The sequence below is a fragment of the Felis catus genome, chromosome A1, assembly GCF_018350175.1.
Source record: "Felis catus isolate Fca126 chromosome A1, F.catus_Fca126_mat1.0, whole genome shotgun sequence".
Lineage (NCBI taxonomy): Eukaryota > Metazoa > Chordata > Mammalia > Carnivora > Felidae > Felis > Felis catus.
The window spans coordinates 194,521,402-194,665,580 of record NC_058368.1 but is presented as its reverse complement, the minus strand read 5'-3'; the positions used below and the strand labels follow the sequence as shown (position 1 = coordinate 194,665,580).

The 144,179-nt window shown below is 41.3% G+C and overlaps 1 long non-coding RNA gene across 1 annotated transcript; it reads left to right on the top strand.

Annotated features, from left to right (window-relative positions):
* The first annotated feature begins 46,389 nt into the window (after positions 1-46,389).
* Positions 46,390-135,276, top strand: LOC123379848. Its single transcript, XR_006584763.1, has 3 exons — positions 46,390-46,486; positions 62,762-63,001; positions 135,130-135,276. It is a non-coding gene; the product is annotated as an uncharacterized LOC123379848 (long non-coding RNA).
* Positions 135,277-144,179: the final 8,903 nt, after the last annotated feature.

Here is a 144,179-nt window from a genome sequence, read left to right as displayed (position 1 = left end):
TGTGATTGTCTATTTGACATCAGCCTTTTTGACTAGACTATAAGCCCCAAGAGAAGCTTTTGTTCAAAGATGTTTGCCTGGCACTTAACATCATACTTGATTCAGTACACACTCAATAAATACATATTGGTTGAACAACTAAAGAAATGTTCTCCAGGTAGCATTTAATTTTGGGGTAGTTATTTTACGTACTGAGAAAGGAACAAGTCAAGTCCATTTAATCCTTTTTTTACCTGGACATTGTTCCTACTGCACCGATACTGGGCTCTAAGTCTTGTGATCCCTTAGTATTTGGAAGCTCTAGAAGATTCTGTGCACTTTCTTCTGGGCATACCTAACAAAGAAGATGTCAGGTGAGTCTGCCATTATCATCACACTGGGAATCATGAGGTGCATCCTGGTCATACCTGCACTACTCATTAGCTAAAAGATCTTGGGAAAGCCACTTAAATTTTAGCTTAATAGACTGATCAGTTCCAGGTTGTATTTCTATTTGGTGGCTTCAGCCTAAAATGGGTTTGTCAAAATCTGTCAAATGCTGGAGGGCCTGGGTCTGTTGTCTCTGGAGGGCTCATATAGGCTTTGGACAATGGGGAGATCTTGTCAGAAACTGTGTTGCTTGTGACTCTGGGTTCTGAGAAATAGGAACTTGTCAGAGGAATAAAGGTTACCTCTTTTTTGTCCAAGGTCGCCAGTGAGTCACTGACTGTGCCTAGAATAGCAATTGGCTCAGGAAAGCAGTTCTGACCATTTTTGAGTATGACCCAGATATTTGTTAGACAATAAATATTTTTCCTTTTTTATTATTAAAAAAAATGGGTATTTTTCCTCCATGAGGAAACCGGACCAAACAGGGAAGACAAGTCTAAACAAAACCCAGGAACATCTGGCTGGGTCTCTGGTCCCTTGGCTGCGGGAAAGCCATGCTAGAGTGGAGGGAGCACTGGGATGTGGGCCAGAAATCCTGGGTTTTAGATCCAGTCCTAATGCCAGTGAATGCAAGTCCTAAGCTTTCTGGACCCCAACCTCCTTTTCTGGAAAGTAGAAAGAGTCAACTTTGATCACCCCAGTGGAATGTTGCAAAAGTGTTTAAATATGTCACAAAGTCCTCTGCAAACAGAAGGATTCTAGTGATTATTTTTAGGCCAATGAGGATGTCCTATGCTTTAGATGTAGCCATGTGTGGTATGAGCCCTCTGGACTCAGTCATTCACTGTGAAGAGCAAGTCAATCACCTCTCTGGGACTCTGTCGTCCTATATGTGAAATGAGACAAGCAGATCTTTCTCTGCCAGCTCACTGGGTTGCTGTGAAAATGCAATACGCAAAGTGATGTGAAAGCAATCTGAAGAGGGTAAGGTCTCTCTTCTCTTGCTTTCTAATCCTTTGCCTGCCTGCCTTCCTCTTCTCCCTCCCTTCTACCATCTTTATGGGCATCTGCTATGTTTCAGGCACAATATTAGTTATGGAGGACACATGTGGAAGACACTTGACCCACGTCATGCCTTCAAGGGACGTTAGAATTTATTTGGAGAGACATGGACCTGTAGGAGTGTAATACAGTGTTTTATAACAACATTGGATGAGAACTTACTGTGTTTAAGGCAATGTTCAAAGCACTTAAATTAACTCTAATCCTCACCCTAACTCAATAGTACTCAAGGGGACTAAAGTTTTCTCTGGTTTTGAAAAGGAGTAAACCAATGCCCAGAGAGGTTGGGTATCTTGCCCAAGGATACAGAACTACTCTGACTGCAGGTGATTTGGCTCATCAAGTACAATGTGTGTAAAGTATAGAAGCAAGAAAGAAGACGGTCATTAGTTAAAACCTAGGGAAGTCAGGGGAAGGTTTACAAAGGGAATTACAAAATCAAGTTTTCTAGGTGGAAGGAATGGGAAGGACATTTCAGGCATTGGGACACCTAGAGCAAAGACGTGGAGGTGTGAAATAACCTGAGAAACCAGGAGATCCTGGTTTGGCTCCTGCCAAGGTTGGCTCCTGCCAACCCTTCTGACCGCATCTCCTTGCTTCTGCCTTGCTGATTCTGCTCTACCCACACTGTCCTTGCTTGTCCTGTTATGCCAGACTTTTCTTGCTTCAGGTATTCTGTGTTTGCTTTTCCTTCCTAGAACTCTCTTCCCCAGTTCTTTGCATGACTCTTCTCCTGATGCAAATGTCACCTCCAACCAAGGGGCCTCCCCTGAGCACCCTGCCAATTATAATTGCTTCCCTTCCCTCAGCTGCTGGCATCTTTCTTTTCTTTTCTTTTCTTTTCTTTTCTTTTCTTTTCTTTTCTTTTCTTTTCTTTTCTTTTCTTTTCTTTTCTTCTTTCCTTCCTTCCTTCCTTCCTTCCTTCCTTCCTTCCTTCCTTCCTTCCTTCTTTTACTTTTCCTGCTAACACACAGCACTGCCTGAAATAATATGAGTTCACTTTTTCTTTGCCTGCCTTTACTGACACATTAGAATGTCCACAAGAGTGGGAACCTCATCTTTTCTGTCCACTGCTGTCTGTATCTTTAGCACTTAGAATAGTGCCTGGAACAGGATGACTGCTCAGAGAGTGTTTGTGGAGTTGACAAGGTAGAGTAGGACATGGGGTGTGATGGGATAAGGCTATTCAAATGCACAGGGGCAGTGTGAAGATCTCGAATGGCTTGTTGACTATTATGACTGCTTTCCTGGCAAGGTTTTTTACTGGAGCAATAGTGTCCCTCCCCTCAGGGGGCATTTGGAATTGTTGGGGCCATTGGGTTGGTCACAATGGAGGGGGACGTTGCTGACATTTAGTAGACAGGAGGTCAGGGATGCCCTTTTCCTGTGATATACAGAATAATCCTGCCCTACGCAACAACAACAACAACAACAACACAAGGTTCCATCCCAAATGACAACAATACCTCTACCCCTGTTAAGAAACACTATGAATATTTAATAAGGATGGCCTTTAGGGGACTGGGCAAGAATATTACTCTAGTCTTAGTGCTTTAGCAAAAAGAAGGACTTGACATGGAATTTGGGTTTATTCATCTGTAAAGTACAAGTCTTTTCCCTGCAACTAGGTTACCTGTGCTAATGAATGAGAGAAAGCATCGTGAACTGCAGGATGTTTTGTTTTTCAGTAATTAGGGTCTCATATTAAGCATCTCTTAACATGTATAAAACTTATTATTAGTTTCATGAAAGACATTTTAGCTATGATTTCAATTGAATCTGACTATTTGCCCTGTGAAATAGTAAGGCAATAAAATAAAATAAAAATTATACATATCTGTATGTCTGTTTCCTTACCCCCTTCTTCCTTTCTCCCTCCTCCCTTCTTCCCTCCCTCCCTTTCTCCCTCCCTCTTTCCCTTCCTTCCAATTAGTTGCCAAGAGCTAAAATATTCCTCCCTCCCTTCCTTCTTTCCTCCCTTCCTGCCTTCCTCCCTCCTTCCATAATTGCCATGATAAAAATAAAACGGGAACTGGTGCCTACGTGTGTTTGGGGAAGTGGGGAAAGGGACACTGTTTGTGAGATTAATGCAACCCATGCCCTGGAAGTTGATTTGATGGGGGTAGGAATGGAAATGTATTCAGTTCAAAGAATAATTTAGATGCTAGCAGGAAACACATAAATGCATATATATATATATATATATATATATATATATATATATATATATATATATTTATTCAAGTTAGGCCTTGAATGAGTAGAGCTTGTGCACTACTGAATTAAAGGTGGCCAAAACATTTCTCCACAGCCCAAAGAATCTTAACATTCATTCAGGATTTCAACAGGCTTTTGGCGAGATATTTTTAGTGAGTGAAGACTGCTTGAGGGGCAGTATGCTGCATGGTGGGAACAGAGTGAGTATAACACAGAATGTTGCTCTTTTCCTGCCCACCCACCCCTGTTGCTGCTGAGAGTCTGGTCTCTCTGCAATGCTGTGCAGAGAACTCCATCATCAGTGGGCGCACTGTTAGACTTGTGGTCAGGATATCATACACAACTCTTTTTTTATTTTAAATGTCAGCAGGTGATTTGAGATTCTCTCTCTCTCTCTCTCTTTCTGTCTCAACAGAGGAGGATCAATTTCTATCCCCAAGGAGCTAGCATTTTCATTTAAGATGTTGGTAAGGGCAGGTGTTTGGGTGAGATGAACCTGGTTTAAACCTGGCTCTGCTGCTTAAGTCAGGTACTTCACCTTCTTGGGAAATCAGTTTTGTTGTCTGTTAAGTGAGGCTAATTGGACCTCTGCTTTGGGGTTCAGGAAGAAGGAGCCACAGAACACACATAAGGCTCTAGCCCTGTGTCTGACACAGGCAGCGTGACCAACCTTCCCACTTTGTCCACGACTGTCTTGGTTTTGGCAGTAAAAGTCTTGTATCTCTGAACCTCCCTAGTACTGGGAAATCTGGAACAATGGGTTATCCTAGAGCAAGGAAAGGTTTAATTAGTAGTAGTAGTTATTAATAGGAACCACAGTAATAACTTCTTTCATAGTAACAGAGATGAAATCTATGAGGCCCTTGTTCCCTGTTTCCTTACCTCCCACAATGGCCAGTGCTCTCATACTCAATCAGGGCATATTTCTTGTAAAATTTCTGTTCCAAAGCTGGTAGAGTGAGTTCTGATACCTTAATAATACTGACACATTGGGCAGAAATAACATCTCTTCTTATTATGGAGTTTTCAGCTTTTTGATTTAGGCTAACGGCAACATTAGACCTGTTTGAACCTTTACTTTGGCTCTAATTTAACCCTCTGTAGATTTGGTTTCATCTAAAATGGGAATAATTTCTCCTTCCTTGCTGGTTGCAAGGGCAATTGTGAAGATAATAGTAGGAGTGAGTTTGCAGAGTCAACTGAAAAGTGTATTATGAAAATAAATAATTATTTAGCTGTGAATTTGAGAACAGGGACAGAGTCTCTATATTCCTGAACTCTAGTACAGTTCTGTCTACAGGAAGCCTTCAATGTGGCTTACTTGGTAAATGAATGAATGAATGAATGAATGAATGAACAAAGGAGTGAGCCAACAAATGAGTCTCCTCTGGTGTCAGTTGCTCATGGGAGAGAAGCAGATATGACCTGCTCCCTAACACCAGCTGGTGGGCACCAGACCCGCAATGGCCCCACCTCCCAACCAAGAACAAATGTGCTTCTCTGTGATCTGCCTTGTGCCAGGGTAGGCAGAGGTAAATTTTGCCAAGGGTTAAAGCTGGATCAACAGCCCATGAACTTTTATTTCCCTGCTAGCTGGGCACAGTAACTATTGATGGTAGTATAATGTTCTTTCTCATTGAGGGGAGAGTGAGGGAAAGAAGAGAGGAGGGATTGGCCTTTTCGCTCTGAAAGAAAAGAATATTGGGGAGACAGTGTGCCATCACGCATGCATACTCACACAGTTGGCAACACTTCTAGGGTAATCTTCTGGTAGATCGGGGGTTTTTAAACTTTTCTAGATTATGGAGACCCTTAGAGGAGTCTAATTGGAAACTCTGGAGCTCTCCTCAGGGTAGCACCTAAGTGGACATGCCTATTGAGTTTGTCATATGATGTCATGGAACTCTGAGACCCACTGAAGAGTTTTTCTGAACTCAGGAAGGAAGTGTCGTGATGTACATTTTGAATTCAGTTTGCAGATGTATCTTGCTTGGCTTAAAGGTGACTGAAAATTCTATCCCCTTAGTTGCCAAGAGCTAAAATCAGAAAGATTTCCACGTAAAAATCCAGGTCTCCATCTCCTCTTAAAAAGCCAAAACGTCTGGCACTCTTGGGCTGCCATGGTGGCTCTCAGCTGGGCTGAGCTGGGCTGTTTTTTTGTTTTAACAGGGAAAAGGCTTTCTAGCTGTGGACAGCCCTTCCTTCTCCCTACTTTTAGCCTTTGAGTTTTGTCCCTTACTCTAGGAGGGTTAAGATCAAGAACCCCTGCCTCTTACAGGTTCATATTTTGGGTTCCAGAAAGAGAGCTCTGCAGGAAAGCGTCCAGCCAAGTATTCTTGGAACCTGTCCTCAAAACAAATCCCACCTGGTGTCCACTGTATAAAAGCAATAAAGGAGAAGGTGGTCTTTTTAAATGGGGCACATGGGCCTGCCCTACATCCTGTCAGTTAGTTTGGCCTGCCTAAGCCTTGCCTCAGTGACCCCAAGGCACCACTAGGGAACTTCCAGGACTCTACTGGGCAAGTCTGGAAACTTCATTGTATCAGTCAGAATTCCTTCAGTTACATGTGACACACACTCGATCTAGCTTTAGCTGAAAAGATAACTTAGGGGCTTACACAACTTTGGGTGTTTGTCCTCAGGCAGGGCTGGATTGGTGTCATTCACAGAAGCTTCTTCCCATGTGGGAGACCAGGAAGACTCCAGGTTTTTACGATCCCTATAGCTCACAATCACATTAGGAAAAGAACTTCTCCCTAAGCATTCCAGTAGACCCTGGGATATGGATTCAATGAACCATTTTGGGTGAGTGCCTATCCCTGAGTCCATCACTATGACCAGGAAAATGGAAACAGCATTGGTCTGGCCCTAATCATGTGTTCCAGGATCATGGAGCTTCAGGGACTGGGGTCAGTGCCACACGGACCATATGGATGAGGCTTAGGGTAGGGCTAGTTCCCCAGAAGATCAGTGGGGAGTCAGCACAGCAAGAAGAGGCATAGATGCTAGAGAGGCATAAATGGCAAAGATCTGTTCCACAACAATTCAGCCCAACTTTTGGTTTTACGACCTGCCAAAGGCCACAAACCTAGGGAGTGGCAAAGCTGAAGTTCAAACCCAGAACTTTTGCCTCTCATCCTAGCTCTCCTTCCATTTCAGGTACTGGTCCTCCTTTATTATCTATTTTGCTGCGATTCTGACTGTGATATGCTGTGGGGTAACAGTAATCATATTTGACAATAAATCAATCCTTGAACTATAGAATTTTAGTGATAAAAGGGGCCTAAGTGGGTTTATTACTTAAATGAGAAAGCAGGCCAAGAGAGACTGACTGACTTGTACAAGGTCAAGTGACAATTTATATAAGGCTATCAAAGTGCTCTGCCATCTCTTATCTCATCTGACAGTAAGAATAATCCTATAATATGTTGAACTTGGGTTTCTTTTTTTCAAGTATTTTCTCATCAGTGAGATCGTTTCATCCCCATAACAACTCTATAAAGTAGGAGAGGATAGGAATTATTCACCCAGGCTTATATAAGGGCACAGGGTCATTGAGAGTAAGATACTTGCCCAAGGTCCCCCAAACATATAAGGGGCAGACCCAGTTCTAGAATTCATTTGTCTGGCTCTGTGTGACACTTGAATCAAATAATGCATTTATACTCAAGGACCTTCTATTTAAGTAATCATCTAAAGCAGTTGGATAGACTGATCCCTATTAAGGTTTTCAAATCTTACCATGATAAGTTACGTTATATTTGTCCTATCCAAAGGCAAATATGAGGGCCATAGAGCTATAATTCATAGGAATAAAATTTAAATAACAGAATTTGGGGAAAATCCTATAAATGGCAAGATGAGATTAAATTTAGAGAATTTTAGATCTGGAAGAGATTATAGAATAATCTTTCTCTTCTTCATAGATAAGGAAACAGGTTCAGGGGCACCTGACTGACTTCTTCAGTGGAGCCTGCAGCTCTTAGTCTCAGGGTGGTAAGGTCAAGCCCCACAGTGGGCATAGAGATAACTTAAAAAAAAAAAAAAAAGGAAGAAACTGAAGTGTAGAAAGTTGATGTAAGTTGCCTCAGATCCTATAGCTGGTGCGTGGTAGAGTCCATACAAGAATATGGGTCTCCCAACTTCCTGTCACTCTAAAGACTTCAGTCATGGTGATTGGGATGGAATGTGTTGTGGATAAGACACTGCATGACTGTCTGAAAGATTCTGCAGTACTTGAGTGTGTGAGGAACCCCAGCCACAGGGGGTGCTCAAGGTGAATTTTGGTGTCACCTAGACATGGAAGTAGGTATTCCGTTAAAGGCAAAGTCTCTATTGGGTTCTAATTTGACTTTAACACCTCTCAAGCCCTTGCTTATGTCCCTTTTTTAGCAGAATGTACAGGTCTCCGGGTCACAGCATTAGGTAGGCAAGAGTGCCTGGGCAGAATTTAATGACTTTGTGTTGCTTGCCTTGTATATATTTTGCACATATGACAAATGATATTCATTTTCAACTCATGAATTGATCTAAAGTTTCTTTAAAATTTTACTTCTGTTCTATTTAAAATTTATTTAAGCAAAAATGAGTTGACTTATAAAAAAGAATCTTATGTATATCATAGTGCAGATTATGGTACTTGTACACAGATCTGGCAAAATCAAGATGAGAATAAATGAGTGAAGTTGGAGAATTACTGCCCAGGAACTAGGTCCAAGGCTCTTATCCGGGGCAGGTTGAAGAGTGCACCATTTTGACGTCAGTGGATACAGATTTGACTCCTAGTCCTACCACCAAAGTCAGCTGTGCAATCCTGGGCTCGATACTTCACATCTCTGAGTCTTAGAGAGTCAGAGGCAAACAACAGTGCTTCATTTGCAAGGCTGTTTTGAAGATTAAGAAATAAGCATGACAGGTACCAAGCCCAGTGTCTAGCACTGGGTAGGTGCTGAAGGAAGATAGCTCTGAGGATCGCCATGCTTTAGGTCGTTATGAATGAAAGAAAAGGGGGAGGGCAATAAAGGAGCAAATGCTGTCTTGATTTGAACCTCCCACCTCCTCTTTTGTTTCTCCTGAAGTGGCCTGGGCAACATCACAGCTGGTTATGTACATACTTGCTCCAGGAGGTCTGTTTTGTCACTTTCCGAAAAGGCAGACTATAATCCTTGAGGCTGCTTTATCACTAGAAGACTGACTCCAAGTTTGCTTGATGGAAAAGCAGCCTTCAGGGCATGCTGGGAGGTGGATTCATTTGTTATTCGGCGTAGGAGGCCTTAGCTTCGGGGGGTTATTAAAGAACAAACAAAAATATCCCTTAAAAAAATAGGCAATGGTTTGGTGAAGCTTGAAATGTAATCCTGTGCTTCAGCCCGAAGAGAAAAGCTTCATTAAGCTTTTTGAGGTTTGCCCTGGTGGGCTGTGGTTTGCTCTGTGGGCTCCAGTTTGCTTATTTGATTTCTTAAAATATTTTGTGAAGATACTGTTTATCTTGCTTACTGTGTTTTTGCCTCCTCCTTAAGTTTTGCCCCTGAGGCTGGTGCCTCACCTACTTGGCCCTAGTCCTAGCCCTGTTTCCTGTTCCACAGAGGCCAATCCTACCCCTGCCGTGAGGAAGGCGATTGTAATTACACTGTGAGGTCCCCGGCTAGTCCTAAAAGTAAATATTGGAGAAAGAGATTTTTTTTTTTTTTTGCTCAATGTAAGCTGGACAACAATGAAATAGTTTGCCTTGTGAAATGACGATTGTCCTGCCAGGTTAAAGTACAACCCAGATTAGGTGACCTCATAAAAGGAAGCTAAAAGTGGAGGGGGGTTTAAGCATTGAATGAGAGGTTAGAATGGAAAACCTTCACTTGTAATTCTGGTATTGCATGCATTGAACCCATTCATTCTTTTATTCAACAAATATCTTTGAGTGTCAGCACTATGCTAGACACTGGATGTGGATACAAATGTAGAGACCATGCCACTATCCGCAGGAGATCCCATTTCTCAGCTGTGAAGTTGGCAGGGGTAGACAATTCCAATGAAGCAACTAGCATAAACTGAGTGCAAACTGTGTCCAAGGCACGGTTGCTGGAGACTCTACTGGGTACATATTATATAAATGGTATGGAAATAAAACATACATACCGTGAAATCTCCAAATCTTATGTGTACAACTTGGTAAGTTTTAGTAAATATATCTGTATATATACCCATGAAAGCACGATCCCAGTCAAGAAATTCACAACATTTCCAATACCCCAGTAAGTGCCTATATGCCACAGGCCAGTCCCCATTTTCTCAAAGGAAACCCCTGCTTCCCTAATAGCATGTAATGGTTCTGCCTGTTCAAAGACTAAATATATGTGAAATCGCACAGCATTAGAATTTGAGTTTGGCTTCCTTAAATCAGCATGTTTTTAAGATTCATCCATACTATTTTAGGTTTTATTAGCTTTTTTCCCTTATTGATGAGTAGTATTCCACTGAAGGAATATGCCATGTTTTGGTTAACCACTCACCTATTGATAGTTATTTCCAGTTTTGAGGTATTCCAAATAAAGTGGCTTTGAAGATTTTTTGGTTCATATGGGTTTTCTTTCCTGTTGGGTCTTGAGGTGGGACGATTTTCAACTTTTTAAGAAACCATTGAATATTTTCCAGAGTGTTTGGACCATTTTATATTCCCACCAACAGTACATGAGAGCTTCATGTAGGAAAATACCTTGAGATTCGTCCATATTATTGCGTCTATTAAGAGTTTTCCTTTTTCTTTTTTCTTTTTTTTTAACGTTTGCTGATTTGTTTTTGAGAGAGAGAGAACACATGCACATGCGTGTGCACACGAATGAGAGAGGGACAGACAGAGAGGGAGAGACAGAATCCCAAGCAGGCTCCATGCTGTCAGTGCAGAACCTGACCTGGGGCACAAACTTACAAACTGTGAGATCATGACCTAAGCCAAAATCAAAAGTTAGACACTTAACCAAATGAGCCACTGAGGTGCCCCAAGAGTTTTTCTTATTATAAATAAAGTTACTATAAGCTTTTCTATAGTGGTTTTGTGTCCACAGAAATATTCATTGTCTTGGATGACTTAAGAGTGGGGTTGTTAGAGTCACATGGTTAAGTGTATACCTAGCTTTATAATAAACTGCCAAATTCTGTTGGAAAATGGTTGTAACATTTTGCATTTCTACCAGTAACTCTGAGAGTTGTAGTTGTTCTGTATTGTGGATGCATTGTGTCCCCCAAAAGATATGTTGACTTTTGAAACCCTGGTACTGGTGAACGTGACCTTATTTGGAAATAGTGTCTTGGCAGATATAATCAAGGTAAGGTGAGGTCAGACTGAAATAGAGAGGGCCCTAAATCCAATGACTGGTGTCCTTTTAAGGAGAGATTTCGAGACACACAAATAGAGGGAAAACAGTCATGTGAAGATAGAGGTAGAAATTGTAGTCATGTAGTAATAAGCCAAGAACACCAGGAATTACCAGCAACAACCAGAAATTAGGGAGGGACAGGGAAGGATTCTTCCTGAGAGGATTTCAGAGGGGGCATGTCTGTGCTGACACCTTGATTTTGGATTTCTAGCCTCCAGACTGTGAGAGAACAGATTTCTGTGTTTTAAACCACCAAGTATGTGGTGATTTATTATGGCAGTCCTGGGAAATTAATATATTCCCCATTCTCTCCAGCATGTGCCTCTTTTTCTTTTTTGTGGAAAGGTGGGTATCATTCTAATAGATGTATAGTAGAATCTTAGTGTGGTTTTAATTTGCATTTTCTTAATGGCTAATGATGTTGAGCCTGTTTTCATGTGCTTAGTTGTCATCCACATGTCTTCTTTATTGAAATGTCTATTCAAATCCTTTTCCCAACTTAAAAAAAAAATTGGCTTGTTTACTTTTATTGTGCTTTGAAGGTTCTTTATATATTCTGGATAAAAGTCTACTGCCAGACATGTGTTTTGCAAATATTTCTCCTGTCTGCCCTCTTTTCATTCTCTTACCAGTGTCTTTTGTAGAGTAGATGTTTTGAATTTTGATGCACTCCAGTTTGTCAATTTTTTTCTTTTATAAATCATCTTTTTCATGTTGCATCTAAGAAATCTTTGCCTAGCTCAAGTTGCAAAGATTGTTTTCTATATTGTAGTTTATTATGTAAAATGTAATTCATCATTTATCTTTTAAAGAAATTAGAAGAAAATAGATATCTAAATTTCATTTTAACCTACCTATTTATCAGTTCTGGTGTTTGAAATTTCTATAAATCTAAAGTTTCATTCAGTCTTCATTTCCTCTGTTTTCAGCCTGAAAAACTTCCTTTACCACTTGTATGTACAGATGTACTAGTAATTCATTCTCCCAACATCTATTTATCTGAATAATGTGTTTTATTTTACCTTCAGTTTTGAAGGATATTTTCAGTGGATATAGATTTATACATTAACAATTTTATTTTTTTCAACTTTAAATACACTATTGCATTGGCTTATAGTGCTTCTGTTCTCTTTGAGGAGAAATCAGTCATCATAATATTTTTATCTTCTGTATTTAATAAGCCTTTTGTCTCTGGTTGCTTTTAAGATCTTTCTCTTTATCTTTCACTTGTAGGAATTTCTGATATAGGATTTTCTTTATATTAATTGTACTTGGTGTTTTCTGTGATTTTTATCTCTGATTTGATCTTTTTCACAGTATTTGGAAAGTTTTCAGCCATTATTTCTTTAATTACATTTTATTCATTTTTCTCTTTCATATCCCTATGAGTCTCTAATTACACACGTTAGGATGCTTAGGTCATTGAAACTCTGTTCACATTTTTTCCAAGTACTTTTCCCTCTCTTCTTAAAATTGGGTAATTTCTATTGATCTCCTTCCAAGTTTGCTAACCCCTTTGCCTGTAGTTTTCATTCTGCTGTTAATTCCATTTGATGAATATTTCATATCTAACATTACATGTGTTATTGCTAGAATTACCACTTGGTTCTTTCTTATAACTTAAATTTCCCTTTTGCTAATTCCCTCTCTTTATTCATTATAACTATATTTTTTCATTTAACTTTTTGAACCCATTCCTAATATGGCTGATAATTACATTCCTAATATGGCTGATAATTACATCTATGACCCTCTGGAGGTCTATTTCTATGACTTGCCTTCTCCCTTGATTTTGGTTGTGTTTTTCTTTTCTTCTCACATACAGTAATATTGGATATTGTGGATGATGCATTGTAGATACTTTTTTTAAAATTTTCTTTTAATGTTTATTTTTGACAGAGAGAGAGAGAGAAAGAGAGAGAGAATGAGTAGGGGAGGGGCAGAGAGAGAGGGAGACACAGAATCTGAACCAGGCTCCAGGCTCCGAGCTGTCAGCACAGAGCCTGACACAGTGCTCAAACTCACAGACCATGAGATCATGACCTGAGTCAAAGTTGGACGCTCTACTGACTGAGCCACCCAGGCACCCCATTGTAGATACTTTATGTTTAAAAAACTTGTCCCTCTCTTAGGAAGCTACTGAGTCATCATGTTGAACTTGTGAAGGATTGATTTGATACATCTTTAGAGTATGTATGTTTCTCATTTGCTCTTAATCCTTATGAGAATCCCTTAATTCTGAGACAGAATCTTTCCCCTGTGTTACAGCTTTTCTGGAGCATTAAGGGAAAGCCCAAGGCGTTTATCAAGCATTTCTAACGTGGTTAAACCCCCCAAAACTGTCTCCTCTGAACGGGGCAGTGGCTAAAATGTCACGTTAGGTCTGTTGCCTTCCACTGTTGATTTCAGCTGAACTCACTGAACCTGTCTTCACTCTATTCTGGAGTGGGCCAAAGATTTGAGAAATGTTTACACTCAGGTTTTTGTGCTTCCCACTCTATAGGTTTCCTGTATCTTTTTCATCAGTTTTGAGCAACTGTGGTAGCAATGAAATCTTCTGATGCTTTTAGCCAACAAGACTGCAGCTTTCTGGATGAATACAATGTAGTCTGCACCATGTGGACCAGAGATGTCCTCAGGAAAAAATAAACATGGATCTTAAGCCTGTGGCTTCCTGCTTTCATGGATAGAATATACTCCAGGAGTGTTGAGTGGTTGAGTTGGTTATTAGTCTCAACTCTAGATTTCTGCTCAGGTCATGATCTCATGGTTCATGAGTTCAAGCCCCATGTTGGGCTCTGTGCTGACAGCATGGAGCCTGCTTGAGATTCTGTCTCTGCCTCTGTCTGCCTCTCTCTAGCTCTCTGTCTCTTTCTCTCTCTCTCTCTCTCTCTCAAAATAAATAAATAAACTTAAAAAAAAAGAATACACTCCAGTTACTGCCTGCTTTTGATCACTCTAAGTACCTTAAGATAGTTTTGTTTTTTAAAAAGTATCTCATTCACAACTTATTATTATTATTTGTAGCTGGGTTAGTTCAATACAAGCTAATCTATTATTGATGGAATTGGAACTTCTCTTTACTCTGTGAATTGTTATGTTTTCCCTCATAATAGAATAACAAAGAGCAGTTATTGTTACCACTGTTTTCCTGATGAGTAAAATAAGGCTAAGAGAGAATAATTGACTTTCTCAAACTTATCCAGCTTGCAAGTCGTACAGTCTGACTTTGAACCCTTTGGTTTTAGTTGCAAATCTGCAGCACTGCGTATGATAGGAATTTAGGGTAAAGAAGGAAAAAAAAATCATATGACTTCAGGGGAAAACTCAGTGCATTGGTGGTAGGCACATTCTATGCTTGTTTGGTCCATACAACAGCCAAAGAAGGAAGTTATTGCAATGACCCAGGTATTTTACTCATGTCACTGTTGATAAAACATACGCACAGCTTGCAGACATGGTGTCTTCCTGACTTCGCTTACTAGGCTGTGTTAAATCATTGATCCTTCTGTCAAATGTAGGACTGCTTACTAGGCAAATGAGGTAACATTAGGTGACCCATAGATGGAATGGCATTGTATAGTCATCTAACAGAAAAATAAGTCCTAGTAAAAGACATTGAAGATTCTATAGCTAATGTACTAATCAGCATGGGCTGCCATAACAAAATACCATAGACCAGTTGCCTTATACAAGAGAAATTTATTTTCTCACCTTTTGGGAGACTAGAAGTCCAAGATCAAGGTTCTAGCCAATTGAATTTCTGGTAAGATCTCTTACTGGCTTGGCGATGATTGCCCTCTTGCTATGTCCTCATATGGCCTTTCCCTGATGCATGCATGTGGAGAGAAAGAATTCTGGCATCTCTCCTTCTTAAAAGAGAGATATCAATCCCATGACCAGGGCCTGACCCTCATGAACTCATCTAACCCTAATTTACTTTCAAAGATCCATCTCCAAATACCATCACATTGGTGGCTGGGGCTTCAGCATATGGATGTTGGGGAAAAAAATTCAGCTAAACACTAATTTCCGTGTAATATCTGAAATGACTAAAGCCACACAGTTAGAAGCAGATCTGAGAGCTTCTCAGACACTCTATATTGCTCAATGCTTTTTCACCAGAGGATAGTTCATTGACTGAGTTTGTCAAGGAGGAGGACTTTTTCCCTTAACTGTTAGGTAATCAGGAGACTTGTGTAAGAATTGTCCTTGCTTATGAGCAGAACAAGCAATTACCTATCCATAATAATTTGGCATGTACCAACTATTCTAAAATATCCCTGACTTTGTCCCTGAAATGTCCACCATGAAAGGAATTCCACTGGATAAATACATGGCCTTTAATAGTGATGGCCTGGTTAGAGGTAAGTCATTTAGCATTTTAGTGTAAATTAGTTGATATAATCTCTTTTGATATGAGAGCTTCTATGGATTAACATTAATTTGAAAACCTTCCACTACATGTGTTCTCTTCGTTGTGTCATTAACTTGAATCTGTTTTCTTATCTGTCAATGGGAATAATGGTAGCATGACTCTCTTAGTTGCTATAAAGAGAAATTGTACCTAACCTTCATATTAGAGTATCAGATACATTGTAACTCACAATAAGAGATAGCTGATAATAGTTAATCATGATGATCATGATGAGGATGAAAGAGAATAGTAGCTGAATTAGGGTGCACTGATGCTATTGGGAAGGCTCTCTGGGGCCTCTTGGGTATTCACGGACCAGTATAAATACATTGAGAATATGTGATCTGTAAGGGGAAAAGAGGGCCATATACAAAGAAGAGAAAGAGGCATAAAAAACAGATTAGAAAGACAACCAGAATGGAAGAAAATATTTGCTAATCATATATCTGATAAAAGGTTAACACCTAGAAAATATAAAGAACTTCTACAACGTAACAACAAAAACAAAAAAACCCAATTAAAAATGGGCAACAAATTTGAATGGATATTTCTCCAAAGAAGATGTGTGAATGACCAAAAAGTACAGAAAAAGATGTTCAACATCACTCATCATTAGAGAATAAAAATAAGAACCATAATGAGATAGCACTTCACATCCATGAAGATGGCTATTATAAAAAACAAAACAAAACAAAACAACAACAACAAAAGACCCAGAAATGAACAAGTGTTGGAGAGGATGTGGAACACTTGTGCATTGCTGGTAAGAATGTAAAATGGTTCAGCTACTGTGGCAAGCAAATCAGTTCCTCAAAAAGGTAAACATAGAATTATCACATGATCCAGCAATTTCACTCCTAGGTATATTCCCAAAATAATTAAAATTAGGGACTTAAATAGACACTTACAGACCCATGTTCATAGTAGCTTGATTCACAATAGCCAAACGAGAGAAACAACCCAAATCTTTATCAACAGATCGATCAGTAAATAAAATGTACACGTATTGTACATACATACAATAGAGAATCATTTGGCCAGAAAAGGAATGAAATTCAGATACATGCTACGACATGGGATTTATTTTTCCCAACCTCATGAATTTTGACACATTATGCTAAGTGAAATAGGCCAGATACAAAAGACAGATATTGTGATTCCACTGTTATGAGGTACCTAGAATAGGCAAATTCATAGACACAGAAATAAGAAGTTACCAGGGCTGGGGGGAGAGAAGAATGAAGAATTATTGTTTAATGGGTACAGAGTTTCTGTTTGGGATCATGAAGAAGTTTGGAAACAGATAATGGTAAGGCACTGGATTATGCACTTAAAGACAGTTAAGATGTTGTGCTCCTGGGAGGCTCAGTCTGTTAAGTGTCTGACTCTGTATTTCAGCTCAGGTCATGATCTCACTGTTTGTGGGACTGAGCCCCATATTAGGTTCTGTGCTAACAGCGTGGAGCCTGCTTGGGATTCTCTCTCTCCCCCTCTCTCTCTGCTTCTCCCTCACTCACTCTTTATGTCTCTGTCTGAATATAAATAAATAAACTTAAAAAAAGTTAAAATGCTAAATTTTATGGTATATACATTTACCACAATAAAAAAATTTAAACATAGATTGGAAATATTAGAGTTGAATTTTATCTGCATGATTTTGCCCAGAACAGTATAGAATTATACACAAATTTGCATTCCCATTTACAAGGTGAAATTATGAGTCCCAAGATAGTGGCAGAGCATATTATGGTAACCTAGAGAGAAGGGTGAGGCCAGTACCCAAACTCCATGTTATTGGTATATGTATTGAACTTAGTTTCTAAGAGGGTAGTGTTATTAATAACCCATTTTAGCGGATATTTTTTTTGAGCTCCTACTCTGTGTCAAGCTCTATTCTGGGTGTTTCTGTGGACTGTCTGTAGATATCTAAAGCACAATTCCTAATCTCAAGGATTTCTGGTTGGGAACAATAGTTTAAGTACACATAAAATTGCTTTTGAGAAGTACAAGATTAAAAGTGTAAGAGCTGGGTTGGGTAATCTAAAACTATCAAGATGAGATTCAGCAAGGGCTAGTGATGTCTGGGAAGGCTCCGACCCTGAGTGGGGTCTTGATTTGGGCTAACATGTTGATAAGCCTGAAAAGTGCCAGATCTCCTGCGTTATTGATGGATATCCTCATGAATGCTGATTTGTTCAGGGGCCTGTGGTTCCAGAAAGAGGCTAAAGGATTTATCCAAGCTCCCCATGAAAACTGTACTAACTGGATTACCTGCTAACATGGATTGAGGCTTCGAGTGGGATTAATCCCAATCGCAGTGAATTAGTTTCTCTTTTTTTATCCCTTTCCTTCTTTTCTCTATAACTTGACTCTTTGGCAGAGCCAAATGGGACAGTGGGTACAATACTCAATTTGAGTTTCTTGGAGTTAAAGGAAATCTGGGGAAGGAGCTTAGTAAGTGACCTTTCCCTGGTTTTTACACCCTACTGGATTCAATTCAGTAGTGAGTAAGACTTATTTCTCAACCTCTATCCCTCAACCTTGTAGGCTCAACTACTGTTTTAGTGTTCCTGAACATTCAGGGTAGGGTTGGAGGCCTACTCCAGATAGTTCCAATGTGGAGGCTATAGAATTGCTGTTCACTCATAAACAACTCAAGGTTGTTCAGTCAATGAGATCTATTTCTAGAGAGCTTTCCAAGTTCTTGGTCATACTGTCATGGCATCATTGATGAAGAATTGTCAGCAGAACCTTCTCATCTTCTTCTCTTGCCCTTTTCTCTTCCTTGGCCCCCTCTTGTTCATGTCCCTTCCATATCAATTGTGTATTGCTGAAAGATTAAGTTCTGGGCATACAAAAAGAAATAAAAAGCTCATAGCTTATCCTTAATAAATGTTTTCTAAACTGAACCGAATGTATAAGCATAGTCTCTTGCTGTTGAGAGCCTCTGCCTGGCATGTAAGTCTGGCCATAAAATGACCCCACTCACTCTTCCATATGCACCTGATCCCATAGTATCCTCTAATCCAAAGGATGTCTATCCTCTAATCCAAAGGATGTCAAAGACATGTCTATCTTGTCTTTTATACAGAGTGTGAGCATTTTACACTCTACAGCTTGACATGCTGATATCTCTGTATGAAATCCCTCTTTTTGTTCCCTATTTTGGCCCTTCAAATCCCATCGCCTTTCTAGATAGTTTTTCAGGCATTACTTGGCCTCCCCTAGTTTTCTGTATCCTCTGCCTCCATGTCATTCTCTGTAATAATTAGTGTGCACGCAGCAGACTTTATCACCCACTCCTGGCCAATGCTACTAGGGTGTGTTTCCATGTGTGTCTGTCTCTGTCTGTTTCAATATCATTGTGAAACTTTATTGGCTTTTCTGCACATCACCACACACTGAATGATTACTTTTGTAGCTTGTCAGGTCTTTATTGGGCATCTAATCCGAGTATTGCCTGAAGTGGTTCTAAGAAGCTCTTTCTATAATTCCTCCAAATTTTTAGTTGGCATAGATACTCGTCTCAGCTCTGGCTCAGTCTGTGGCTGGAATTAAGGCTCAGTTTGTGCCTGGGGGTTATGAGTCAATCTGTGACTGAGGTCTGAAGACAATTTATGCTGGAGTTAAATCATCACAGTAAATACATAACAAAAATTGTAATTAATCAACTTTTTTCTCTGTTTATCTTGCATGAATATTTCATTAATTGCCGTATCCCCATTGCCCAGAAGACAGCCTGGAACGCAGTAGGCACTTTAATAGTTGTTGAATAAGAATTAATGAATGGTCTCACTCTGTGGCCGATGAAGGCTCATAATTGGTTGGGGTTAAGGCTAATTCTGTGTCCAGGGTTAGATGGAAATCTGTGGCTAATTTCAGGGATAAGTCTGGTCATTTGTAGCTGAGATTAGGTTTTAGTCTGTTAGTGGGAGCAAGGCATAGCTTGTGGTCACACTCACAGGCTGAGTGGGAGACTAGGGTTGGGAGGCAGTACCCCATCAAGGGACAGAGGAGGCAGACTGGCTCAAATGGGATCCAATTCTTGATCTCAGGCTCCTTGTCATTGAGTGCTGAATCTCAGCATTAGCTATCCATTGGTAATGGGAAGTTTAACATTGGACAAATCTGCCAGAACATACTATGTGATTGCAACCTAGGGCAGCAGATGGACTGTAGAACATTTATACCACCTTCTGCATGGACTTCAAAGATAGTTTTCAGCTCATTTTTAGGTAAGGAGATTTCCAACTTCATCAGCTACCGAAGGCTTTACTTCACAGTTTGGAAATGAATAGCCTAATTTCAAGACCCAGAATAGGGATTTTACTATAGTGATGGTTGGGTAGGGAAGGAGTTGATGAATTATGATTTTAAATTGTTCAGTGGTCCTATGCGCTCACTTGCTCTCTGTTCTATTTAAACGTCAGTCCCTGGCACCTCTATTGCGGTGTCTCTCTGACTGCTGCTGTGTTGGTCTTGAGTTCCTCTGGCTGGCTGTCTCACTGCCCATCTCTAGTTTTCTTTTGTCCTCTCTTGGTTTTTAGCAGTCACCTTGCTGGGTTCTTGCTGAGGCAGCACTGCTCCCAAATGATTAATAACTTGGAAAATGGCTCTGAGTCTGGTGATGGATTAATCCCAGTGGAGAAGGAATAGCTGGGAGGCCAGATGCCCTGGAAAGGAAATGACCACTGGAAGCCTTTCACCCAGGTCTGGGCAAATTCTCTCTCCAACAAGGCCATTGCTTGGATATACAGAAACTTCTCTCTCACTGCTGTACCATCTACAGCATCTCAGCTTCCAGGTCCTGTTACTGTTTTATGATCAAAACTTACCAGTTTAGGGTCCTATACTTTGATCTCCCCTTTGAGCCAAAATACCCAGGTTTTGATCTTGGATTTTTTTATAAATCAACTGTTATACTTTGTAAAAGCCATTTAATCTCTCTAGACCTCAGTTTCCTCATTTGTGGAATGGAAATGATAGTCTGCCTAAGGATAAAAAGAGGTGATACATTTGTCAACGCTTCATAAATTGAAAAGTTCCATGCAAAGGTAAGAATCAGTTTTATGGATCTTCCTGTATAATTTTTTTTTCATCATAGAAGAGAGATTTCAATGTGATAATTTGGAGTCATGAAGAAATATGGGTATTACGGCACCAAGAGAGGACAGGGAGATATATACCTGTATTTGGCTGGGATAATGGGTACTTCTCAGTTATTTTGATCAGAAACTGATTTTTTGCCTACATGTGTAGATAATCCCTCTTTTGGTTGAACACAAACAGATTTATTCATTATGTCTATATGCATGCAAACACAATGCAAACTCATACATGTTGGAGGGAATAATTTGAGGATAGAATATTTGATCTTTCAGACAAGATAGGGTGCGTTCAGGGTGGTATGATGTTTCCATGAGAGTACATGATTCTTAATGAGACACATTTTTTTTTTTTTTGGCGAGAAATTACTACAAAGAAATACAGACATGTTTGATTCTGCTCTGTCTTTATTCTCTTTGAATCTATTATGAGCAAAATGTTTGTCCATGCTTATTGGTCAGCCATCTTGGATGAGGGGTCCATGCCACACAGAAAGCCTTTCATGCTTGTGACCCATCATCTTGGATGAAGAATCTTTCTCAGAAACTTCATTCAGCTAATACTTTTGGACCACCTACAGTATTGCCGTTGGGGATTAGCTACAGCAAGATAGACATACTCTCTGCCTTTATTAAGCTTACCTTTCCCATTCTATTTGCCAGGTGCTTTTCTAATCACTGTAAATGGAATGGTGAGCAAGAGAGACAAGGTTCCTGTTCTCCTAGAGACAGACAATCCACAAATAAAAGTATATTAGGTAGGTTTCATAAAGAGAATCAAACATGATGATGAAGAGGGCAACTATCAATATTATGGTCAAGAAAGACCACCTCTAACATTAAAACAGACAAAAAAAGGGGCACCTGGGTGGCTCAGTCAGTTAAGCACCTGGCTTCAGCTCAGGTCATGATCTCACGGTTCATGAGTTCAAGCCTTGCATTGGGTTCTGTGCTGACAGCTCAGAGCCTGAAGCCTGCTTTGGATTCTGTGTCTCCCTCTCTCTCTGCCCCTACCCCACTTGTGCTCTGTCTTTCTTTCTCAAAAATAAACAAACATTAAAAAAAAAAAGACCACCTCTGAGCATGTGACATTTAAGCCCAAACTTGCATGACAAGAAGGAGCAAGTCATGCAAAGATTTAGGACAATGAAAAAACAGAACGAGGGCAGTGTAGTCGGTGCCTTACGGGCAAGTGACTGTGTAGGACAGGATGAAATTGATTAAGGTTAAAACCTTCTAGAACATTGAAGGCTGTCAATTCTAAGTGCGTCAGGAACCTACTCATTTTAAGCAGCAAAGTAATACGGTTTCATACATATTTTTAAAGGATCAGATGCTTATTCTGGCTATTTGTGCACAATGGATTATTAGGATTGAAATGATAGCAAACCCAGGGAAGTATTTCAGTGATCCAGACAAAAGATGAGAGAGGTTGCACTGGGGAATTAGTTGTGGAGGTAGAGAGAAGAATAATTAAAGGCATATGTCACCTTTAATGGAAAAGTAAAATACAATGACAGCAATTCCCTTTTCCCCCTTAAGGGGAAAGGGGGTTAAGGGAATTGCTGTCATTGTATTTTAATATGTTTACTCATCCAACTCTATAGACTGTAAGCTTCCTGAGGGCAGAAACTTTCTTTAAATATCCCTTGGTCTTAGCACAGTATTTGGTGTGAGTATATATGGAATGGATGAGTGAACGCACACATGCATGTATACAAGAATGTAAGTAGTGACAAATTATCTTAAAGGTTTTCCTTTTCCTACTTAAAATTTACAAGTCCTGTGTTTGTATTTGATATGTATTTTTTGTCTGCTTTTCCTCTTTATAGCTGAATTTTAATAATACCAGAGCAACATGATATTTGTATTAAAGCCAACTAACCCATGACTGTTCAGGAGTGATTTAAAAGCCTCAAACAGTGGCAGTTTTATTTCACCAAGGTAGATTCTGTGAACTTCATTTTCCATTTGCTTTTTATCCTATTGAGGCCTGATCCTCCCAGAAGCCTAGCTTCTGGGCAGAGGCCAGTTGTAATTGACTCAAATTGATTGCTCATTGAGAAATGAGGGCTAAGTCATCGAGACTGGAAATTCGAGCTGCAAGTTCCATCAAGTCAGACTTTCTGCAAAGACTCCTCAGCCTGGGGAGTGAGACTCATCCAACAGGGACTGGTGTGGAGGAAGATTTAAATTGGAGCTGCTTTTCCATAGCCTTTGGAAAGCTGCTGATTCATCTTCTAAACTGGGCCAGATCAAAAGCAAAGCTGAAGCAACTTTCTCAGGCATTTGCCCTAGGAGGGGAATGAGTCTAGCCTTCCACATAGAAATAAAGTGGTTTGTAGGTTGTATCATCTCACTAGGAGTAAAAAGATCCTATTGACTGCCTGTGGCCATGCCAGGAACCTTGAAATGCCCATTTCTTCCTTGATTTAAAGCATCAAAGATCCCCTTGGAGATGCTAATGTTATGATGAAGCTAGGTTAAATGATCTACTGTCTGTGTCAATGCTGATATTCTAGGATATTACAATTCTTAATCTCTGAATAGGAGTCCTTGGAATTGTAGACCCTTCTCCAAGTTAAAGTCAGGCACAGGCTAATAAATCCATTCCGCATTCTTTGAATGCCAACCATGGTTCTTCCGCAGCCATGGTCCTGAAAAAACTATTCCAGCCAGAGGAAGAAACCTGGTTTTCCTGAGATAAGGAGCTGATAGCACATTGGAGATTAGCTACCTTTATTCTTTATGTGTCCATTCATCCCAGCATTCATTCACAAAGTGTCTGTCAAACATGTCACCTGTTTGTATGGAAAAATCCAGGCCTAGAGAAAGCAAAGAGACTTGCCTGAAGTTAGCCATTTGGTGGCAGATCTTAATTCTGGTTTCCTCTCTCAATGCTTACACTAGCAAGAAATGCCCCTTTGTTTAATGCATGGTTTCATCATGATGTAGCCATTTTCCTAATCACAGAACAAGGACATACCAGCACTACTTTAACAACAACAACAAAAAAAACCCAAAAAGCCATTTTATAGGTCCCCATCATTGGCTTCATAGAAGCTTGGAGAGTTAACAGGAAATCACCTTTGTTTATGTCTGGTGGATTTAGGAACATCAGAGTAAGAAGCAGTTGAGACCCATGAATCTGGAGGTAGCTAATTCAAATTGGATACATTCCACGGACCTGTGAAGAAAGAGTTTTCTAAGGCAGTTAACATCATATACTTAATTTCAGGACTCTCCCTCTTCTAAAAGAGATTTTTAGAGCAATTTCACACTAAATGAGAAGACTAGCCCGAATTAGGAAACACAGAGACTTGCAATTTTCTATTACCTACTAAAACCAGTCTAAATAAGTGGATATCCTTAGTTAAACTCATTGAAGTAACAGATGGGAATGTTATGGAGTTAACGTATAATTAAAAGTATAAGGTCAGTGCACCTAATTTGTGTGAGAATGTGTGAAAAATAATTTTCTTTAAGGTTTTTTAAACATTTCCTCTGAATATGTCCTAATACTGTTTTGTTTAATAAACTTTGCTTGTATACAGGAGGCATTTTAGCTTATGACTTCAGCTGAATTAGAGTCAGAATGATCTTGTTCCAACAATTACCAGCTATTTAGCCCTAGGAAATTTTACCAATATTGTGGAGCCTCCATTTTTTCAATAGTAAAATTGGCGTAATAATACCAGCTGTAGTATTTTAAGTATTTTACTGACTTTATAGGATTGTTGCGAGATTTTAATTAGGCAATACGTGTGAAGTGTTTAGTGCACTGCCTCTCACATAGGTGTGAAACAGTGCTCAGTGAATACTAATATTATATTTATTAATACTAATATCAGACATTTCAGATATTGGCTTCCCACTTTCAAACTATCACAAGTTTCCCATTAGTGGATGATGACAAGAGCTAAGTAAGCAAAGGCTACCATCACAGTAAATATTGATAATGGTGAGCCTTGTTAGAAAAGTAACATACAAATATTATACAGCACCCTCTATCCCTAGCAAGGTCTGGAGCAGTACTCAATAATTAAACACAAATATTTCTTAGCAGGTACAAATCTGACTCTTTAAGTCAGAGAGTGGATTTTCGTTCCTGGCAAAGCTTCGATGAATTTTGAATTATTTAAAACCACCTACTTGAAAGGACATGAGTCCCTCATTGACATCCTAGGCCATTACTTTGATATATGGTTCCTTCTAAAGCTCTGTCTCAGTGTAACCTGTGTCCCAGCCAGGCTGCTGGCTAGTCACACTCTCGCTCTATTGACTTGCCAAGGGGAATTATTTATTTGGCACCAATTATATGCTCCCTACTGTATGGCAGTTGGTGGTAATAATAGCTTGGGTTTGTTTGGGACCTTTCCTCCAAGGAGTTGAGAGGACGTTCAGATGCACAAGGAAGGATGAGCTTCCATGTTGCCCCTCGTTACTTACAGCTCTTGGCCTCCTGCAGACCACCTGGGGTTGATGATCATGTTGAGATGTACATTGAAGAAAATGACAGTGGGAATGCAGATGAAGAACAGAGGAAGAGAAAGGAAGGAGAACACTGAGGAGAGGAGCAGCAAAGAGAGAAACAGTAAAAGAACTCTAATTTCATTGCTACACGGAGGCAGAATATGTTTTTGATTGATGGTACAGGCAACCTGCAGAGGAAGAGAGACCTCGATAGTATGTTACCCTTATTTCCATTGGGAGCCAAATCCTCATCCTGGCATTCAAGTTTCATCCAACCTATGTAACTCTCTTTTGTTGTCCATCTTGACTGAGTTGGACTACCAACTCCAGGGCCTAGAGTTCCCCATTTTACAAGGAAAACCTGAATTAAGATGAACTCCAGAATAACTCATCATAATCTCTAATGATAAAGTTTCAGCACTGGAAAGGATGAGAGTGGACGGCACCTGTCTTGTCATGTCCCCAAACCGTAATCCCTACTCAAACATGTGAGATGTTGGTTCTCAAACACCTGCGGCTATGGAAGTCTCCACACTTGTTGAGAAGCTCTGGCTGTAAGAAAGGTCTTCTTTACTTTGACTTGAAATCTGTTTGTTTTCCTCTAATGCCTAGTGTTATGGAAGACTTACTAGCCATTGTTCTGTTGTTTTACGTTCATAATTTCCAAGCCTCTGAATAGTTTTGAACGATAGATATCTTTACCCTCCTTTCTTTAAAGAGGAGAAAATAAGGCTCAGGGAGGTTAAAAGGCTCGTCTCATCTCACACATATGAATATGCTCAAGTGATATGCAAAGCCAAGTCTAATACTATAAGTATTCTCTTGACACTTTTTATTTATGTTTTTTAAATTTTTTTTTTAACATTTATTTTTTTGAGAAAGAGAGACAGAGTACAAGCAGGGGAGGGGCAGAGAGAGAGAGAGACACACACAGAATCTGAGGCAGGCTCCAGGCTCTGAGTTGTCAGCACAGGGCCCAACATGGGGCTCGAACCCACAAACCGTGAGAACATGACCTGAGCCGAAGTTGGACACTTAATGGATTGAGCCACCCAGGTGCCCCTCTCTTGCCACTTTTTAACTAATGGCATTCCCTTCCTTATTAGCTATCAAAACCCCACTTGCCTTTGAGGTTACTGTAAATCTTGATTCTTCTATGAAACCTTCTTTTGGCTATCCCATTTTATGGTGTTCAACTTTCTATTACGAGGTGCCACAGAAATTTAGTTCTATAAATTCTTATGGCAGTTACTCCGTAAGACCATGCATCATGAAATCTCTTCTGCAGTGAACTTGAACTTTATTTAAATATTGTTTGATTATTTAGACTCATGAATACCAGAAACAGAAGAGACATAAGGGATAATAAAAATGACAATAGTTAGTATTTACGAGTATTTTCTATGAATGATTAAGTGACTTACTTGCATTAATTCATTCAATCCAAAGCCTTGTGAAGTATGCACATATATTATTTTCATTTACAAATGGAAACATAAATAGAAAGAAATTAGTTAAATTTGTCATTGTTAACAGCTATAGGTTCAGTTAGTTAAATTGAAATGGATTTGAAATGAAAAGTTATTTTTTTCTTAAATTTGTCAGCAAAGCCTGATCTGACACGTACTGATTTTGTGGCAAAGCTTGATCTGACCTGACATTAGACTATAATTATTTATTTTACTTATTGTTAATATTCATATGTTTTGCTGCAGAAATATTTTTGTTTAATGTTTGAGTACTCCTCTAGACCTTGCTAGGGTTAGGGAGGTGTTATATTTGTATATTACTTTCCTAACCCTGTGCCCCTCCAGCCGCACATATCTGATATTTAGAAATACATCTGCCCCTAAAGGCATTTTTTTTCTGGTGCAAATAGGTGGTTTATTATTATTATTATTATTATTATTATTATTATTATTATTAAAGCATAGCTTTTTATTAAAGCCCACCTGTGGGCAGAGAGAGCTGAACTGGGATTGTGAGGAACGATTGATTATGTAGTTTTAAGTTGGGGAGGAAGGTGGGTTGAGATAAAGGAAGTTTCCAAAAAGGATTTTCATATATTAAAGAAGACTTACAGGATCCTGGAGTCAAGCTAATGTTGCTTTTTGCCCCTAAAGGCTTTTGCAGAAAGAATTTAGATCTGTAGTTCATGGTAAAAGAGCCATATTTCAAATCAGACTATTAGATACCAGAGTCTGAATTCATAACAACTACACTAATTTTACTAACACTTCAAGCAAAATATAAAAAAGCACAAAAGTCAAGGAAGAGCAGTGATTAATATTATATGAATGATAAAATACATGTTCTTTATATTTTAGCAACCTTTCAAACAGGATACTTTTTCTGTGTCCGTGCCTTGTCTCCCACCTGAACTCTTAGTTCTTTGGGGACAGAGGCAATACCTGAGATACAGGCATTTCCTACTGGGACCCGTCATAGCATAGTGGTTAAGGGAACCCAAGCTTTGTGGTCACAGGGACCTGTGGTTGGATTACAGCTTCATCACTTACAGGCCGCTATGGCTGGGGCCATGTGCATAACTAGAAAACACATTATAGGAAGACACACTGAGGGAATTATGTGAAGACACATTATAGGAAATGACACACTGAGGGAATGAGGGGTATAACATGTGGACAGAGCCCAGAGTAAACAAATGGAGATTTTTCTTCTTAATTAATTTTTGATCACCGAGTGACCCTAACAGGCTTTGGTATTCCCTTCCCTCGTACTCTCATGGCATTAGTGGAAACAACCTGTGGGCCTCGCCTTTCACTGCCGTGGGCCCTTCTGAGGCCTCTGTTGTTTTTTTTTTTTGCCAGCGAGCTGCTCACGATCCTAATTCGTTGAGGCAAATGGAGTGAAAATGATGAATCTTCCATTCCAAAAAGCCTGAAGTTTGGAGCTCAACTTGAGAAATGTCATTTTGGAGCTGTACAGATAGAGGATACCCTCACAGAAAAATCATTCATAGTTATTTCACAGAGAAGGAATATTCAACCATTGATGAACTCATGACTATCCAATTATTTTCAAAACAGAACTGATGTTGATGTGAGAGAATCCTTCCCTGTCCTTTTAGGTAGGCCATCTCAAGATTGATTTACATCAGCTAGACTAAAGTGCCTTTTGTTTTCCATTAGATAGAACATACTAGATATAAACCAAGGGTTTGGGTTGACCAGAATGATGAACAACAGTTGGAAGACTGCCTAGATCAGAATCACCAGGGAAGCTTTTTAAATATTAGTTCTTGGCCCACCCCTAGAGATTTTGGATTCAGTAGCTCTGCTAGGATCCAGGCATTTATAATCTATTTTCCCAAGTGGTCTTGAAATGTAACTAGGTTCTAAACAACTTCCCTAGGCAAAATATTGGTCTAGGAATGAAAGCTCAGTTATTATTTAACTTACCAATTTGTTATCGGGCCTTTTTCAAGTCCTGCCAGCTTTGGTTCTCAGGTTTCTCACTGGTCACATGGGAAATTAGCCTGTCTCTAAGTTTTTTCTAGTGTTGGTGGGTTATGATTGCATTTCTGAAAGCATGGAAACTTGCAATTTTTGGCTCTAGAATTCTCAGAAAGATAGCTTTTGTTATTGTTGTTGTTGCTTGCCAAGATAGGCATTGTACGTTAACACAAGACCTAACCAAATGTGGGTAATTGATCGCAACAATGAGAACAGCAGTGGAGAGAACCTTGTTTTATTTTGTTTGTTTTTATTTTGTTTAATGTTTATTCTTGAGAGAGAGAGAGAGCATGAGCAGAGGAGGAACAGAGGAGGGGGAGAGAGAGAGAGAGAGAGAGAGAGAGAGAGAGAGAGAGAGAGAGAATCTGAAGCAGGCTCCAGGCTCTGAGCTGTCAGCACAGAGCCCAATATGGGGCTCAAACTCATGAAATATGAGATCATGACCTGAGCTGAAGTCAGATGCTTAACTAACTAAGCCACCCAGGTGCCTCTTGGTTGTTTGTTTTGTTGCTGTTTTTTTGTTTTGTTTTGTTTTGTTTTGTTTTATTTACTTTTGAGACAGAGAGAGACAGAGCGTGAATGGGGGAGGGTCAGAGAGAGGGAGACACAGAATCTGAAACAGGCTCCAGGCTCTGAGCTGTCAGCACAGAGCCTGACGCGGGGCTCGAACCCACGGACCGCGAGATCATGACCTGAGCCAAAGTCGGCCGCTCAACCGACTGAGCCACCCAGGTGCCCCTTGTTGCTGTTTTTTTAAGTGTGGTAAAAAGCACATGATATCTACTCTCTTAAATTTTAGAGTGAACATTAAGGTATTGTTAGCTACAAATACAATGTTGTACAGATCTTTGTAACTTTGCATCTTGCATAACTGAAACTTTATATGCACTGAACATCATCTCCCCATTTCTCCTTCCTCCCAGCCACTGGCAGTCACCATTCTACTTTCTGCCTCAGTGAGTTTGACTTCTTTATATACCTCATAAAGTGGAATCATGTGGTATTTGTCCTTCTGGAGACTGGCTTATTTCACTTAGCATAATGTCCTCGAAGTTCATCTGTGCTGCAGTGTATGACAAGATTTCTTTCCTTTATGGCTGAATACTATTTCATTACATGTATTTACCACATTTTCTTCATCCACTCATTTCTTGATGGACATTTGAGTTGTTTCTAGTTCTTGGCTATTGTTATGAACATGAGAGTGCAAATATCTCAAGACCCGTGTTCAGTTCTTTTGGATAAATACCCAGAATTGGGATTGTTGGATCTTATGGTAGATCTATTTTTAATTTTCTGAAGAATCTCCATACTGTTTTTAATAGTAGCTGTACCATTTTATATTCCTACCAATCATGCACAAGGATTTCCTTTTCTCCCCATCCTTAAAAACACTCGTTACTTTTGTTTTTCTGTTAATGGCTATTATAACATGTATGAAGTGATATCTTATTATGGTTTTGCCTTGCATTTCCCTGATGATTAGTGTTGACCTTCTTCATACACCTATGGCCTTTGGGAAATGGCCTTTGCCCATTTTTAAATTTTTTTTTTTCAACGTTTTTTGGGACAGAGCGAGACAGAGCATGAACGGGCGAGGGGCAGAGAGAGAGGGAGACACAGAATCGGAAACAGGCTCCAGGCTCTGGGCCATCAGCCCAGAGCCCGATGCGGGGCTCGAACCCACGGACCGTGAGATCGTGACCTGGCTGACGTCGGACGCTTAACCAACTGCATCACCCAGGTGCCCCCTTTGCCCATTTTTAAATTGGGTTATTTGTTTTTTCACTATTGAGTTGTAGGTGTTTCTTAGATATTTTGAATATTAACTGCTTACTAGAGATAAGATTTGCAAACATTTTCTCCCATTCCATGGATTGCCTTTGAGGGAGCCCTGGTTTTGAAGCAAGAAGATCTACTCTTTTCTTCCTTCTTTCTCTAAAACCTTGTGATTAGTAGTCAAACCATTAATGTTTGTTGGCTCAGTCTTCACATCTGCAAAAAGGAATAATAACACCATTCTGAGCTGATTTGTTATCTTGTGAGTACCACATGGTTTGATATGTATTAAAATGCTCTGCACCATTCACTCAAATTATTGGCATTTAAATACCATTATCATAGGGGCACTTGGGTGGCTCAGTCAGTTGAACATCCGACCCTTGGTTTCAGCTCAGGTCATGATCTCACGGTTGGTGAGTTCAAGCCCTGTATTGGGCTCTGCGCTGACAGAGTGGAGCCTGCTTGGAATTCTCTCTCTCCCTCTCTCACTGCCCTCCCTCCCCACCCCCAAATAAATAAACCAAACTTAAAAAAAAAGAATCCTTGATCACATCCCAACTCATGTGTCACTTGGGTTTATAGAGAGCCAGTTTATTTTAGATTTCTCCATAGCAAGAGTTACAGAGGTCTTTTCATACACTCTGTTAGACGATGGAGAATGTGCTTGTTTGTGACTTTTGTATCGCCGTATCATCCACCTCCTCAATTACTCATCTATGCATCCAACTGCCCAGTTAAGAAGTAATAGTAACTTACACGAACATGGTGCTTTACAGTTTACGAAACGCCTTAGTATGCTTTATCATAGCTGTCTTGAGAGACGTTGATTTTTCCCTACTGTATGGCTCTTTACTGAAGGTGGCCCATGTAGCAAAACTTTGGCTGTATCTTTGCTAAAGGGAAAGAGAGATGGCTGTCTAAAGTCATTGTTTATCTCTCTAACGTGTTTATCATATAACTCGTATCCTCATGTTAATGTCATCCAGGTAGTTAGAGGAAATGGTTAATTATTTAAGAGGTACCCGAGGCCCAGAGAAAGTCCATGTCTTGATTAAAATTACATAGAAATTTCATTGCAAGGCTGGATCTCACGTGTGAGTTTCCTGAGTCAGTCCCTTTCCAGACTCTGAACCCCTCTCCTCCCGACGAACCCCAGTGTCGCCCTTCACATAGGCATCCTTGTTTGCCTCATGCCAGAGAGCTACCAACGTTGGCTCCTTGCCGTCTCCTCCCCTGCAGTGCCTCAGATGAAAAAAACCATGTCACTCTTCTCCACGTCCTAACCCCATTCTGTCACTCCTGCCTGCATGCCGGTGAAATATGCTTTTGGCTGGGGGAAGAAAATTTGCAAGCCGCCAACCCAGAGATGGCCCTGTCGGGAGCTGGAGTGATGCATTTGACCAGGTTCCAGGGAGAGAAATTGTTCTCTGGGGAGAGCTATTGCCTCAGTGGTCTCTGTACTGAGAAAGGTCACCTTGTTTTCTGTGGCAGTTTTCTTAAATCCATTTTATAATGGATTATATATACCCACACTTTATTTGTATATACTCACAGGTACAAGCATCAGTGTGGTAAACATACAAGGATCATGATGTAATGAAGAGATAGTCACGTTCATGAGTGCAGCCTTACTATTTTACAGATAGGTAAACTGAGGCCTAATAAGTCTGAAGGAACTTGCCCAGTAGAATAGTCATACATATGATCCAGTGGCAGAGCCAGTTCAGACCTCAGGGAAACCTTGCCCGATTCTGCACAGAGAAAGTACAAGTCAAACATTTTCATGGCAGCTCGTATGTCTCCTCCACAGCACTTATAAAAATTGAAACTCCGTAATCATTTATTCACATTTTGCTTATCATCTTTCCCTTCCACTGGATGAGGAGCTCCTTGAGGGGATGAACTGTGTTGGTCTTGTTTACTGTACTATCCTTTGCATTTAACATGATGCCTAGAACACAGAGAGCTCTTAATAAATGTATGTTGGCTGAATGAAGAAATAGATGAATATATTAATGATAAATTAATAAACAAGCTAGAAATAGAGCCTGAGTTTTAATATTTCGGAGTAATAGTCCTCCCTTGGAGCAGGCTGTCCCTCCATATTTTATATCTTGTAAGATATTTTAAATTTAATGGTGGCACAAATGCATTTTTCATTCATTTTGTGTGCAAAGGCAAAAGGTCCCTTGCTTTTAGGCTGACAAATAAAAAGTGATTTAAAATTATACAGTATATTCAGGACTGGAACAAGACCAAGCTGGTCCAAAGCTGGTGACAGGGTCTGACAGCACAGCTGACTGACCCAGGGAAGCTGGCAGGTCCCAAAGATTTTTTTTCCCTATACTTTATAAAATCCCCCATCCCCACCCCTGTTCTATCTACTGTCTTTCACTCCTTACTGTCCTCTGTTTCCCACTCCTCTCCCACCCAGTTAGACAGACCCTTGGCCGATTTTCACATAAAGGCCAGGAGGACTGATTGCCAGAGCTTGGCTACACTCTCTGCCACTGGGGGTTGCCTGGGTGTTGAACACCAGGTGTTAGAGCCAACGCTGGTCCAACTGATCGAATCGGAGGAATCTTTTTTAGGACCTACAGTCAAGTCTCTCTCTCCTTCCCTATCCCCAAATGTTTATGGTCAAAGGCAGCCATATAGCCTGGTGACACTCTTCTGCTGTTTTGGTCACTCCTAGGTCACTAGGGTGGGAACAGGAAGATCATCCTGCTGCATTACTTAGTCCAGGTGGGCTTCCTGGAATAGCAGGCCTTAGAGGTGTTTAGATAGTTTCTGAAGGACTGTCTGACTGTTGGCCAAATTTTGTCCTCTTGTTTGGATCGTGGGCCAATAAATTCCTCTGTCTGGTTTTGATTGTTGCCCTTCTAAATTATGTGGTAGCACTAGTCCTCACATCAAAGTGTGTTGTCTTAGTTTAACCATTGGGATTTGAAAGTTGGTTAATATCAGGCTGATATAATATTCTATTTCTTTTTTTTTTAATTTTTAAAAAAAAAATTTTTTTTTCAACATTTATTTATTTTTGGGACAGAGAGAGACAGAGCATGAACGGGCGAGGGGCAGAGAGAGAGGGAGACACAGAATCGGAAACAGGCTCCAGGCTCTGAGCCATCAGCCCAGAGCCTGACGCGGGGCTCGAACTCCCGGACCACGAGATCGTGACCTGGCTGAAGTCGGACGCTCAACCGACTGCGCCACCCAGGCGCCCCTAATATTCTATTTCTAACCCAAACCTGCTTCCAGTTAGAGAAGTAACAGACCAAGAAGGGAACTTGGGCTTCACCTTCCTTGATGCATAGGAAGAGCAAACTGAGGTCCAGAAGAGGAACATGACTTTTCCAAGTCCCCGTAGCAAGTTTCTTTCCTTATTCCAATTTGTGATTTTCAAAGCCAGTCAGGAAAGTAACAAATTGTTAGTAACAGATAAGTGTTTGGGAAGGTCGATAAGAATCACCTGGGAAGCTTGCTAATATATTTTCTTTTGCTAGATCTGTAGGGCCCAGGAATACACCTAGTGATTCTGTTGTAGATTATTTGAGGAGCACATCTGCGCTGGTGTGGATCTCTTTGTTGGTACAAATAGGTTAGAGTGACTTTCTCACAATTACTCAGCACATGAGGGCACCCCGATGAGGAAAGCAGGCACAGCCAGGCAGACAAATGGCTGTTGAAGTTGCTCTAGATGATTAAAGAAGAGATGGACAAGGAGAGGATGAAGAAGGTTGTAGTAGGTGTGGTGAAAGTGGAGGACGACGTGTCCGTGGTGCATCCTAAGCAGGGTTTTTAATAACAAGGCCAGAAACCAGTCAGGCTGCCTGTATTCGTTTGCCAGAGCTTCTATAACAAAATATCACAGAGCGAATGGCTTACATAGTAGACATTTATTTCTGATAGCCTGGAAGTCCCAGAAAGACCTGTCTCCAAAGAGTTTCATTCTGAAGTACAGGGGTTAGACCTTGTGAATTTTGAGGGGACATAATTCATCTCACGACACTGCTCTAGGCCCACAGGGTTGATAGGGGGCTGAGAGACCAGGCTCGGTAATGGGTAAATCCTAGTGGTGGAATTGGAGAGTCTCAGGAAGGTGGTCCTAGGGATGGGAGAACAATCTTGCCTGGTGAGTTTAAGGTTTTTGTACTCTTTATTTCCCCTTCTTAGAGTCATAGACACACTTTGAGTCCTCCAGTGTTTGCGTGAAGTGAGATCAAATTAAATGTAAGCCTTTTATCCAAGTTCAAAAAACTCAACTGCACATATTGAAGACATGGTTTAGCAACCGTGAATTAAAGATCATTGTTGTTATTCAACTTTCTCTGAGGCAGCCATGGAGAGAATATCGGGGCGTATACTGAGAAATCTAGACTTGAGTCCTTGCTTTGACTTTTTAACTGAGGTGCAGATAAACAGATTGCTGACAAAATAAAGCGATCAAAAAATTAAAACTGACCCTACAATAATAGACACTTGAATGTACCAACTATGTGCCAGGCACTGTTCTAAGTGTTTATGTATACTCACTAATCTCTACAGAAACCCTATGACCCTATGAGGTAAACACTGTTATTGTATTCATTGTCCAATGAGGGACTGGGTACAAAGAGGTTAAAGTTACTTTCCTGGGATCATCCAGCTATTAAGTAGGACAGCTGGGAGTTGAACCCAGGCTGTCTGGCTTTAGAACTCTGTACTATGCTGTCTCCCAGTGAAGAGTTCAGAAAACTGAAGACTTTCTAGAACAGTCAATTTTCACATATGTTTTAGGTTAGTTACCATTTGGAAACGTGTTTATTCTATGAGGCATCAGAGTAGATCTAGACCCAATGGCTGAGGAAATGTGGTGTTAGGCAGTTTCAAACTCAATACTCTATAATACTTTGAAATAATTCAACACAGGTCAGGCTACTCTAGCAGATATAATTGAATGCCTGTGCCTAATAGCCATTTTCCCTTTTTCTTTGCTTATAAAACTATCCTTTGTTTAGTAGCAGTGGGTCCAAGTCCAAGGTATGGTCCGTAACTGTTCAAGGCCAGTTTGTCAATCCTATACCCTTCTGCCAGTGATCGGTTTAGGAGTGGGTCTGCAATCCTTTTCTGACCTATGAGAGGCTCGGGAAGTCTTCTGGGGCCTGGGGAAGGTTTTCCACTTTGATGAAAAGAGAGAAACACATGAGGTATAAAGCCTCTGGTGTGTGCCACGTTTCTCTTTGCTTTGATAGTATCAGATGAAAAAAAGATAATTGAGCCAGTGAAGAAAACCATCACTGATTTCCTGTAAGATGGAAAAGGCCTTGGACCTTGGTGACTCTACTGAGCCACTAACCAACCATCCTGCCACTTTCCTTCAGATTTCTTGTTAAGTGAGATGTTAAAATTTGTATTGCTTAAATATGCTGTTACTTGTGGCTCAAATCATCCTAATATAGCTGCCTTGGAAGATAATGAGCTCAATGTCCTTGGAGATATGTAAGCAGAATCTGGAGGCCCATTTATCACGGATATTGTGGCAGGGCCTGAGACTTTAGATGGGGTTTTTACTAGAGGACAATTAAGGTCACTTCTAGGCCTAATAGTCTATGATTGTCTTCCTGACCCTACCCAACCCCGGCACAAGTCACTCTGTGTGACTCCCCGAGTCTGTGTATTGATCCAGGCTGGCAGCCACAGTTGACATTCTCTATGAGTCACTTGTAGTGCCAGGCCCTTGTAAAAAGGCAGAGGCTGTGATGTCACAGCTCCTCCAATGACACAGCATCAGGGGACAGCCAGAAATAGACATGTAGAAGCCCTTGCCACTGGCGCTCTCTTGTACTCTGACACCGTCACATTTCTCTTAGCTCAGACACCAGGCTGCTGGAGAATTAGAGAACCAAAATAGACTGGATGTCCAGTCACCCTCCTAGTATTCCCCATATGCTCTGACAAAGTTTTGGAGACACCCAAGGTGAAACTCATCCAGCAGAACATTGGGAAAGTGGCAGAGATTTTGCTGGGCTTTGATTCCTAGTCTTAGTGGGCCACTTGCACAAGAAAGTCCTGAGAAAATGTCTTGAGTCAGCTTTGTCCTCAATGCATTCCTGAGATCTGACTTTGGGAAGGGTTGGAGACTCTGGTCAGTTTCATCTCTGGCTTCTTGGTGCTGAGGCTGTTGGTCATCACTGCTGAATGTAGCAGCCAAACCCTGTAGAACTTTGCCAGCCATTGGATGGGATACAGGGAAACTGCAGATCTCTAGAACTCCTGCTTAGAAACAGTTTTTACATGATACCGATAATCATGGCAGCAGCTAATATTTGTTGGCATTTTATGGGGTCAGTGGATAGTACCTACCTTCTTCCCCTAAGTCTGAACCAATTAAGAGATAGATGTAAGAATCAGAAAAAAATGGATATCAAAATGTCCTATCTATTATTGATGAAAGTTAGGTTGAGGGATTTGGCTTAGGAATGAGACAACAATGGAAATCTTAATTCTGCACCCCTGAAGAGAATGTTCTCAGACCAGTGTGTTTGTGCAATCACAGGCCTCCCCTTAAACAGAATGGGAGTCTTCTTTTCAGAGCCTCATGCATGGCCGAGAGCAGACCCAAAGGACTCTTCCGAATACACCCTGATAAAACTCTCCTTTCTCTTGGGAAGGGTAAGTGAGAGTGGGAAGAGAGGCCAGGAACGGTGGTGTAGCTGAAGTCCCTGCCCATGGAGTCATGATGAGTGAGAAGTGTTTCCCCCATCCATATTGGCTGAGTCCTTAATATTTGCCAGGTACTGTTCCAAGTATCTGCATAGCCTGTCTAGTTTAATTGTCTTTCAACCTTATGAGAAAAGTACCTGGTATCATCTTCATCTTATAGATGAAAAAAGATCGGGGAATGTGGTGAGATGGGATCCAGACTGAGGTTGGTATGAGGCCAGAACCCACCTCGTAAGCACCATGCTGCAGCACCTCCTTCTCATTACTGAACACTGTGGTTGGGTGCTGTGGGGAAGTGGAGGAACGCAGTGTTATGATCAGGGGGTTTGGGCTTTGGCCCAGCCTCTGTCACTTCTTAGCCACCCCCCCCCTCCCCAGTTATGGTGTTCTCACCTGCAAAATAGGGATTGTGATGCCTTTTCTGAGAAGCTCAGCAAGTCGCTATGAGGGCCAAGGGAGATCATGGTCGTTGCAGTGTGTTGTGACTGGCTAGCCCCGAGCACAGGTGTTCATCCAGGAGCAGGATTGCTGAGTTCTGTTCCTGCCTCCCATAAAAACTTTCTCAATGATGTGGTCCAACCTCTTGACTTCCAGTACCTCAGTGTTGTCATCTATAAAGTAAGAGCCCTCATCCTTGACTTGCTAACCTCTCCGGTGTTGTGGTGCTTAAAGGGGGTAAAATCAAGGAAATGCTTTCTTTGTATAATGTAGAAATGCAGAAGAATGATGAGAGCTGTTATTTTGTGTGCGATGTGGTGTTGTGGGCAGTTTTATTTTTGTGATAAATTGTTTCTTAGGCTTGCCTAGACTCATTTGTCTGAAGAATTTCAATCTCGATAAGTTTAGCTTTGCATCTCAGAAATTTATTATTTAAAATAAAAGACTTAAATAAAAGTCTTCTGCTAATTCAAATAACTCCACTCAGAAGCATTAACAAGTATCAGCTTTGTACTCAGTCTCATGTGCTAAGGGGCATAAAAATAACAATGCCAAGCACATGTAGTGCTTACTATGTATCTAGTATTATTTTAAATACTTTGAATACGTTCATTTATTTAATGTTCACAGCAAACCTGTGAGCAGGCATATTACTATCTCTGCTTTGTAGGCAGAGGGTAGGGGGAACAGAGGCTCAGGAAGGTTAGGTGGTCTTCCCAGGATCTCATAAGCAGAACCATTATTCGAACCTGTTCATTCGAATTCACAATCTATGGTCCCAACCACAAGAACAGGACTTTAGAAGCATAATTCCTGCCTTCATACAGCTCGCAGAATAGCTTACAGACTAGCTGAGAGGCTAGAGTTGCACAGAGAGACAAATTAGAAAGCAAACACAAGACATTGTTATATTAAATTATGTGTCACATGATGCTGTCTGGACTACAGGTTAACAAAAAGTATTCAAAAGATAGCAAGGTAGCGGAAGGGATATGAGAGAGGTGATGTGTGACTTGGGCCTTTTAGGGCAGTCAGATTTGAATAGACAGGTAAAATAGTAGGACCATCTGTGTGGCACTTGGCCTTGCCTAATGGGACTCATTACTCAAGAAAGTGTTGGTTAAAAAATACCACTAAGCAGGGGTGCCTGGGTTGCTTAGTCGGTTGAGCGTCAGACTTCGGCTCAGGTCATGATCTCCTGGTCCGTGAGTTTGAGCCCCGTGCTGACAGCTCGGAGCCTGGAGCCTGCTTCGGATTCTGTGTCTCCCTCTCTCTCTGACCCTCCCCTGTTCATGCTCTGTCTCAAAAATAAGTAAACATTAAAAAAATTAAAAAAAAAATACCACTAAGCAAAGCAAAGAAATATGTATCATACAAAGAAGACAGACATACAAAGGACACTATTCCAGACCACTAACTAATCATATGGCAATTTGTGCCCCAGTGTCTTCCTTTGTAAGATGTGACTAGTAATTCCCATTTTCCCTTCCTTACAATGTAAACTCATTTTGGAAATTATAAAGTATACATATACAGTGGGGAAATATTTTAAATTATTCATTTTTAAAGAATTTTTAAAATTGCTTGTATATTTATTTATTTAGAGAGTGAGGATGCAAGTATGAGCAGGGGAGGGGCAGAAAGAGAGGGAGAGAGAGAATCCCAAGCAGGTTCTGTGCTGTCAGCACAGACTTCAACATGGGGCTTGATCTCATGAACCGAACCGTGAGGTCATGACCTGAGACAAAATCAAGAGTCAGATGCTTCACCGACTGAGCCACCCAGGTGCCCCAAATTATTCATATTTTTATCTTCTGTCTTCCCAATGACATGAGCTTTGCCCTAGTTACCCAGAGAAGGGAAGGGGAAGGTTAGGGCTACCAGAGGAGGGATGCTGACCAAAAGGAGCATCCACACCAAATCAGGCTGTAGGCTTTAAAGGGAATTGCCTAAATTGCTTTAGCTCCTGTTACACATATCAAGGGCATGCTCTATCTATGGGAGGTCTCCTCCGGAAGGCCTTGTGGAAGAGACTGCCCCTTTTTGTCTTCAAAGATAGTGGGATACAGGAGAGAGAAGGGCATGGGAGAGGAGGGTGAAGAGACAGGGTCCTGTGCTAGCTTTGGCACAGAGGGCAGGAGGCTGATTAGATACATTGGATCCACACTGAGAGTAGGTTTGCTTTGTGGCCAGCTTAGGACACAAGATGGACCTGCTTGTCCTGTGGGGTGCAGGTTGGCCCCATAATTACCTGAGAGTGTTTGGGATCCTGTCCCTGAGGTTATGGTGGTTGGGGTAAGCTGGCCCTGTAATTAAGATAGCAGGTCAGACCTGCCAGGTGGGAAGAGGGAGTTCCAGCCAAACCTTAGAAAAATCTTTGCTGCTAGCTGCAGGTAAGGAGAGGCTCAGGCAGGCAGGGTCCCCCAGTCTGTGTTCTGGTTGAGGCAGGAGAATATATGAGATTAAGAGTCATGCCAGCTTCCATTTCTGCTGAGCAGGCCAGAGGGGCAAGCAGAAAGCAGGTGGACATAGGATGTGATCCCTGGACAAGAATGAGCAGAAGGCCATCCCGTTACTTGACATGTCACCATGAATACTTGGAAATCACATATCTCTCTCTTTCTCCACACTTGCCTTACACCCAGAATTTAGCTTGATGGAAAAGCAGGGAGAAGTGATTTCAGAGATTTAGAAATTTTTATTCTAGGGAGACTGACACTACCTAAAGTCAGTGTTTTGATAATAAGAAAAGACAGAATTTAAACTAGATTGATCATTTAGTTCATTTTTCTACCGACTGTCAAGTGGAAGTTATAGACGATGGAAACCTCAGTTACAGACAAAATAAATGAATTTTCTGTCTTTATCTAGGTTGAAGTATGAACAAAATTGTGTGATCCAGTTATATACAGTGTTACTGTTGTTCAACATTTCTGACTAAGAGTAGCATAGCTACATACTGTATTTTTAAATATTTAAGTGGCATTAACCTTTGACTGGAACAAGATAATATATGTAAAAGTTCCTGGCACATATTAAGTGCTAGGTGAATATTAATTACTTTAATGTTGTTTGGGGTCAATGTCAGGAAACATAACAACTATGTTCTTTGGATCGCAGCTCTTGGTTCTGCATTTAGAGCCTGAATGCTAGGCAAGATGGACCCAGAATAGCATCAGTGCTTTTCCTCTGTGTGATGATGTAAGGAGGTGTGGTCCGGAGCAGAGATTCCCAAACTTGGTCCTGCATCAGAACCATCTGGACAGCTTATTTAAAAATATAGATTATTTCTCCTCTGTTTCTCCTTGTGATTATGATTCAGTATTTCTGGGGGCGGGCCAAGGTATCTTTTGAAAACCATTAAAAAGCTGTTCAGAAGGCATTGTAAGTACCAAGAGGTGCTATGGTACATCTTTAGTTGTTTGCTTCCTTCTTTGATTGTTGTTGACTCTTACACATGTGTGGGTAGACTAGAGACAGTTAGGTTTGATTGTTTTGTTTGTTTGTTTGCTTGTTTGTTTGTTTTTAGGTTTTGTCTATATAAAGTTCTGTGTTTAACCAGCTCAATTCTGTAAATTCCCCCAATTTCAAAACAAAACAGATGTGAGAGATGATGAGGTTTCTTGGTTGAGGGGGGCACAGGTCAAAGAAAACAGCATCTCTTCTTTACTTGAGCAGAACACAAAGTCTCTATCCCAAGAGCAAAGATTAGGTGTGAGTAAAAATCCTTAATCTGAACAGAGACATTTTCTTGTTTTTCTCTCCTTTTTATCCCTGTTTTCAGGTCCCAGAGGTATATTGTTCCTATCAACTCTCAAACAAAGGATTTTTACTGCAGCACAAACCGCAAAGCTGGTAAGGTGTGTGCTAGAATTCCTATAAGAAAATCTTCTTTCTTTGTGGGTCCTGGCACTTTTATCCCACCTCTGCCACCATTTTTAGGGTGCTGCTGCCTTAATGTGGCCTCCCCAGCACTTTCTGAGTCATCCTTTTCTGTTGGTCACCTGACCACACGATGCCCTGGCTGAAGCTGGCAAATGGCCATTGTGCTGAACATAATCGTTCCAGTAAAACATGGCTGATTAGCATAGAAATCTCCATAAGCCTTTCTATTCTAATTTTGCTGTTAGAATTCTGGCCCCTCTCGGAGGTCATGCTAACCTAGTTAAGGCTCTTGGAGAAAATACTGTCGTTCCGGCTCATTGCATTTGCATTAAAATTTATTGTCCTTCAGCTGACATGCTAACCAGCAACCCATCATCTGCAACTTTGTGCAGAGCCTAAACTGCAGGGCATCATCCATTGTGTAAGCTGGAATCTGGAAAGCTCAGTGAAAGTATATGATGGGCACCAGAACAGTAATGTCCTTAAAGTTCTGGCTGTGCCTACTTCACTCTGGATAAAGTGAAAAGATTTTGATGAAAAGCAGGCTCTTGCAAAATGAGAGATGCTAACTGTTGGGGTCCCTCTAGTGTCACACCCAACAGAAACAACATGGTATTGTGAGAGCACGAGTGTCACAGTCAGACAGCCTGGTTGAAATCCCTGCTCCACTCTGCACAGAGTTTGAGGATTTGGGCAGGTTACTTAGGCTTTTTCATGCCATGGTGTATATTTCTATAAAACAGGAGTGATAATAAAATAGTACATAACTCACTGGGTTACCATGAGGCTTAGATGACATCATTCATATACAGTAATATGTTACATATGCTCAATTAATGTTAGCTATTATTATTATTAACTATTAATATTATGCTCGGTCCATGTTAACTGTTTTTCATCAGTAACAATAACAAACCTACAGAATGGTTAATCCTTCATGTGTCTCATTGATACAATTCTTAAAAATCTGAGCACGGAGGAGTGTTGTATGGAAGTGATGAATCATGGGAATCTGCCCCCAAAACCAAGAGCACACTGTGTGCACTGTATGTTAGCCAACTTGATAATATATTATATTAAAAAAAATAAAATGTTGCATGATTCGGAACAACAAAAAAAAGTCTGTCTGAGAAAAGATTATCCAGGTGCTAGGACTACAACAATAAAAGAAAAGGGATGATTTCTACTGCAGCAAATATTACATTCAGAGAGATGGCCTGGAAGTTAATGAGTTACCCATTTCTGGGGGTCCAATAAGAGGGTGGAGATCATTTCTCAGGAATGTTATAGATTTGTTTTTATTGGTTGGGAGATTGTAAATTGCCTAGAACAGTACCTGACACCACATTAGTGTGTAATGGCTTTGTTTATACTCTTGTTATTAGTAATATCATTTCCACCTGTACCTACTTGTATTATCTTGCTTAAATCTCATGATGACCTTTTGAGAAAGATATGATTATCCCATATTACTGATGAGGAAATTAAGGCTTACAGAGGTTAGGTAACTTGCTCAGCGTCACATAGCTTATGTGTGGCAGAAGTACAATTTAAACCAACTATGTAGGCTCTTTTGGAATTCTTATTTGCTTGACTTGATTTATCACAGCCTGTGTCTCTTTTTTTTTTTAATTTTTTTTCAACGTTTATTTATTTTTGGGACAGAGAGAGACAGAGCATGAACAGGGGAGGGGCAGAGAGAGAGGGAGACACAAAATTGGAAACAGTCACAGCCTGTGTCTCTTAAAGCAGTTGCAGAGCTATGAAAAGTCTGTTTTGTTTTTTCTTTTGACTTGTACACTTGAGATCATTATCTTCTTTTAAGGGAGGATTGGACCTCTCAGATGTTTAGATATGAGCAGTGATTTTTTTGAAGGGCCTTGACTATGACATGTTGCAGTGAATTGAATGTTTGTATGTGCCCCCCCTCCCCCCATTCATTTGTTGTACTCCCAACCCTTGATGTGATGATGGTATTGGGAGGGATAGGGCCTTTGTGAGGTGATTAGCTCACAGAGATGGAGCCCTCACAAATGGGCTTAGTGCCCTTATAAGAGAAACCCTGAGCTCTCCCTTCTTCTGCTGTTTGAGATTACAGCAAGGTGACAATCATCTATGAACTAGGAGGTAGCTTCTCACCAGACCTCGAATTTTCTGGTGCCTTTATCTTGGACTTTCCAGATTCTAGATCTATGAAAAATAAAAGTTTATGGCTTAAGAGACTCAGTCTGTGGTATTTTGGCTATTGCAGCCTGAAGTGACTGAGGCACATATCCTCACCCCCAGGAATTCCCTATGAGTTGAGTTATCACTCATTATTTCTTGACTTTGAGAGGGTATCTACGTCACTTCCAGGTTCAGGCAAGACTGTGTCTAATCTTTCCTCAAGAAGGCATCTAATTTTAAAATATTCTTGCAGAAAAGGGGAAATCTATACTTTAAATAAAATTAGACTAAAAAAAAGATCAGAGTTGGAAGAAACTATGAAGATCATTGAAACCAACTCCTCCATTTTGTATTTGAGACAGAGACCAAGGGAAAGGATGGGAATTGCCAAAGTTTACTTGAATAACTATTGTCATGGTGGCCAAGAGTGTAGATTCTGGAGCCAAATGGCTTGGGTTTGAATTCCAGGATATTGCTTCCTAGGTGTGTAACCTCTTTATGCCTCAGCTAACTCATCTGTAAAGTGGTGGTAAGTGAGTTAATTTATATAAAGCCCTTAAAATAGAGACTGGCTCATGGTAAATTATGTGTAAGTATTTACTATTCTTGTTGTTGTTGACAACACTGGGGATTGAGTCCTTGACTAGTCCTCTTTTTATTTCCCTAAATTCTTTCTCACCAAAATCTTCTTTATGTCTAGTTGAGGTTCATCCTGCTTTAGTTTGACCCATGCCCTCTTATTCCATTTTCAGTCTGGATGTATATGTAATTCTTCTGGATATTACCTTTACACATTATAATCGTGGGACTCTGAGATCATGTGGACCTGTGATTGAATTCCAACTTTAACCCCATATAGTTAGTTGGTTTCCCTGTACCTCTGTTTGTTTGCAGACTAGGGTTAAAAAGGAGTATGTACCAAAGCTTATGCACAGCAAAGGAAATAATCAACAAAATAAAAAGGCAACCTGCAGAATGGGAGAAAAATATTTGCAAACTGTATATCGGACAAGAGATTATTATCTAAAATATATAAGGATTATTATATAAAATATATCTACAACTCAATAGCAAAAAAACAAAATAGTCCAATTTAAAAATGAGCAAAGGAATTGAATAGACATTTCTTCAAGAAGATGCACAAATGGCCCACAGGTACGTGAAAATGAGTAATCAACATTAGTAATCATCAGGGAAATGCAAATGAAAACTAGAATGAGATATCACCTCAAGCCTGTTAGGATGGCAGTTATATATGTATAATTAATATATATAATTCTTATATTAATATAGTATAATAATTATATAATATTTATTATAATATAATGTTTATTAACATAATATAATATTTATTATAGCAATATGATATATATTAATATAATGTAATATAAATATAATATAAAATAATATTAATATAATATATAATATATAGTGGAGAAAAGGAATATCACTGTTGGTGGGAATGCAAACTGGTACAGACACAATTTACAACAAACTTAGAAAACAGCATGGAGGGTCCTCAAAAAATTAAAACAGAAGCACTCCATGATCCATTAATCCTTCTTCTGGGTATATTCCCAAAGGAAACGAAATTAATACCTTGAAATGATATCTGTGCTCAGGTGTTCATCACAGAATTATTCACAATAGCCAAGATATGAAAGCAACCTAAATGTCTATCAACAGATAAGTGGATTTTTTAAAAATGCAGTATATACAATGGAATGTTATTCAGCCTTAAAAAAGATAGAAATCTTGCCATTAGTAATAATATGGATGAACCTTGAAGACATCATGCTAAGTGAAGTAAGCCAGTCACAGAAGGACAAATACTACATGTTACCATTTTGATGATACAATCTAAAAAAGTCAAGCTCATAGAAGCAGAGAGTAGAAAGGTGGTTGCCACAGGCCGACAGAAGGTATTAATGGGAGGTATTAGTCAAAGGTACAAAGTTTCATTTACATGGGATGAATAAGTCCTAGAGGTCTGCTGTATAGCATAGGGCCTGACTTACTCCCTTCAGGCTGTTCTAACAAAGCACCACAGACTGGCTAGCTTATAAGCAGCGGAAATTTATAGGTCATAATTCCGGAGGCTACATTTCTGAGATCAGGTGGCCAACATGGTCAGGTGAGGGTCCTTTTCTAGGTCACAGACTTCTTGTTGTATCCTCACATGACATGAAGGACTAGGGATCACTTTTTATTTCCTAAGGGCACTAATCCCATTACTTTTGGGGGTTAGGATTTCAACATATGAATTTGAGGGGCACACAAACATTCAGACCAAAGAGCAGTTCAATATTGTGTTGTATACTTAAAAATTTGCTAAGAGAGTAGATCATATATAAGTATTTTTATCACAAAAAATAATTTGTTATTAAGAGAGTGGGAGGAAACTTTTGGAGCTGATGGATATATTTATGGCATGGTTGTGATGATGGCTCTGTAGGTGTATAATTATCTCCAAATTCAATGTTATATAAATATGTACAGCTTGTTGTATGTGAGTCATACCTCAATAAAATGTTGTTTTTTTAAACAAAACTCTTAGGGCACCTGGGTGGCTCTGTCAGTTAAGCATCCAACTCTTAATTTTGGCTCAGGTCATGATCCCAGAGTCATGGGATTGAGCCCCGGGTTGGGCTCCACACTGGTCATGGAGCCTGCTTAAGATTCTCTCTCTCTCCGTCTGGCTCTCCTCTCCCCACCCCCACCCCCCAAAAATAAAAACAGGAAAAAAACCCCACAATATTCTTAGAGTTATTAGGGTTGCTGATAGGTTTCAATGAGCACATATTCATAAAAGCACTTAGCAAAATGCCTTATACTTGTTAAATACTTAATATATGTCAGTAAATTATTAGTATATTGTTACAGCTCCTTGTGGAATTTTCCAAGTTATAGGAGTATTTTTCTTTTGTAGGTTATTTGAATAGGCTGAGCCATCAGTGAAAAGAGAGGTTTGGTGTCTCACAAATAGGACATCTGAGAATATGAAGTCAATATGACACTCAGGTGAGTTAGATTTATAATTCCCACGAAGGTGTTTAGGCATCCTCAGAGGATCCTAGGGAAACTCATTAAAATGTGGATTACTGGATCCCATCTTATATCTGTTGAATCTGAATATAATAAGGAAGCACATCCTAGAAATATATATGTTTTAAATCTCCCTAGCTATACCTTTTGGGCTACCAGATTTAGGAACCTTGGGATTAGGCAGCCATCTGAATGGAGTGACTTAAGGAGAGCCTAAAGATTTTCTTTTAATATGATGTATTTCATGACCTTCCATTTATACATCTGTTCATCCCTCTGTCTACTTATCCACTGTTAGTGCTCAATGTTTGCCTCATGACCTGCTACTGCTGTGATTAGTACAATAATAAAAGATCGATGTTCCTAAAGAGTTGGTAGTCTCAGGGCACCTGGGTGGCTCAGTCGGTTGAGCATCCAACTTCAGCTCAGGTCATGATCTCTTGGTTCATGAGTTCATGCCCCACATCAGGCTCTGTGCTGACAGCTCAGAGCCAGGAGCCTGCTTCGGATTCTGTGTCTCCCTCTCTCTGCCCCTCCCCTGCTCACACTCTGTCTCTCTCTCAAAAATAAATAAACAATCCAAAAAATTAAAAAAAAAAGAGTTGATAGTCTGAGAGAATGGATGAAATAAGTTTAAATGATATGTGATGAGATACAGAATGGGATGGGGAAAATGAAACACCTCTTGTAGGTTGTGGTGGGAGAATCAGGAAAGGTTTCATTGGATCCAAGGGCATCACTTCCCCTTGGGATGTTTCTCTGATTCTAGCTTCTTTTGCTCCTTACTGTTGGCATTAGGTACCAATCCGATAGGTATCTACAGTGCTCCGACTTACTCTTCACATATTAGAGTTATGTGGTTCTTATGTGGTTTCTTAGGAGCTGAGGACTTGATGAAAATGAGGGCTGCATCTTAATCATCACCTCCCCCTGCCCCTCACCTCCTAGCTAGGCGCCTGGCTATGACTGAACGTCTATACTGAGTGCAATAAACACTGTAGAAGTTGGGTTGTCGTATTGGTTATCTAAAGAGGGGAAGCAGTAGGAGCAGGACTGGAGGAGCAGGGCTGGGACCAGATCATGGAGCACCTGGAATTTGAATCAAGTTTGGGCTTTAGTGTTAAGGCAATGAGCCCAAGACCATTTTGGTAGCCGTATCCATTGTCTGCAAAACAGGTAAAAAAGGGCAAGAACTGTATCTCAAAGTGGGGGAAAGTACAGAGATAATTTTAAGCGTAAACTGTGATGAATTATATAAAATTATGAAGTGAAACAATTATTCCCTTTCCTGTTCCATTTCAATCCCTCCAATTACTTCAAGGAGACAGTTTCAATTAGGTGCTAGCACTCAGAAACCCAATGCTTTCTAATCCTACTTTTTAACAAACAGAAAACACACTGGAGGCTCAGAGCCTTGGCAGGTGTATTAGTTATCTACTGCCATATTAATATAGGTAGCAAACATTCAGAAAACCTCTGTGCCTTCTAGTGATAAACTTTTATTTAGCTCAGGAGCCTGCAAACCAATCATGAAGGTCAATGGTTCCTTTGGTCTCGGACTGGAGTTGCTGTCAACTTTAGTGGTTAGCTTCTCAGCTGTCTTTTAGCTAAGGTACCTGGACTCTGCTTTATATATTTCCTGCATTTTCCCATCAGTGTAATCTGGGCACATTGTCATTGTAGAGGAGTGACCCCAGTCATACAAGAGCTTTTCCTACCTCTGTCTGTGTCAAGGATACTAATGCAGCTTTGGCCAGGGTGAGTTCTATGGTTGGATGCAAAATCAAGGAATGGAGAAATGTACTCTGACTTCTTAGTGAGAGGAACTCAGTCCTTTGGCAAAGAGGGACATGCAGACAGGAAGACATGAAGGAATCATTAATGGTCTAAGTGTATCTAGTATAGCAGGCAAGACTATCCAGCTAGAATTTAGTAGCGTATTTTTCCCTATTATTTTTAAAAACTATCTTTTTGTGGCAGGTGTAAGTTTTCAACTATGGTAGTAATATAAAATTTTCTTCTAAAAAATTTATTTGAGAAAAATATAAGTGGATATAAAAAGAGTATTTTAGGGGCACCTGGGTGGCGCAGTCGGTTAAGCGTCCGACTTCAGCCAGGTCACGATCTCGCGGTCCGTGAGTTCGAGCCCCGCGTTGGGCTCTGGGCTGATGGCTCGGAGCCTGGAGCCTGTTTCCGATTCTGTGTCTCCCTCTCTCTCTGCCCCTCCCCCGCTCATGCTCTGTCTCTCTCTGTCCCAAAAATAAATAAACGTTGAAAAAAAAATTAATAAAAAAAAAAGAGTATTTTAGAAAAAGTAACCCCTATGGTACACAGGTAGGCAAACAACATCAAAGGAAGGGGCATGCTTCGAAAACTGAAGCAGGATGATTGCAGTTGAAACTCTGAACAGAGGTTGCATGCAAAAGACGTTGCAGACTCAGCAGAATAAAGTTAATAACCACATGGGTTCAGCTGAGTTCAGTTAAATAAACATACGTTATAAATGTCAGCAAGCTGCCTGACACAGTGGCAGGTACCAGAAATATAAAGATGAAAAACTCAAAGTCTTTGTTTAAAACTTTAAAGTCACAGTTTATAATCTAGTGGGTGAGAGATGCATCACAGATAACTTGGACTCACTAGGGTAAATTGTATATTTAGTTGATGCACCCTGGGTGCCCCCAGAAAGGATGCTAGGCTTAGGCTGGGAGTGGGCACTGGAGAATGCCCACTGGGGCTCCCAGCAAGCCCCTCAGAGGAGCATCTGGAAGAATGAGTAGAGGTTCTCCTGGTAAGAAGGGTGAACAAAGGCCTGGAGAGTGTGAAATTCTCCTTGGAAAAGTTCATTCTCATTGAAGTGTGATGTTGGAGACAGGAGATGAGACAGAGGGGTTGGGGACAGCCAGGTTATAGACAGGTCTGCAAAGTTAGACAGTTTAGAATTTACCCTGTTATGGATGAGGCGGGTCAGTGAAGGTCAGGGAAAAGATATATATATATATATATATATATATATATATATATATATATCACATATATATTATATTTATTATATATTTATATATAAATATATATATTTCTTTTTCTATCTCCTAATTATATTTATATGATACACAAGTATGTAAATATGTACACATTTTTTTCTTCTCTACAATAATTCCTACCAGGTGGTTCTGTGGTTTGCAGTTTCTGTTTGGAAACCTTCAGAGACAGAGGGCTCATTATTCTACAGTTGAGGCTGTTATAGACCTGATTGTAACCGGATGAAGATAGACTTGAGGGACACACAAGTGGAAATGAGAATTGGGCAGTAATATAGAGGAGGGACACGAAGGGGCTGAATGAATAGGGAGAGTCCGGATGTAAAACAGGAGCACTTCTTAGATTCATGTTAAGTGCTGTAAAAATGTGAACTGTGGCTGCGCTCACGTTAGAGCCCAAACTTACTGAATAAACAACTCCCAAACCACAAAAATATCTTTTTTTTTCCCTTATAATTGGACAAAGCAATGCTGACACCCAGTGGCTGGTCCAGCTCACCCACAGCTCCCAGAAAGAGGATCCCTAGGGAGGGAGATGGAAGTCAGCTTGCCCAACCTGGCAGTCAGAGCACCCTGGGATCCTTACCTGAAAGGGCAAGTCTAAATTCAGCTAGAAATGACTGGCCATGTGATATGCTTGGCAGCACACAAAGGATAGTTCCCAGTGAGTTTAATGCAGACAAAAGAGCTAAATTAAACCTGCAGATGAGAACAGCATTGCATCAAAGTCAGCCCCTTCTAAAGCAGAGGCAAAAGCAATTACCCTCAGAGTTCCCTGGAGAGTTCTTATCCAAAGCACCAATAAGAACATGGAATATTTAAAGGTCAGTTTCTTAGTCAAATCAATACTGTATTTGTATGGTTGTGTCCCAGACTCCCTGCTTTGGATGAAGTTGCTCAGCCCTATTCCGACAGAGTCAGGACATGTTAGAGCAACAAGGAACTTGACAGATCAGAGGAGAAAACAGATCCAGGGAGGAGAGATGAGTTTCCCAGGGTTTCAGAGCAAACTAATAGCAGAGCTGTCTGGCTAGACTTAATGGCTGGAGTACCTGCAGCCGTCTTGGACCATGTGATGGGCTCCACTAAGGATGGTGCAGTGGAAGGGTGGAAGGAGTGTGGGTCATGGACAAATTCAGAAAGCTGCCATACCAACCCTGGACTGCAGGCCTTCGTATTTTTGTGAATTCGCATTGGTTTCTGTCTTACTTCACTAGGTCTACTATAACAAAAACACCATAGACTGAGTGGGTTAAACATTTATTTCTCCCAGTTCTTGAGGCTAGGAAGTCCAAGATTGAGGTGCCCTATTGAGGGCCTGCTTCCTGATCGGCAGACGGTGGTCTTCTCACTGCATCCTCACCCAGTGGGAGGGGCAAGGGAGTCTGGGATGTCTTTTACAAGGGCACTAATCCCAGTAGTGAGGGCCCATCCTCATGACCTAATTACCTCCCCAAAGCTCTACCTCCTAATGCTATCACATGGGGGGTTGGGATTTCAACATATAAATTTTGGGGGTGTACATAGTCTAGAACAATGGCCCAAATTTTAGTTACCATTTATATGTTGTTGATGTCCATCATCTACTTGTTATTACTATTTGTTACACTTTTTAAAGTTTATTTATTTATTTTGAGATAGAATGAGCACATGAACAGGGGAAGGACAGAGAGAGAGACAGAGACAGAGAGAGAGAGAGAGAGAGAGAGAGAGAGAGAGAGAGAGAGAGAATCCCAAGAAGTCTCCCCACTGTCAGCGCATAGCCCGACTTAGAGCTCAAACTCACGAACCTCACAAATCATGAGATCATGACCTAAGCTGAAATCAGGAGTTGGACGCTTGACTGACTGAGCCACCCAGGTGCCCTGATATTACTATTTGAACAGCACAGAGAAATGAATGTTCAGACCCAAACATAGGATCTTCTCCCCGCAAACTTGGTTTTCCTATACTGCCCCCTATACTGGTAAATGACACCTCCATCCACTGCGTAAACCAGAAAGAGAGGAGGTGTCCTTGACTCCTTCCTTTTCCTTATCCCCATAACTAAAGCATCACAAGGCCTGACTAGAAATTTCTTATACGAACCCACCTTCTAACATCCTTCCCACCACTGCTCCCCACGCTTTCATGCTGTATTTTTCACTATGGTGCTTCTTACCACTTGATGCCCATTCTCCTTCTTTGCTTACCATCTCTTTCCTCCCTCCCGGAGTGTCAACTTCCGTGTCTGCCCTAGTTAATGTTCTTCTTCAAATATACTCTATTGTATTATATGCTATTATTGTCATCATAGCCCTTATCAGCTTCTGAAATTCTGTTTATTTATGAGAACAGGAAGCTTGTGTGTCTGCATACAGTTCCTGACCATTTTAGCAAGAAAAGAGTTTTATTTGTTTGGTTCACTACTGTATCCCCTATACTTAGACCAGTGCCCTGTACAAAGTAAGTTTTCGGTAAATGCTTGTTGAATGAGTGAATATGTGCACAGATATGCATCTAATATATCTGTAGTTCTTGGGTAGTGGCTATTTCTAACAGAGGATGCGTAGGACTAGCAAGTGCGGATTATTGCCTCAAACTCAACTACCTGTGCCTTGTAATTTTTGTCATTTATAATTATGAAAGCAAATGTTGTCTTCCTGCAAGGACTGAAAAAGGTAATCTGGTCTGATGGAGAAAAACAAGTTATTTCTTTTAAACCTGGCTTCTGAAAACGGAGAGAGGATACCTAGAGGACATTGTCTCAGGCATTATAACCTGGTCTGCTACTTTTATTTCTCCTACTTTTCAGTAGAGCCAACATCTGCAAAGAAGATGGTTGGTTATGGGTTCATACCATAGTTTACCTGGTCCTTGACCGTGCCCACTGATTTACTTAAAAGAAATTACCTAACTCTATTCAAAACACTGTGAGGGAAATAGACCAGAAGTCTCCTGCTTCCACTGCTCATTTTCTGACTCCACATTTGCATTCCTCATGTAGCAGCATGAGGAACAGCACCTCCCCCTCCTTTCTCTTCTCTCCCTCTCCTCCTCCCTCCCTCCCTGGCTTCATACATATCGTTTCTTTTTACTCCATAACAATCCAACATTAGGGATCCTGGTCCTGGATACCTATGAGAGTATCGAGTGACCCAGATACCTTCTATCTTGTAACGCTGAGCCCTTCTAGGGCTTCGGGGACTTCCGCGACTAGGGAAAGAACAGAAAGGATCATGCATGGGAGGTTTTAATAAGTCAAGTCAGTGATCTCTTTAAAATGTAAACTGTATGGTGTCTTACCCTGCCTGAAACCTTCAGTGGCTTCCCACTTGCCTTAGAATAAATTCCAAACTCCTCACTGTGGCCTACAAGGCTCTACATGGTTGGACCCTATCTGCGTCTTTGATCTCATCTCCCATCCTTCCCACCTCTCACGCCTCCCACCCCCCTTTCTTAACATACTAAACTTTGATCTGCCTCAGGGCCTTTGTGTTTGTTATGCCCTCTTCCTGGATGCCCTAACTCCACATGGCTGGTTTCTTCTCTTGATTGGGTAGAACTCATCCCAGAGAGACCCGCCCCACCTGCTCCAGTTAATGTCCCTTTTACCACTTCCTCAAATATACTCTATTGTATTACATTCTATTATTTTCTTTGTAGCTCTTTCCAGCACCTGAAATCATAATGTATTTGTTTATTAATGAGAGTATGGATCTATCTGTGTTGTATACGATTGCCTGCTCCTGTAGCTTAAAGAAGTGTGTGGCACCTGATAGGTGCTTACTACATGTCTATAGCGTTCTTCCCATGTGGCAAACGCTCCCTTATGTACCACGTAGGCATTAGCTCATTGTATTCTCACTACAATGCAGTAAGATCACTACTATTATATATTTACATTTCATAGAAGAAATGAAAGCCCAGAGAGGTTAAGTAACTGGTACAGGGTTACATCACTGTTAAGTTGGAAAGCTGGAATTCTGACTTTGTGATTTTAAAGCCAATAAGAAGTCCAGCTTTGGAACAGAATATACTGCCATCTGATCTCACCACCAACAGATGCAGAGATAGGCTCTTTCATCTGAGGTTCTCTAACTTTTCTTGAGCGTTCTGGGGCAGAGTGCCCACTTCCTCTCCAGAGGGCCCACTCCATTATGGGATGTTAACTTCCCCCTTCATATTGAGATGCTGTCCGCTTTCCTATAGATTCTCCCCCAAAAGTTCAGTTTCCACCTGCTCTCTGTGCCCTATGGAAGCCCATCAGCAGTGACAAAGTCTTCCTTCTGACCCTTCTCTCCTCCCAGGTGAATAGGACCAGGTTCTCCACGGGCATATTATTTATCTTCCTTTCCTTGTGAGGGAGTGCTAAGCTTCTGCCCAGGCAATCTATGGCTGAACCCATTCTTTGCTCCTGTAACTCTTCTGGGAGGCTGTGGGTCAGCTATGAGGGAGTGGGGTTTCTAAACCCATCACATATGATTTCTCTGCATCTCATCTCACAGCCAGGATGGTAACAAGAAAACCCATCTGGCACAAAAGCAATTCCTCTCCAGGACCGGGGGGAGCTGTTATCTGCCGCTCCTTGGATGATGCTATTAGCATTACTTACAGCTCCCGTTCCTCCTTCACGGCCTGAAATCACAAGCATGGGAGAGGCTGATAAAGAAACTGGCTTATATACGCCTTTCCTTTCATTGCTGATATGCTTGTCCCTTGTGGATTTCTTGCCAAATAATGGAATTGTGAAATGAGGAGAAAAGTTATCACTGGGTTGGGAGTGTGGAGATCCATTGTGATGCACTGTCCGGGGGTTACTGATTCAGGGGATGGAGGGCAGCATTTATAGGCAGAATAAAGTATTTGCCAAAAAAAAAAAAGGAACATGGGAGCATGGTATAGGCGAGACTGGCCGACCTGTGTATAAACACCAGCTCTATTTGTCGAGTGACTCAGGCAAGTTACTTTCCCTGAGTCTCTTTAAAATAGGGAAACAATAGCTAGCTCACACAGCTGTTATAAGGCTTAATTACAGTTTTGTGCTGAAATGCCACAGGTCCTTAATGCACATTAGATCAGTTGGACTCAACTGCAGTTCCTTTTGTCTTTTATTTGTTTCTTTTATTTGTGTTCATGGGATTTAAATCTCTATTCCAGGCATCGGGCTAAATCTGCATATTAAATAGGGTGGCACTGTAGAGCAGTAGACGAATTTCTAGTAACAAGAATCGAATATGCTGAGTGCTTTACACTTTCATAAAACGCTTCCCCATATGCTACCTCATTTAATTCCTGTGACAACCCTGTGAGGCGAGGGTCATAATTCTACATTCTGCAGGTGAGGAAACGAGACCACAGTGAGGTTATTTAACCTGCCCAAGATCACAGTAAGTGACTGCTTGCTCACTAGTTACCCCAGAAGACCTGCGATTGGACTTTGCCTTGAACTGAGGTTTTCTGATTTTAAACTGTTCTGGATTTCCTGCATGGAACATAGAATCCTTTGCTAGGCTTATAGAAAGTAAGCTTGTGTTACTCCTCTCTATATCTTCTAGGTTAGTGCCTGACACACAAAGGGCACCAAATAGGCATTTATAGAATTTAAACCATTTTCAGCAGTTATGGATCATAAATGGATTTGCAGGAATGGAGCTTGATGGGCCCAGCACTAAAGAAGATAACTTATAAATGAGCCCCTCTCCACACACCCCAAACTTTGCAGAGGTTATTTCTGCTCTCATTTCTTAGCTTATTTGTATCTTGGACTGGAACATTTGAAACTTCTACTGTGACAACAGTTATAGGAAAAAGGGGATAGTCCACAGAATCTGTGTTTTTACAAATAAAGGAAGAGAAATGCTGTGAGGGTCAGACATTGCTTAGAGGAGTAATAGCAAAGGTGTAGGTTTGGGGACCAGTTCTGGCCCAAGCCATATGAATCCTTATGGATTATATATCTTTATGTATCTATCCATGACTTTAAGGCTACCAACTCACCCCACCCCCCACCCTACACTGTGGGCCTAGCACCTCCTTCATTTGTCATCTTGGGTATTTTTTCTTCTTGATCTTTCTGGCACTGTGCCTCCAGACCTATTCCTAGTCTCTACAGCTCCTGACCTCTGACCTCATCTCCCATTCTTCCCTGGGCCTGGCCCTTGGCACTTCTCTGGTTCTAACTTTTGGCTTCTCTCATTGACTAGGATGAGTTCTGGTTTTATGTTGTTATTGTTGTTGTTGTTGTTTGGCTTGGTTTTGTTTATTCTTTCCTGGCTGCCCTCAGCAGCACATACTCTCATGAGGGTAATTCCCGTCAATTAGCCCTGTCTCTTCAAATAGGAATTGACCCAATAGAATCTTTTATTTCTCATGTGTGATGATTCTGTTCATTCATTCCTGTAGTCATTCATTCCATCTTGGTCCATTTGGGCTGCTATAAGAAAGTACCACAGGGGCGCCTGGGTGGCTCAGTTGGTTAACGTCCGACTTCGGCTCAGGTCGTGATCTCATGGTCTGTGAGTTCTAGCCCCGTGTCGGGCTCTGTGCTGTCAGTTCAGAGCCTGGAGCCTGCTTCAGGTTCTGTGTCTCCCTCTCTCTCTGCCCCTCCCCTGCTCTGTGTCTCTCTATCAAAAATTAATAAACATTAAAAATATTTTTTTTTAATAAAAAAATGTACCATAGACTGGGTGGCTTATAAACAACAGAAACTGATTTCTGACAGTTCTGGAGCCTAGAGGTCTAAGATTGGACTGCCCGTGTATTCTGGTGAAGGTCCCCTTCTGGGCTGCAAACCGCTGTCTTCTCTCTGTAACCTCACATGACAGAAAGGGCAAGGGAGCAGTCTCAGGCCTCTTTTATAAGGGTACAAATCCCATGTCAAAGGCCCCATCCTCCTAATATTATCACCCCCGGGGTTAGGATTTCAATATATACATTTTAGGGGGGAGGACACAAACATTCAGTCTTTTCAATCGACCAATATATACTAAGTATTACCTACTTGCTTACACACCAGTGCTGGCATATATGAGTAAGACATGGTCTTCGCCCCATGGAGCCCAGCATGAAGAAGGGGATGTGATATAGCATGGCGGTTAAGAGCATATGGGTAGATCCGGGTTCTAATCATAGCTCTGCCACTTGCTAGATGCATAACCTGTATTACCTTGGTCAAGATGCTTAAATTCTCTGAGCCTATTTCTACATTTTTAAAATGAGTTCATTACCTTATAGAATTATTGTGCTATTAAGTGCAATCATATGTGTTAGATGCTTTATGCAGTGCCTACCACATATTAAACATTCAAATGACATTGGCTGCTCTTTTTATCAGCTAAGGAAAGATAAGTAAAAAGATAATTTGAATATAGTGTGATCAGTGGTTTGAAAAGGAAAGGATAGGAAGCCTTTATCCAGGTTTCAGAAGCCTTTCTGGAGGAAGTGACACCCAGCTCATACCTTAAGGGTGAGTATGAGTTAGTCATGTTAAGCAGTCATGTTAAGATGTGGAACATTCCAGGGGGGGAGGAAGAGCATGTGCAAAGACCTGAATACAACCAACAAGTCATTTAGTGTGGGTAAGATTTTGAGAATGAGTAGTGAGAGATGAGGCCAGTGTCCTGCTTTCTTCCTTTTTCTTGACTCTCTTCCTCCTGCCCCTTTCCAACTTATGGCCCCTCCTCTTTACCCTACTTTTCCTCCTTGCACAGCTCTGATTTGCTAGGGGCAAAGGATGCCCGAGAGAAAGTTGCTTCCCCTTGGTGACTTACTTACAGAATTGCTGATGCAGGTACCCCATGGAAAACTTGGAGCCATATTCTATTTAGAGACATTTCAGCCTTACACAGCAGATCCAGCTGCTGTGGTTTGCCTCATTACCCATCAAGGGGACATTTGTATGGAAATAAATGGTTTCTTCACTTTGTTCCCCTGGCAGATTTGTCCTGCAGAGGGCAAGTTGGGGAGTGAGCAAGAGGTCACTGAGATGTGCTTCCAAATGACCCCTGGTAGGAATGTCAGGCTGGGAGACACTTTATGAAGCGTTTCTACTTAATTGTAACACAGAAAACTGTGAAAATTCCTATCCTCAACTCCCAGAAAGATAGGATTTAGGAAATGGGTGGGGCTGGCAAGAATAGAGTGATGGTAGTATTGACAGTGAGAGTAGGGGCAAAATGTTAAATCTGCCTTTCTAATCCACCATCAGTGGCAAATATGTGGCACATCTGTCTACATCCCTCCTTTATGCACTCACGGCAGGCATTACTAGCTGATGGTAGCACTTTTCTTTTGAGCCCACATAGGATCTCTGAATCCTTCTAAACATAGTACTTTAGGGATCTACTGCTAAGTGTGTGGAGTTGGGACTGGTGATGAAACACACTAACTGCTCTCAATGCCTCTCTTTTGATATGTGGGGAAAGTAAACCCATCAAAGTGAAGCATTTTATCCAAGGTAAATCTGCAAATTAATGGTAGAGCTTAATTTATAGTCCTGTGCTCCTGACCTAGTCTCCTTAAAGGATTTGCTCTCCCTAAAGGCATCAAGAAGACCAGTTAAGGAACCTTCTTTCTAAAAATATGCTATCACCATGTTACCCCTCTGCTTGGCATCCTCCAGTGGTTCCCCATTGGTTGTAAAATTGGGTCTGAACAACACAATGAATCATTCTAAGTTTTTCATCCACTGAGCCCAACTTCAGTCAAAATGGATTCTGGTCCCATTGTTTATGTCTTCTCCGTTCCATTTGTCTACATTTATCCTCCAAAGCTTGGGTCGAGCCTTTTGACCTCTCTGAAACTGTCCAATTTCAGTCCTATTGATCTTCTTCCCCTGAATAACTCTTATAGTTATGGTTCAAGCCACATCCCTTATTGGAGTTTTAGAGATTTTAATGGTGGAAAAATGACATCTGGCCAATAATGCTCTAGATCTCACTTACTCTGACCCCAGACTAGAAAAGAGAAAACTATACCTAAGGGGTAACCTTTTAAAATATATCAACCCTTTTTATATGCAAACAGCCCAGTTGGGGTCCCAGCATCAGGCCAATCTGATCAAAGTTCCATTGCCTTGAAGGTGGAGTGAGAAGGGGGCAGTGGGTGTGCCAGGGGCTTAGACAAGTCCCTTTTTCCTGGGAAGCCTTCATTTAGTACGCATTGTCTCTTTTTTGCCCTTTAAGTTCTTCTTTTCAGTCTATCTGTAAGGCGGTATCATTAATGAATTAGTTAATTAAATATTTATTAAGCACCTTCTATTTGTCTGGCACTGTTTGGAGCTGGGAATACAAAAATAAGACAAATTCTCTTCTCTCGTGGAGCTTGTATTCAGATAGGGGAGATGAACAAGACACAAGTAACAAATAAATAGTGCTTTTCTTGTCTAGTACATTCTAAGGGGACACAATATGTACTCAATAAATGCTAGTTACCTTGGCTTATTCAATATCTATTTTTGGATTGGTGCTTACATGGTACACTCGCTGGATGTGTGTGCTCATTTATTCAAGTACATTTACAGAATATTGGAATATCCAGCATGAATCTCTTTAATTAGATCCGTGCCTGCAGTCAACCAAGATGGTCCAGAAACATGGACTGCAGGACTACTTAGACTTAGAGTCACTACCATACTTCTAAATGCAACTACATCTAGAGTAATGTGTCCCGTGATAGACACCACACTGGAATCTATAGAGTGTATAATGGAAGATAACTGATTTGCTATGAGGTCTTGGCATCATGTTACCTGAAAAACCTTTGAAGGAACGGGAACTATTTTGGGGAAGAGTCTAGGGCTTTGGTTGAAAGTTAGGCAATGGTAATAATTATTGGCTATAAACATTTGAAGGGATAATATATGTAAAAATGAACGTTTTTTTTTTCTGTGCATCCCAGAAGATAAAATCAGAATCTCTGAAAAGGCCAAGAGGCAGCTCTTAGTTCATTTTAAATGGTCTCCAAATGGTCTATATGGTATTTTGTGGAGGGAAGCTCGTTGACACTGGAGAAGTTCCAGCAGAAGTCACAGAGTTTGTGGTGGGCATTCAAACATTAAGATGTTTGCACTAGGCTATTTCCAATAGCTGTGTTAAATTTATATCTAATAATGATTCGTTATAGGGATCATCATTCAGTTTTATTGGCTGGAATGCATTTTTACATAAATTTTCTGATTTTATCTTCATAAAGAAAAGATTTGCACTATCCCCATTTTACAGATGAGCAATCAGATCTTAGGAGCCCAGTCCTCCCTGGACAAGTTAAAACTATGATATATGGCTTATGACCCCACAAAACAGTACTCTTCCTACAAGGTTTAAATATGTTTGTTGGTTCATCTTACAAATCAGAAATGACAGGATTGTCGTTGACAGTTCCTTTCTTTCTTTTTTTTTTTTAAATTTTTTTTTCAACGTTTATTTACTTATTTGGGACAGAGAGAGACAGAGCATGAACAGGAGAGGGGCAGAGAGAGAGGGAGACACAGAATCGGAAACAGGCTCCAGGCTCTGAGCCATCAGCCCAGAGCCTGATGCGGGGCTCGAACTCCCGGACCGCGAGATCGTGACCTGGCTGAAGTCGGACGCTTAACCGACTGCGCCACCCAGGCGCCCCGACAGTTCCTTTCTATGCAGTATGTCCCTGCTTTTTTTTTTTTTTTGAGATAGCCTCTGTTGTACGGTTTCTAGTTTTTTGTTGTAATGCCTGCATGTTTCTTGCTGCTTTTTTGAAAAAAAGTTTATTTATTTTTGAGAGAGACAGTATGAATGGGGGAGGGAGGGAGAGAGAGATAGAGAGAGAGAGAGAGAGAGAGAGAGAGAGAGAGAGAATTCTAAGCAGACTCTTCACTGTCAATGTGGAGCTAACGCGGGGTTGAACTCACAAACTGTGAGATCATGACGTGACCGAAATCAAGAGTTGGGTGCTTAACCGACTGAACCACCCAGGTGCCCTTTTCTTTTTGCTTTTAACTTTACTCCTTTCCACATTTGAAAAGTATATGTATATTACATATGTATATGTATATGTGTATACCTATTTCCTCTCTACAAGTTACCAGGCACTTCAACTGGTTGATCTAAGAGGTTGTCCCTAAGGGGCCAAAGGTTACGGAATTATTTACATGTTGCCTGGAGAATTTCATCTTTGTGTTTCTTTCCGTGTCGTTATTCCAGTATCTTCTTTATTTATCTAAGGTTAGCTCATCCTTCAAGGTCTGGCCTAAGTCTTATCTTTTTCTAGAAGATTTCTGTAATCTTCTCAGATCATGGAGAGTTGTTTTTGTTTTTGTGTTTGTGTTTTGTTTTTGTTTTTGTTTTTTTGCCTTATTTGCCCACCTGTAGCATTTACTATGTATTCTGTTCATTTTGACTCTTTTAAATTCTATTTTAAAATTGTTATACAAAATTAAAAATAGAATGATCCTGTGACTCAGCAATTGCACTACTAGGAATTTATCCAAATGATACAAAAATGCTAATTCGAAGGGGCACATGCACCCCAATGTTTATAGCAGTGCTATCAACAATAGCCAAATTATGGAAAGAGCCCAAATGTCCATCAACTGATGAATGAATAAAGATGTGGTGCGTGCATGTGCACGCACACACACACACACACACACACACACAAAATGGAATACTACTTCATGATGAAAAAGAATGAAATCTTGCCATTTGCAAGAATGTGGATAGAACTAGAGAGCATTCTGCTAAGTTAAATAAGTCACTCAGAGAAAGACGTATGATTTCACTTATATGTGGAATTTGAGAAATTCGGCAGATGAACATAGGGGAAGGGAAGGAAAAATAAGAAAAACAGAGAGGGAGACAAACCATAAGAGACTTCTAAATACAGAGAACGAACTGAGGGTTGCTGGAGGGGGTGTGGATGGGTTAAATGGGTGACAAGCATTAAGGAGGGCACTTTTGGGATAAGCACTGGGTGTCATATGTAAGGGATGAATCATTGGGTTCTACTCCTGAAGCCAAGACTACACTGTATGTTAACTAACTTGAATATAAATTAAAAAAAAATGCTTTACATTTGTAAGTTACCCATTCCTGCTTCGACTATGAAATCCTCGGTTGTATGTTTTCCTCTTCCTTTGCATACCCTGAATCTCTTACCACTACATCAGACACCCAGGAGAGTTGAATACTTACTTGATGACTTTGAAATCACCTCTGTGGGCATCAGTTTTCTCCTTGATAAAATGTTAAAACATATTTTCCATTTGCCCTAAAAAACCCGAAGTAGCATATAACTTTGGTCCTAGGACCCAGTGACCTTGAATTCAAATCTTAGCCCTGTCACTTTCTAGAAAGGTGACCGTGGGAAAGTGGGGGTCGTGATAGTATTTACCTTCAAGGGATATTGTGGAGGTCAAATCAAGGAGTGAGTGAAATTCTTACCCACAGTAAGTGCCTGGCACACCGGTAAATGCACAATGAATGCTAGCAGTTATTGTAAATGCTCTTGTTTATTCTTGCCACAGGATCTGTCAGATAAAATGACCCGAATTTGTTTAAATGATTTGGTGCTCTGACTCTAGGGATATATACCAGTAAATCAAGAGCCCTATTTTAGGTTTGTATGTATACATTTGTATGCTTGTACTTATTTATTTATACCCAGCCTTGTCCTAAAAAGGATTTAAGGCAGCTTATTAAGATGCAGAGCCTATAGCAAGGTAAAGTAAATTTTAAAATAAGGAAAATGATGCTCAAGGAAAACCAGGAAAGAGAAAATCAAAACTTAGAAATAAAGATAGCATATAATATACATGCTGTGAAGTATTTTACCCCTGATGGAAGTGGGCTACAAATCTAGTTTAAGTTTCTGAGGAGAAAGGATGAAACAAAATCAGTTACCCAGTGTACAGGGAACAGGAGATAAAAAACAATCAAGCTGCTTATGAAAGGTGTTAGGATTTTTTCCTGGTGGCATTGGAGGAGATGCTCTTATGACTCAGTTGGTGTCTAGGCAGTTTAATGGACAATATCCTTGTGGTGGTTTTAAAATATGCTCACAAGATTTTTGAGGCTCCTTTCTTCCAGGGGTGGGGGGTGGTGGCTAACTCTTCTTAAGTAAGAGACTTCTGACAAAAGGATGTAAAAGGCCTCCTGGTCTTTGTCTTGCATTGGCTCACTCTCTCTCTCTCTCTCTCTCTCTCTCTCTCTCTCTCTCTCTCTCTTTCTCTCTCTCTCTGGGATGCTCACTCTAGGGGGAGCCAGCTGGCATGTTATGAAGACACTTGAGCAGCTGTACATGCAGACAAGTCCTCGTGATGAGGGGTTCGGGCCTCCTGCCAACAGCCATGGGAGTGAGCCATCTTGGAATCAGGTCCCTCAGCTGCCGTTAGGCAACTCTGCAACTCTGCCTGATGTCTTGACTACAGTCCTGGAGACCCTGAACCAGACCCGTCCAGCTCAGCTGCTTCCAGATTCCCAACCCTCAGACACTGGTAGGATAATACTTGTCTCTTGTTTTAAGATGCGAAATTTTGGGCTATGTTGTTACACAGCAGTCTATAACTAATATAACTTTCAACATTTTCTGCAGAGATCCCAGTGAGGAATTTCAGGACGGTACTTCTCATGGTGACCCTCAGTTTATGATGAGTGCAAGTTATGTGATCATGGCTCAGTAATACATAAAAACAAAACAAAACAAAAACAAAAACAAAAATGGAGAGCTTACAATTCCAAGGTGGGGGTGGGGGAGAGGGAGCTAGACACACAGACCATGAACTATATGCAAGGAGGAATGGAGAAGTTTACATGAAGGTATAAGTTGTAAGCTCTGGGAGCTTAGAAAGAAATAATGCTGTTGAAGATTTTGTGGGAGAGGGGGAATTTGGGTTGGTTACTGTAGGATTGTATATTAGGGCTCCTGTGATTACAAATGCACAAGTCCACTCTCTTAGATAAAGTCTCCCATTGGGGCGCCTGGGTGGCTCAGTCGGTTGGGCGGCCGACTTCAGCTCAGGTCACGATCTCGCGGTCCGTGAGTTCGAGCCCCGCGTCGGGCTCTGGGCTGATGGCTCAGAGCCTGGAGCCTGCTTCCAATTCTGTGTCTCCCTCTCTCTCTGCCCCTCTCCTGTTCATGCTTTGTCTCTCTCTGTCTCAAAAATAAATAAACGTTAAAAAAAAAAAAAGTCTCCCAGGAAACATCCTGAGATGAAGCCTTGCATGCAGGGAGTTTACTGGGCACTGTTCTTGGGGATGGCACCTGTCAGGCAGTGAGGGGAGCAGGATTAGGCAAAGCGAGGTGCTGAACCACAGCTTAGTTGCAACAAAGGCCTCAGCCAGTCTCCAAGGGAATTCTGGAGCTGCGATAACATTTCAGAATTGTCTCGAATTGAGACAGGGTTCGGCACCTGTGTATCTGGCATTGATCGGTCATCAGGTGTGAGCTGTTTCTGGGGAGGGAACATAGCCTTGGGTCAGAAAGCTTCATTCAGCTAAGGGCAACTGCTGGACCATCAGGCAGGCAGCACTCATGGCCACTGAAAGAATGAAGGCCTCAGTCCTAAAGGATCAGTGTAACACACCATAGCATCCATTCTAATTTTTTTTTAATGTTTATTATTTTTGAGAGAGAAAGAGAGAAAGAGAGAGAGAGAGAGAGAGAGAGAGAGAGAGAGAGACAGACAGACACCAAGCACGGAAGGGGCAGAGAGAGAGGGAGGCACAGAATCAGAAGCAGGCCCCAGGGCTCTGAGCTGTCAGCACAGAGCCCGATGCGGGGCTCGAACTCACAGATTGCGAGATCATGACCTGAACCATAGTCAGCCACCCAACCGACTGAGCCACCCAGGCGCTCCCCCCCCTTTTTTTTTTAAGATAGCATCCACTCTACCTGCTTATGCTGATGTAGGCAGCCATCATCATGGCCGTCATCGTTATCATCACTTACTGGCTCACAGATCTGAAAAGACAGTGGATAGGCCTAGTTTCAAGCCTGGCTGGATTCAGAAGCTCAGATAGTACTATCAACAATATGTATTCTTCTCTGGACTCTACTTTGCCTCTTTGTTGGCCTCATTCACACTCACATTGTGGCAGAGAAAGGCATGTTGGTCTAGGCTCACGTCCTGCCACTCCAGCATCTCACTGCAAAATGCTGTCTTTCTCATAATTCCTAGCAGAAGTTCGGCACTGTCTTTGGCCTTCCTTGAATCACCTGCACATCTATTAACTAACCATGGTGGCCAGGTGACTGTGGGCTCCGACTAGACAAGGTTGGATTATGTATCCATCCCGCAGCTGGAGGATGTGGTCGCACCCACACAAACCATGTGAACTTAATCAAATGGAAGAGTGAGTTCTCAAGGGAAAATTGGAATTTTGTTACCAAAGGGCTGATAAATAGAAGTCTTCCAGAGGTAGGTGTGATATCAATAGAAAGTAGAGGAAAAGAAGGTCCTTATTTATTTATTTATTTATTTATTTATTTATTTATTTAAATGTTTATTTGAGAGAGAGAGAGAGTGAGTAGGGAGGTACAAAGAGACAGGGAGACAGGGAATCCTAAGCAGGCTCTGCTCTGTCAACACAAAGCCCCAGGTGGGGCTCGAACTTACAAACTATGAGATCATGACCTGAGCTGAAATCAAGATTCAGATGCTTAAGTGACTGAGCCACGCAGGCACCCCAAGAAGGTCTTTCCAAAGCAAGGGACTAGGTTGGGCACTGACGTGGAAGTGTTAAAATATCCGTGGAGTTCAGTGACTGGCAGGTAGCATATAGTTATGCATAAACACAGTCAATATGTAAAACTCTTTGTCTGTCCTGATACAGATGTAGACCCTTACCCTTTCAGTCAAGGAAAGAAGAATGCATGGGGAGTGATAAATTATGCAGATGGTATTTTCATATGCACACAGAGCCCAGCCGCAAGAGACACAGTGCTCCCCTGGGAAACCTCACTGAAAGCCAATGGGCCAGGAGAAGGGAGAGGGCAAGAAGAAAGGAGGAGAATGAGGTCTGGCAGGTTTTGCTTGCAGCTGGAGCAAGGTTGAATGAGCCAGAGATTTTCCCTGAGGCTGTTCTGTCAGGACCAAAGTGGCTAGAAGGGCTATGGCAGCCTGGGCAGTCAGCTCTGAGGCACATGATGACAGAGTGTGGACCTGATAGGAATTTGTGTCTCTCTCTGAAGGGTGGTAGCTTTGGTGATTGCCACGGCAGCTGGGAGTAAGGAGTTGGTTGGCACAATCGGAAAAAAGAAAAAAAGGTTGTGGTGTCTAGGACGGAGTCCTGGGCCAAGAATTGGGCTACCTGTCCTGGGTGACTCAGGGCTCGTAGCCACGCAGGCCAGCTATCTGGGAAGATCGTCATTCATGAAAAGATGGCAGCACAGCCTCTGAAGGACAGTTTCTGATTCTGCATCTGGATATGAGGAGACACAGACAGTGTGTTTTGATAGATGTCCGTGTGGCATACCTCTCAGGGGCAGTGCACAGAGTCCCCAAGGCAGTGGAGGATGGGGAGCATGGGCATTCTGTGGGAGAAGTTTGAGTTCAGTTAAGTTGCTAACCTGTCTTATAGGAGAGATCAAAGACACTTTCACCATGACATTATGCACATTGAGCTGGAAGGAGAGATAATCTGGTTATGCCACATCATTTGAAAAATGAGAAAAAAAATTAAGTCTCAGTTGGGTTACATTTTATGATTACATTAAAAGATATTAACAAAGCTGGAGTTTGCATTCAATATTATAACTCTGCTCTCCTTGATTTGAAAATACCTTTCCCCACTAGGGGATCAGATAGTACAGACCAACCAAATTAATTCATACTTCCTAGATTACAGGATGTGATAGAAGAAAAATTAAAGGGAAAGAGTTAGGGGTGCCCGGGTGGCAAGAGTCGGTTAAGTGTCTGACTCTTGATTTTGGCTCAGGTCATGATCTCACCACGTGGGGCTCCATGGAGGCTGAGTGTGGGGCCTGCTTCTCTCTCTCCCTCTCTCTGCCAGCCCCCCCACTCACACTCGGTTTCTCTCTCCTAAAATAAATAAACATTAAAAACAAAAGAAAAGGAAACCATGTAGGCTCTCAGGAGGTTTTCCGAGACATGCGCAAGGTGGGGCATATCTATGACAGGCAGTGTGATCCAGGGAAAGAACACTGGACACCAGTTTCCCAAGCTGTTTTTCATGAAACACAAATCCTAAAAAAATTCTCTGGTCATTTGGGAAATACGTTCATCTCACTCTGGAAGATTTACAGGGAATGTTAGCTTATTAGAGGCTCTGGGAAGTCCTGCAGCAAACAAAACTGCTTAACTGTTTGATCAAACGCTTGGTAAAACACATTCAGATCTCTTTCAGCTTTTTATTTTTATTGCACAATGCCTGTTCGCATCCCATAGAAAGTACTTTGAAAAATTCCGTGACACATAAATTGTATGACTTGGGAAATTTCTCTCTTAGCCTCAGCCTTTCCCTGTAAAATTACATGATTAGGTTAAATGTTTTCTCTAGTTCCCTCTGAGCTCCTTTGGTTCTAATTATTGCACATTAGTGGTGTGATTAAAACAAGCAGCCAGGGAGGCAAGGGTGAGCAGCTCCAAGCTAGCTAAAATGCAGATAATATCATGTCACATCTCTGCCCTCAAACCTTCGATGTTTCCTTCCAAGCTGCAAGGCAGAAAGTCCCTAGGAATACATTATACCAGAAAGCTTCTGCTAAATATTTCACTAGCTGCCAATACACAGTGAAATCAAACATTTTTAGGTTGAAAACAATACTTATTGTTTAAAAGAAATGGAGGTCATCCGAAAGAAGTTTTCTTAGGCTGGATACCCAAAGTGCAGTCTGCAGACCACATGGCAGCTTGTTAGAAATGCAGGAGTCAGGTGCTAGCCCAGATCTTCTGAATCAGAATTTACATTTTAACAAGATGCTTTGTGTGAGCAGTACAGCTCGAGAGGCACTGTCTTCGAGAGAATTCAAGTTGCTGTACAAACCACTAATGAGACCTTAGGGGTAAGGATGAAGGCACAGCTTTTAGAATTGAGCCTGATTTTGAGTCTAAACTGTGTTGTGACCTTGGGCAAGTTTCCGTAGCCCTTCTGAGCCTCAGTTTCCACATCTGTAAAATGGGAGATAAAAATACTAGTACTAGCTCACTAATACATTGCAAGGATTAAGCGATACGACATTAGAGACAGCCTTTATCACTGTGTTGGCATGCAAACCTTACTGAAAGCTAGATTAATATATTGGGAAACTCCTATTACTCATTGATGGCCTCCAGCATGCAGTATCACAGTCTTAGGGGTAAGAACATGGTAGGAGTGAGATATGGATATGAAACAGGGGTAAGATTCATGAACTCCTTCTCCAGGGAGTTGCTGAGCATGCATGGTGGGCCAGACTCCAGAAAGAGCTGCTCTTACTGGGTCCAGCAGGGCCCAATGCTCGCCCTCATGGAGCACACAGCCCCTACAGTCAGGGACATTGTCAGCGGGAAACCTAAGTGCCACTGAAAATAGACCTGGCCATGCTCTGTCCTTGTTTGGCACCAAATCTGCTGCAGTTGATCTCTGATCCCAGCTGCTCCTTCTCACTGGGGAATTCAAAAAAGTCCCATTTTCTCCTGTTCCTCAAGGTATTATTTTGTCCGTTTGGAAGGGGAAAAACACCCATCAGCTGTTTTAGATGGAAAATATCTTTTTCTTTTTCCTATGTAAGACCATATTTTTTCAGGGCTTTCTGGGTCACTGAAACCTCAGCGTGTGTCTATTTATCTCAGACTCTTGGGTGACCCCTTCATTTGCCAAGCAATCTCTGCTGTTTACACAGGGCTTGGCAGCCTCCGGGATGATTTTTCTAATAAAGACATATGTCTCTCCTAGCCTGGCGGAGCTGGAGGCCCTCCCTGGTAAGGCTTGAGGCTTGACTAGAATTGGAGAGTGAGGGAAATCCAGAAATGATGTAATTGTCAGATCTCCCCCACCTGGCTGTTGCCTTCCACGTTACCTGAATATTCCAGAAAGTTCCATGAATGTGCCGAACACAGTGTTGCTACAGTTCTTCATTAATAGTGGGGTCAGGAGGCTTTAAAGAACTGGCTGGCTCATTTCTATAATTTTGATAAACTTTAAGCAGTAGTATTTGCATAAGAAAGCTTTGTTGGAATTTTCCAGCAAACAGGTTCAGGAGACTAGGGGCTTCACCTATCTATCAGTTGAAAATGCTGCCCGGGTGCCATCTGACGCTGGCGGTGGCAAGAAACAGCTCTCTGAGAGAGCCACAAGGACAACAACCATTTGTCTGAGGGAAGGGCCACCCCCGGCCAGAGAAATAGAATTCTGTTTTAAGTGAAGTCATCTTTCAAATTCTCATCTGAGGAATTTATGTGGAAGACTGGTGATCAGTTAACACTAGGTCCGTGTTCCTGTTCTCACAAAACAAAAGCAAGAACAGGGAGGATTGGATTCAGAGACTGATCAGAGACATACTGACCTCTTAGAAATGGGGAGTCAGTGATTGTTCACTTTGCTGAGATGAGGAACACAGGGTATGTGAGTGCCCTCCACAGTGTCTGCCCAAATGTGTTTCTTTTCTTCTTTTCTTCCCTTTTAATTTTTTTTCTCAGTTTCCCAAAGTCTCTGGTTTATCTTTTGTTTATAAATGCTAGTGATATGAAGTTCTTATTTGTATAATTTTAGCTGTGAGATTTGAGAACAAACGCTTAATCCTTTAAGCCTTGGTTTCTCCATCTGTTAAATGATTAGTTTGGATCAGATTATTTCTAAATCTTCTTCCAACTGAAAAATCTGATTGCCAAAGATGCTACGTTATTTGACGGCTACTTGCAACACGTCGTCAATTAACAATTAGCTGGCAGCTAAAACACAGTGTAAAGTAGGTAATAAGGTAGCTGAGATCTTAAAAAATACCTGTTACTTTTTAAAACAATGTGAGCCATACTGCACTTTTGTCGTGTGTGTGTGTGTGTGTGTGTGTGTGTGTGTGTGTGTGTGTGTACATGAGCGCGGGTGCGCAATGGTAAACACTAGTGAAAAGTCTGCACGGAGTTTGGGACGATTATGCAGTAATATAGGGCAGGAAAGAAGAATACCTGGCGTGATGCCATTATTCCTGTGGGCACTTCTGATGCCCAAGGGCAGACATTGCTAGTCAACCTTATCACTCATTTTGGTGCTTCGGGGAGCCATTAACAAAGCTGTGATGGAATCCATTTGTCTCTCCTAGCAGAAAGTATAAAGCCCGTATACCTGTCCTGTCAGCAACCCTCTCTATCCTTTGAGATACTGATGGTTCTTTTCGTTTGAATATTCATTCATTTATTCATTCAACAAATATTTTTAAAGCTCCTACTCCTGCCAGTCATAGTTCTTGGTAATGGTTATAAGCCACGAAAAAAAGCAAACGGAAAGTCCCTGCCCTCATTGAGCTTTCATTCTAGTGGGAGTAGGGGAGGAGAGGTAGACAATAAACAGGTTAATAAATAACATGTACAGTGTGTTAGCTGTTGGTCAGTGCTATAAAGAAATGAAAACAGAGAAAGGGTAAATGGAGTGAATGTGTATGGGTTGGAATTGGACTACAGTGTTCAATAAGATTGTCATCAAAGTCTTCATGGAGGGGACATTTGAGGGAAGACCTAAATTAGGGAGAGAGGTTGGTGGGCAAAGGTTATCCAAGACCACACAATGCTGAGATTGTACTGAGGAGGAAACATCATCTCAATGCGAAAATATTCACTGATGAATTGACTACTTGCAAAATTAGCCCCACTCAAGCATTCCTCTCTGCTTAGCAATTGTTTCCTGACCCATCATGTCAATATTTATGTTGGCAAGTTGCTGATGATTAACAGATATAAACACCAAATAGTACAAGCAAGAATAATTCAAAGTAGTGGTAAAGTAAAATTACCACTTGTAGCAAAGATGTCTTATGGAGCTGTCGAAAGTTATGTTGGAAAAGTGCTTTATAATAAGCAAATAGGATCTGAGTTTTTACAATTAGCAACCGAAGAAGAGAGGATCACTGAGGATCAAATGTGATTAGCTTTTTCAAAGACGTGTTTAATAGAAGGATGGGAAAGGCCTTTGGGACAATTGTTGTTATTCTTAAACATTTTTGAAAACATGACCCTGTTAACGGTCAGCTGTGAACATCAAAGAAAGAAAAGGAGGTTGTATCTTGCTTTGCAACGTTTTTGAAAAAGTGTGCCCCAAACCCTACCATACTTGATTTGGTCTTTGTCGCTTTTTTGAATGATCATGGAGTTACAATAATATCCTAAATATAAGCTAGAAATAATTTACTTTAAATATTTTGGCCTTGTTTTTCAGTGGAAGTCCCAATAGTTTCTCTTCTTCTGTTTAGCATGACATTTTAGGATTTAAGCAGATTCACTTTCAACTGGCTGATTTCCACCATTACCACTAAAATTCCCCTGACGAGGCAAGTTAAGTTTGGAAGGATGAAGGAACTCACTCAAGGTCACATGGCTAGAAGGTGGCAGAGACTAGGCACTGCTTTTGCTGTGCTTCCTAAAGGAGATCAAAGTCATATTGAAGCAATCCTCTAGCTGATTTATGGTTTTGAACCCCCCATGGGAAATTAGGGCTTCCATACAATTCATTGGAAAACCAGCATAGTGACTTTTTTTTGAAAGATAGTTTTTTTTTATTTCAATAAAAATTTATTGACATCTAGAAGAAAGTAAGCGTGGACGTGATTCTGATTTAGAAGATAGCTTATGGCGAACTTCGAGAAGGAATGGTTGCTTATGAGGCCTGAGGAGGAGGATGGAATGTACTTATCTGCCGAATGTGATAGTGATACTCTGAACACCTACTTGCCTTAGTGTATAAGACCTCTAGTTTTGAGTAGGAAACTGAGTACATACTGCGCTAAGTAATGGACATGCAATTTTAGGAGTCATATTTTTGCTTTTATTCCTGGGGGCTTTCCAAGAAGAAATTGATACTTTCTTGAGTCTCCAGCCTGTTTACTCGGGAAACACCCTGCATTTCCTCATTTGACCTCTCGATTGAGATCCCTGGTGTTTTGAGGAGTGAGTGAGGGTTTTGAATTTGCATTTTGCTTAATCCACATGAGGAGATACTTTAATTGCTTCACTTCTTTTTTTTAAGAGTTTTTTTTTTAAGTTTATTTATTTTGAAAGAGAGAGAGAGGAAGAGCATGAGCAAGGGTAAAGAGAGAGAATCCCAAGTAGGCTTCACACTGTCAGTGCAGAGCCCAACGTAGGGTTCCATCTCACCAACCAAGAGATCATGACATGAGCTGAAATCCAGTCGGACGCTTAACCGACTGAGCCACCCAGGTGCCCCAACTGCTATTCACTTCTATATAGAGATTTATAGATGAATAAATAGGATTGGATTCGTATGTATTCATATGAGTACATAAACACTATGGAACTGACATTAGGGATCATCTCATTTCCTTTTTTCATTTTACACTGAGGTTGTACACAAAGGGGAAGGAACATACTTGGGTCACACAGCAAGGCAGTGACCGATCTCACACCAGAATAAATATTTTCTGAATCATGGCTGGGTGCTCTGGTTCACCCCAGTATGGATATCATTCTGCATGCATTTATGCATGACTAGTCAGCATATCTGTATTTAAGATGTCTGCTAGAACTATTTTTTTTCTTCATTTATCCCAGCACCCCAAGGAGAATATACCACATTCTGCAGTTACACCAGAAAATTGGTCACTTGGGGTTATAGTTAAGAGTATGTCCTATAGAGCTGTACTGAAATAGCTGCCTTGATGCTTCCTGACTAGCTACATGACTTTGGGTGAGTCTTTAAAGCTCTCTTTACCTAGATTTCCTCATTTGCTAAATAAAGGTAAGAAATACCACCTTTACAGGCTTGTTTTGATGGTTAACTGAGGTAACTGACATAAAGCAATTAAGTACTTGAAGCAGCTTATAATCAGGAAGGATACAGCTTAGTAAATGTTAGCCATCCTTGTGAGCTATGGGGGCAGAGCATCTTTCCAAGCAGTATCATTACCATCTTCATCATTATTGTTGCTGTTGTTACTGGCAAGTTGAAATCAACCAGTGAGTTGTCCTTTGAGCATATCCAGCCCAACCTTGGTCTGATATCTTAATCTTCTTTCCAACATCCCTGCCATGTGACCAGCCAGTCTGAACTTGAATACCTCTGGTGCCAGGGAACTACTTTCTTCCTAGAGTAGGAAGTTCTAGTTCCAGAAAGGACTTTAAATACAGTTGAACTAAGCTTTGAAAGTCTCTAATATTTAAAGTAAATTGCCTGCCCTTACATTAGTCACATCTGAAATGATTTATATAGCAGCTCTTTAAGGGGTTTGTTTCTACTGTTTCTCATCAAGATTATGGATCAATTGGGTCTCTGTTTTTCCCTTGTTAAAGCATGAAGGTCTAGGCCAGAACTTGGAGACTGGCTGACCAGTGAAGGAGGTAGACTGCCCCAGCAGTCTTCGTTTCCAACCTGACCTTTGTTACCAGTTGTCATTCTGGACTGAGGAGCCCCTACTGTTCTGCCGGGTGATCGTTCTCAGAGCCTGTCTGACTCTTCTCACTTCACCTGGCTGGCTGGTTGTGGGTATTTTTGAATACCTAATATGTGCCTGATACTGTTTTTGGTCCTAAGGATACAAAGATGAACAAGATAGATGGACAAGCTATGTCATGTCAAAAAATTTACAACCTTATATGGAAGACACAGCAAACCAAGTAAATACAGGAAGATGATCATTTCAGTGAGTGGTACGTGCTAGGCAAAATTAAAACGGAGCAATAGGGTAGATGCGGTGTGGGGGTCAGAGAGACGTTTAGATTGAGCAGTCAGAGAAGGCAGGGCATTTAAGTGGAAGTCTTCGTAATAAACAGGAGACAGCCGGGTGAGTTAGTGAGGAGAGTGGTTGCAGGGAGCTTTGTGGGCATGAGGTTAGCCTGGTATGCAGACCTGGAGGCCATGGAGAGGAGGTTAGAGTCTCTTCTAATTGCTTTGAGTTACATTGGAGGGCTTTAAGAAATGGAGTGATACTATACGATGCACACTTTTCAAAGATTACTTTGGCTGGTAGATGGATAAGAACTGGTCAAGAGTGGAAGCAGGAGGTCAGTTAGGCTGATGGAATCATCAAGGGTGGAGACAACGGTGGCTTGGCCTGGGATCTTAACCGTGGGGATGGAAAGAAGAAGACAGGCTCAGGGAATACTTTGGAGGTACACTGCCAGCGGTTGCAGGGGGTGGTGAAGCAAAGTAAGAAGTCAAGGAAACACCCAGGTATTGGGCTTTGCCAGCTGGGTGCCTGGTGGTACCATTTACTGAGCCAGGGAAGTTTGGGGATAAACACATTTGGAGATGAAAAATCCAGAGTTCTGTTGTGGACGTATTCCACATGAGATGGGTCTTAGACCTCTAGGAGGCTAGAGGATGCTGTAGCTCAGCCTACAAGCCAGGGGTAAAAATACAAACAGAATCATCAGCCTAGGATGGTATTGAAGGCCACAGGACTAGAGAGGGGGTTGACAGCGTGCTGTAGCCCAAATCCTCTCACAAATGTTAGCTGACAGCCGCCATTGGATTAGTAAGTGTGCCATTCAAATTTTCTTCCTTTGTCTTCCTTCAATTGAGAAAACATACCCAGAGGGCCGTGAGGGTATAAGATGTCGGTTGGGATCAATTACAGAGATGCTATCTTCCTTCAGCTCAGTGAACTTGCAATCATCAGATGAAAGAGAGATTTTATGTCACTAATTACAAGTCACTAATTACAAAACAGAGCAGGTTGAAATGGGTGTGAAGTTCAGGGATCAGCAAGCATTGGGCCAGGGGACAGGCAGGAGCAGCTAGTTTGGTAGGCAGTTCAGGAAAGACTCCACAGGGAGTATGCTATCTGCAGGGGAACCTGAATGATAAGAGATATTTTAGAGGTTTTTGTTTTGTTTTGTTTTTATAAGGGTGCAGCACATTACTGGCAGAGGGAGACTGGCGGAGAATGAATGGATGGGGGTGTGTGGAAAGGGGGCACTTAGAAGGATCACACAGTAGGATCTCAAAACAGATTTGTGGAATGAATGCTATTACCCTGGTGATACAGTGTCTGGGGCTGGTCATTTCTCCTCTGCCTGAAGTCAACCCTTGAAATGGATTTGTTCCTGTGTTCTGAGATGTAGATCTTGCATAGCCCAGAGAAAGTAGCAGGAGTCTTTCACCTTGTGCTGAAAATCGAAGGGCAGGGAAGAAACAAACTTCTCCCAGAAGGCCAATAATGATGACGCTCAAGATTGTAGATGGCAAGCTAGTTCCAAAGGTACCACTGGGTATCCGGGCTGCCTCGTGGTAAATCACACTGCACCAGGCCTCTCAGTGCACATTATGGGCTGGCTTGACTCATTCTCTCTGGGGTAACAAGGGCAACAGATTCAAGAAGTGAAATGCAGGCCCTCAGAGCATGACAGAGCCAGATAGTCACCCAGTGGTGCCCAGGCCCTCACTCATGAGATAGGGGAACTGAGGCTCCAAGAGAACCATCTCCCACCTATCTGACATAACAAGTTAGTGGCAGCGAAAGCACTGGAATGTGGTTCCTCTGATTCATGTCCTCGAATGAATTCTCTACTCTGCTTCCCACTCACTACCTTTCTTTGAGGTTGGAAGGATTTTGCAACCTCAACTTTGCTGTCTCTGGCTGCAAGAGAGCAGTTCACATCTGCCGCTGTGGAGCCCTCTTCCCCAGCGTGTCCTCCTCTTGTCACGCTCTCAGGAGGAGGCAGGTGAATGCTGGCTAGAAGCTTAACTGCTTTCCCTCTGCAAGGAATCATGACATTTTGCGATAATGAACATTGTCAGTGTGGGGAATGGTGGCCCTTTGAGTGTGGTCATTTTTGAGCTGTCTTTAAAGTCCCTTTCTCTGGGCAAATCTTTCTCAAGCAGTTTGACTGGAAGGGACTGTAGGTATCCTTGGATCTTGATCGATTTATTTCATGCCTCCCCAGAAGCCAAAGCGTCCTTTCTTCCCCTTCCAAGCTGTGGTCTGAATTGCTCCCCAAATGACCCTGGGTCAGACTGTTGGCTTTGGCTCCTGCTCTGTCCCTGGGTCTCCTTTGGAACTCTCTTGTCTTGTGGTTGGGGTGATTCTTTCTCTTGGAAATGGAAAACTAAGATGCCTTCGGACCATAGGGAAGCTGGGGTGGGGGCCTGTGTGGGAGAAATGAAAGTTGTGTGGGTGAGGGCATGTGGCTAGGACTGTAGGGAGAATAGGGGTGGGAAGCTGGGACAGAGTTAAATTTAAATGCAAGACAGGCTGATGTATAACTGTTGTAAATCCATGAGCAGCTTCTGGATGCCTGGCAGACTAGTTTCTTCTGCCTAAATGCCTTTTTTTTTTTTTTTTAATAAGTCTGGAATAGCGATCCTGCGGTATATGACAGCAGGCCTTTTGTTTGCAGGCAAGTAAGGTACCAAGAATGAGAAAGAAGGAAGAGAGAGTTGCTATTTCTGGGAGGTTCCAGCTCCACAACAGCTGGGATCCAACCCATCCTGCTTACTGCTCTCTCCTTACTAACACATTACATGTCACATAGTAGGTACTCAGTAAGTATTTGTTGGATGAACGAATGGTCTTTTAGAAGAGAATTAGTCCCTAAAGTGCCTGACTTTTAGGCTTATCAACTCAGAAATTTCTAGCTATCAGAAGCTTCAGCATATTATGTTGAGAAGAAGGAACTCAACAGTCATTTATATCCATACAGCATTTACCAAGGTGTTTCACATTCATTATCTTTCTTGTGCTTCTCACTGGATTAATGTGTCTTGTCCATTTTGTCTCTGTAGCCCTGTAGCCCTCCTGCCACTGGATCGGTGACTGAATTCATTTAGAACCCACCAGGAGCTGGGGTCATAGTGTGGACCATAGATACCCAGAAAATACCCTTCCAAATAAATTGTGACCAGTGCTAGGAGGGACAAGAGAAGCCCTGAGAGAGAGAATAACAATGGTTCCAATTTAGATTGAGTTAGGGTCAGAGAGGGTCTGTGTGGTTCTCTGAAATTTCATTTACCTGAAATGTATATCCTGTACCATCTTGTCAGTCTCCCACATTTTCCATAGCACTGGGAGTGTAGAAGGTACACCTGAAAGGTGTCAGAAAATTGAATGAACCTCCGTGATTGGCTACCTGGATTTTGCCCTCTTCCCTTCCCACCTCCCTTCCATTTTTCATTCCTTGTATTCATTTGTTTACTCACTCAATCAACCAATATCTATTCAGTAGCTACAACTTCCCATGCATTGCACTGATACTAGGAATATACCAATGAGCAAAACTGACATAGTTCTCACCTTTCTGAACCTTCTGGTCCTTTAGGGAGAACCACATTAATCAAATAATCACTAAATGTCCTATTGTGGATGGTGAAATTTCCTATGAAGGCTGACCCCATGGTTTCATGAATGTGTTATTGTGGAGACTTGATCCAGGGTAGGGATTCCGGAAGGGCCTCCCCACAGAGGTGACCACATTGAGGTCTAAAGGGGGATTGGACATTCCCTGGATCTCTATCAGGGGAGGATGTGGAGTACTGAAGTCATTTGTAGGTAGGCTTTCATGTCAATCCTGTGACGTGGGCAGGGCTGACTCCATCATAGGAATATATTTTCATCGATGAGAAAGAACTGTGGCTTGAGAAAGGTTAGTAAGTTGTTCACTCCCCTTGAGGCAGACCAAAATTGGGACTTGGGCCCCGGGGGTGCAGACTGAAAGCCTCTCCAGCATTTTCTACAGCACCCTGGGCCATAGTCATCCGGCTATAAATTATCTGATGCCCGGCTGGTTAATCATCAGTGCACAGGTTTCAGGCATATGGAATACACACTAAATCATGGTTAGATCGTCACCCTCAGGCTCCATCACCTTTTATTCAAATGAAGAAAGATAAATACTAGTAGTCTTATAAGCCCCAGAGCTGGGGGTCTAGTCCTTGCCTGTTCAGTTTTTAAGTCTCTGTATCTTGTCGCTATATTAAGCATCATGTCTAAGGTCAAACTGACAATGACACATTTGAGAGTCTAGGCTCCTTAAAAGAACGCTTCTTTCACCTGTTCTTGGACCTATCAACTATTTGGGCAAAAAATTGAGGCTTGCTTAGTATCCCTGGCTGTATGTCTATAAAGGATAAGTGTCTTGGGCAAGAGCTCAAATTAAACAAAATATCTAGTTTCTTTTCTTTCTCACCCTTCCTTTCAGCTTTCTAAAAAGCATCACCTCCTAAAGGCTAATATGCCATCGAGGGTAAACTACATTTTCAAATCATGTGGAATTTTAATTCCCGACCCCCACCCCCCCCCCCCCCCGCCAACATTCGTTCTATGGGTTTCCATGAGGACACACGTTTGGACTGGGAAATGGAGTAGGAGTGAGGGCTTTCAGCTCAGGCATGCCACTGGCCTGCTCTGTGACTGCAGGCCTGTCACTTAGCCACTCAGAGTTTCAGTCCTGTCCTCTGTGCAGCTGAAATGGTTGGGGGGGGGGGGATGGGGTGGGATCAAAGGAAGAAACCTCTTCAAAGCACCTAGCTGAGGCCATCCGGGGATGCAGCTGCTTATTATATCATAACTGTCTGCTTTCACAAATGAAGAAGTGTGGGGTGCAGAAAGAAAAAAGGGACTTAGCTGGGCTCGTACAGTTGCTTAGAACCTGAACTGGGGGCAAAGCCCACGTGTCAGGTGCCCAGTACGCTGCATTTCCACTCAACCACGTGTTCTTCAGTCAAAATACAAATCTAAAATGTCATTGGGAAAACAGCATTCGTCCCATCGGCTTCTTGTTGACCTGAATATCTCAAATCGTTATCCCTGCCCCCCACCCCCAAGCCCCTCCCTGCTGCACCAGGACTTCTGTGGCCCTGCTGCAGCACGCGGAGATATTACCAGGGAGAACATGCATGTCACGTTTCTGCTCTTCCTCCTCTCCTCTGGGGCAGCCCGTTTTCATGAAAATAGGACGGGGAGTAGGAGGAGGAGGAGTATCAGTATGATCTTTATCATCATTTATCTGGAGCAAACTTGAATTGGTTTCTTTGAGAGGAAAACTTCCTCTGAAGACCAACAAGGAAGCAGAAGATAGTACAGCCACTCAGGCGGCCCAAGGGAGGCCTGAGATAATAAGAATCCCTTACATTCCTGCTGGCTATAGAGCTCCCACATCTTTTCATTTATATCACCTAATTTCATCCTGTCAGCAATCCTGCCGGGGAGGCAGGATAGGGAGTCTTTCTTTTTTTTTTTTTAGCTAGGTAAACTGAGTCATGGGGGAATCATGTAGGTCATAACCACAAAACCATTTACACATTCATTCATTCAGCAGACGTTCCTTGAGTAGCTGCTGTGTGCCGAGCCTACCTTGGGCATTGAGAGATACCAGACATCAACCCCTGGCTTCAAGAAACACATAGTAGTGGAAAAGACCAGCATTGGCACATAAATAGTAAATTAAAACATAATATGGTTAGTACAATGATATAAATATGCCAGGAAATGAAAGGGGAAGAGGAATACCCAAGGTAGCCTGTGGGAGAGGGGTATCAGGGAAGGCTTCCTGGAGGAGGTGGTGCCTTAAATTTGAAGGCTGTAGAGGTATAATCCAGGTGAAGGGTTGAGGAGATAGCACAAGCCAGGCTATGGCCTGGAGAAATGGCTTGAGAATAGAAAACTAGGAACGGGAAGTCAAAGAGATTACACAACTTGGATATGAAAATACACTGTATGCCTTGCTAATGACCTTGATTTTATCCTCCGTCAGTGGGGCAGGGTTGGAGGGGGCGGGGGCATTGAAGGTCTTTAGGTAAGAGGATAATAGACCTAGTTCCACTTGGGTTAGATATGTGATCTTTGATTTTCTGGCACAACTTTAGCGCCTCAACTTTCTCTCTTCACAATTAGGGCCACCTGTTCCGTCCTCATCACCAGGCTAAGCCTTCGTCAGGCCCCTGGAGCCCACTGGCCTCTAGTCAGAGAAGCCAGGGTTGGCCCATACACATGACAAAGTCTCTAAGACCACATGTCCTCCCTGTGATCTCGTGCCTCAGTCCTACTTACTAGACTGCTGTCTTCTCAGGACCCCAGCTTCAGCCACTGTCAGCCCTTGGCAGGGCCCTCCTGCACATCCAGTCCTCTTGATGCATCCAGCTTTAAGTGCCTGCTCACATCACCTGCCATGGGAGCGGCCCTGCAGCTGTGAGGCTCTGCCTTGACACTGCCCTTTCCTTTAGCCCCAGGGGTGCAGGGCCTGGAGCAAGGATGCTGGCGTCTCACCGACCTGCACTTGTTGTTTCTGCAGATCCCCACCTCTCTTTCTGGTGTATGCACAAGGTCCAGCACCTCTAAAGCCCCTGTGCTTGGGGTGTGCCGTCTGCTCACTGTTGTAAAGAATGTGAGCTGCTATTTGCGTTTTGACGATTGCTAACTGTACATCCTTGACAACTCTACAAGCCTCATTTCTTCATCTGTAAATTGGGATAATATTAATACCTACGCCAGAGGATTGCTGTGAGGTTTAAATGAGATCATTCATGGGAAGTGCTAGTAAAGTACTTAACATGATAAACATTCAATAAATCATCATGGGTTTTTTTTTCTTGTGATTATTATACTGACTTTATAGGGCATCTGGCTCAGGCAGTAAGGAGAATGGAGCTGCAATAAGACTCTCTCTTTGCAGCCAGTGAAAACACCATTTAATTCATCCAAAGGGGCTTTTAGGTAGCTAGGTAAAAGGGAAGGTAGGACAGCTTCAGTGAGAGAGGTGTGGACGTCAGTTGTCAGATAACCTGGGTTCTGGTTCACCTTGGACAGTGACTTCTCTGTGACCAGGGGTACATAAAGCTCTTTCTCCCCACCTCATTTCTTTCTCCTGTAAGTGGATGGAGTAATACTGGCTGAACCTTCTGGCTCTCCTAGTCAATGACTCCACTACTGGATTCTGTCCTCAGTCTACTTTCACCCCTGCAAGATCTGGAGGCAGGGGTGAGATGTCTGGGATCTGCATTGTCCCCCTGCCACTGCCTAGGGAAAGGAGCTAATGTCTCTATTTCCTGTCAGTCAGATACCAGCTCCTAGTATCGAAGCTGGCAACTCCCGTGCTGCCACTGGAGGCTGGCATTGGGAGTCTGGCTCTGTGGTCCTTGTTACAGTCCTGGATACTTTCTTGAGCTCCAGACCAATCTGGAACATTTGTCATAAGTTTTTCTGGACTCCACACTCTTGTCCTTACTTTAGCTTCTTTGAGAGATTTTGTGCCTAATCAGCCAGCAGTTGACAGGGCCAGAAGAGGGGGGTAGAAAAGAAGTAGGTGCTGAGTAAGTGTTGCAAGGGTGAATGGTGGCGTAGACTGGGTGCTCCCACAGAGATAGATGAATAAGTGGTGGAAAGAGGTAAGGGAAACGCAGTGGGGAAGACCAGCGGCAATGCCTCTTACTGAGAAGGCACCAAATAAATATTTGCCAAGTCAATGTTGAAGGAAGTTGGAAGAGAAAAAATAAGGTGGAGGGATATAAAGATTAAAAAGAGTTAGACAGGGGAGAAAAACAGATTGGAGAGAAAGAAATACAAAGAAAGAAAGGAGTGCAAAGAGAAAGAAGTTAGTAGGAAAGGAGGGAGGGAGAGCAAGAAGAATAAAAGTGGGTATGGTAGGCAATAGAATGAGAGACATAGATAAAATCTGAGAAGTGTCCTGCCCATGGTTTCTTCCATACCTTTCACTAGAGCTGCTTGAAGTTCCAACATTGGAATTAGAAAGTGTGTGTGTGTGTGTGTGTGTGTGTGTGTGTGTGTGTGTGTGTGTGTGTAAGCATTGCCTTCTATTAAAATCCAGAATTTACTGAGCTGGGACAAAATAGGAAGCTGCTATTTGTCAGTCCTTCTCAGAAGCCACCTGACAGCAGGGTTTGGAGGGAGGTGCCCATGAAAAGATAAATAGGCAAACCTGGGCTGGCTCTGCCCTGCACCTTCGGAAGGGCAGTGGTGGGAAGGTGAACACAGTGGAGAACTAGAACCCACAACCAAGAGTTGGGGTCTTCAGAAGATTCTGGTATGTGTGAGACCCCTGGCTTCTGCATCACCTGACTTCTGCCCACTTATAAGAGTGGTAGTGAGTTGGAGCTGGAGCCCTAGAGATCGTTTAGCCTGGAGGTGTAAGACAAGATGGCATAGCTAAAGCTGGGGAAAGGCGTTTCTAGTTCACACTCCTCATTAACAGATAGGGCGAATGGGGCCCGGAGGGTGGAAATGACAGGCTCAGAAATAGGGATGGAGTTGGACTGGAAACCCAGGTCGCCTCCTTCCTAGTCAGTGTGCTTTCTACCTGTCTGTACTGCTTCCGTAATCCTCCTCTGATAATCCTTCTTAAAGCCCCCAGAAATTGACCTGGTAATTAGGGGTCTGCTTGACAAATTTTAAACCTCCTCTTGCTTCCTTTCAAGGATGAAAATAATGTATTTGCCTCATGATTACTTGTCATGGGAGCTGCCTTGGAACTGTATAGGTATTAGACATGGTGTGATTGCTGAGAGTTGTCCTTGATTTATAGAATGAGTAAATGTTGAGAGAAATAGCATGTAAATCAAATTTGAACAAATCACATTCCATTTTTCTATTGATTTACTTTAGCTCAGAGGTGTTTTATCTTAGTTTTTGAACTCTTTTCAGTTGGTAATTGCTCCAAGACTTTTCTTTCTTTATTAAAAATTTTTTTCAAATGTTTATTCATTTTGGAGAGACAGTGCACTGGAGTGAGGGTGGGGCACAGAGAAGGGGACAGAGGATCCAGAGCGGGCTCTGCACTGACAGCAGCAAGCCCAGTGTGGGGCTCAAACTCACAAACTGCAAGATCATAACCTGAGCCAAAGTTGAGCCACCCAGGGGTCCCCTTCTTTATTTTCTTCTTATTTTTTAATGTGAAGGAAAGAACACTAGACTAAGGGTCTGTGAAAATGGGGTGATCTTGAAAAGCCTTGATCCTTTTACTCCTCACCTTCCCTGAATGAAATTAAAAAATGGCAGGGTTTGAGGGAAAGGATCTCTACAAGCCTCTTCCTGTCTGTCTCTAAGATTAGAGGCTTCTCTGATTTTATGTCCTTGAATCCAGTTGGCTTTCTCTCCCCTTTTGCCTCCACAAGGTCAAGAACACATACAAGTTGGACCATTGATAGGAACAATTTCAAATCCAGTCCATGTCAGGATTAGAAACAGAAGGAAGGAGACCTGAGGAGGTGGACAATGTTGGAACTGTCTGCTCAGCACCACTTTGCAAGGAATTATTCCTTACCCCGGGCAAAATCATTGCAGAAAGATTAACTATATTCTAGTATGATCTCACCTCTAAGACACAGTTGATTGATTCATGGGCAGACAGGCACCTGCCTGAAGTTGAGATAATCAGAATGTCTCATGGGGAGTTTGATTCTAGAGAAAGAACCTAGGGTGTCTATACTGGTAGGACATAAGGCTTGAGAGCTGCTGGTGGCCATTCTTGGTTTTAGCCGCGAATGCTGTGATACTCCAAGGAAAGAGTGGGCAGAACAAAAGCACCACACAGGAAAAAAGAGCAAAGGAAGAGAATACGACCTCTGATGGCACTTGAGACTTCTGATCCTTTATTTCTGAGGCTCAACTATGTTTTATGCTTGCCCTATGAGACATGCCAGTATTCTTAAAAATTATTCCCCTGACTCACTTTATTATTGCCACGGCTGAGTTAAGTTGGTTCTGTCACTTGCCACCAAAGGGATTCTAATAGATTATAGGGGCCCCATCCCAGACCCACTGAATCAGAATCCCCGGCACGGCACTGGGTTATAGACATTGGTATTTAAAATAAAATCCCCTTAGATGGTTTTCATGTACAGGCAGGCTTGAGAACTTTGCTCAAGTAACAAAGCAGAGAAAGCAGATTGCCAAATAGAGTAGAGCATATAAGATGTCTCATTCTGATTCATTTTTAATGACCAAACGCTCTTGCACACATCTTCAGGTCTGGTCCTCAGGCTCTTCATCTGTTACACAGAGAGAATGATCCTTATCTTACACTTTTCCCAGAGCTGTTGTGCTGAGTAGAAGAAACATATAGAGTATGCCCCTTGGGAGGCAGATTCTGAGGTGGTCAGCAGGCAGGACGTCCCAGATGAAGTGCCCTCAGATCCACACCTATGAAAGGAAGGAAGGGAAGTGGGTCAGGCAAGGGAAGGCAGAAGCCTGCAGGGGGCTTGTGGCTGAGAAGATTGTCCAGAGTTGTTGTGCATGGGCCTGAAGCAGCCTTTATTCCCAACAGTGACTGGTGTAGGCAGGGCACATCTCTTCAGCGGAGGCAATTCTCTAAAAGGACCCATAGTCCTGGCCTTGGAGGGGGAGCTACGCAGGACACTCAGGGTTAGCCAACCTCCACGTGAAATGCCCTTTATGTGATAAAAGGGAACTCCTCATCCTTCCCCTGAAGACTTGTCCATCCCTAGTGTTTCTTGTTAGCATAAAGGGCCCCACCTTATCGGCAGACACCCAGCTAGAAACCTCCGTTCAACCTCTCCTTCAACCCCAATCATTCTCCACATCTCTTGGATTTACTTTTAAATATTTTTGTTATACTTTTTTTGAACTGTTTTTTCTCTTTGTCTTTGCTGCCATTGCCTTAGTTCAGTTACGTCATCTGAATGATGCCAACAGCTTCCTAACTGGTCTCCCTCTTTTCCTGAATTCTCCTTTTTAAACTCATCCTACCTGCAACTGCCAGAGGGAACCCTCTGGAATGCAGAGCAGAGAGTGTCACTTCCCTTCTCAAAACCTTCCAGTGGTGCCCTCACTGCCCTCAGGATATAGGCTGAATGGTGGTCTGGCCCACAGGGTCTTTCCTCATCTGGATCTGCTTCTCTGACCTCTCACTCCCTCACAGCGAGCCGCTTACAGCTCCCATCATACACTTGGCTCCGTGCCTTCTTTGCCTTTGCTTAATGCTGTTCACTCCTCTTGGAATGAACTTGCTTTCACCATCTGCCTAATTCATACTTATCCTCTAAGACGTTACTCCCTCTGGGGCACCTGCGTGGCTCAGTCCATTAAGCACCTGGCCCTTGATTTCGGCTCAGGTCATGATCTTATGGTTCATGAGTTCAAGCTCGATATGGGGCTCTGTGCTGAAAGTGCAGAGCTGGCTTGGGATTCTCGCTCTCTGCCCCTTCCCCACTCATTCTCTCTCTCTCCTCCAAAATAAAATAAACTTAAAAAAAAAAAAAAGGCATGTCTGCCTCCAGAAAACAGTATTAATATTGCACTCTTAGGCTTCCAGAGTTTTTGTCCAATAAAACTCATCTCTGTATGTCACTGAGTTTGCTTATTATTAAAAATCATAATTCTATCTAACATTTCTTGACAGTCGACTTGGTATACTGTGCTGAATACCTGGTATAGATGATCTCATTTAATTCTCAAAGTAACCTTACGGAGTTAGTATTGTCATCTCTATTATATAGATGGGCAAGTTGAGCCTTGATGAAAGTAACTTGTTTGAAGTCATGTAGTTAGCGTAGTTGGGATTTGAAGTTCAGGCTGTCTGATTACAATATTCTTATCTCATTAATCTTTAACCGTTACTCAGAATGCTGTCTGGCATATAGAAAATACCTTTTGAACTAAACCTGGCACAGTGACTAGATTGTGGTTTGTTTCGATAATTGATTTTCTCCACCAACTGAAGTACGTAGAAGTAGGTTGCAAGTTGTTATAATAGCAGTAATATATATAATTTCAACCAGTATAAAGGAAAGCAAATGGAGGCTTTTAATTTGTTTAAAGGGAAATGCTTGGCCCAGATACCAGATAGGAATGAAACCAAGATTTGACCCGAAATTTACTGCATTTGTTTTTCACCTCAGCAGAGACAACACAATGCCTATTTTTGCACATGGTGAAGATAGATCCTTATCATTTCTCTTAATTTTCAGATCATGAACAGTAGATGTAGCATCGTCCCAAGTTGGCAGGGATCCAAAAATTAAAGACATAGCAAACATATATTGACTGTCTCATTGAATCCCTTTTACCTCCCCTAAACCTAGCAAGGTATAGGTTTTACCAACCCGATTTTACAAAATTGAAAACAGAGGCCCAGGAAGGTAGAGTGACTGGATCAAGGTGGAGGAGCCAGGATTCAATTTGGGTCTGTCCAATGCCAAACCCTTTGTTGGTGCCACTGCAGTCACCCTGTAGTCCTGCCCACCTTTGTTCTTGAAATGCCAGGCTTGTCCCCAGAGATCTGGGTATCTTCTAATGAGCACTAATGTTCTTACACGTCCTCATTTGCTGGCGCAACGGCTCCCCTGGGGGGAAGGAACTGCCCGTTCACTGGCTCCTGTGCTTTTCAATTAGGTAATCAGCAGGCAGCTCCCCGGGGAGCCAGGTGAAAATGCTGTGGCAGAACCTTGAGTAGACAGGGAGCTGCTGTTTTCTGAAAGAGCCATCTTTCAAGGGTCTTGTCCAAGTGCATTATGCAAGAGGGAACTAGGAGAGTTTGCATAAATCCATGGGGACGCAAAGTAGACTGATAGTTAACAGTAGATTGATGGAGGGGGAGGGTCCTGGGGAGTGACTGCTTTAATGGGTTCTGTGGAGTCTTCTTTGGGGGTGATGGAAATGTGTTAGAACTAGGTAGGGGTGATGGGTGCACAACATTGTGAGTGTACTAAGTGCCGTAGAATTATACATTTTAACATGGTTAAAAAGGTAAATTTTGTGTCCTGTGTATTTTACCACAAAAAAGAAACATGTCCATAAACGTATAGGGCAGATTTGTGGGGTATTTGCCAACAGGTGCAGTTCTCCCACCCATCTCTGTGTCTAACATGATTTCTTACAGCCACTTTGGTAGTCAAATACAACAATGACATCCAGCTGTAAACGTGCCCGCAGACTGAGTGTTGGTGTGGCTGGCTTTTACTCTTCACTCTTGCTCAGATACTTTTTCCATGAATCAAGGGAGATCGTGTGGCATGGTAGAAAAAGCATGGGCTTTGGAGTCAAGTGGACCCTTGTCTGACTTCCATCTTGCTATTTAACTACCGTGTTGTATGAGAGCATTACTTTCTCTCTGAGCCTCAGTTTTCTCATCTATAATACAGATATGACAATGGAAGTTTCCTCAGAGGAAGTTGGTGAATTACATCTATAAAGTCTGGCTTACAGAAGATGATCACTGTTAGCTGCTTCTCCCCTTCTTTTTTGTCTTATCGTCCTCCTCCTCTTTCTTTTCTTCTCCTTTTTTTTCCTCCCAGTTCCTTCTCCTCATCCTCCTCATTATTATTAAACAAAAGAATTAGGTCTGGAAGAGAGAGAGAGACAAAAAGAAAGACTTGGTAAAACAGAATACATTGTAAATCCTAAAGCTGATAGAAACAACAACAATATTGCTCTGATGGATACAGACAGTACTGTGAGGTCTTGAAATCCACCTTCCACTACTATCTCCTTTATTCCTCACTATTATTCTAGGAATATTCAGCATAGACTTATTATCCCCATTTAGCAGGCGAGGATATCGAGACACAGCTCAAATCAGTGGCTCTGAATGTTACCAGAAATGGCAGAGCCAGACTCAAAACAAGAGAAAGTACTTGTTCACTTCCAGCTTGTTCCTTTCTGTAGCCAAAGCTGCAGTCAGAGTCATTGAAAGTGTTCACAACATCTTTCATAAGTTGTTGAATTTTGTCTCACTGGGGGTCTGTCTTTGTGGGGCACCAAGAGGTTCTGTGGGAGTATCCTACATGGCCCTGAATCCCTTCACCAGGTGACGTTATCTGAGTAGCGAATATTAGCATTGTAATCAGGAGTCCTGAGTTCTGGTCCTGGCTTGGTCATTAACCCAACCTTGTCCTGAAGCCTCCAAGACAGCTTAACGTCATGGTAATGTCATCTATTTTCATTCACTCATTCACTCATTCATTCATTCGTTCATTAGTTCATTCAACAATTCTTTAATAAACAGCTATTCAGTTAGATGCCAGGGATAAATACAAGAACGAACAAGCCAATGTATTTATTTTCCTCCCTGTGGAGCTCATTTTCTAGTGGAGGAGAAAAAGAAAAAAAGAAAATAAGCCAATACATAGATGAAATAATTACAAGTGGTATTAAATGTTAGAAAGGAAATAAAGGGGGCCAAGATTGGACATAACAGGGAGAGACCTGTGAGTATGGTGATTAGAGGAAAAAGGGAAGAGCTCTTTAAGCTGAGAACTGACGACCCACAAGGAGTTAGCCAAGTGAAAGGAGTGGGGTGGGGCATTTCAGGTAGAAAACATCATGGGCAGAAGTTCTGGGGCTGGAGAGGATTTGGAGTATTCTAGGAACCTAAAGAAACCAGCACGGCCTAGAGCTTAGTGAGTAAGTATAGAGTGGCCCGAGCTGAGGTTGGGGAGCAACAGAGCCCAGAACATTGACAGCCTATGGTTCTCGGTAAGGAGTTTGAATTTTTTTTTTTAATTTTTTTTTCAACGTTTATTTTTTATTTTTATTTTTGGGACAGAGAGAAACAGAGCATGAACAGGGGAGGGGCAGAGAGAGAGGGAGACACAGAATCGGAAACAGGCTCCAGGCTCTGAGCCATCAGCCCAGAGCCCGACGCGGGGCTCGAACTCACAGACCGCGAGATCGTGACCTGGCTGAAGTCGGACGCTTAACCGACTGCGCCACCCAGGCGCCCCAGGAGTTTGAAATTTTAAGTGCAGTAGGAACCCTTTGAAATCCTTTCTTTCTTCTTTTTTTTTACATTTATTTATTTTTGAGAAACAGAGTGAGACAAAGCGTGAGTGGGGGAGGGGCAGAGAGAGGAGACACAGAATCTGAAGCAGGCTCCAGGCTCTGAGCAAGCGGTCAGCACAGAGCCTGACACGGGGCTCGGACCCACGAACTGTGAGATCATGACCTGAGTCGAAGTCGGAGGCTCAACCAACTGAGCCACCCAGGCGCCCCCCTTTGAAATCATTTCTAAGCAAGGCAACTGCATGATGTGATTTGCATTTTAAGAATGCCAACTGAGCTGCCATGTGGAGAATGGACCAGAGAGAAAAGCCAGGAGACAGAAACAATGACTCAAGGAAGAGTCCAGTGGCTCTGAATAGGAGTGATGTTAAGGAAGATGGCAAGATGTGGACAGGTTGAACACACAGTTGGAGATAGACTCTAAAGGACTTGCTGCTGGGTTAGCTACAGAGAGGGAAAGGCACGGAGAAATCAAAGGTGACCACTATAGTTTTGGATAAGGCCACTGGGGGTTGGGGGAGATAGGGGTGGGAGTAGAGGAATAACTCGTTCCATTTTGGACAACTTGGGTCCCAAAGAAAGAGCAGAGTAACAGTAAGGGACAGTGAGACCATTAGAGGGACCTGAGTTTGAGGACCTCAGATAAGGTTCTGGAGCACCATTAATTCACTGAGTGGCTGTAAGTTCTTTTCTCTCTCTGGGTCCCAGGTTCTCCAGCCTTAAGTTGGATTAGATGATAATGGTAATATCTTTTGCTTGTCCTAGCTTTGACATTCCATGATTCTGATAACATGTTTACTTGTCATTCATGGGTCTACCTAAAGTCATATAATTCTATTTATATTTGAGGTCTCTTCTACCTCTTAGAAGTTGGTGAATTCCTGCTGTAAGTACCACTTCCTTTAGTTCGTCCTGAAAGAGTTTTTGAGGTCTTTACATGGGGACCCTTCATTTGCTTTGCCAGAATATGAATGCTCACAGAGTTTTAAGCCAGAACTTTGGTTCTAGTACCCCTATTTGTTACTTCTGGGCTTCTGGAATCACCTCTGTTCTCACTTGCTTAGACATTAGTTCACTAGTCCCCAGACTTTGACGCACATTGGAATCATATGAGGATATTTTATTTTATTTTTAATTTTTAAATTTATTTTTGAGAGGGGGGGGTGGGAGGAGAGAACAAGCAGGGGAGGGACAGAGAGAGAGGGAGACACAGAATCTGAAGCAGGCTCTGCACTGTCAGCACAGAGCCCGACATGGGGCTTGAACTCACGAACCACAAGATTGTGACCTGAGCTGAAGTTGGATCTCATCCAACTGAGTCCCCCAGGCACCCCACCTGAGGATCTTTTAAAACTAGTGATAACTTCCTCCTATCTACAGTCGTTCTGGTGTATTTGGCATGTGACCTGGGCACTCCACAGTCATTCTGGTATATTTGGCATGTGGCCTGGGCACTGAGAGTTCTAAAAGCTCCCCAGACGATTGTAATGTGCAGCCATGTTTGAGGACAACTGTGTTACTGACACTTAATATACTACCTGATAATTAAGGAATGAACTAACAAATGGGAAGCTAACAGGGAAATAACTAAAGCAATAACTTCTCTCAAGAATTTAGAGCTTCCCCAGAGCCCAAGTGGTTCAAAGGATAAGAGCAGAAATGGGGGAGTGGTAGGGCAAGGGAGTTGCTACTGTGTATTGTTTGGTATGTCAGTTTGGAACCTCCTTGGGAGCTTCCTCGGTGTAATCTGAAACTGTCCCTGAAGAAGAGAGCAGGGAGAAACAGGAAAGAGGCAAACTACTCCAGATTGGTAGGTGGCAGGTTTCATAAGTGGGGGAAACTTACTTACAAGGCTTGTCTTGGGTGGCCACAAGACAAAGTAGATCTCCACACCTGCTTACCAGAATCTTAAAAATTTATATAGAGGCTTCAACTGGATTCAGTCATGTATACTGTCCAAATGCTCTCAATACCACATCAGTGTCCTTAAGGCTATGTTCCCAGCTTCTGGGAACAAGGAAGGCACTTGAGAGGCACATTCCAAGGACAGAGGAGGGGTGAGAAGCCTTCTGTTGCTGGGGTCCAGCTTATTCTGTCAACCAGCTGTCATGACCTCTCCATGACTGTTCTTAAAATGATGACAGTCAACTATGCAAGTCTACTTTTCTGTCATTTTCTCTCTCCTTGACCCTTAATAGATCTGAGACACTGATCTTAATCTATTTTGAACCAGAATCTCACTGTATTACTCAACACACACTCAGAAAATATCCCATCACTCCGATGAGCACAGCAAACAGTGGGAATCACACAAGAGCTATTCCTGCTGGGCGTGGATATGGACACATAAGCTGTCACTACTCAGTGATATGGGAAGGCACTGCACCAATGGGTCAGAGTTGGCAGGAAGATGCCTATTTGTTATTTTTTTTTTATTTTTTTTCAACGTTTTTTATTTATTTTTGGGACAGAGAGAGACAGAGCATGAACGGGGGAGGGGCAGAGAGAGAGGGAGACACAGAATCGGAAACAGGCTCCAGGCTCCGAGTCATCAGCCCAGAGCCCGATGCGGGGCTCGAACTCACGGACCGCGAGATTGTGACCTGGCTGAAGTCGGACGCTTAACTGACTGCGCCACCCAGGCGCCCCTATTTTTTTTTTTTAAATATTTATGTATTTAATTTGAGAGAATGAGAGTGAGTGGGGGAGGGGCAGAGGGGGAAAGTGGTGAGAAAGAATCCCAAGCATGGTCCATGCTGTTAGCATAGAGCCCACTGATGAGGGGCTTGATCTCGCGAACTGTGAGACTGTGACCTGAACCGAGATCAAGAGTCAGACACTCAACTGACTGAGTCACCCAGGTGCCCCCTTATTTGTTATCTTGATTCTAAACTGAGAAACACACATGTACACATGCACACTCATTTTTTTTAAATGTTTGTTTTTGAGAGAGAGAGAGAGAGAGAGAGAGAGAGAGAGAGAGAGAGAGAGAGCAGGGGAGGGGAGGGGCAGAGAGAGAGGGAGACACAGAATCCGAAGCAGGCTCCAGGCTCTGGGCTGTCAGCACAGAGCCTGATGCGGGGCTTGAACTCATGAACTGCGAGATCATGACCTGAGCCGAAGTCGGACACTCAACCCACTGAGCCACCCAGACACCTCCACATGCACACTCATTTTGTTGGGGGGAAGGGGTGTCTGTTTTTATATTATAAGGTGCTGTCCTCCTGACAGTAATTTTGAGAAAATACCTCTACACTCTGGTCTTAAGTTTTCTTATCTGAAATGGGATATTTGGATCCTTTAGTCTACTAGTTGGGAAAGCACAAAGGCCTGTCACTGCAGTGGAATTTTCTACGGCTCAAATGAATGAGAGACAAATCACAGATTCAATCGAAAGTGCACACAGAAGATTCAATATTTGAGAAAAGGGAACCTTGAGGCTATTCATTCTCACCTGATAGGAATGAAGCAGAAATAAAAACCACCTTTCAAAAGGAAAGCTATAACTTCCAGCTTTTTAAGGTGGGTTTCAGATTTTTTTCTTCTTATTCAACCCAGTCCCTTTATGGAACACAAATAAACCTTAAGGAGTAGAAGCATTGGAGAGGATTGAAATATGATTGCGTTCTCTCTCCCTCCTCAGTTTTGGAGTTGAAAAATCATATTTGCCTTCTTTTTATTTATCAAAAGCTATAAACTTCCAATGCTTGATAAAAGCAACCGGAGGTATGAACTGTGTTTAGTAAAGGGTGAAGTCTCAATATCCCCTGTGCCTCCCTGAGGGTCCTTCTTGGTCTCCAGGCTCTCCTCTCTGGAAGGGGTGTGCTGCCAGGGAAGACCAAGGCAAAAGTTTTCATCCAAGCCCTCAGGATTCTTGGCCTTGCTCCCTGGTCCTTTATTCTGTTAGTACAGAGTACAGTGAATAGGGTCAGACTTTGGAGCCAAACAAATGTGTGTTCAAATCCCAGCTTTGCTTCTTACTCACTCTGTGGCCTTGAACGGCTCACTTAGCCTCTTTGAATTCTGGCTTTCACCTATGCAGAAGGGGTTAATAATGTTCTCTCAGAAATTGGAAAGTCAAGGGTCAAACAGAGGGCTGGCTCAGGATAGATGTTCTATAAGGAAAACTGTACAGGCAAATCTGCTCATATCATGACAGTAATGACCTAGCTATTTCAGGCTTGAGATGACAAACGCTAATCCTTTTCTTCCCCCCTATTAACTGGTAGACAAAATCTCACAGTGGCCATGCCTTTGTGGTGGAAGTTGAATTTCTCCAATAGACCTCAGGCTACAGAGGAACTCCCTTTTGTCAGCCTCAGGAGGACTACCCTCCTTTCCTCTCATTTGGCTTTGGTGGGTTGCCAGTCACAGGATCCTCTACTTCCCTACAAGAGTAGAGAGGTGGCCCAAGACTGACCAATCGGATTCTCCTTTCTCAGAGCTTAAATCTTGATGGAGACATGTAAGAAAGACAAGAAGCCGGAGCTGAGTCATCTTAAGGCTGCATGGGAGAAAGATAGTCCACAGATTCCTTCCATGGAAAACTCTAGACCCTCCCCTTCTTGCCTGACTTCACAAAACTATGACATTTATGACATTCACTATCTGCCTTTAATTCTGAACACTACCCAGTGCTGATATATTTAACTTCCTTTTTTTCTGTGCAAGAGTTAGAATAGTATCTGTTGCTGGCAAAGCATCCAACTGATATTTGACAGAAATGCCCCAACATGGATTGGGGTCTCCACTTTGAATATAATGTGACTACATTTATTAATTAACACACCTTGAAGAGCAAGTGACTTTCATACAAGTATTGGGTCCACTAGCATAGACACACAATCTTTGGGCCAAAAGCTGCCTCAGAGGGAGTTCTATCAGATGTCCTCATTTAATATCCAAGAAACTTGAGGGCAGGAGATGAAGTGTGTCTTGGCCATTGTTCCAAAGTCAATTGGTGGCTCAATATGGAATTCAGAGTCCCTGACATTGAGCCCACTGTTACTCTGGCTCTCCCCTTGAACCATCCTTGACTAATGTTTGTGGACTTAATGCTTTGAGCTCAGCCTTTGCAAGGCCACAATAATAGTTTTGATCCTCATAAAAGCTAGTGGGCTTTCCCTTGTGTCCTTTGTGTCATTGTCCACACCTGTGCCCCTGAGCAGGTCTCTGGCATTGCCAAGCTATTGGTTGAGAAGAGGGGCTGGGGTTGGCATGAGAGAGAGAGGCTGGATCCCTGCAACCCAGACCCACCACTCAACAGACCCCAAGCCCCACCAAAGCACTGGCTTTGCATGAAGGAGTTGTACACTTTGGTGTTCTTCTTTGCCATGGATTTTCCAACCCTAATCAATAACTTCTTTATCTTAGAAAGATGGAGGGGTTCTGCTTCTGAAATAACAGAAACTAGGAGAGAAGTTCATGGAACTGTAAAAGAAATAGGGAACACAGTTTGCTTTTCCCCTAAAGATTTCAGAGAATTCTGAGACAAAACAAAACAACACAAAATAGAAGTACAGAGACAGACAGCAGTCTGTCTTTGTAGGCAGCAGTAAAGAGGAAGGAAACTAGCTCGGGTAGTCCTTGTCCTCATGGAGCAAGGTGAAGTTCTTAGTGTGGCTCCTGTAACCCAGGGAAAAGAAGAAAAAGGTTGGCTACTGTACACTGAGCACTTTCTGTGAGCCAGGGACTGGATTGCATTATTTGAGCCTGACAGCCTCCTGGGGAGGAGGTATTCCTATTTTATAGATGAGAAAACAGGCTCAGAAAGGGTAGTCCATTTGTCCAAGGTCACATAGGTAGTAAGTAGTGGAACCATGGTTTAAACCGGGATGGTTTGAACCCCAGACTCTTCTTCAGCATGCTTTACAGACTCCTACCCATAGGAGGAATGAGTCCCTAACACATGTTTGAAGTCTGCAACAAGCCCGATAGTTCCTTCTTTCTGTGTATACAAATTGGGAGAGAGACACGACTTTGAAAATTTAATCGTTCCTTTGTCCTCCTCCCCTGAACCAACCTTTACCAAGTGCTTGGAAAGAGCCACTTAAATCCATAGCCAAAGAAAAATGTATCTTTGTGATTAATATGTGTTAAAATGAGGAGTGACATGGTAATAAAATGGGAAAGGTTTGGGGGCCTTTGGGGAAATCCATCTGACTTCAGGCTGTGGTTCCAGTAATGAGGCTGCTATTTTGCGGTCATGGAGGTAATGTTTTCTGATGCAGGTAGAATGATTAACAAGGTGAATATATCTGCCCGAAGGAAGGAGGGTGGAGAGGAAGTGCCTGTGGGAGAATGGCTTAGGATGGAAGGCCACATGCCTTTCTTTCTTCATTTTCAGGAGCTCTGAGGATTTCAAGTAAGCTCAGATGCCAGGAGTGGTTTGTTATCTCACCTCTCTCTTATTTAATCGTGTGTGTGTGTGTGTGTGTGTGTGTGTGTGTGTGTGTGTGTGTGTGGGCGGGGGGTGAGGGGTGTTGGGCAGGCAAGAAGGGAGCAAGAAGGACACAAGAAAAGACGCAAGAAGAAATAGAGGAATGCATTTCCTTATTCCAATTTCCCCATTGTCTGGAAGTTTAGGTCAGATCATTCTTCCTTTATTTACCTGTAGGGCTGGCTTGCCTGACAAGTGGAATATAACTGTTAGGGGATACTGGTGTGTCATTAAGGGGGGTTGCTATGATTATATTTGGCCAGAGGACCCAGGAATACACAAATCCTGCTTGGGTCCAGCTATTCCTCTTCCCATGACCTTCCTAAAAAAGATTCATGCAGAGGCTCCTGGGTAGCTCAGTTGGTTAAGTGTCTGACCCTTGATTTTGGCTCAGGTCATGATCTCATGGTTCATGGGATCAAGCCCCACAGTGGGCTCTGTGCTGGCAGCATGGAGCCTGCTTGGGATTCTCCCCCTCACCTCTACCCCTTCCCTGCTCGCTCGCTCGCTCGCTCTCTCTCTCTCTCTCTCTCTCTCTCTCAAAATAGGTAAATAAACTTTTGAAAGAAAGATATATGCAGAAGTAACTCTGTTATTGGGTGGGCTTTGGCCTTAAACCCGAAAGTAAGGATAGGCGGGATAAGGTGTTAAGCTTTTCCTTTTGGAGGCCAGAGGCAGTCTAAAGGACAACTTGTCAGTTCACCACTATAATAACTTACACCTGCTGATAACAAAGAGGAGGCAAATGAGAGATGGAAAGGTGGCATCCTGCTCACCTTATCTCCTCAAGCTATTCCAGGCTAGATAACTCTAAGTCCTGGCAACTATGCCAGAGGAATGAGAACATCCTGAAATGGAGGTAACTGACCAAAGGTCCCCCTGGAAGTGGGGACACCTCTGTGTCTCTCGGAGAGCACCAATCCAGGAAAAAGCAGCCCAATCAGTTTTGTGGACTCCGACCAACCAAATGATCATGACTCTTCTTTGTGTATTGCGTGAGGGTTGGGTTGGGGAGTGGAGATGTGTTCATACCTTTCATCTTGACTCATCCCTGAGAGGTTGACAGCAGCTATGGAGGCACCCAAAAGACCAAAAGGAAAAAGAGCAATCTTTTTGGGTGGGCAATCTGACCCACCTTCTGTTTTTGTAAATAAAGTTTTATCAGAAAAGCCACACTCATCCATTTACATATTATCTATGGCTGCCTTTATGACTCAATGTCAGTGTTGAGTGCTTGTGGCAAAGAGCTTATGGCCTACAAAATTTAAAATACTTACCATCTGGTCCTTTGCTTAGGAGTTTGCCACATCCTAGTCTAGAGAAAGGTGCCAAACATCTATTTCTGGCATTTGAAGTCTTGTCAATATGGTCCCAACCCCTTCTTGTTTCATTTACCTCTATTCCCCTGAACCTAATTCATGATTATTTAGTTGTCTTGAGCTTCTTATTGAATTATTACATGTGTATAGAATAAATACCCCAATTCTAAGTGTATAGCTTGATGAATTTTTAAAATGTCAACGTAGCCTTATGATTGACAGCCATGTTCTATAACTAGACACCTATGTTCTGTAATGAGGCATGCATGTATGTTCTGTGACTAGAACATCAATTACCAATACCCCAGAAGCCCTTTTCATGCTCTCTTTTACCCTGATTTCTAACATTATAAATCACTTTTATCTCTCTGTGGGTTCAATATAAGTACAAAATTAAGTATTCCTTTTATCTGGCTTCTTTTGCTCAAATTACATTCATGAAATTCAACCATGTCATTGCATATAGTTGAAGTTTGCTTAGTCACATTGCTGAATTCCATTTTGTATATTATACCATAGCTTATTAATTCTATTGTTGATAGGCATCTAGGGTTTCCACTTTAGAGCTATTATGAATAATGCTTCTATGAACACCCTTTTGCATGTTTTCTGGTTAACCTATATATGCACTTCTGTTGAGTCAATACCTAAGTATGTCATTGTTGAGTCATAGGGTACATGCTACCTAATCATTTCCCAATGTATTCATATTAATAGGTACTCTTATCAGGAGTGTTTGAGAATTCTGATTGCTAGTAAATATTCTTGTCAACACTTGGATTTTTGTTAATGCTGATTTTTTTTTTTCTTAGCAATTCTGATGGGTGTAATGGTGGAATCTCATTGTGGTTTAAATTTGTATTTCCTAATGACTAAGAGGTAGAGCACCATTTTATAATTTTTTTGGCTATTCAGGTATCCTCTTTTGTGCTGTGCTTGTTTTAGTCTTTTGTCTTTTTTCCTACTGAATCATCTATTTTTAGTTTTTTGCAGAAGTTCTTTTATATTCTGTATATGAATCTTGTGTTACATATGTATCTGTGAATATCATCTTTTACTCTATGGATTGCTTTCTCTTCTCTTCTCTTCTCTTCTCTTCTCTTCTCTTCTCTTCTCTTCTCTTCTCTTCTCTTCTCTGCTCTGCCCTGCCCTGCCCTTCCTTTCCTTTCCTTTCCTTTTTTTTTTTTTGAAAGAGAGAGGGAGAAAGAGAGCATGTGCATGTGCATGAGCAGGGGAGGAGCAGAAGGAGAGAGAGAGAGAGAGAGAGAGAGAGAGAGAGAGAGAGAGAGAGAGAGAGAGAGAGAGAGACTCTTAAGCAGGCTCCAAGCTTAGTGCAGAGGCCAATGTGGGGCTCATTCTCATGGCTGGTGAGATCATAACCTGAGTCAAAATTGCTTAACTGACTGAGCCACTCAGGTGCCCCTGCTTTTTCATTTAAGAGTTTTGCTTGATTAACAGAGATTTCTAAACTTACTATATTCCAATTCATTATTTTTTCTCCATAGTTAGCACCTTATGAATCCTATTTAAGAAATCTTTGCCATCAGTAAAATTATAAAGATGTTCTTATAAATTTTCTTCTTTAAGCTTTATTGTTTCTTTTTTCTACATTTAAATCTTAGCTGTATCTGGAGATGTGTGTGTGTGTGTGTGTGTGTGTGTGTGTGTGTGTGTGTGTGTGTGTTATATGAGTAAGGATTAAGATTTATTTTTTTCCCTCTGTGGCTATCCAGTTGATCTACTTTTTCTTTAATTAAAAAAATTCTTTGCACACTAACCTGCAGTGTCACCATTGTACTCAATTAGTTGGCTACTTTCTTGCATAAATACTGTGCAAGGAAATAAATATGTACATATTAAAAGAGTACATCATTTATGATAGCATCAAAATCCATCCAGTTTTGGGGAATAAATGTAGCAAAGTACACAACCATCTACACTAGAAACTTTAAAACAAAAGATAAAAGAAAAACAAAATTGTGGTATAGGTATATATATGTGTGTGTATGTGTGTGTATTCACACATACTTTATAATAGGTCTTGGAATATGGTAGCATATGTCTGTAGCCTTATTTTTCTTTTTCAAGATTTCCTTGGCTGGCCATGGTGCTTTAAATTCCCATATAAATTTTAGGATTAGGCAGTCAGTTGGTATTTAAAATTCTTATGAGATTTTGAATGGGGTTACGTAGTTTGTAGGTCAATTTGGGGAGAACGGACATATTTACATTATCCTGATATGTCTGCTCCATGAGCATGTTCCCCCATTTGCTTAGATCTTTTTTTTTTGTTTTTTTCTCAGTAATTTTTTGTAGTTTCTAGTGTAGAGGTTTATACATCTTTTATAACATTGATTCCTAGGAAGTTGGTGGGATTTTTTATTGTGTTTTAAGTGATATACTCTTTGAAATTTTATTTTTCTAAGTTCTAATGTTACTAATAAATGAAAATTGAACTAATTTTTGTAGATTAGCCTTGTATCTGATGGGTGTATCTTCACTTAAGGTGATGGGGATTAAGGAGGGCACTTGTGATGCACACCAGGTGTTGTATGGAAGTGATGGATCACTGAATTCTACTCCTGAATCCAATATGGCACTGTTTGTTAACTAACTGGCATTTAAATAAAAATTGGGGGGAAAATTTGCTTATTAATTTAAGAAGTTTATAGGGTTTAAAAAGTTTATACATTTATTTTTCCTATTCTGAGGGTCTTAAGCTCCTTGTTTTATTACAGTATCCAGGATGAATACAGTGTTGTACAAAAGTGGTCATGTGTACAGCCAGGGTCTTTCCAGCTTAAGGCATGTGTTCGTCAAACCAACATGACTTATTTACTGATTTGGTCTCAGAAACTAGAGTGAAAGGAATTAATGCCCTGCTAACTGTTTGCAAGGGTCTCTTATGGCTGGACAGAATTACTTGTTGCTTTCCCCTCCTGTTCTGTATTTTGGAACTATTCTTCAACTATATGAAGGACCAAAATCTACTTATTAGATCTTCTGGGTTAAGTGAATGTAAAGCTCTTTTCTTGGTCTAGAAAACAAAGATAGGATTGTAACTAGGATACATTGAGTATTTGTTAAGTGTTGACGGCTTTGCTTGCATTAGTTTTTTTGGTGATACCAACATCATTTCTTCTGTACAGGCGAGTAGCCTGGGGATCAGAAATTCCAAATGTGACCCAAGTCACTCAGTTTGCAAGTAGTAGAGCTGGTTTTGAACCTAGTCAGTTTGATTCCAGAGCCCTTTAGCACTGCACGTTACAGATTTGCTCATATCAAGTTGAAATTTGCCTTTTTATAATTCCTTTGTGGTCATACAGAACAAGTGTGTCTTCTTTTTCCTGTGGATTTCCTTCAGTTGCATGAAGATAGCTTTTATCAGCCTTCTGCGTGTTCTCCAGATTCAACATTTCTAGTTTCTGTCATTCCCATTATGACAAGATTTAAAAATCTCCTTTGCTTTTCTAGTTGACAATTTCCTTCTCAAAACTCCTCTTCAGGTGCAGTGCTCAATGAGGGAGTATATTGCTGCGTTGGAATGTTAGCACTGTACAGACAGCAGAATTTTACCCTTCTTTATTATGAGCCCTATACCCCTTCTAATGCGTCCTAAGATTGAAGCTACTTGGTAGAGATTTTGGAGTTCCAAGATCCCATTCTAATCTTGGCAAAGCCATTTACTAGCTGTGCAATGTTGGGGAGGTCACTACATCTCAACAAGCTTCAGTTTTCTTATATATAAAATATGGGGCCATAACTGCTCCCCTGGTTACCCCCCAGAGAATGGTAAGAGACTCATTTGAGATAATGGATGGGAATGTTGTTTGCAAACTATGAAGAACTCCATCAATGCCAGTTATTTTTAGCAGACTCATCATGCTCTTGACACATACTGAGTATTTGTACAGACTGAAGCTGAATCCAGCCATTAAAAAAGTGAACAAAAGGGAATGTAGTGGCATTTGGCCAACAGAAGGAAATGCTAGTTGGGCTGCTTAGGAGAGAGAAGAGGGGAGGGTGAAGTTAACCCCAGAAAAGGATATATAGACCAGAATGTTTGGCCAAGATTTAGGAGAAGCGACCATGGTCCTTAAGGTTAGTGAGCACCAGGAAATCATAATCAGATCTGGTGACCTGTGATACCGTGATTGTGGTTTTCCTTCTAGTGAAATCATGAGGCAGAGCCATTCCCTGCCTCCCTTCCCCCAATCCCATAAGGCTAATTATTATAAAAATTCTCTGTCATTGCTTTGCAACGGTCCACAGCCTAACTAATTTAAAAATGCAAATGAATGCTAAATTACAGTCAGGTTTGGAGCTCGTTTCCTGCCTCTGCACCTAGAGATGATAGGTGTCATTTCTACAGCTGGAAATCAATCTTGGGCACCCTGGGTGATTTGATAATGGCCACTGGCATCGTTGCTGATGTCACAAGATGCTCAGTTGATGGTGGGTTTCAACAGCATTGTGGACTATCAATCTTCGGCCTGTCTCTGCCTCTGCAGTGACTGGCATACTGCGGCACCGTGTTATTTTTCCTGAAAACCAAGGGGCCCTCCCTCTGCCATCTGTCAGCTCCATGATGGGCCAAGTGATAGCCTGATTCTGGTGGTTGGACAGCTCTGCCTTACCACCTAGCTGTGAGCTTGGGGTCTGAGAGCCTGTTTGCTGACTATAATGATGATGAGAGATGGAGTCCTGCCTGTCAGCTAATCCTTAGATTGGTATGTCTCACAGTGCGATCTTAGGGCTTGCAGGGTTTAAAATGCAGATTCCTGGTTCCATCTCAAACCTATAGAACTGGAGTCTCTGCAGATTTTTTTTTTAAATCAGCCTTCCCAGGTGATTCTTACGCATATTAAAGTGACAATTACTATCGTACATTGTAAAATTATGGCGCATTGGGGTTGAAAGGAGCCCCAGGGATCTCCTAGCCCATTGGTTTTTCAAACTTGGATGCTGTACCTTAGAATTATTTGGGGGAATTTTAAAACTCCCACTGCTAGAGGGCTTCCCCCTTACAAATGTCATCAGAATCTCTGGAATTAGGGCCAGGCTATCAGTGTTTTGTTTTTGTTTCTGTTTTAAAGCTCTCCTGGTAACTCCAGGATACAACCAAGGTTGAGAATCACTGCTGCACAGTCCAGCCCATTAGTTTTACAGCTGGGGGACACTGTGGCTTTCCACAGAGGTACTGTCTCAGAAGGGAAGTAGGAACCCAAGAGAGTCAGTGGCTCAGATAGGATATGAACTCAGATTCCTTGACTCCTAATTGGTGCTGCTTCTACCATATCAGATTGCTTCTCTTTGTTGAACTGATGACAAGCCTATTGTCCCATTTTAGCCTATAAAAAGTAAAATAACACCAGCTGGTTTGATTTCCTTATAAGTCCGAGATCATTCCTGTTCTCTCAAGGTGAACCTCTGGCTTTAGCCAGATGGATTGCTGGTTCAAGCTATGGCCTAGAGCCCAGCCCCAGCTGCAGACCCTCCTCAAGGCACCCTAAATGTGCTGAGTCACTTCTGTCATTTGGAGGAGGTTTGCTGTTTGCTGGGAAAACAGGCTTCTAGTTCTGGCGTTAGCCACACACACGTGACTTTTGAGCAAGACACTAAATCACTTTGGGTGCTTATTTCCTTACCTTATACAGAGTGCACATAACCAAACCAAAGTGCTCTGCTGAGAAAGGGACTGTGTTTCAATAACATAGCCTAGTGCTAGACACAGAGCAGACAGCCAGTAAATACTTGATGAATTAAGTAATTAATTCAGAAATGCAGGTATAAATATCACACATTCATTCCCCTCCCCAGCTTATCTTCTCTCAAAATGATTTACATATTAAATCTTATTTCAAAAGATTAGGTTGCAGTGAAAATTTCTGTATGGTGCATTTAGTTCCAACCCTACTAAATGGCTTGATGATACCTAATACAGGTTTCCCCCACTCTCTGAAAATTTGCTTTATGTTATTTTGCTTTTATAAAAGATCTATATTAGTAGCTGTTTTCACTAACTAACTGAAAGAAATCCAAAGGGGATTTTCACTTTTACAAAATGGTAATTGAGGGGCACCTGCATGGCTCAGTGTGTTAAGCATCTGACTCTTAATTTTGGCTCAGGTCATGATTTCATGGTTTGTGAGTTCAAGCCCCACGTTGGGCTCTGGACTGACAGTACAGAGCCCGCTTGGGATTTCTCACCCTCTCTCTCTGCCTCTCTGTCTCTCAAAATACAATAAATACACTTAAAAAAATGGCAATTGATTCTTGGCTTTATGTCATTTTGACTTTCAAAAATTTTCATGGGAACACTCTACTTTCAGAGAGCAGGGCAAACCTATATTTATCTTCTACAACAGAACTTTGGTCAACAATATAATTTTAACCATCCTTTAACATTCTATATAATGGAATTTCCTTCAGACAGGTAGTAAAGAAATCATGTCTTTACTTACCAAAAGTCCTTTTGACATGATGTAAAGAGAATGGGAACAAAATGTAGAGGAGGGGGAGAATGCTAAACCAGTGAAATCACCTCTTGTGTTTCATCGATGCATGAGTTGAAGTTCTAGATATTTTAACCCAATAATAATGTGTCTTTGATTTAGGAAAATCGTTCACCGTCAGAAGACCTACACCTTGAATTATTTCACCATTTTGAACTTTCACTCAACTATACCAATATACATGTGCATTAACTTTGAACCATATGAGTTTCCAGTTCGTGGCTGGGGTTAAAGGCCTCTGGCTGTGATTAGAGCATGGTCTAGACATTCACTGACAAATGTTTACTGACATAAGTCAGGTGCTTCTCTGGACACTGGGGATTCACTGTTGTGAACACATGATCTGGCAGGGGGGGCTGGTATGAGGGGCTGAATGATAATGGACAGAGATGAGGACTGTGAAATACAAGAGATATAGCTCTGTAGGAGTGTTTAGTAAAGAAGCCTGACCCAGACCACAGGGTCAGGAAGGCGTCTCTGAGGAAATGATGGCTGAACTGATACTTAGGTGGAGAGGGGCAGGGACATGGCTTAGGCAGAAGGCATAGCCTTTGCAAAGGCCCCACAGGTGGAATGAGCTTGCGTTTGTTTGAGCTGCAAAAAGATGAGTTTTCATCCAGGCAGAGTCACAGACGATGTGCATAAGGTGGTGAAGAGTTAGCCTCTGACTAGAATCAGGTGGTCAGTATAATAATACCTGACTTGGGGACTGAGTCTAAAGCTATGATCTGGGCTATGTGATCTGGGTTAGGGCTTAATCTGTGCATAGGGTTCAAACTATGGCCAACATTGGGAGTCCGTTCAAGGCCATTCAATCATTATTTCTTTAACAAATGTTTAATGAGTATGAGTATCTACCATGTTCCAGGTAGGTTAGAGATGGGGCAGGTGAGTGGAGTAAAAGTCAGCTTACAATAGTGGTTAAACATGTCAGGTATGGAGAGACAACCTTGGGATTGCACTGGGACTACAAAATATGAGAATTTGTTCATCTCACTTAATTTCCCCAAGTTTCCCTTTCTCACCAATTAGATGAAGGATAATAACAGACTTTTCAAAGGATGGTCATGAGGATCAAATGAGTTACCAGGTAAAAAATACTTAGTATAGTGCTGGATGCATCATGGATATTGAATGAATATTTGCTATATGCAAACCAGCTAGAAAGAATAAGAAAAAAAAAATCAATCTTTGTTTCTAAGTTTGGGCTTTAGACACTGAGAAAACCTCTGGAGCATCTCAAGAGACAGTTGGGGGGACAAGGAGAGGTTTCCTGCCAGCTGCATCATCCACCCAAGAGACTTCGCTGGCACCTCTCCTGTCCCTTTAGACAGCTTGCTGCTGGCTGGGATCGTGGCAGTGGGCCAGTCACTGAGTTTAAATAGAATTTTCTTTGCAAATTGACATAGCAATGAAATTACCAAACTGCTGTGTTTATCTTTCCAAATAAAAGCCAGATTTTAAGTACATTATACCAATGTAATTGAAAATCAGAGGCAAATGGGGGGGGGGGGGTGCGTGCTGTAACTTCTGCGCTAAAGAAGGTGTGCTTGCCGTAGGCCTGTACTCAGAACTGTTCAAATGAGCTGGATTCTTGGAGTGATGGTGGCTCACCATTTGGGAAACCTGAAGGCCCCAGGTTCTCTCTAGGGTTGCAAAAATAGCAACTTGGATTTCAATTAAGATCCTGCTAACCCCAAGAGTGTCTTCTTAAGCCTTCTTCAGAGGTGCTACAAGCTGCAGGTGGCTTTGCTTAACCCAAGCTTTACTGCCAGAGCTGAGACAAGCTCACCTGCTTGGAATCCATGTGCCCCTCCTGTTGTTTGTATGTGGAGTATTGCAGTGCCTCCATGTGGTGCAGGAAGCTGGCGGAAAAGTACAAAGTACATACCTTGATGGGAAATCCCAGGACTGGCTGGCCACCTGGCTTCATTTTCAGGGTCTTTTTCCTTGCCTTACTGGTTGGTAAGTGACAGTGGCCATGAGGGAAGTGGAGGTGGTCTTCTCTCCCCATAACCCAATCAGCCCCCAATCAACTTACCCCAAATTAAAGAAATATGTATTTTTTTGATGTGAACAACAACAGATATTTTCTCAACTTTAAAAATGTGAAAGAGGGACACCTGGGTGGCTCAGTCGGTTAAGCGTCCGACTTTGGCTCAGGTCATGATCTCGTGGTTCATGAGTTTGAGCCCCACATCTGGCTCTGTGCTGACAGCTCGGAGCATGGAGCCTGCTTTGGATTCTGTGTCTCCTCCTTTCTCTGTCCCTCCCATGTGCATGCTCTCTGTCTCTTTCTGTCTCTCAATAATAAATAAACATTTTTTAAAAAAATTAAAAAATGTGAAAGAAAGCAGCATCTTTTTTTTTTAAACTTTGGCTTTTTAAAAAAAAATATTAGTCATGCACAATCTAGGTAAGATAAATGTAACTTAAGTGCTGGGCAGATTACCACCTAAGCCTCTCCTATGTTGAGCCTTCTCCACTGACACCTGTTCATCCTTCTTTGTTTATTCAACAGCGTCCCACAGCTAACTGCTAAGCAAGGGGATTCAGTTTTGTCTGGACATACTGATCACCCTCACATCCAGGCAGAAAACAGGCAGAAAAATGAGTATCTGTGACAGAAGGTTGGTAGCAGTGTGCTGTCTGAAGAGAGTGCACAATGGAATTTTGCTCGAAGGGCAGTGGCAGCTGAGTATTATTTGCAGAATATTGACAGTGGAGTGACGTTACGGCAGCTTTTGTGATAGAATAGTTTAGTTTAGCTCCTCTTTGGGCTTTCCCTGTGGACTTCCACTTGGATTTTTCTTAGGTCAACATCACTGATGGGCAGCTGAAGGTGCTGACTTAGGGTACATTTGGATGTCATTTCCACCTTGATTTGAAATTCGCCTCCCTGGTGTCTTCACTTGATGAGGACTTCAGGGTGACCTAGAGAATCAAGCGTATCTGTTTTTATTGGGGAACACATAGCAGTGAAGTAATAGTCAAGATGAGACCCAGCTCTCACTGCAAAATGCCTTTGGTGCTGAAAGAAGTCAAATGATGTGGATGTTATCATCCGTGATACGGGCTGGATAGCCTCAGCACAGAAATGCAATAGATAACAATTCCTTTTCAACGGAATGCATTGTTAATAAACCTTGGTCTTTTTTCTGAGCACCCCTGGGCTGGGTGACCTTCTCTCTTTGTGTCTCAGTTTGCTCAGTGATAAATGAGGTATTGGGCCAGATGATCTCTGAGACTCAAATGTAGTGGAGAGGGGCTTGGAACCCTCAGTCTGGGCTCGAGTCCCACATTTAGCACTGGCTGGACAGGTCGTTTCCCTTCTCTGGGCCTCAGCTTCCTTTAAGACAGGGAGTTTAGACGAGACATCTTTCCGGTCCCTCTCAGTTCTGAAGAGTAGAGGACCCATCTCTAGCAGGAAGGAAGGCAATGAGTAGCCCTTGAACCACAGCTATGTCATGATGAGAATCTAATAGAACGGGGTTAACTTGTAACAGGATGGTCCATCCTGTTGCCCAGTATGCACTTTTCCCTCTATTTCCTTGGACTACTTTGGGCATCCTCAGATGCTCAGCCCATGCTCACTGCTCAGTACAGCAGAACAAATGCAGACAAATGAAATGGCACTGGAGTGCTATTTCTGCCTGCACTGCAAGAGGTTTTGAAGTTATCATATCCTGCAGGAGATGAAGGGAATGTGTACAGAGGGAAGACATGGTAAAGGCAACCTAGTTTGATAGCTGGTCAAATGAAAAAGTTTTGGGATGGGTTAGCAAGTTCATATAAATGCATTGTGAAAATAGTTAATGGGGTCTCAGCTAGACTAACCTGTATCAGTAGAGAGGGATGCTTATAGGTCCTTGTAGGAGGGAGGAGGTGCCTACCTCTAAACAGGTATCCCTGGAGATGGGATTCAGTTCTGTTTGGAAGGGGAGTGTTAATGTCGTAGGGCACATCTAGGAAAAGAGATAAGAAAGGACGTTGGTTGAAAACCCATGTCTATGGAACAATCGAAGATCCTGGGGGGGAGGTGACAAACTACAAGTGATGGAGGGAAAGCCCGTGAGGAGGAGGGGCCACATGGCTGCTAAGAGAAGGAAGATTTATGTTTTTCCAGATAAAACAGTGGTCAGTTGTAAGGAGGCAAATACTGCCCCAGGATAAGGAAATAATTTGAATTTTTACAACAGTGGAAGGGGATTTTGTGTTAAGCATGGGGCTCCTTGTCCCTGGGGGGCTTAAGTAGAGACTGGGTGAACTGTCTTCAGAAGTGCTGTGTTAGACGGGAGTCTTAGCAAGGAACTTTTTTCCAATTCTGTTATTTTATGGTGATCATCATTGTGATTAAACCTTGAAGTTCTAGTTATGGTGCCTCTACTAACTTGCTGTGTGATTTTGACCACATCATTTAAACTTTCTGGACCTCAGTTTACTCATCTGCAAAACGGAAAAATGACAATATCCCCAATATCCAATATCCAATATGCCCAATAATATCCAACAATAGTGTTACAGAGAAGCCTTGTGAGGATGGAATGGTGCACGGGTAAGTGCTCTGAAGGACAGCACAGTCCGTGTGTAAATGCTACATTAACGATGCCAGAATTCATCATTCTTCAGCCATTGTCTTGCCTGGCAGTATATCATGGTTGTTGAGAGTGGAGGCTTAAGGGCTCGACTCCCTGGGTTAGAATCCTGGCCTTTCTCCTGGCTGGATATGTGATTTTTGGCAAGTTATTAGACTTGCTGTGCCTCAGTTTTTTGGTCTCAGTAATGGGGCTGGTAAGAATAATCCTCATTTTAGAGGGTCATTGTGAGGATTAAAGATATAGTACGTGTGAAGTGATTTTCACAGAGCCTGGCACAGAGTATACCCTCCACAAGGCTCTGTTCTCACTGCTACTGTTGGCCTCAGGCAGGACTTATGGCTCTTTCAGTGGATTGTAACACCAGCTGGCTGAGTTGCTGGGATATGTTCCAGATACGTCTTGGAGGGACTGTAGCCCCTTTCAATGTCCAAGGTAGCAGAGAATGCCCACGTAGGTCCCTCATGGGAGATCTAAGCACAGCTACCAAAGTTTGTCAATTTGGCAACCCCAAATGTTTTCTTTTATTTGGAAGCTCATAATATTCCATCATAAATGTTTCATAATTGCCTCATGAATTATTCACCTGCAACTTAATAACCTTAAATTTTATGGGATTATGGTTTTATGGAGAAAAACATTACCAACCTGGGACCCAGCTGTGAAAAGAAAATGCTGACGTTACCAATTTATTTTCACTACGCTGTAGAAGACTTTTTTTTTGTAACTAGGAAATATAGAATATTAATAAAAGAGCAAATAAACTAAAAGAGGAGGAAAAAATCCTTACGTTGCTTTTTCTGAAAAATTTAATCTCAAAGCTGTGTTTGCAATATTTTTTCCTATTGCCAAGAAGCTGATCTACGTCCGTTATGGTTGGTATCATTTTCTTTGGTGAAAGACCAAAGACCATTTCTATGGTGAAAAATTATTCTTTTTTCCTCTTCCTTTCTTATCTGGTCTTTGGCCTTCTTATACTTTTATCCATTACACAATTATTTTTTTAGTATGTATTCATTAGTAATTTTAAAATTAGTATCACACTCTCCCTATCCTAGACTGTTAGAATATTAGTTTTGGAATGTCCCTGGAGTTGTCTAAGCAGAGTGTGATAATAGAGTAATAAGAACAGTGGGTGGGAGACTTAAGCATGAGTCTAGACTATCATTTAATTGATGTATAACATTAGCAATTCAATTAAGTTTTCTCAGTCTCAGTTTCCTTATAGGTAAAATGGGAATAATAATGTCCATTCTACCTACATCACAGAAACCTTGATAAATAGGTGAGGCAGCCATATAGCCATATGTATATATATGTATATGTATGTCTATATGTATATATACATACATACATGTATGTATGTGTATATGTATATAGACATACATGTATGTATGTCTATATGTATATAGACATACATGTATGTATGTCTATATGTATATAGACATACATGTATGTATGTGTATATGTATATAGACATACATGTATGTATGTGTATATGTATATAGACATACATGTGTGTATGTGTATATGTATATAGACATACATGTGTGTATGTGTATATGTATATAGACATACATGTGTGTATGTGTATATGTATATAGACATACATGTGTGTATGTATATATGTATATAGACATACATGTGTGTATGTATATATATTTTTTAATTGCAGGTAGTTAACATACAGTGCGATATTAGGGATATACAGTGATAGTAGGTATGAAATACAGTAATTTAACACTTCCATACATCATCCTGTGGTCATCACAACAAATGCACGCCTTAATCCCCAGTAGTGAGACAGACAAAGCACTATGTGAACGTAAGGAAGTGAGGGAAGGCCAGCGTGTTGATAGCACTGTGCAGAAGGTCCAAAGAGAAAGCTGGTTCATATCAGATAGCTGGCAAAGAGGCCAACTCCTTTATTCAGGTTGGAGGTTTCACAGGAAGCAGAAAAGAATAAAGCAAGGTCATCTTGTCCTTTAATGCCAGGTAGGGGTGAAGCTGTTATTAAAACTCTTTTGTTGCCTATCATGGGGTATGAATGTACTTTTTAGAATCACAGACTGGTAGAAAGACAATAGGTAGAATGAAAGGTCCAATGTCCCCATTTTACAGATGAGAAAACTGAGGCCTAGTGGGGAATGTAGATTTTGATCAAAGTTCCACAGTGGGAACTTTTTAACAGTGGGTTAAAGGCAGAAGCTGAGACCAAATGCCTGGTTCTCTGATTTCTAATACCGGGCACTTGTCTGCCACAGAAAGTGCTCTGGATGTTCTATAAGTAGAGTCCTCTGAAATAGAGGGTTGGGGGTCACTAATAAAAGTGGTATGGGGCAGGTGATGGACATGGTGGGCGCTGAAGGAGAAATAAGAAGGGTGATTTGGCTGTAGGCAAATGAGCAAAGCAAAACCTAGGGATCAGTGGGGCATTTTTTTTTAGATCGGCTAGACCTGAGTCATCCAATTAAAACAGGAATAGATGCCCCAGAGACTGTACCTCCTCTCCTCCCCACAGTTTGTGCTGACTTCTAATAACATTTTATTAAAATTCTCTGGGTCCTGATTAATTTTCTTGGCTGCTTTCTTTATTATTGCTCTCCTGGCCACAAGTTAAGAACAGCGAGTGCTCTAATGAATGGAGTGAACAGTTGGGCTCAACTCATTTGGTCTGTATGGCTCTCTGTCCTCTGCCTAATGAAGCTTTGGGGGATTTCTCCTCTTGCATTTTGGGTGGATGATGGGAAATGATACCTTCTGGTGTCAGAGAAGACAAGCATTACCAAGGATTTACCCTCGAGGGCATCATCTGTTAAAAAAAAATAATATATATATGTATATTGATTTGGTTACTGGAGGGTCTACCTGTCAGCTAAGGAAAAGGAGTCACATTTGCTGAGTGCCTGCTGTGTGCTAAGCATTTTGCTAAGTGTCTCTTCTCTAGATTTCTAGAGCATCCTGTGATTCTTCTAACACAGAGTTGCCAAGATATGTTTTCCCAAAGGCACTGTGAGCAATTTGAGGGTAGGCACTACATCTTTCCCTTACATTTATTCTCAGTCTCACCATGATGCCTAACTCACAGCAAGTTCTCAATAAACATATTCAGTTGATGAGTGACTGCTGGTGACATTTCATGCTCACCACTACGCTTACTCTCATTCTTAGTTCCATTTTACAGATGACTAAGGCAAGGCTCAGAGGACTTGACTAAGGTCACACATATATATTATATGAAAAAGCCGTGGTCTTTCTACTGATTAACTATGCTGTACACTTCTATGGACAGTATCTTATTTCTGGGGACCTGCTAAATTTCAGCCTAGATCCCAATGAAGTGTTGCCTTTGGAAGATAAGTATTTTGGACTTATCTTCATGCAGGATAGGATGCTACAATATCAAGCTTGCCCTGTACTGAAAGTATTATTATGAACTGAGAGCTGGCTTTAGAAATGGTAAAAGTGGGATGTTGGTATGTAGATTAGACGAGGAGAAACTGTGATTGTTTGAAGGGAAGATAATTCGGGATCTTCTCTGCACAATATTACAATTCTCCCTAGTACTGCCGATGTACACTTGAACATCCCAATTATTTTGATTCTTAGTGGTTATGGGGTTGCTGTTGGATGACGAGCTATGTTAGTTAATAAGGGATTGGAGGCAGGCAAGAAGGGGATGCTGAAAAACCCTTGCGTGTAGAAAAAATACGAGAAAACAGGGGAGATAAAAACGCAGTGGGAAGAGGCAAGGCTCTGGGAGCCAAATCAAGGATGGACAAACTGAAATGGAAGGCAGAGAATTTTAGGCTGGTGGGCATGGCCGAGGATGGGCTTCACAGGTCAAAGTAGTCCCCTGAAAAATATATGTAAAATTTGCATATGTGTATTTCACTGGAAATAGGATATATAGTTTTTACTTTCCAAAAGGATCAGTAACTTTTCAAAAGATTAGGAACCACTGGTTTGGGCTCAATATAAGCAAGTCAAGGAGCTCTAAGACCAGAATTCCAGAATGGGAGGATGGGACCCAAAAAATTGCACTTGGAAGATGCTCAGGCTGTAGCATGTATTGAGTGTGTCATATTTTTACAATATTACTTTAAGCCTCCTTTAAGGCCTTTTTCAATATTATTTTATTGTAAATCATGACACTGCTTTGAAGAGGACCCTGTATCGTCTCCATTTTTCAGATGAGGAGACTGAAGCACATAAAGATTATGTTCGCTGCCCAAAGTCACATCATTAACAAATGACAGAGCCATAGTTGGAACTGAGCAATCTAATTCCTGAAACTGTCATCGTAATTATACCCATATTGTCTCTCTAGAGAAATAGAAGGAGAATGTCCCTAAGGGATGGTGAAAGATTTAGCATTTTTGGCATGGCTTCCTAGGTCACCTATATGACTTCATGGGTGCAGTTTCCCTAAATGGCCTCAGGGTGGGTGCTTGAACTTACTCTGTGGGAAGGACTCTAGTGGATAAAGTCAGAGGATATTGATAGTCCCGGAAAACTTCCCAGGGAAGTAACCCCATGGTGGCAGCAGAAGAAAGGTCCTAGAGATTTGGGTGGCTGGGGGAGCCTTGTGTTCATGGAACAGCTTGAAGGATTCATCCATGAAGGGGTTTTCTGGAGCAAGCTGTGGAAAGAGTGTGGAAAGTCAAGGATCCACCTTTAGAATTTACCCGAGAGGGTTCCAAGGACGTCCCTCTCCTCCCTTAAAATGACCCAAGTGCCTGGGTGTTTCTCTGTTGTATGAACAGCAGCATAAAGAAGTAGGAAGAGCGTGGTCTTTAGGGTCACATAGGCCTGGGCTCTGCTCTCAGGTCCTTTCCCTCCTGCCTTATATTCCTAGACAGATTCTTCATGTCCTGGAGCCCCCTTTCTGTCTTCTGTGAACCTGGGGCAAGTGTCACCTAGGACCACCTACCTCACAGGGCTGTCTTCGAGATTAAACAAAAGCATGGAGTGAAAGCACCTTGCATATAATAAGCTCTCCGTGTGCGATCGCTGCTGATTTCCACTTACCCCAAAGAAGATCTATGCCCACCACTTACAGAAAACTCTTCACCCAAACAGATTTCATTCTCTTGCCAGCCTTTCTTCAACTCCCCCTTCAATCTCCTCTAACAGAATATCAACTTTGCTTCTCCCAATTCTGCATGAGCTCCACTCCTTCAAGGAACCAGGAAGATATCTGCTGGCCATGTCCAATTAGCACTTTTTTTTTTTTTTTGAAAGAGAGAGAAAAAGAGAGAGCGAGCAGGGGAGGGGCAGAGAGAGAAGGAGATAGAATTCCAAGCAGGCTCAATGCTGACAGCTGATGCCGGGCTCGAACTCAAGAACCATGAGATCATGACCTGAGCTGAAACCAAGAGTGGGATACTTAACTGAATGAGCCACTCAGGCACCCTTCCATTTAGCACTTATTGTTGGGGGGGGGGCTGTAATAGAGGGGTATGCTGGAACTGGCTTCATCATCTCATGAAAGCTGATTGTTAGATTTTTAGGAATTTTAGAGCTGGTGGACTTCATTTTGCTAGCTTGACATTGGCCAGGATGGCACATATACCACATAAGCTCTAATACTAAATTAGAGCTTATTTTGCTCCTTCAGGAACTTGTTTTAAGACATTTACCAGCATGCCTCTCAAATAGCTAACAGTTATAAAATATACTATTTGTCATCTGCTATTTGAAGAGCTTTACATGTACTAACTTAATCCTCAAGACAACTTTGGAGGTTTTCATTATTATCCCTCTTTTACAGACTAGGAAACTGAGAAAGTGGATTGCCAGAAGTCAAGTAGCTAGTGTAGTGACAGAATTGGGATATCAACTAGGGCAGGCTGGCTCCAAAGCCTGCATTCATAATCAGCTATCCCACCTTTGGATGGCTTTGGAAGGCTCTTGTGAGGATTCAATGGTTTACATAAAGGGCAATGATTTACATAAAGGGCTTAGCCCAGTGCTTGGTACCTAGTAATTGCTTGATAAATACTAGCTGTTATTACTTATATCAAGGATGCTTGAGTGTTTTTGAAGTCTGATGTGAATCTGACTTCAGTTGTGGATTCTTTTCCCCTCAAAGATGTACAATACATACATTACACACAGCGAATATACAATATTGAAAACAATATTCATGGACTCTCCAATGCTCAGTGATCCTAAGTCTACCTTCTGGGAAGGTAGATCCAAATAAAGGGATCAAATTCCCTTCGTGTTTCTCTTGCCATATTTTTTTTGTCAACTCACTTTCAGGGACTGTTTGTGTACTCTTCCCAAGGCATTCACTCTCCTGTGGATGTGTTCTGATTTGCTTTCACAGTGTGGGGTCCAGAATTGGGCAGACTTAGAGTCTTCCTCATTTTTCCTGATCTCTCTATCAACTAATATTTTTTTCTAGTCACATTTTGCCTCTGGTGTCCTGCCTGCAGGGGACTTTCAAGTCCTCTGGCATCTGGGATGTATATTTGAGCTGTAGTTTGAACACCACTAATATCACACATTTATACGTGTGCCATTACACACCCTAAAAACGTACCCTAAAAACAGAAAAAGAACTCTGAATATGTGCACAGTCACATTGGGGTTTTTTGATGTGCTTTGTCTGGACGTCAATGAATTAGAGGCATCTACTTTGATTACCTCCTGTCTTTTAAACTTTCCTTGTACCCTGATTCCTCTTCCTAGTCCCCCAATGCCCACCGGCATATTTGCTCTCTAGGCCTTTAGTTCAGCTCTTACTTTGACCTGAGGAAAGAAGAATGACAACTAAATAGAAATTACTTTGTCTGTCTGTCTGTGCAAACTATTGTATATGTCATCTCATTTAACTAAACTCACACAAGCCCAGGAGATAGGGGATTTAAAGGGAACTGAAACTCAGAGAGGTTAAGTAACTTGCCCAAGGCTTCACAGCTAATAACTGGCTAACCTAAAAGTCAGACCCACATCTGACAACTCCAGGCTTGCATGCTTTCTCTTGTGCTCCCAGTTCCTTTTCTGCATAACAGCATCTCACAGTGGCCTGCCATGTGGTCCCCTTCCTGCATTTCCACATTTATCAGTGGGGTTTACAAGTTTACAGTATATATAGGACTTAAAGGGATTCCAGCCACTGGACGCTGGGGACATTCTTGCAGGTGGAGGTTCTCCCTGAATTTCACAAACTCTACCACACAGGTGTTTTTTCCTGACCAGCCTTGTGGCTCACTAACTAGTTAGGAGCAAGCTATCCCCTCAAAGATGCACAATGCATACATGTCCCTTTCCCTTCAATCTCAGGAGGCAATGGGGCTAACGCCCTTATAGAAAATAAAGCCAGGCCTCCTTGCAAGGTCCCTGAGCTAGATTTCTGATAATCCAGAAAGGCCTTTAAATAAGAAAGGCAGCATTAAAAACCTGACAAGTAGACATCCTTCCTGCTTTCTGTGGCTTACCAACGGCCCCTAGTGGCCAGTGACTCCAAGTGCCATGAGCTGCAAGCCAGGACCCGCCTGGCTTCTGCCATGCTACTCTGGCTCTGTGCCCTGCAGAGTTTTAAAACACTGCATTAATTCCTGATCAACCTGTTTTGCAGTATTGGGACAGGAAAAAATGGTGGAGTCTAAAACTCTGGGTAAAGAGGGTGTTACCATGGGTGATCTAATCCATAAAATCAAGGGCCAGGCTGTCACTAAAGCCTCTCTCTTTTTTAATATTCCAGACTATAAGCCCTGGGAGGCAGATAATACTATTATCCCTGTTTAGCTGCCAGGTAAATGGACATTAAGAGAGGTTCCATAACTAGGCTACACACTGGTTAGTGGAAAGGACACCCGGGTTTGGGTGGGCATAGGTCTATGTGAACACAGGCTCTAATGTTTGCAGGCAGGAAGGGTTGTCATGCAGTGATCTGGTCTTGGGAATAATAATGGCAGCTAGCATTTAAGAATTCATTCTGTGCCAGGCATGTGCTAAATGCTCTTAAGTGGAGTACACCATTCACTTATTCCAGCCACCATGTAAGATAAACATAGTCCAATTTACCAATGGCACTGTAGATCCTTAGCAAGGTCAAAACTGCCAGAGGCCATACAACTTGAAGGAGTTGCTGGGAGTTAGGACACAGGTCTTTCACATTCAAAACAATTGCTTTCACTTATCTTAATGTATTGCATATGTGTCCTTGTAGCAAGTCTGGGTTGTGGGTCTTTAGTACTCACTCACCTGAAATATATTCCCTTGTCTTTCTTGACCTGGCTGTGTGCTAACGACAGCACCAATAACAGCACTGTTGGGCCAATAACAGTGCAGGGGACTATGGAAGTCTATTTGTCAGTGTCCCTCAGAACATAGACTGTGTAGTGGGGAGAAAGTCCATTGTTTTGTATGTTTCATGCTCTCACTTATCCCCCCTGACTGCTGGTGGGTGGTGGGTGGAGTCGGATCCTGTCATTTCCTGGAGTCTTAAAGGGTTTCAGTGTATGGAGACAGTTTAGTGTAGGGACCACGAGGCAGACTTTGGAGTCAGGAGACATTGCAACAGTTACTAAACCATTCAAGACTCAGTTTCCTCATCCATGAAATGGACACAATGGTGGCTACCTCATAGGTATTTCTGCCTCGGCAGAAATTAATGAAGACAAATGTATATGATATTCTTAGTATAGCTCCTGTCTCAGGGTTAGTCTTGCTGCTATGTTCATGAGTAAGGGAACACACAATGACTTGGTGTGGTTCTCTAGGAAGGTTATCACCAACAGCACTAACCATTGAGGATCTGTCCCCTTGTTAGGTTTTAGCAGGTGCAGTCAGGTCGTTCCCCTTGCAACATAAGCAATTCACTTAGGGCTTGACGCAAGAACAATGTGTGGATGGAAGACAGCCAAAGCAATGAAGTCCCCCTCCCATCGGGATAAAATGGGGGAGAGGAGGTCAGGAAGCCTTTATAGAGAGCCGTGCTAACCAAATCCCTTGCCAGTAGAGTATTGAGTCTTGGGAGCAACAGGGGACACAGCCATGGAGGAATTAATTTGCCTCAAAAGGAATTGCCGTGACTTAATGGCTTTATTGAATCCACGGTTTTTAGCCCATCGATTCCCGTTTACTTGAATTCAGGGCTGTGCAGGAGCTCTGCCGCTACTTTGCCTGGTCCTATCGATTAGCCAGTGTCCCTCCTCCTCTGGCCTAGCACTCTTCCTTCTTCACACATGTCACATTCTATTCCTGCCCCCTGCTTTCTGTCCTCATTTCCCCCCTCCCAGTGATGGGGCTGGACACATACATGTGGCTCAGGCAAACCCTCTGGATTCCTTGCTAATTGAAAATAATGGCACCAGGCAGATCAATGATGCTGCATCACATCTTTGTGCTACTTTATAACCATGCTTTTGCATTAGGATTTGTTTTCTTACATTCGAGCTTTGGAAAAACAAACACCCTGAACTTTTGGGTTCTTTTGGATGATTGTCATATTTAGCTATCCTGGGAGTGTTTTTAAGGAATATTTTCACACTTCAGTGTATGCCAGGATCACCTGGGATCTTGTACAAAAGGACATTTCTGAGCCCAAATATTTAGACTCAGTAGGTTGTTGCTCTCCCCCCCTTTTTTAAAAAAAAGTTCATTTATTTGTTTTGAGAGAGAGGGAGAGAGAAAGCAAGGCAAGGAGGGGCAGAGAGAAGAGAGAGAGAATCCCAAGCAAGCTCTGCACCATCAAAGCAGAGCCCGATGTGGGGCTTGAACTCACAAACTGTGAGATCATGACCTGAGCCGAAGTCGGATGCCCAACCAACTGAGCCACCCAGGCACCCCTAATGTTACTTTCTAAAAAAATGTTTGCTTATTTTGAGAGAGAGAGAGAGAGAGAGAGAGAGAGAGAGAGAGAGAGAGAGCATACAAGTGGGGGATGGGCAGAGAAAGAGGGGGAGACAGAATCCCAAGCAGGCTCCTCACTGCGCAGAGCCTGATGTAGGGCTCAAACTCACAAACTGTGAGATCATGACCTGAGCTGAAATCAAGAGTTGGACGTTTAACTGAGCCCCCCAGTTGCCCCTCTCCCTTTTTAAATTGAGGTAAACTTAGCATGACAAAATTAACCATCCTGAAGTGAGCAATATCCTGTATTTAGGACACTCACAATGTTGTGCAACCATTTCCTCTGTTTAAGTTCCGAGACATTCTCAACACCCTCAAAGGAGACACTGTGTCCATTAAGCAGTCACTCCCTGTCCCCCAGTGCTCCCCAGGTCTTAGTGATCGCTAATCTGCATTCTGTCTCTATGGTTCTACCTACTTTGGGTACTTGCTATAGATGGAATCACCCAGTATATGTTCTTTTGCATCCGGCTTCTTTCACTTTGCCGTAGTGTTTTGAGGTTCATCCATGTTGTAGCATATTTCAGTATTACATTTCTCTTTATGACTGAATAATATCTTATTGTATGCATATACCATCTTTTGCTACTCATTTAAACAAGGATTTAAATTCTGTTCTGTGGGGGATGAACTTTGGTCCACACTTTGAGACTCAGTGGCAGTGGGTATCATTGGGTTTGCCTCCAGGCAGTTTGATACCTTCTCAAGTAGTTAGGAGAGTGCCAGCCCCCAGCTGCCCATTGGGTGTGATAGGCCTTTGGAGAAGGTTCTAGCAGTGGATGACCAGGAAATGCCTAGTCGGGCAGGACAAAACATTGTAGCAGGGCATGGACAGAGACCTAGGCAAATAGTACAGTGCAATGCAGGTAGGAGAGACTTATATTTATATCCTGCCTCTGCTGTCTGACAATGGGCAAGTTAGAAATTCTGTGATCCTCCTGTTCCTTATTTATAGATTGGAATAGCAACACATCATCTCCCTTGCCTTGTTGTTTGGAGTAAATGAAATAATTTTTATTAAGGACCTGGTATAAGGCCTGGGACAGAGTGAGTAACATGAGGCCCAAAGTGGTCGTGATTTTTATTACTTCTCTCCAGAAAAGGAATAATGTGCAGCTGGAGTCTGGCACGGGTAACTTGCACAGACTCTCAGCTGGGAGAGAGATGCTGTCAGCTGGGTTGGCTGCTATTCCAGTACCCTATAGCACCTCTAAGAGAATTCATGAGAAAAAGACCCTACTCGGGACAAATAAGAAGACCTGGCATGGGGCCCTTAGTTTCAACAAGAAGGGGTCACCTGGGTGGCTCAGTAGGTTAAGCATCCAACTTCAGCTCAGGTCATGATCTCCCTGTCCATGAGTTCGAGCCCCACGTTGGGCTTTGTGCTGACAGCTCAGAGCCTGGAGCCTGTTTCATATTCGGTGTCTCCCTCTCTCTCTGTCTCTCCCCCATTCACACTCTGTCTCTCAAAAATGAGTAAACATTAAAAAATTAAAAAAAAACCCACAAGGCAGGGCCTTGTTTTTAAAATGAGAGTTAGTGTCAGAATGGAAGCAGTAATAAGGCTAAACTGATCAGTATTGTCATTGCTGGTCTGATTTCTCTACTAGACTGTGAGTACAGGGAGGGCAGGAAATATGTTTGTCTTTCTTATTATTCTGTCCCTAGCACGTGTGTAGAGTACACACTCAGTAAATATTTGCCACATGCATGGCTGGTTGGATGGATAGATGGATAGATGGATGCTGTGTTATCTCTATGAACTTAGGATTCCCTAAATTCTTCTGAATCTGTCTCATGTATTGTTGGAGGAAATACTCTGCCCAAACTTCCCTGCTATGGGGTTATTTGGAAATCAGCTCCAAAATTCTCAAAAATATGCATATCTTTTGATCTGGTGTTTCCATTTTTTTTTTTTTTTAGTATTTATCCTAAGAAATTCCTGGAGGCTCAGAAAGATTATGTTTCAAGAACATTAATTACTTCGAATAGCAAAAACAGTAGAAATAACTTGCTATACAACAAAAGAGGGATTGGTATTATGATATTATGATTCTTCCTTTCAATAGAGTATTTCAAAGCCATAAAAATAATGTAGAAGTTGTTTAATAACATGAAAGAATGTTCAAATCATGTAGTTAGTGAAAAAAGCAAGTCACACTACAATATTTCGATATACTACCACTGTGTGTATATGTTTGTATATATGAGTATAATTCTGGAAAAAATATATACTAAAATACTATATATTATTCTGAGGGTCTTAATTAGAGGTAATTTTATTTTTGAGCTTTTCTATAATTTCTATTGTTTTTTATGCTGAACATGTAATCAAATACAATGATATCAAATATTATTAAGGATTATTTCTGATAAGAATTTGAGTCTTAGCTGTCTTAAGTGTATCTCAACCGGCACAAGATATGGAATGGCTTTAGCTATGGGGATTGGAAAGCTTTGGGAAGGCTCTGGGGACAGCAAAGTATCAGGCAAGGCTTCTGCAACATTTCACAAGTAGAACATGTTTTTCTAATTTTGCTAGAAGAGAGGATGTTCTTCACTCTTTCATGTCATGTACTCTGTGCTCTCCTACATGTTCCTATCACAGGTAAACTGAGGTAAGCTCAAATGACCAGAAATTGAGGGTATTGGGGGATAGCAGAGGAGTTGCAATTCAAGAAAGTCATGCGTAGCAAGCTGCAGGCAAGTGCATTGAGGATTTGGGGCAGGCTGTATTTATGGGCAAGGAGTGCAAAAGGAAGGAAGTCCAACCAGAGTCCAAGCACTAAGTTCATTGGCTTGAGGAAAGGGAGAGATTCTTGGTAGATGGTCATTGGTCAGAAGGTCTTCTGTAAATCAGGCGTTCGTGAGAAATGAGCTTCATTCTTAAATTCTGTTCTGCTGAAGGTACATGCTTGACATTCTCCATTTTATATCCTCCAATTCCAGTTTAGATTGACATCCCTTCACATTGGCATTGGATACATTCAGGCCATAGTAGTTGTTTTGGTCTACATGGAGACTGGATCCATGTTGTGAGCTTCCAACTACGGAGCTAACCAGCCACACACTAGTTTCCAGAAGATAAGTTGAAACCTTTCGTGGGCTGAATTGGTCATGCAAATTAATTCTGTCCCATGCTCCAGGAAGTTAAAAGAAGAAAGTCTGGGCTGAGAAAGTACAAGTGGGATAAGTATTTCTAAGGGAAGTAAGAGAAATAAGATGACAGCTCCTGACCACTAGCTTTTTAGGTTTTTAGGTAAATATCTGGTTAATTACAGTACCCTCCTGTCCAGGCCTGAGGCTTTGTTCCTGCATCATCTTCTTTGAGGTCGGGTTCTCCCCAGAGGCTCCTGGTCCCCTTTCACTATCATGTGGCCTCTGGTTGCTCCTCCAGAATTCTTCGATGTGTTGGCATCCTAGATGGGAGTGACTTGGACTCATGCTGGGACTTCTGCAGAATTTGAAAACCAGCAGTGGTGATGGACTATGGTGTGGGCTTTAAAGGAGAAGGAAAGGTGCCACAGGGAATATGGGTAGAGGAGCATCTAAAGTCACACGGGATATGATGAATAGGGGGTTTTCAGGAATACAAAGAGAACACGTCTTCAGAGGCAGAGGTGCAGTTTCTGAAAGCCCACTGAGGTGAGAGGGAACTCAGTGCAATAGAAGACCATGTTAGCGTGAAGGGCATGCAAAAGTGTTACAAGGACTAGATAATGAAGAGGCTTGTATTCCATCTTCAGGAGTCGGCAGTTCTATCCTATAGCTCCTAGGTTGCCATTGAAGGATTTTAAACAAAGGAATGACATTTAGTAATACACACACCCTATCACTACTATTAATCCGAGTTCCCTGAAGGCAAATGTTTGATTTTGAGTCATCTCAGTGGTGGCCTCCTCCTGTGCCCAGGACAGTCTCTTATTTATGATAGTTGCTATCCTTGTATTAGGTACTCAGTATGAGTCTGACGCTTGTGCTAAGTGCTCGGTGTGGTGCATTAGAGTTTACCCGAGAAACAGAACTATTAGAGTCTCTCTGTCTATCATCAAGAGATACTGATTTATTACAGAGAATCAGATCATGCAGTTGTTGAGGCTGAGAAATCCCAGATTTGCAGTCAGCAAGCTGGACACCCAGGAGAGAAAATGTGTTGCTCTAGTCCTAGTCCAAAAGTGTGAGAGCCAGGTGAGCTGATGATGGAAGTGTCAGTTTGCAAGCTGGCAGCCCAAGAACCAAGAAGGGCAGATGTTTCAGTCCAAGACTGAAGGCCAGACAAGACCAACGTCCCAGCTCAGGTAGGTATTTTTTTTGGTTTTGTTTTGTTTTTTTTTCTCTCCAGGTGGGAGGAATTCCCTTCTTTTTGAGAGAGGGTCGGCTGTTTGTTCTATTCAGGCCTTCAGCTGATTAGGTGAGGGCCACCCACATAAGGGAGAGCAATCTGTTTTATCCAGTCTACTGATTTAAATGTTCATCTCATCTGGGGCACCTGGGTGGCTCAGTCAGATGAGCATCCGACCTCGGCTCAGGTCATGATCTCACGATCTGTGAGTTTGAGCCCCGTGTCGGGCTCGGTGCTGACAGGTTGGAGCCTGGAGCCTGCTTCAGATTCTGTGTCTCCCTCTCTCTGACCCTCCCCCGTTCATTCTCTGTCTCTCTCTGTCTCAAAAATAAATAAACATTAAATAAATAAATAAATAAATAAATAAATAAATAAATAAATAAATGTTCATCTCATCCAAAAACGTACTCACAGACACACCCAGACTAATGTCTGATAAACTGTCTGGGTACCTCCTTCTCTCCCTTACCACCATGGCTCAGTTAAGCTGACACACAGAATTAAGCAGCACACATGAATATCATTCAGTTTACACAGGGCAAGGTTATTTCTATTTTCATTCCTGTTTTAAAGAGGGAGAAACTAAAACTTAGAAGGTAACAACAGCTGGGAGTGAAAAGGCTATGACTAAAACCCAGACAACTGATTCCTGGGGCCATATCCTTAACCATTATGCTATATTAAATGTTTTAAAATTGTTTATAGGAGCTTCTGGGTGGCTCAGTCAGGTTAAGTGTCTTGATTTTGGCTCAGGTCATGATCTCATGGTTAGAGGGTTAGAGCCGTCATCAGGCTCCATGCACAGCCTGCTTGGGATTCTCCCTGTCTCCCTCTCTCTGCCCCTCCCCACCCTCTCAAAATAAAAATAAACTTAAAAATATAAAAAGATTTATAAAACTGTCATACAGAAATTTAACAAACATATAATCACTAACAATTATATTAAACATCTATTAATTCCTACATAATGAGTGAATAAATGTACTGTTAATGCCTGTCTTCCAGTAAATCCATGTTTTAAAACTTTTTCCTTGTTCTGCAACAGAAAGACAAGGTACAGTGAGGGGAGTGTTGCTCAGCAAACACTGGTGAGTCTGGTAGGAGATTCAGTTTCCCTTTCAACTATGACTGTCCCAGGTTATCAGCTGCATTTCAGTAAAGAAGGAAATCAGTACATTAAGATGTGGAGGCAGACAGGACTCTGGGCATTAAATTAGCTGTGTTGTGAAAAGAGGAGACAGACGTAACTAACTCACAGCAAGACTTGCCTTTTGGAAAGAATAATGCTGTGAAATCATTTCCTGGGGATAGTCTTGAGTGTGTTTGAATGAGGTTAGTTAGCTAAACTCATCCCAGAGTCTCAGGAGCCCTAGGGGGGCCTCACCATCATTAATAACTGGCATGTCCTGGAGATCTATGCAAATCAATTCTGCTTTCCTATTGATTTTTGTGGATTACAAAGATATCCATCAGTCAGTGGACACTACCATATTTCTTTCTTTGCCACTCAGTTTTCCTGAGTACTTTTTTATCTTTGAAGCACATGCTTACACATGGGAGGAGAGTGCTCTGAATCTGAAGAGTTGTTTTGGGAAAGCAAATTTGCCCTCATAATTTATGATAAGTTGCAATATTTTTTTTTTGTTATAAATTTCCTTAAATCAGGGCACATATGGATTAATAAGAAAGTATGGTGGAAAATTCTCGATTATGGTGCTAGGATACATTTTAATATTGTTTACCCAACTGTTCAACACTTTGTCAAATAGATATCAGTTGATTGTTTTCATACTTTTTCAAAAGTAGCAAAAGAATAATAAGCTATTTCAATTTAGGGGTAGGGCCAAGTAAAAGTAAACAAATAATCTTGTTGAAATATTGGCGTACTTAGTATTTGGGAGGATATCACCAACATGACAACCTGGGGACCTCCTGAATTTCCCTCCTTACATGGATGGGGATATACAGCTATGCACAGGTCAGTTCCCCCTGAGAGAAATTTAGAAACAAGTTGAATGACTCCTACACATCAGGCATCTGAGGAAATACCCACATCAAAATGCATAGGAAAAGTTGAGACAGACTCTTGCCATAAACCTCACCCCTGTCACAACATCTTACCATTAGAAGGGAAATCCCCAACTCCCAACTTCTCCCTGAAGAGCAAGGGTGTGGACCACACATCTGGCACCCCAAATTTTAGGACTACCACCAGAGAGACAGGACCCCAAAACACCTAGCTCTGAGAGACATTGGGGCTTGCATTCAAGAGCCCCACAGGACTGTCCCCTCTAGGTTCAGTGAAGAGGGAGCAGAAAAAAATGCAGATTCAATACAGTCCTTATCAAAATTTCCATGGCATTTGTCAGAGAAATGGGAAAAAAAAGTATTAAAATTCATATGGACCCCCCCAAAGACCCTGAATAGCCAAAGTGATCTTGAGAAAGAAGAACAAAGCTAGGGGCATCACACTTTTGGATAGCAAACTGGGAAATACTAGAAAAAAATTATGTTGTTCTCTGTTCCTGGTTCTTGGCACAGATATCCTAAAACCCTTATAATTTCCTAAGCAATAAGAGCACTAAGAACATCTGTTGTTTAAATATTTGATCTTTGACCCTGATTCCTGACAGAGAGTTCCTAAATCCTTGAAATTTCCTGTTTGATAGAGTATCTTTTGTTCTAATGAGGTGACTCTTCAGGGCTCTTGAGTAGCTTCAGGATGGGGTTGCCACCAGAAAGACCAAATCTTGACTAGAAGCTCAGAACATTCATCCCTATCTTCATCCTTCTGGAAAAGGAAAGGGGTCTGGAGAATGAGCTAATGATCAATCATACTTTTATGAGGTAGGTAGCCCTCATAGAAATCCCCAAAATACAGGGTGCGGAGAGCTTCTGGGTTGGTGAACATGTGGAGGTTCGGGGAGAGTGGTGTACAGGGAGAGAACATGGAAGCGTCTCACTTCTTTCCTACATACTTGGCTCTAGTATGTCTTCCATTTTGCTGTTTCTGAGTTATGTCATTTTTAAGAAGCCAGTAATTGAGTTAAGTAAATGGTTTTCCTGAGTTTTGTGAACTATTCTAGCAAATTAATCTAACCTGAGGAGGGTGTCATGGGAACCTCTGATTTATAGCCACGGGTCAGAAGCACAAGTAACAACTTGGACTTGGAATTAGGGTCTGAAGTAGGAGAACAGTCTTGTAGGACTGAGCCCTTAACCTGTGGGATCTGATACTGTCTCCAGGTAGATAGTGCCCACCTTCAAATTGTAGAACACCAAGGTGGTGTCACTTACAATTGCTTGATGTATGGAAAATCCACACATTTGGTATCAGAAGTGTAGAAATGTGAGAGTAAAGGAGAAACACAGGAGGAATTTGTTTTTCCTACTCACAAACTATATTACAAAACTGTAGTAATAAAAATAGTATGTTATTGACATAAAAACAGACACAAAGTTCACTGGAATAGGATAAAGGACCCAGAAATAAACCCGCACATATATGGTGAATTAATTCTTGACAAAGCTACAAAAAAAAAAAAAAAAAAAAAAAAAAAGAAGAAAGGACAGTGTCTTCAAAAATGGTGTTGGGAAAACACCCTGAAACTCCTAGAATAAAACTTAATGGGTAAGCTCCTTGACTTTGGTCTTGGCAATAATTTTATGGATTTGACACCTACACCAAAGGCAACAAAGGAAAGAATAAGCAAGTTGGGACTACATCAAACTAAAAAAAAGCTTCTGCTCGGCAAGGAAAACCATAAACAAAATGAAAAGTCAACCTATGGGATCAGAGAAAATATTTGCAAACCACGTATCTGATAAACCATGTTAATATCCAAAACATATAAGAAATCCAACCAACACAATAGCAAAAAACCGAAATAATCCAATCAAAAATAAACAAAGGACCTGAATAGACATTTTTTCCTGAAGAATGCATACAAATGCCAACAAGTACTCGTGCAACACGTGAACAACAAGTGATGCCCAGCATCATTAATCATCAGTGAAATGCAAGTCCAAACCACAATGAGATATCACTTCACACCTGTTCATTGTCCCTATTCATTGTCACATTGTTCATAATAGCCAACACATAAAAAGAAACAAATCTTAGTGTCTGTCAATGGATGAATGGACAAAGAAAATGTAATATATATACCTATATATGTATTCCTACCTATATATACTAGTGAGGTATACACATACACACACACCTACACCCAATGGAATATTTTTCAGCTGTAGAAAAGAAAAAATCCTGCAATTTGCGACAACATGGATGAACCCAGAGGGCATTATTTATGCTAAGGGAAGTAAACTGAATGGAGAAAGACACTGCATGGTAGTACTTATATGTGGAATCTAAAAAAAAAAGAAAAAAAAGAGGTTGACTTCATAAAAACAGTAGAACGGTGGTTGCCTGGGGCTGGGGGGGGGGTGAGGGATATGGAGAGAAGTTAGTAAAAGGGTACCAACTTACGGTTATAAGATGCATAAAGTCTGAGGATCTAATGTATTATATGGTGACTATGGTTGATAATACTGTATTGTATAATTGAAATTTGTTAAGGGAATAAAACATGAGTGTTCTTAAATCAAAAAAAGATTAATATGCACAGTTATGGGTGTGTTAATTAGCTGGATGGCGTGACTCCTTTAATAATGTTTACTTATAGCAAATCATCACATTGTATACTTTAAATATGTTACAATTTTATTTGTCAATCGTACTTCGGTAAAGCTGGGGGGAAAAAGAAATATTTGCATAATTAAGATTGATTCAGATGGGAGTAATGTTGGGGCTTTAGTGGCCCCGGCTGGTAGGAAAGGATGTCCTAAATCCTGTAGTAGTCTACTTTGTTACACCCAAAAGGAAGCTCCAGGCTAGAATAAGACCAGGGTTCGCCACTTAAGGGAATTCAGCATGGGAATTTTTTTTTTTATTTGCAAAGAACTAAACTCATTCTTGCTAGTTCAAGTAAAGGAGAGTTTTGAAAATTTACAGGAACATTTCACAAAAATGAAAGACAACTGTGTACTTTGCATCAGAAAGGCATAGGCTTTGTTGTAAAGGTCCTAAGGATGGGGTTTTCTCTTGTGTCTGTTTTTTACTCTCTAGCTGCATTAAAAAATGTTGATTGGTTTCTCTGAGTAATACCACTTTCTAAGATAATTGGTAAGTGTGTGGCTAAAAATGACCATCCTATTCACGACTCTACATGACCTTTCAGTTTAAACATACATGTGCCTGATTATACATTTCCCCCCCTTTGTTAAAACTCTCAAGAGAGAGCACTGATTATTTCCTAGTCAATTAGTAGATTGACTTTTCTTGTGTTGCCTTTTTGTGTGTGTTAGGTGTGCAGTTGACTAGGTCACATGCTAAAACGCCCCTTAACAGGTGTTGGGAGCAAAGTTCTCTGAGAAGGGAATGTGGGCTTATTGGTATCCCACTGTATCCCAAATGTGAGTCCCAGAAGGGCCTCTTTTTTAAGCAGTGATTATGCCCTGAATCACAGAGGTATCAAGTATCTGTCCCCTGTCATCTCTGCTAAGCAGAACTCAAACCAGTGGCCGTGAGTTTGGCTGACAGGATTCAGTTACCAGTACAGGGGGATTGGCATGCATGTGGCCAAGGCTCCAGCCTGGTATGCTTATGTTCAGAACAGAATCCCAATCCTAGAATGGGAGTAGGTATGAAAATCAGGAACCAAGGTACAGGCACTATCAAATGGATGGGACAACATGACATGTGTTATGAGGAGGCTTATGACTTCAAACAATGACTGCATAAGCTGCATGATGCGTTAGAACCAGCTGAGGAGCTTAATTTCAGGGCATCTGCCCAGATCTAGTGATCTGCTAAGAGAATTCTTTTGACAGTATCAGGTGCTGAATCGAGTGGACGGTTAGGTTTGGAAACTTGTGACGTTCTAGGCTTTCAGATGCTTGCGCGTACCTGATTCTGAGCCAACCTGCAACAGCCTCAAGGGCCTAGTTCCTCTTACTTCCAGGCTAGGGCTCTTTCCTTTGTATTCTGCTGCTGCCTTTATAGTTGAAAGACATCACAACACTCTTCTGTACCTGAGAAACAGGGTTTGTCTTGCTGTGACTATTAGATTTTATGCCATATGATCAGGGTAGGTAGGACTCAGATGGATATCATGAGAGAGAGAATTTTGAATATATGCGTCCACAACAATTGGGCTGTATCAGAAAAAGTTAGATTTTAATAAATATTTTTTCAATGGCACACGATAACATGTAAGATGTTACATATCTATGCTGGATCTTCCGGGGGTTCTCCTATGAGCTTTTCTAACTCCAGGAACTAGGCTAGTTGCTGAGGCAGATGGAAAGGAGAACATGGCAAAGTATACCTTGACTTTTAAGCTTCTACCGCAAAGTGATATATAATAGTACAGTTCACATTTCATTGGCCAAATCACTCCTGTCACATAGGCAGGGAAGTGTAATCCTACTATAGCCCTGGAAGAAGAGACCTATTCATAATGTCTAGCACAGGGACTTTTGACTTGTCTACTACTACATGCTTAGCATTTAGAACAGTGTCTGGTATATGGTAGGTACTTAAAATATGCTTTGAATAAATATATGAAAGTAAAATAACAGTTCATATCACCTAGGATTAACCTTAGTTCCTGGACATAGTTCTGAAATTATCTTTGTTAGAACCTTTAAGGAAATAATGACAGAAAAAAAAACTATGTTTGGGAAATTGTCTTCAATGTAGATCATTCGTGGCTGGGAAGCCTTGAGCTTGAGAAGCATCTAGGCTGCATGAGTCCCTAGTTGCATTTTATATTGGTATAGGAGTCATTTTTTCATGTTTTTTCAAAGGGTATTTGGCAGGTCGGTTTGAATAGTTGTCTGATTTTTAGGATATTAAAGTGTGGGATGTGGAATTGGAGTGTCATTCAGGGATTTCACTACAGAGCTGAGAGAGGAGCCACCATATTGACAATTAACTTTGCAGAGGATGTCATGGGGGATCCCCTTTTCTCCAAAATTATGGTTCCTCTTGGGGTTAACATTGGCTCTTACATGAAATGGCTAGAAGACTGCACTTAAATGGCTATCCCGGGAGGCCTGGCTCCCAGATCTGCAGGCACATTAAGATTAATGGCCACTTCCATTTTCCTGCTTTGTCCTCAGCAAGCATGGGCCCTTAGAGCCACTTTATGCCAGAAGAACAAATGTTTGAAAATGCCCCTTCCTTTTCTGGGAAATCTAAAACCTGCCCATAATTTGGCTAATTTGTAGTTGATCATGGGGAAGATAATGAGTAGCGAAAATTGAGGGAGCAGGGGACAGAGTTGCTAGGAAACAGATTTACTTCTAACATCCAGACAAATAAACTAAAAAAAAAAAAAAATGGTGTTAATGAGTCCGGTTACTGACAATCTCAGTTCCCAAGAAGCACAAATACGGAAATAGCGTTGCCATGAAAAAGCACCAGTCAGAGGCAGAGGCTCTGGGGAAGGGAGCAGACCATGGAGATTCAGCATCTAATCGTACTTTCTTAGAGTCTTCATCTCATTTCACCTCCTCTGCATTGACTGCTGGAAGGGTCAATGAGGAAAGGTGTGTGTGAGCAATTTATAAACTTCAGGGAATTTTGTGTCTGTACAAATCCCAGTCATTTGAGCAGTTGTGAACTCTGATCTCTGTTTCCCCAACCCAGCAAAACTGCTGCTGTCTGCTTGATTCTAGTTTTCTGCATTGTGATTTGGAAAAAATGCCCTCTCAAAGAAAGCTGGTGTGTAAATGGGAGGGTTTTACCTCATATGCTTCCCTTCTCTTGAGGCTCAAAGCTTTACTTTGGTTATTGTTCAATACCGGAAAACAATTGTTTTATATATTTCGTTCAGCTTTTCCAGCACAAGTTAAATCTGATAGCAGCTACTCTATAAAGGCTAGAACTAGAAATTATTGTAGCTTTCTTACAGCTTTTACTTTATTTTGCTGGGTCAGAAAACAAAAATCCTTCAAGTAGACAAATTAATAAAATAATTATAAATTACGTTGGAGTCTCTGAAGAAAAACAAATAAAGGCACTGAAATAGAAGTGAGAAATGGGCAGGATTTTGGATATGGTGGTCAGTGGAGGCTGGTTTGAGGAGTCTGAAGTTGAGATAAAAAGGATTAGGACCTTACTTATGTGAAGCAGAGGTAGGAGGGGAGAACAAAAGAGAATTACAAATAAAGGTATGGATTCTGAATAAGTGATGCTTGCTGGAATTTATGCCTCACAAACAAGAGCTCGAGTATTGCATTAAACCTGAGTGCCATGTTTTGAAATAGATAATTTGTTGTAAGTGTTGCTAAGCTGGAGGGCTCCAGAGACCCTGAAAGGGGAAAAATAAAGAAGCCAAGGCTGTATCTAGGGATTGGATATGGGGCAGCGTTTGGGAGTATGCTACCATGAGCACTATCTTCAAATGCCCAAATTGCTGTCTTAAAGAGGATAAGCAATGCTCCAGTGCATAGGCTGGCAAACCACAGCCCAAGGGCCAAATCCAGCCACACAGCCTGCATACTAAGAATGGATTTTTACATTTTTTTTTTAAATTTTTTTTTCAACGTTTATTTATTTTTGGGACAGAGAGAGACAGAGCATGAATGGGGGAGGGGCAGAGAGAGGGGGAAACACAGAATCGGAAACAGGCTCCAGGCTCCGAGCCATCAGCCCAGAGCCCGACGCAGGGCTCGAACTTACGGACTGCAAGATCGTGACCTGGCTGAAGTCGGACGCTCAACCGACTGCGCCACCCAGGCGCCCCAAGGATTTTTACATTTTTAAATGATTACATTTTTGGGGTGCCTGGTTGGCTCAGTTAACTTTAGCTCTGGTCATGATCTCACGGTTTGTGAGTTCGGGCCCTGTATCAGGCTCTGTGCTGATAGCTCCAAGCCCAGAGCCTGCTTCATATTCTGTGTCTCCCTCTCCCTCTGCCCTTCGCCTGCTCAAGCCTCTGTCTCTGTTTCTCAAACATAAATAAGCATTAAAACAATTAAAACAAATTAAATGCTTACATTTTAAATAGTCCTCTCAGTACCTATATACTTGCTTCCATTTTGTTGCTTGGCCCAACAAAACTTAAACTGTTTATCTGGCCCTTTAAGAAAAAGTTTGCTGACCCTTGCTCTAAAACAATTGCAGGAATTTAATTTGCTGTAGCAAAAGAAATGGGCAGCAGATTTGGAATACAAATCCTCTAAGGGAAAAGTATTTTTCTAGATGGGGTACTGGAGAGGTCTCCCTCATAGGCTTTCTCCTTACCCCTCATTTCACACTGGCTAGTTTTCCACCTACTCAGCCCATGCATGAGCAGACATTACTTGGCTCTCTGAGAAGAGTGTGGAGGCGCTGGACCAAGTGGCTACGGATTTGATTCTGCGAAATTGGACAGTTTTCTATTTAGCTAAGACGATAGTTTGAGTTGAAAACACCCAATTAGTGACTGTAACTAATACATTCTTTCACTCAATTAAATTATTTTATCATCCAACTGGATATAAAGCATAAAGTCCTTCACGAGGATCAATGGGACAGAATAGAAAACCCAAAAAAGGACCCACAACTATTTCGTCCACTCATCTTTGACAACGCAGGAAAGAGTATTCAATGGAAAAAAAAGACAGACTCTTCAACAAATGGTGCTGGGAGAACTGGAAGGCAAGATGCAGAAGAATGAAACTGGACCACTCTCTCACACCATACACAAAAATAAATTCAAAGTGGTTGAAAGACCTAAGTATGAGACAGGAAACCATCAAAATCCTAGAGGAGAACACAGGCAGTAACCTCTTTGACCTCGGCTGGAGCAGCTTCTTACTAAACAGGTTGCCAGAGTCCAGGGAAACAAAAGCGAAAATGAACTATTGGGACCTCATCAGAATAAAAAGCTCTGCACAGTGAAGGAAACAATCAACAAAACTAAAAGGAAGCCTATGGAATGGGAGAAGATATTTGCAAGTGACATATCTGATAAAGGGTTAGTATCCAAATTTGACAAACTGAACACTCAAAATACAAATAATCCAGTGAAGAAATGGGCAGAGTACATGAGTAAACATTTTTCCAAAGACAAGACAAATCAAAACCACCATGAGACACTACCTCACACCTGTCAGAATGGTTAAAATTAACAACACAAGAAACAATAGATATTGATGAGGATGTGGAGAAATGGGAACCCTCTTGCACTGTTGGTGGGAGTGCAAACTGGTGCAGCCATTCTGGAAAACAGTGTGGAGGTTCCTCAAAAATTTAAAAACAGGACTACCCTGTGATCCAGCAATTTCACTACTAGGTGTTTACCCTACAAAATACTGATTTGAAGGGACACATGCACCCTGAGGTTTATAACAGCATTATCAACCGCCAAATTATGGAAAGAACCCAGATGTCCATCCATGGATGAATGGATGAAGAAGATGTGGTATATATATATACACAATGGAATATTACCCAGCTATCAAAAAGAATGAAATCTTGCCATTTGCAACAATGTGGATGGAGCTAAAATGTATTATGCTAAGTGAAATAAGTCAGAGAAAGACAAATACCAAATGATTACATTCATATGTGGAATTTAAGAAACAAAACAGATGAATGTATGGGAAGGGGAGAAAAAAGAAGAAAAAAAAAGAGAGAAAGAAACAAACCATAAGAGACTCTTAAAGTTAGAGAACAAACTGAGGGTTGGTGAAGGGAGGTGGGTGGGAGATGGGCTAGATGGGTGATAGGTACTAAGGAGGGTACTTTTTGTGATGGGCACTGGGTGTTGCATGTAAGTTATGAATCACTGAATTCTACTCCTGAAATCAACATTGCACTGTGTGTTAACCAGAATCTAAATAAAAATTTGAAAAGAAAAAAAAAAAGAAAGACAGCTCATTTAAAAAAAAATAATAAATATAGCATAAAGTCCGTGAGTAACAGATTAATGTCTGAAATTAATCTGTCATAAGTCACCAACAACCAAGGGAAGACTAATTCATAGTATAGTAAACTAGGTGAATTCTCTGGAAACTAGGCTCTGGGCCCAGGTACTTCAAAAGGAAAATACTAATTTCAGAGCAGTCTTTCCTAGCAAAAACCAAACAGGTGATGGAAAACCCTGGAATATGGTGTACCTATTATTCCTTTACCTAAGGAGAACAGTCTGATGGGGAATAATAAATAATCAGATGTGTATAGGATATTCACTTAGTTTTTGTAGGTGTAGTATAATACACAGTGCTATAAAATATAGATCAGAAATGTATTTTGTCTTTGAAGGAGGTTAAAGACAGTTTTCTAGAGAAGATGACACCTAGGTGAAAAATTTTCCCCCAGTTTTATTGAGAAATAATTGACATACATCACTGTATAAGTTTAAGGAATATAGTATGATGGCTTGATTTGTGAAATGAATTATATGAAATAAATACCACAATAAGTTCAGCTAACATCCATCTTCTCATATGGATAAAATAAAGAGAAGAGAAAAAAGAGTAAAGGGAAAAAAAATTCTCCTTGTGATGAGAACTCATGATTTACTCTCTTAACAACTTCCCTATATGTCATAGAGCAGTGTGACTAGAGTCACCACATTGTACATTATATCCTCAGTACTTACTTATCTGATGACTGAAGTTTGTATCCTTTGATGACTTTCCTCCAATTCCCCCTCCCCCCACCTCATGCCAGTGGTAACCACAAGTCTGATTTCTTTTTCTATGAATTTTTTTTAGATTCCATATATAAGTGAGATCATATAGTGTTTGTCTTTCTCTGACTTATTTCACTTAGCATAATGCCTTCAAGAATCATATATAATGTAACCAATATTAGAATTTCCTCATTTTTTTAAATGGCTGGATAATAGTCCACTGGATATGTATACCACAGCTTCTTCATCCATTCATCCATCGATTGACATTTAAGTTGTTTCCATGTCTTGGCTATTATAAATGATACTTCTATGAACATGGTGTGTAGATACCTTTTTGAGTTAGTGTTTTCATACTTTTGGATGTATCCCCAGAAGTGGAATTTCTGGATAATATGGTAGTTCTATTTTTCATTTTTTGAGGATCCTTTATACTGTTTTCCATAGTGGCTGTACAAATTTCATTCCCACCAACAGTGTACAGGATTCCCTGTTCTCCAAATCCATGCCAGCATGTGTTATCTCTTACCTTTTTTTTTTTTTTTTTTTTTTTTTTTTTTTACAATAGGCATTCTAACAGGTATGGGAATCTCATTGTGGTTTTAATTTGCATCTAGTGACTAGTGATGTTGAGCATCATTTTATATACCTGTTGGCCTTTTGTATATACTCTTTGGAGAAATATCTATTCCAGTTATTTGCTCATTTTAATTGGATTATTTATTTATATTTTGCTATTGAGTTGTATGAATTCTTTATATGTTTTGGAATAAACCCCTTAATCAGATGTATGGTTTGCAAATATTTTTTTTCCTATTCTGTAGGTTATCTTTTCACTTTGTTTATGGTTTCCTTTGTTGAGCAGACATTTTTAGTTTGACATAGTCCCACTTCTTTATTTTTGATTTTGTTGGTTTGTGCTTTAGGGTCATATCTGAAAACTCATTACCAAGACCATGTCAAGAGGCTTTGTTCCTGTGTTTTCTTCTATGATTTTCATGGTTTCAGGTCTTATATTTACATCTTTAATCCATTTTAATTAATTTTTGTGAATGGAGTAAAGTAAGTATCCAGTTTCATTCCTTTATATGTGAATATCCAATTATTCCAGCAGCATTTATTGTAGAGATTGTCTTTTACCCATTGAATATTCTTGGCTTCTTTGTCAAATATTAGTTGATCATATATTCTTGGGTTTATTTCTAGGCTTGTGATTCTGTTTAATTGGTCTATTTGTTTCTGTGGCACTACCATACAATTTTTTTTGACCAAACAAAAAAAAATGGCAGGGCCATTCTATACTGAGGAGTTTGAATTTCATCCTGAGGGCATGGGGAACTACTGAAAGCTATTAACAGTGATATGATTGTATTTAAATTTTAGAAAGATTGTTCTGGTAGCCCAATGGGGGAGTTGAGTGGAACAGAGGTAAGACCAGAGCTTGGGGAGTATGTTAAAATTTCCGTTGCAGTTACCCAAGTGATGAATGATAGTAATGCAAGCAGTAGTAGGGGCAATGGGAAGAGGGGGATGAAATACCAAGGAACTGAAATTATAGTATTAAGTATTTCTTGGATGTGTGTGGGGAGTGAGAGAAAAGAGGTCAAGAATACCATTCAGATATCTCTTGAATGAGATGACCACTACAGGAAAGATGCATGAAAAATTAAATGTGAAGGAAGGAATGATTAGAAGTATACAACAGTACTGAGACTATGAGAGTATTGAATTGAAAATTGGGGAAGTCTTCATGGAAGAAATGGTATTTGACATGAGCCTTGAAATATGGGTAAGTTTTTATATGGAGTCAGTTGTTCTCCTTATGAGGAGGATGATGGTGTTTAAAAATGCTTGGTCTAGAGTGATGCATCTAAGGGAGTCATTCTTTGCTTTCATAGGTAGGTACATGTTGGTAGTTCAGTGCTATTGCCATCCATCCCCTTATTTGACTGTGATGATGTTCCAGGAGAAACACATGATAAGTAAAATGATCTCCTTCTCAGGGGGAAGATGCCAACTCTTGGGTAAAATGATGCTTCCAAGCTCCCCACTTTGTCAGGAGAAGAACCATGGCTTGAACCCACATGGCACTGAGTACAAGGCATCATGAAACTGGATCCAAATAGAAAGTTAACCAGATGCTGCTCACCTGTCAGGTAAGGATATGAATTGAAATAGCTCTCTCAAATAAGAGACATTTTTGCAATAGAATCAAGTCATGCTTGAACTGTATATCCTAGAGGCACAAACCCTGAAATCAGGATAGCTGAGTTGGAGTTGTAGACGGATCTTCAAGGACACTGTGAACTAGACACAACTAAGGAAGGGCTCGAGTGACCTTCATTCTTTTGCTTTTGGGAAACAGTAGCTTGCATATGGCCATTTGGAAAGATGTACCATGAATCCAGGTATTAAAATTCTAATAATTGTTATAGTGCAATAGAATTTTATTTTATTGCTCAAATTATTCAATCTTTGGCCATTGGGAACTTTTCCGATTCTCTTCTGTGTTCTTTTGACATACCTTCAGTATGGGGGTATTTATTTATTTTTAGCACTTGCTTGCTTTCTGGCACTGTAAGATGTTTCAGGCTCATCTTGGAGATTTTCTGCCCCGTCCTAGAATCAGTCATTTTTACAAGGAGGTCTGGTTCCTCTTTGTTCGTTTATTTTTTGTATTTTTTTGGGGGGGTTGTTTGTTTTTGGTTAATGATATTAGAAACCAAGATCTGGGTGCTAGATGCTAGAAGTGCTTTTTGCAGCTAGGGTGCCATAGCTTCCAGCTGATAGAGCAAGGAAATACATGTGTGCATCCTAATTGGTGTATGTATGTGTATATGTGTATACACACACACACACACACACACACACACACACACACCTACCTATAAATACCAATATATTTAACCATCCGTGTCTATATTAAACTGAATAAAGGTTATACTGATGTCTCTAACTTGAATTCATTATACACAGGTATTTTACCCTCCTGCCCTTGATTATCTGTAATTTTTTATTTCAACCAGGAAAAACCAGGCTCCCACCATTGGTGACTCAGTTATTTAATTGTTCAATTCCAGTATATGTGCTTAATAGTTTCAGAGCTGACTTCCCATGGAAGAGAAAAAAACTATCGAGTAGAGGACAGTGCATATGTATATAGTTCCTTTTGCCTCTGCTCTTACAGACTGCACTAATTGTTAGGTAGGTTTATCTCATCCTCATGACTGATATTGCTTCATACATTTGTACCACAGTTAGATTCCTTGGCCACATTATGCCTTCCATCCTGAGATTCCCTGATTATCTAAATCATTTTTTAAAATTTGCATTTGTTACTTTCAGTCTTTGTCCTATAAAATTTTATAGGTTTTGACAAATACATTATATATCCACCATTACAGTATAATACAGAATAGTTTCACTGCCCTAAAAAAAAAATTCATTGTTTTAACCCTCTACCTCAAACTTCAGGAAAGAAACAACTTATGTGTTTACCAACTCTATGATTTTGCCTTTCCATAATGTCATATATGTTGGGATCTCCTGGGCCATCCCCAAGTTTGATGATTCAGTAGGAGGACTCACAGGGCTTAGCGTATAGTACTTACAGCTAAGATTTATTACAAAATACAAAAGAGAGACTACAAAGTAAAACTGGCAAAAGGAAAGGCATATGGGGCAAAGTCAGGATAAAGGCACAAACTCTAAGAGCTCTCTCCTAATGGAGTCACACAGGGTGTGCTTAATTCCCTCAGCAATGAGCATGACAGCATGCATAAAATATTGTCTACCAGGGAAGCTCATTAATGACTCAGTGCCCAGGGTTTTTCAAAGAGATTGGTCATATAGGTATACTCTGTATAGCATGTACCAAAGACCTGGACTCATGCAAAGAAAGATGTCCAGCTTACAACACATTGTTTGCACAACAGTTTCACAGTGATTCACTTTTATGAATTTTTGGAATGGTGGGAAACCCCCTGAAATCCAAGTCCTGAAACACCAGCCAAGCAGCAACCTTGGAAACAGGCCTTTCTAAGGATAGCAATCTTAGGCCTTCTTTGTTAACACTTGTATGTACGTCATACAGTATGTAGTCTTTTCAGACTGACTTTTTTCACTTAGCAATGTGCATTTAAGATCCATTCATATCTTTACATGATTCAATAGCTCAACCCTTTTTATCACTGCATAGTATTCCATGTTTGGACATATCACAGTTTGTTTATCCACTCGCTTATTAAAGGACATTTTGGTTGCTTCTGGTTTTTAGAGATTATTAACAAAGCTTCTCTAAACATTTGTTTACAAGTTTTTATATGGACATGAGTTTTCTAATCAGTTGTGTACCTAGGAGTGTGATTGCTTGATTGTGTGGTAAGATTATGTTTAGTGTTACAAAAAATGGCCATACTGTTTTCTGAAGTATTTGTAGCATTTTGCTTTTTTACCAGCAATCAATGAGAGTTCTCATTGCTTTAAATCCTTGTTAGCAATTGGTATTATCTAATTGTTAATTTTCATTTCAGCCATTTTAATTGTGCATGGTAGTAGCTCCTTGTTTTAATTTGGATTTCCTTAATGACAAGTGATGTTAAAAATCTTTTCTTGACATTCTATATCTTCTTTGGTGAAGTGTACATTTACACATTTTGCTCATTTTTAAATTAGGTTGTTTGTTTTTCATATATGGGTTGTAAATTTTTGTATGTGTTTTGAATGCAAATCCTTTACAAATATACTCTCCTAGTCTGTAGCTTCTCTTTTCATTGCCTTAACAATGGCTTTCATGGATCAAAGGTTTTAATTTTAATAAAATCCAACTTATCAATTTTTCTCTTTTCTAGATCATACTCTTTGTATTGTATCTAAAAACTCATCACCAGACTCAAAGTCCCTTATTTTTTCTTCTAGAAATTTTATAGTTTTTCTTTTACATTTCTATGATCCATTTTGAGTTAATTCTTGTGGGAGATATAAAGTTGTAAGGGCTCTGTGTTGGTTTATTTTTTTGCATATAGATGTCCAATTGTTCCAGCATCGTTTGTTGAAAAGACTATCCATTCTCCATTGAATTGCCTTTGTGTCTTTGTCATAAATCAGTTGAGAATGTTTGTTTGGGTTTATTTCTAAGAACCCTATTCTGTTGCATGCATCTGTGTTTCTGTTCTTTTACAAATAGCACACCATCTTGATTACTATAGTTTATAATGAGTCTTGAAATAAGGTATTGTGTCTTGAAGCTTTTGTTCTTTGGTATGGTATTATGTTGGCTACTCTAGGTCTGTTGCCTGTCTGTGTAAACTTTAGAATTAGTTTCTTGATATCTACAAAATAGCTTACATAAGTATATTTTTATTACAGGGCTTTGCATAACCATTAGTATATTAAAGTGCATTATGAATATCTAAGGAGAATATACACTTTGCAGCATTTCCCAAACTTACTTGACTTCAGTGTTCTCCCCCTGCCCTCCCACCGCCCCCCCCCCAGACCTATATTGCATGATCTCAGAGATAATTTCCTTCTTTTGACATAAGCAAAAACTGAAGCTCACAGAGGAGAAAGTATCTTGCTCTAGACTAGGTTAATAATTTTATTAGGATCAAGGCCTGGGCTAGAAACCTGTTTTTTGTTTTGTGGCTATAAGTATATTTTGGTCATATACATACATGACATACATCTCTATCTTCAGATAATTTTGTAGTTAGGATAAAAACTCAGAGAAGCATAATATTAGATATTCTCTGTCTTGAAAGATTTCAGTGCTTCATGCTACATGAATGGGTTTTCAGTCAACTTATTCTCTCAAATAATAGTGATTACATATATTACATAGAATATTTTTTTCTTATTCTGATTATTTAAAATTGTACAATTTAGTATTGGGGATAATAACATAAATCTTATTATCCCATGCTTTTAAAGTCTATTGGAAAAAAAATAAAAAATAAAGTCTGTTGATACTCATTCAATAAACAGGGTGGGATTGGGGACATACTCGTTGATAACTATGTCAGTGTATTGAAAATACTAAAGTAGATCTGAAGCCCACCAATCTCATAGAGCCTTTACTAGCTTTAAAATTCATTCCCTGACTCTTCTCACTCTCCTCAGGCTCACGGGCTAAGTTTTGTTCCTCTGTTTACTGAAACAGAGGTGTACTAATAAGCGAATCTGAAAGGCTTTCCCTAAGAGGGTTAAATTATTGGCCCCTCAGTTAAGTATTGATTCTCTTCAAAAGCTCCATCTGAAAGATCACTGACATGATCGTCAAGGTTCATGGGCTAGATGGTTTACAGAAATGACAAAGTGTGTGCCTCTTTAATACCCCAGCTCTCTGCTTGGTTTATGTCTTTTTACATTATGTTTTGGGAGCGACTTGGGGGCAGTACCAATGGTCGGTTCTGTTGGCGGACTTGTAGCTTTATTTATATAACTGGATTAACAGTACCTAATCATATTCTGAGCGAGAGAGTGTTCTATAGCAGTTGAATGGTAGCACTCAAAAAAGGTATGTCCAAATCTAAAGACTTGGTACCTATGAATGTGACATTACTTGGAAAAAGGGTCTTTGCAAATGTAATTAAGTTAAAGAGCTCAAGATGGGATCACCCTGGATTATCCATTGAATTATCCCTAAATTCAATGGGCCGTGTCGTTATAAGAGATAGAAAAGGAGAAGGCACTGGGAAAAGAGGAGAAGGCCATGTGAAGATAAAGGCAGAGGTTAGAGTTTTATTGGCACAAGTCAATGAATGTCTGGAGCCAACAGAAGCTGTAAGAGGCCAGGAAGGATTCTTTTGTAGAGGCTTAGGAGGGAGCCTGGCTCTGCTGACACCTTGACTTTGAACCCTTGCTTCTACGACTGTGAGAGAATAAATGTCTGTTGGTTTAAACCACCAAATTTGTACCGATTTGTGACAGCAGTCACAGGAAATGCACCTTATCTTCCAAGATTTCCAACTTAAGTTTTGAAATATTCAGGGCATCTTTCTGGTAGCTTAAGGTTTATCTACCCACAAGGATCATAAGGTGGAAGAGCTCTGTGGGGGCAACAACATCTGCTTTAACTCATCATGGTGTCCACATGCCTGGATAGCTCTTGGTGTCATCATAGGTGCAATACTGTAATTTTTAAGAAATACATATTTGGCCAGTGAGATGACCAGAATATATTTCTCATACATATTTGGTTTTTGTCCATCGTTCCTGGCTCACAGATCCTAAAACCCTTGGGATTTCCTATGATGAGAGCTGCGAGGTGTCTTTGTTAAGGTAATCAGGTGACTTTTGGAAAGCACTCAACTAACCTAAAAATGGGGGCCTGGCTGATGGGAGAGCCAGCCTCATGATTAGAGGGTTGGAACTTTCAGTCCCTTTGCCCCCCACCTGTGGGAGGCTGGAGGGTCTGGGGATTGAGTTCATTTGCCAGTGGCCAATGACTTCATCAACCATGCCTATGTAATGAAGCCTGCATAAAACCTAAAAAGGACAAGATGTTTTGGGGTTGGTAAATGCATGTAGGTGCTTGGAGAGTGGCATGCCTGGGGACAGCATGGAAGCTCCCTGCCCTTTTCTCACATTTTGCCCTATGAATCTCTTCCATCTTGATTTTTTCTGAGTTATACCCTTTTATAATAAACTGGTAATCTAGTAAGTAAGGTGTTTCTGCTCTAGCAAATTAATTGAACCTGAGAAGGAGGTCTTGGGAAACTGATCTATAGCCAGTCAGTCAGAAGTACAGGTAACAAGCTGGGCTTCTGACTGGCATCAAAAGCATCTGTAGGAGGACAGTCTTATGGGATTCAACCTATGGGATCTGATAATATTTTTGGGTAAATTGAATTGAATTCTGACTTTGAGAACTGCTTGTTGGTGTGGGGAGACACCCTCTTCCAGAAAGCAGAAGTGACTTACCTATATGTTTTTAATTTATTTATTCATGTTGCCCAATTCTTGGGTTTATTTACTTATTTTAACTTGATCATCTTGGCAATGGAGAGAAACCCATGGATGATAAAATATCCATGTCTGTAAGTGGCTGATGACCGGTTTTACTTATAGATATGAAATGTATATATTATTTTACATATTATTGCCATTTAAACTTCTCACTCTTAGCCCTTTGGAAAGAGACTTAAGAGTACACTGCTGATTTTAAGGCTCTCAGAGACTGTAAACAAACCCTAAAATCATAAAAAAAATCTTGTGGTTTTGTAAACATGCCATTGAAATACAAAAATAGCATTAGGTTTTGTTCATTACTTTCTCTTCATTTTGTTGTCATGATACAATTTCCTGCACCTTTGGAATAGCTAAGTAACTATCTACCTTTTTCTAGTTTAAACAATCTGTTCTACATATAAATAACTGAATCTTCATACGTCTCAGCTTTGATTATGTATTTCCCCCACTTAAATGCTTTATCTTGTCTACAAATGTCTACAGAGGGAGGCCCAAACCGCTTAACCTGGACCTAGCCAATCTTTTCAGCTTTATTCCTACCTCCTGCTTATTAAAAGTGCAGAGAGATCCTCCTGACCCATAGACAATGCTTTTCAAACTTTAATGCACGTATGGTTCACTTGGGGGATCTTGTTATAATGCAGATTCTGATTCAGTACGTCTGGGGTGGGAATCTGTGTTCTTGCCTTTCTAACAAGTTCTCAGATGAAGCTGATAAAGCTAGTCCAAGAATGATACTCTGAGTAGCAAGACTCTGACAATATGCCCTTCTGCTATATGCAATCATCACATTTTATCGTTCTGTGTTTAGTAACTCTCTTTTCCTTACTGGTGATTGTGTCCCGGAGGACCATAGACCATATTGGACCGATTAGTTTCACTGTTAAATCCCTTAGCACCCATAAAAATGAATCTGAGATTCTTAATACTCTGCTTTGGACAGGGCCTAATTTCCCCCTTTTCTTTAAGCTTCAGGCAGTGAATTGAATCCAGAGAAGGAAAGTGACCTCTCCAGGATAACTACGAATTTAGTGGTAAAGCTGGGGATAGTAACTGGTCTCTGAAATAAATACCTACTGTGGCACAAAACTTCAAGTAAAGTTCTTAGGACAAGTAGCACATTATTCAGAACTTGCCCCCCAGGTATTGGATACTTAACATAGAACTCCCACTGCAAGCCCTTTGGCAAATTGCAAATGTCTGAGAGAAGACAAGAAATACCTCTGGGGCATTTCTCAGAGTCCATGGAGGCTCCACAATTAGACTAACAGCTTATAGGATAACTAGAGTGTAGCCAATTGAGAAGGATTGACCTAATTCTTCCTTTTTAAGTACCTTAATTTTATGCATCAGGTAATTAATTGAATGACTTAGTGATTACAGATGCTTTTTCTATCTCCAGCCTGGAATGAAAACAAGTTGCATCAGAAATGTAGGTGGGAGTGGGAGAGATCAAGGCACGGGCCACTTGATCAGAGCCTGCACATTATTATTACATGCTGTAATAATAATAATAAAAAATTACTGTGGTCTTTATATTTATCTGAGTAATGTATTTATCTGCCTAGTAGGAGGAAAATACAGGTAATGCCCCAAAATAACTTCTAGGACTAGACCGTGGTTTCTCAACTTTGGAAGTATGTATTGACAATTGGGGCCAGATGATTCTATATTTTAGAGAGCTATCCTGTCTGTAGGATGTTTAACACTTCTTGACTTCTACTCACTAGATTCCAGTAGCCATTCTTCCTCTCTCCACCCTCCCACCTCAAGTTATGACAATGAAAATGTCTCCAAGCATTGTCAATTGCCTCCTGGACAAAAAAGGGAAAAAAATCTCCCAGTTGAGAACAAGTGGACTAGACCATTGGTCAGACTAAGTATGTCTATAGGGCTGTTGCATACAGCTACACAAATTGTATAGTAACAGTTCCACAGAGTGCCATGCTCATAGATTTCAATAATGTTTGGGGCAACTTTTTTCAGATTTTGATAATATCTGCAATCCAAGATTTTGTCATTTAATAAATTTTTTTATAAAAAATATTTTAAATATTTATTTATTTTTGAGAGGGAGCACACATGAGTGAGGGAAGGGAAGAGAGAAGGGGGGACAGAGGATTTCAGGTGAGTTCTGTGCCCAATGTGGGGCTCGAACTCATGAACTGTGAGATCATGATCTGAGCCGAAGTCAGATGCTTAACCAACTGAGCCACCCAGGTGCCCCAGTAATGATCTTCATAGAATAAGAGCCTTCCACGTTTAAATTCACTGGTATGAATTTGCAGAAGCTGTGTGCCTATCAGAATATCTGATGACTTTAATGTCTAAGAGGATAATCCATTGGTCACCTTGATCTCCACAACTGTTCTTATCTTCCAGCCCACCTCATCCTAGACCTTGTTATCATTAGTAATTGTATCACCTCTGAAATTGTCATTTCAAATATCTTTCTCTCTAATCACAAACCTTTGTGCTTCTGACTTGATTTCTCATCTAGTTCTCCCGACAATATTTAGACACCACCTATGTCTCTAATACATTTGATGTCACCATTTTGCATCGCTGACAATGTCCCTCTTATGTTAGTTGTCTCTTTACCCAGTTCACATTTACTTGTCCATCATGGTGATCATTCCCTTGTAAAAGCCCTCAATAACCTTGCCTTACCAACCTTGTAATGTGTTTGCCTGGCTAAACCCAATGCAGATTGAATCTAATTATTTACCTTATCTGTATCTGTATCTAAACAGATGAACATCTGCACCTAAGTGGAAAAGACACATACAGTATAGTGATTAATCCACTGCAGTTTAAATTCAAGACCACAAACCTCAAAGGGGCACTCACGTTGCCTAGAATTCACATCCTGGTGACTTTGTTTTCTCCTCTCTGAGACAACTCTCTCAGATGTCTTTCACCCACTCAGAAGTATTACCACACTTGTACCCTCACTCTTATCTGATAACTTTGCCTCAAAAACAGAAGCAGAGGGAACTCTCATATACACGTTATCAAATCCAGAACACATCTTTCTTTGGACCCCAATTCTCTATCTTGTATCTTTTCGCTCCCTCTGTAA